This window comes from Nyctereutes procyonoides, unplaced genomic scaffold (genome assembly GCF_905146905.1).
Source record: "Nyctereutes procyonoides isolate TBG_1078 unplaced genomic scaffold, NYPRO_anot_genome, whole genome shotgun sequence".
In the NCBI taxonomy this organism is placed as follows: Eukaryota; Metazoa; Chordata; class Mammalia; order Carnivora; family Canidae; genus Nyctereutes; species Nyctereutes procyonoides.
Genome location: NW_026575052.1, coordinates 24,534,262 through 24,678,440, shown reverse-complemented (window position 1 = coordinate 24,678,440; position 144,179 = coordinate 24,534,262). Strand labels below are relative to the sequence as shown.

Here is a 144,179-nt window from a genome sequence, read left to right as displayed (position 1 = left end):
GTGAGGCTGCTCAGCATGGGAGGGAGTGGGTCTGACCTGGGGGCGACAGGTGCACAGAACAATCCTATCACTACCCTTTTCAGTGTGATCCTCTATGATCCTCTTTTCCTTTCTGGCTGGCTGGACTAATAAAGGACCCCAGGGTGACACTGGGAGTCAAGTGCTATAAAGGATAGAGCCACAAGAGGGAAGATGCCTGAGTCCCCGGATTGCAGGATAACCTCCCCCATCAGAGATACTGGACACAAGTGAGAAATTAACCTTTTTCGGCATTAAACCACTGAGGTTCTGGGGGTTATGTGTTGTAGCAGCTGGTATTACCTTATCTTTTCCAGGCTTCACCTCCCTGGGTTTGAAATCTGGTTTACTTGCTGTATGAGCTGGGAAAAGTGACTTTACTTCTCTGAACTGTGAATTCCTCAAATGCACAGAGCAGGGATTGTGATATATCCATCACAGCTTTGTTGGGAGAATCAAATAAGAAAACGTATATGGTAGGAGCCCGTGCCCCCTGTCAGGGGAGACTTAAAATTGAAAGCATCTCCTAGGAATTGGTCCTGTCCTCTGGTGAAGCACAGACAGACCTCTTTACAATTCCGTAAGAGAAGCCAGCTTCAAGTAGGAGCAGAGAGAAATGGAACGTTCCTTAACCCAATAAGCATGAGGGGTGAGGGTGGCAGTGGTTCCCAGCACACGGCAGCAAAGCCACACTAATTGAGGAAATGGTCCTTCTTCCACATGGGAAAACATTTGAACTGACTCCAAAGAAGATGAATGTTCGCAGTGAGGGGTGTGCAGCCTCACAGGTGATCTAGAAAGGACGTTGATACACATCTCTTGGATGGGGAGATGGAAGTGGAATTGGAGCACTCACTTTTACCTTCATTCATGGGGCTTGATCCCATCCCTAGTTCCCCTTTGGGGCTTGTAGTGGCTGAGCTGGGAGGGTTGGGGGTGCGGGAAGCAATCTGTGCACAGAACCTCTTTCCTCCCATCCTGTAGGAAGCAGAGTGTCTTGAGGACAGATTTGGCGCCACCATTTTGCAGAGCTCAAAAATGCCTATGTATTTTGGGATATATATATTAAGCATTGGCCTTCAGCTAAGATCGTGATCTCAGAGTCCTGGGATCAAGCCCCACATCCAGCTTCCTGCTCAGCGGGGAGTGTACTTCTCCCTCTCCCTCTGAGCTCTCTCTCTCTCTCTCTCTCTCTCTCTCTCAAATAATACAATCTGTTTTAAAATGCCTAAATATAGAGAGATGTGGGAATATTTTTAAAATAAAAAATTTTAAAATAAAAATTTTTAAAGATCATATTTATTTGTTCATGAGAGACACAGGGAGAGAGGCAGAGACATAGGCAGAGGGAGAAGCAGGCTCCATGTGGGGAGTCCGATGTGGGATTCGATCCCAGGACCTCAGGATCATGCCCTGAGCTGAAGGCAGTCACTCAACTGCTGAGTCACCCAGGCATCTCTTAAAATAAACATTTTAAGAGAGAAAGTAATCAGAAGGATAAAGATCATCATAGTGGCATGGGGTGGGAGAAGTAGGGAACCATCCCAGTAAAGGTCTGGGTCTGCAAAGACCTTCGTAAAACAGGAGAATGACCAAGCTAGTTATCATTCCCAACCTTTATCTCTGCCACCTTGTCTTCTATAAGAAGTAGTGAACCTTAAAGAAACTTTGCTGTTACAACTAATAAATGAATTCAGTACAGTTGCAGGATACAAATCAACATGCAAAAATCAGTTGCATTTCTGTACACTAATAATGAACTAGCAGAAAAATAAATTAAGAAAACAATCCCATTTACAACTGTATCAAAAAGAATAAAATACCTAGGAACAAACTTAACCAAGGAAGCAAAAAAGAGCTCACTGGAAAATAGAAGCCATTGATGAAAAAAATTGAAGAAGACACAAATAAACAGAAAGGTATTCCATGCTCACTGATTGGAAGAATTGATTTTGTTTAAAAAGTCTGTAGTACCCAAAGCCATCTACAGATTCAGTGCAATCCCTATCAAAATTTTGGTTTCATTGTTCACAGAACTAGAATGAATAATCCTAATGTGTAGAATGACCCAAAATCCCAAATAGCCAAAGCAATCTTGAACTTTGAAGAACAAAGCTGGAGATATCACACTCCCTGATTTCAAACTATATCACAAAGCTACAGCCACCCAAACGGTATGATATTGGAATAAAAAGAGACACACAGATCAGTGGAACAGAATAGAGAGACCAGAAATAAACCCACAGATAAATGGTCAATTAATTTATGACAAAGGGGTTCAGAGGGCAGAAAGCAAGCAAGCAAGCTCCAGATGTTTACACTGCAGTCTGGAGCCTTTGGTCTGGCAGAGACACTGAGGAGGTGGCATGGCCAGAGGAAGCGGCCACCAGCCCCGCTTCTCTTCTTTTGGGGGTTCTTGTAGGGACGAGGCTGAGGAAGATCCATTGCTACTGCATGAAAATGTGTGGTTGCCACTCCTCGTCAGCAGCCAAGTGAGACTTACACCCCAACAGCATGAAGACAAGATCTTGAGGCAGGAGAGGGCAAGACCAAATTCCCTGATCTCCACCTTGCCATGGCCTAGGATCCCCACTCTTCAGAATTACCCAGACATAAATGGGCCTGGTGTGAGGTGGTGGGTGATGGGGTATATGTGTGTTGGTATGCTCAAGGGCTAGTATCGCTATGAAATTACCAAGTGGCAGGTGTCAGTTCCCCAAATGTGGCACAGGATGCTTGTATGGAAGAGTTCTATCTAGGGCCGCTTGGGTGGATCAGTTGGTTAAGCCTCTGATTCTCGATTTCAGCTCAGGTCTTGATCTCAGGGTCATGGGTTCAAACCTCACATTGTGTTCCATGCTGGGTGTGAAGTCTACTGAAAGAAAAGAAAAAGCATTGTATCTAGAACAAGGGAGACATTGGCTCGCACTGACCAGATCCTTCAGGGTGATCATCAGCACCATCATCGCGCGGACCCTCACTTTCTCCGTGGTCATCACCATCACCACTACCATTACTAGCATTATTCGTCATTATTACATCCTTAGCACCTAAAGCAGAGTGAATGCAAATGTTGTCGCATAGGTAAGAGGATGCATAGATGAGAAAAGGCAAGAGCTAATAGCTCTGGCAGATAGAGGCACCTAGATGCCTTAATCTCAACTAAGAACCAAACTGAGCCTGGTTGCCTGGAGCTTCTGGTATACCACATGACAGGAAGTGGACACCAAGCATGCTCATCCCCGAACACTGGTGTTTCCCGCTCCATGCTGAGAAGATAAAATAGCAATTCCCTTCATTTGGACTGTGAGGGGAAGTTTATGAGGAAAAGTAAAAGAGAGGACGAGAGAAATGTGGGTTCCGGTCTTACTGCTATAACTTCATCTCTCTATGGCTCAGTTTCCCCCTCTGTAAAATGGAGTATCAATAATCCTTATTGCACAGGACTGCTCTAACAGTTAAATGAAGGCATGTAAAGCATTCATTTGACTACAGGCAATCTGCTATCATTATTAGTACTCTTGTCAAATGTTATTACTCATCAGAAGATTCCTGAAGCTGGAATTGGAGCTGGGAGCTTGGAAGCCTCAGAAGTGGAGAACACCGTATATGGTCATAGCCCATGGGACCTCAGGTCGCTTCACCGCTCATGAACATGCCTCTGGCCAGTGCACACTCTTGAGATTGAATCCTGGTGTGATGGTTAATTTTATGTCGGTTTGGCTAGACTGTGGTAACCAGTTGTTTGGTCAAACATTCGCCTAGATGTTGCTGTAAAGACATTTTTTAGATGTGGTTAACATTTGCATTAAATTAAGTAAAGATTAGAGCCTCATCCAATCAGCAGAAGACCTGAAGAACAAAGACTGAGGTTTCTCCGAAAAGGAGTTCAGCTCCAGATTGCAACAGAGAAATTCTGAGTTTGCACTCAAGACTGAAATATCAGCTCTTCTCTGAATCCCCCGCCTGCCAACTTGCCCTACGATGGGGGACTCGCCAGCCTCCACGAGTCACACGAGCCAATTCCTGAAAATAAACCTCTCTCTGGAGACATGTATGTAAATATGCATAAATATATTTTATTTATAATTATAAATATATAATTATGTATTGTTTACATATCATGTATATTAGAGAGAGAGAGTTGGAAATCCTCAGGAACCTGCAGGAAGCACTTGATTCTCGAAAGGAGATCAGAATTGAGTCTGCACCCTCAATGGATGCTGCTTCATTTGGAGAAAACAGTTGCTAAATTATGCAATCTTTGCTGACTTCCAGTCACATTCCCCTAATATCACGACCGCCATAGCTGGAGTGACTGTGAACTCTGCAGTAGGCCCTGGTGTTTCTCTGAGCCCCCTGTCTTACAAGCCACATGCTCCGCCTTCACATGAGAGGCTTGCTGCTCAAGTGGAGGCAGGTGGAGCCCACAGGCAGAAAGGAGAGCCCTCCTGCACCCTGCGTGGCCACCCACAGACATGGGGACACACATCACTCTTATGAACAGGTTTACAGCCAGCGACTGCTTCTTGGAATGGAAGCCCAACAGTTCCAAATGCATCTATCATCTTGTCAACCTCCCTGGCTGTTGGGGGGAACCTGAGAACTGCCTTTTTAAATTTAAACATTCGGAATGGCTCACTCTTACACTTAGGACACTTTGAAGTGGAAATGTACTTGGCACTCAGAGTGATCCTTTACATGGGCTCTGAAAGCCTGCACCCCAGCCGCTGAGACATGCCACCTTTCCCACCAGTCCTGCTTGCTTCTTACAGGGACTGTATTCTCGGCTGAGTTACTGGGAGAAGTTGAGGTCTGCAACGACTTGGACAGGGACTTGAGTTTTGCATCTGAATTTTTCTAGCTGTCTGACTTTGAGCAAGGGTCTCAAACTCTCCGTCCCAGAGTTCTTTGTCATGTAAAAATGAGACGACAGTGATTGTAGTCCCTCCCTTACCACCGGCCTTCGAGACAGGGTGAAGGGAATGTGGAGAATCGCCAAGTTGACTCTGAAATGCTTCCACCCAGAAGTGACACACTCATAGTCTAAGTAGGTTCCAAGCCACACTCAGCTTTAAGGGGAGAAAGAAGTGCCATTCCTCTATCTATCTGGTAGGAACATGGAACTGGAAATTTGGGCTAATAGTCCTCATACCAAAGTCAGAGGAGGAGGAGCATGTGGGAGAGAATCCCTTAGATCAGAGAGGGCTTTGGAGACTGTGACGAGCTTTCCCATTCATTACTATCCTCAGAATATTCTGGCCACTGGGATGCCCATGTTATAACTGGGAACCACCAAACCTTCCAATGTCATGTCTATAAAGTCACATTGGTGTCAAGAAATACAACCGTAATTGTTGAGGGCTAAGGAGAAAAGAACACAGATAAACTTAATATGAAAAGATCCAGTGGTGCCAGATGAGGACCAACTGACGGATGATGGAATGCTTCTGCGACTCCAGAAGAACACTGGTGTAACAGCACCATATTCTTATTTCAAGTGGCGATTTAGTTCTGTAAAACAAAAATATTCTTCATCTTAAATACTTTTATTTTACAATTTGGATGTTTGTATTATGGAATTTGGTTGTTACTTCTTTAAAAATATATACTTATATTTTTAAATTTTATTTTGTGAGGTTTGAACTCACATTCCTGAGATTGAGACCTGAGCTGAGATCAGGAGTCGGACACTCAACTGACTGAGCCACCCAGGGGCCCCAAATGTTACTGCTTTTTTCACTAAGTTTATATTTAATTCATCCATGCAATTGCATTATGCTGTTGTGTAAGGGCTATAAGCTAGTTTTATATTTGTAATTTGCAGGGGACACTTGCTGATCTTTTGGCCACCAGAGTCTCTTTCCAAATGGAGAAGCTGAAAAAAAACAAAACAAAACAAAAAAAAAAAAAAACCCCACAAATGGAGAAGCTGAAACCAACGATTTGCTTTCCCAGCCTCCCTTGCAGCTAGAGAACAATCACATGACCTGGGTCCACCAATCAGAGGAATTATCACCAGACTTTGATCAGAAGCTTAGGATGGGGCGCTTGGTTGGCTCAGTGGTTGAGCGTCTGCCTTCCACTCAGGTCGTGATCCCAGGCTCCTGGGATGGAGTCTTGCATCAGGCTCCCTGCAGGGAGCCTGCTTCTCTCTCTACCTCTGCCTCTGCATCTGCCTCTGCCTCTGCCTCTGCCTCTGCCTCTCTGTGTGTGTCTCACATGAATAAGGAAATAAAATCTTTAAAATAAAAAAGAATCTTAGAATGGAAAAAAGGAGAAAAGATATATAGAACCCTTTCAGAGGAGGTTGGCAGCTAGGACAGCTGAGGTACAGCCTCGGTGATGTCTGCAGAAACAGCTCGGGCATCTCTGCCAGCACAGGCCCCAGGCTGGTCTCTGTAGGACCAGTTCTGCCTTTGTCTGGATGTTATGGGGTCTCCTTCCTTGTTCTCTGGTCCTCAGTGAAAGCCTAGAAGATACTTTATATCTTTCCACTAATATGTTTTCTCCTTTTATTCACCACCACTGTTTTCTGTTGTTGGCATCATATATCTGAATATTGAAGTGATATTAAAACAAAAATAATCTGTGTCAAAACTCAGCATCCACAAGAAGCATCCCTCCCCCCAAAGGATTGGGTACATAACCTAAATCTGATCATTGCTAATCTAGTGGGACTCTTATTTTAAAATTGAAAGACTGCGGATGAGATAGGAGAAGGAAGGTGCCAGGGTCCCACAGTGGGTGAGCAAGACCCCAGACCAGGACCCAGATTTCTTGCCTTTAGGCTTCAAGTAGCTTCCAGAGGAGCAGCCCAGCTGGGGCATGCTGGCCTTCTCTGGGGCCGTGGCAGGTGGGGAGGACGTGAAGCATGATACAGGAGCTGATAATGGAAGCCAGTTAGCTGTCTGCACCCTCGGAGCCTCCTGACAAGGGGCATCCCAGGACTCACCACGAGCGCTGCTGGCCACCAACCCGAATGCAAGAGGGGGTGGGCAAGCGGCTCTTGCCCCCAGAGCCACCAGACAATCGCCCCACAGTCCACAGCCCTCCTGTAAACAAGCTGTTGTGCCTGAAAGAACATGATAATAGCAGGCCCTGCCATCCTGCCCTCTCTCTGTGTCGGGGTAGGTCTGCAATTACCGTCTTAACCGACTCAGATATGGTTCACAAAGGGTATACATTTTCCGAAGCTGTATACAATTTCTGCAAACTTTCTCCTCCCCTCTCTCGTCTTCGGGGGCTGGGGGCTCAGGCTCCCTCCCTCCAGCCACACCCCCCGAACTTCTGTGAGGCCAATGGGGAGGCGTGCTCAAGAGGACACAGCAGCAGAGCTTTCCTTCCTCACCACGGCACCAAATCATTAGGCTGGAGGTGGGGGCAGTACAGCACAGAAGGGTCCCCACCCACTGTCCCTGCCCAGACCTTCACTGCACCTGGACTTTCTAAGTCAAAGAGGTAGTCTTTCTGGCAAAGTATGGCTCTCATATATATAGTACCTGCTGACCAACCTTTATCTCTGAGAATACCAAAGGCGCTTCTACACAAGAAGCCCGGTCTAGGAGCATGTTAAAAAGTCTATCTGCCCAGGCATGAGCCGAGTGACGGGGAGGAGTGGTTTGGACAGGCCTGACCTGAGTCTCTGAAAAGTAGCTCTTGGCACCCAACACTCACTGTGAGCCCTGCAGGCCCAGTAACTGGTGTCGGGGAGGTGCTGCCAAATAAGGAAAGAAGATGGGAAGTACAAAAAGCAGGAGCCAAGGAAACTTCTGGGCTGTAGAGAAAGCCATTGATAATGCCTGAATCCGACCTAATCTTCACTTAATCTCCAGGTGCTTTAGTTCCTCACCTGTAAAGCTGGGGGGTGATGATTCTACCAATCAGGACGAGCTAGGTTATCCTGCAATAACAAACCACCCCAAAAGCTCAGTGGCTTCCAACAACACAGGTTTATTTCCCGCTCATGTTACGGGTCCATGGCAGGTCAGCCAGGAGTTTCTGCTCCTTGTATTCGGAGCGGCGACCAACTCAAACGTTGCTGGTTGATGAACTGAGGGGAAAGAGAATGATGAAGGTCTTGAGCCAGCAATCCTGCTCCGGCTTATGTATAATACATGTCCCCTCTGTTCACGCTCATTGGCTAGAACTAGCCTCCTGGTCCATCCAACCACAGGGAGCCATGACCTAGAGAGGAAAGTCCAAAATACCCAGTGGACAGCATTAACGCCAACCATGAAAATCACAGAATGTACTTCTAGGGTTGTTGAGGAAATGAAATGACCAAAATTCACAGTAAGTTCTATATAAGGACAGGCTGCTTGTGTTGTGATGACGATGATGGTGGTGGTGGTGGTGGTGGTGCTTCTTATTAGTAAGGATATTAAAATAGGACCCAAGTAGGCGCTCCTGGGTGGCTCAGTTGGTTAAGCATCTGCCTTCAGCTCAGGTCATGATTTTGGGGTCCTGGGATGGAGCTCCAAGTCAGACTCCCTGCTCAGCAAGGGGTCTGCTTCTTCCTCTCCCTCTGCCCACCCCCACTCATGCTCTATTTCTCTCTCAAATAAGTAAATAAAATGCTTTTTTAAAAATTTTTTATTTATTTATGATAGTCACAGAGAGAGAGAGAGAGAGAGAGAGAGAGAGGCAGAGACACAGGCAGAGGGAGAAGCAGGCTCCATGCACCGGGAGCCCGACGTGGGACTCGATCCCGGGTCTCCAGGATCGCACCCTGGGCCAAAGGCAGGCGCCAAACCACTGCGCCACCCAGGGATCCCTAAAATGCTTTTTTTTAAAAAAAAACAGGATTCAAGTAAACTATCAATGAAGGTATAACCACTGCTCTAAATTGTTATTAAAATGGTATTAGAAAATTTGGTTTCCTGGCTCTGCCACTAATTTACTGTGTGATCTTAGGAAAGATGCTGTCCACCTCTGATCTTCTGATTCTTCTTTTGTACAATAAGGGTATTGGGTTTATTACCTGGGAATGAGCTTGGGGTTAGTAAATGTAAATCAAAGGAGTCAAGGGGTTGGCTTTTGCTCACCCCACTAGCTGGGGTGGCATGCGCTCCTTGGTGCTAAGCTCAGGAAAACCCTTGACTTTGGAGCAGTCTGCATGAGGCTTATGAATCTCAATCCCTAAATTATGGGTGACAGTGGCTGCTTAAAGAGGAAATGAATTGTTGCAACACAATCCAGCCATGTTGTATCGATATGATTAGCTAGTTATCCATGGAGTGCAGTAATTTGCTTTGATTTTTAAGTATCCGTTAGCAGCCAAGTCCTAATGAGGCGGCTCTAAATTGATTAGATACTCCAAGATACAGCACGGTTCACAGATTGTTTCAGAAAACTGTCAAGAACCCGAGACTGGCATTTCATTGGATTTAATGATTGCCGGAGAAGGTGTGCATCCCAGCCAGATACAATCACATTTGTCAGCATGATCCTTTTAAGCACAATTCAATTAAAGTGTTATTCTCTAATTTTATTAGAACCAGAGCCCAGAGCTAATGCAGGCTCCTGATATTGCGTCAGGAGGGGAGTGTGCACAATTTAATTTCCCTAATTGGAGTTTAGTGATCTAACATGCTTTTCATATCTTAATTCTTGGGATAATCTCCAGTTTTTGCACCTGCTACAATTCCTTTAATGGAAATGAGGAATCAGATGCAGCGGTTATTCCTGGCATGGAATCACTGGGTCACATCTGCCTCATTGAAGGGAATTTGCACATCTGGATCCTCTGCTTTGACCTGATCCTTTCCCACTGATCTTGGCCTTGACTTTGATAAGGAGCATCTCTAGCCTGCATATGACCAGCATTTACAACCAGGCTGCCAGCCTCAGAATGAGGCTATGGGAAGAGCATGGGCTGGTTGGAAATCTCAGCTCCATCATACAGCCATCCATCCACTGATCAATACTTAGCAGGCACCTACTGTGTGCCAGTACTGTGTTAGGTGTTGAGCAAATCAGACATGGTCTCTGATATCAGAATTCAGAGCCTGCTGGGGACAGGGTCCAAAAATAGGAATCACCTGAATAACAAAACATTGGCCCTTGTGATAAAAGATGTGAGGGGATAGGACAATGTAAAAGAGACATTGTTCTACTCTAGGTTTGGTCATAAGGAGGACCTCTGAGGATTTCATCCAAGACTCTAAGGAGTTCCTGTGGTCTTGTATGAGGGCCAAAGGAAATGCTTTGAAGCCCTCATGCAGGGCTCTCCTTCTGGTTTCAATGTCAACTCCCTGCCCCAGAGAACTCCATCCTCCAGGTCTTGAGAAGTACCCCAATGCAGGAAGAAGCCTGGAACATTTGCGGAGCCAATAGTGGGCCATTTAATTTAAATGAAGTGGAAGGTTCCAAGAATTTAGGTTAGAGAGGATGGAGGCCAGATCCAATAGAACCTTATGGGTCTCAGTTTATGGCTTTTGTCCCCATGCCCCAGTGTGGGCAGTAAATGATGAGGCCACCCACTTCCCAGTCAAGGTGAGGTGGAGTATTTTATTACTGACATTGTCTAGAATTGTTAGTGCGTGTTGATAACAAGACTATAAGAAGAGAAAAACAGCAAAAATGTATTGAGCTCTGTGTTCTGCTCTTCTTTGCATTATCATTGGATTCTTTTGATGGCAATAGGAGGGCACTGTGATTGTGTCCTGTCTACAGATGGGAGAATGGGTTCAAGGAGGTAAGTACTTTGTGCAAGGTCACCAGCTAGTGAATAACAGAGGAGTCTGGCGGAGCCTTACCCACTTGATCTCCTGATGTCATACCCTCCCCTCTACCCTGAAGCATAGGGCCTGTGAAAAAAGGAAGTTCTGAAGCTTCATCTAGGCCATATTGGATGTCTAAAGCCCCGTGGACCTCACCTACCCGCCTCCTCAGCTCTAGACTGGCCTAAGCCAGTCTGACTCTGGCCAATATTCAATGGCAAGATGTCCAGGACCTCCCTCATCCCTGACACAATTACTCTTAGGACCTGGCCTCACCACATCAGCTGGTGTTGGTCTCGCTGAAGAAATAACACCCTCACCATGGTCACAGCTACATGACAAGTAAGGATGCTTCTCACTGATCAGAAATGGCTTCCCATTGTGCTCAGAGTCAAACCTCAAGTTCTTTCTGTGGTCTATAAAGCTCTGGAAAATCTGGCCCCTGCTCAATCTCCAACTCTGTCTCCTAATACCCTCTTCTGTGCTCCAAGTCTTCTTTCTGCTCCTCCCTTTCTTCTCAGTACTTTTGGATTTATTGAACCCTCTATCTAGAACATTCTCCATCTATGATATTCTCCCCACAAATCCATTTTCAAATCTGAGTTTAGATGTCACCTCTCACACAGGCTTTCCTGACCAAACAATCAAAACTATCCCTCCATTCTTGGTCCTATCCATCTATTCTATATTTTCTTACAGCACCTATCACTATCAAAAATTATCTGACATATGTATGTTTTTGCTTATTTATTATCTCTCTCTCCTGACTAGAATGTAGTCCCATCAGGGTAGTCCTAGTCTATTTTATTTTATCCAGCACCTACTACACTGCCTGGTGCACAGTAGATGACTAATAAATATTTGTTGAATGGATGTATTAGTGGAAAGATGGAGAGGAGGGTGGATGGATGAATAGGTGGATGGATGGATGGATGGATGGATCAATGGATAGATGATGGATGGATGATGGTTGGAAAGATGAGTGAACATATTGATGGATGTCACAGAAAGAGCAACTAAAACCTTAGACCATCGGGCCTAGAATAATCTTCAGAAAGAAGGTCTAAGCCTCTCATCTTCCAGAAAAATAAGCTGGTATCTTAAGATGAGAATAGACTCATCCAAGCCCAGAAACCTGGATTATAGTACTGCCTTTGATTCTGGAAAAGAAAGAAAGAGGGGGAAAAACATAAATAAAAAGAAAGAAAGAAGAAAGAAAGAGAAGCAAGCAAGCAAGTGTGCTGAGTAACTAGAGGAGGTCTAAGTGATAAAGTGGAAAGAGCACTGGATTAGGACTCAAGGATTTTGCCAAATTGAGTCTAATATGTTTTCAGATATCCAGCCTCATATTCCTTAATCAACTCAGTTTTATCCCACATGACTACCCCCCAACCTCGGCTGCTAGGCTAAGAGATCAGCTGATCCATAAGCAGCAACTCCATTGCAACCCTGCCTGAACGCATGAGCTAACCAATCCTAGATCCTTCTTGGGGATCTGACCCAGGAAACACCAGGAGAAGAAAGTGTAGCAGAAACACGGAGTCATGATAAAGAACAAAGCTGCAGACTGGGACCACAAACTTGTTTTATTCAGCCTTCAGAATAAAAGTTGAAAACTTAAATTTGCTGCTGACATGTAAAACTCAGACATCATATAGAAATCCAGATACCTTTGCTGAAGAGATCAAATCAGGCAAGGCTAGGCCCACATGCCTGTGGGGCAACCACTGGCTGGCACAGAGCAACAACTGCCCTTTGTATCTGTCACTCACAGTACATCGAGGAAAACAAAACCCATTCCAAGAATGCAACAGAATTTAAGGCAGGTCCTTAGCTACAAAGATGTTCAAAGAGCTTAAAAAAAAAAAATCAATGAGGAGAAGGTGAAGCAATCCTGAGCTAGGAACCAGGACAAAAGGGACAGAGAGGAGGTGATATTACAACAGCTCCAGCATAGACACTGCTGAGAGAGTCTAGAACCATGGGGGGCCTGCCCTGCAAGAGTGAGGATTGTGGAGAGAGGGGCCAGCCAGCAGGAGGAGGAGTCACAGATCTAGCACACCTGCTGCCAGAGACACTATGCACAACAGAGAGAGAGAGAGAGAGAAATACCCTGGCTTCTCCCTTCTTCCTGTCCACCCACTCTACTCCACCCAGTCCAGCACCTCCTATTGGCTGAACCAGTAGTTAAAGGATCATGGGAAATGTAGTTTACAGGCATCCACCCTGTGATACAGCACATAACAGGAAAGGGAAGGGGCATCCATCTGAGAATAAACAGGTGAATGACCTTTCAGATGGCACAGATGCTATCCACTTGCCACCTGGCCCACTGCACCCCTTATGTTAACTGCCTGGACCCATGGGCAAGTGCATTTGTGACCCGTGGTGTTGAGAGAGGACCCAACAGCCAAGCAAGTCTGGACAAGTTGATGTTTTTAAGACAGCAAAATTCTGAGAAAGCAGGTGTAAGAGTAGAGGAACAAGGTACCTCTTTGGGAGGCTGAAGAAGCCAGCTGTCAGCGAGGCTTCAAGGGTGGTAGAGCCCAGGAGTGCCCAGGGAACACATGCACTCCTGACTTGAGACTGGAGCCTCTCTTTGATTCGTGCTCTTCCAGAAGCTGGTGGCCTTCTTTCTCTGGTTCTTGCCGGTGTGCCCTCTATGACATGAAGTCCCTTAAATGACCCTGTTTCTTGCCAGCAGTAGAACCCAAATGGAGGGGATTCCTGGGTTGCTCAGTGGTTTGGTGCCTGCCTTCGGCCCAGGGCATGATCCTGGAGTCCCGGGGATCAAGTCCCACATCAGGCTCCTTACATGGAGCCTGCTTCTCCCTCTACCTGTGTCTCTGCATCTCTCTCTCTCTCTCTCTCTCTCTCTCTCTCTCTCTCTCTCTCCTCTCTCTGTGTGTGTGTCTCATGAATAAATAATTAAATCTTAAAAAAAAAAAAAGAGCCCAAATGGAACAGGCAACTTTGAGCTCTGTAGTACTTCCCTCACTCTCAGGACATCTGCTTCCTGATGATCTTATTTGAGTTTTATAATAATATGGGAGATGGGCAAATGGTCATTCCCATTGGACAGATGAGAAAACTGAGGCCAAAAGACAAATTTTATTCAAGGTCACACAGGGAGTCGCTGGCCTAGCCAGGACCTGCCCCCCACCCCCCTCCGAAGGCCCACTTCTAGGAGTTTCAGCTCCTCATCATCTTGTCCATTGTGTCACTGACGAAGGTGCCCCTCCTAACAACTCAACTCCTTTGAACTCCCAAGGGCAGGCTTTTGCTCTTAACATGCATGAGCTCATGTCAGCTTCCCAACACTCCTGTACCCACGTACTCTCAGTACCTGCTTTGCAGAGGAAGTAAAACTGAGATTCAAGGAGGAAACGTGATCTGCCCAAGGTTTATGGCTTATTATCAGTAAGTCAACAGGCTTGCTCTCTTTGGGTCCAGGCCAGATGGCACCTCCCATGCCTCACATTGTATCCCCAGGTTGAGACATGAAATGGTAGATACTGATGACAACGAGCCCTGACTGTGTACTTGTAAAATGTCAGCTACTTTTCTAAGTGTTTTACAAGTATTAACACATGTAATCCTTGCACGAGCCCTGTGAGGAAGCTATGACTTGCTGCCATTACAGATGAGGAAACCAAGGCCCAGAGAGGTCAGGCAGTTTGCCCGGGATCACACAGCTGGGAAGCAGTGCGGTCTGGTCCAGAGTGCCTCTGCTTCTCTGTCTCATCTGCTAGACAAAAGCCCCCTTCAGGCCTGGGGGACCAAGCAGCATAGGAGAACAGCATCTAGGGATGGGGACAGGTATCCAGGGGAGCGCTGGCCTCCCCAACTCAGCACAGTACCAGATGAATAGCATGTGGAGCCCAGACCAAGGGCTGGAGGGCGCTCCCAGCTGGGATGGCAGGGACCTGAAAATGAGATGCTCTTGTCTGAGCACCCCCCCCCCAACCAGGGGCTGGGTTCACTAATGGAAACCCACAGGCTGTGGCCAGTGAAAGATGTTGCTGCTGGGGCAGGTGGGCACCTTGCTCTGCACAGGGGTGATCTCACTGTCAGAAACGATTAGGGGTGAAGTTTGTCTGCTAAGTCAGGCTGGGGGCCGAGGCAGGGGAGCGGGAGAGGGAGGCTATTAAAGCAGAAAGAGAAGCAGACAGAAGATGGGGAGGGGTGGGAGGAGGCAGGAGTGAGATGGGGAGAGAGGGGGGAAGAGAAGAGAGACATATTGAAGCAATTGGGAGAAAAGCAAAATGAGAGAGCAGGATTGCCAGCAAGCCCTTCTTCGTGTCCCCTCCCCCATGCCTCTCATCCATCCCTCTTTTCCTCCCTTTCCCCCCTTCCAATCCCCCACCCACACCCCAAGTTGGCGACTGTCATCCTATAAATAACAAACAGAATGAGACTGGCCTTCTGGAGGATGATGGAGGGAAATGATTAAATAATTGTCTTTGCAAGCCCTGGCTGAATAAAATGATTCTTTCCAGCCTGTTCTTCCCCGGGGGGGGGGGGGAGGCTGGGGGGGGGAAGGGCAGGGGAACCAGGTCACACGCCTGCTGGTGGAATTACCTCTCAGACTCTCTCATGGGTGCTGAAGATTCATTTCATCTCATCATCATGTCTGACTGTCCTGGCCAGGTAAGTGCTCACGACAGTGAAAAATGATCTGTGGCTCTGGAAAGGGCACCGGAGAAATAAAGGCAGGCCTCCAGCCTCCATCCCAGAGTGGGAACCCAGAAGCCAGCACCTGGGGTGACAAGGGAGCCCAGAAGGGTCCCCTGAGACCCCCCAGATTCCTCAGCCCCGCATTCCACGTCTTTAGGGCAGGAACCTCTGCTACTCTTCTAGGCCCCAGGGAGAGAGAGGGTCACCCCCAATTATGTCCCTGCTCCAACCGAGCAAGGGTTACGATGCTCCCTGACTTTCATTTGATCAGAAAGATCAACTTGTCCCCCCACCCCCCAAGAGAGTAACTTTAATAACACACTTTCCTCCACAACTTGAAATCCTAGCTCTGGAGCTTCTGGTTAGAACTCCCAGCTACAGGTGACCAGCTCCCACGAAAAGTCTCTGCAGACCGTAACTGGCGGGATTTCTTTTTGTTTCTGTATTTGATAGCGGCAGTGCTAATGGTTCGTCACACTGTGCCCCTGGCACCACTTGGCTATGTCTCCTTCCTTCCTTCCTCCCACCCCCTTCCTTATTTCAACAAGCATTGGCTGGCACCTGCTCTGGTGCCCAACCCTGTTCCAAGCTCTGAGAATATATAGCAGTGAAGAAGACAAACGAGGGGCACCTGGGGGCTCAGGGGGTTAAGTGTCCGACTCGTGGTTTCAGCTCATGTCACCATCTCAGGGTCGCCAGATGAGCCCCAGGTCGGGCTCCCCACATAGCACAGTGCCTGCTTGCGGTTCTCTCCCTCTCCGTCCCCCTCTCCCTCTCCTCCTCTTCCATTCGAGCTCTCTTTCTCTCTCAAATAAATAAATAAATAAAATCTATTTTTTTTAAAAAAAAGAAGTCAAACGAGGTCCCTGCCTTCATGTAATTTACATTCTACAAGAGATTACAGCCAATCGATAAATCCACAGACAACAACACTCTAGTGTTCAGTGCTACTTTTTTCTTTAAAAGGGGGGTCATGGGTGGGGCAGGGAGGGATGGGGTGGGCCGGGGCGCTAGGAGGCCAGGCAGCAGGGAAGGCTCTCTGAGGGGGTCTGTGAGCAAGTGGAAGGGTGGTCGGAGGCGAGGTGGGCGTGGGAGGACGCGGGTGGGTCCGTGTGGGGCCGACCGAGCGCTGGCTGAGATGGGGGCCATCTGGCTGCGGGCCGGGAGGGGGACACGGAGGCCGTGGCCCCGTGAGAGGAGCGCCAGGGGGTGGCAGGGGACATCGGGCTGTGTTGGGAAGCTAGAGCTGGCCCGATTTGCCTAGACATTGGAGAAAGAGTAGAATTATCTTTGGTTGCTAGCTGGGTGAAGGGAAGCCGAGGAAGCCGTCCCCCACCTTCCGCGGGCCCCACCGGGTGGGGAGCAGGGAAAGCCCAGGCCGCACCTCGACCTTCCAGCCTGAGCTCTCTGGTGGCCAGTGGAGGAGAAGGCCCTCCTCGCAGAACATTTACTCTTGCCACCCCTGGCGGAGGCCCCTCTGCAGAGTGTTATAGCCCCTTTTTGCACAGGGGAAAAAAATATGCCTCGATTTCCATTGATCCATCCTGAATCAATGCTTTTAAAAAATCTCACGCACATTTGGCTTAAGAGCCAAAGCATACATTTTATGTTTTGACATGGTGTCATCGATCGGAGGCCCGCGCGTGTGCCCCACCTGCTGGAGCCCCCGCCCACCCTGGCGGCTGGCCTGGTCGCAGTGCGTCCTTAATGGCCTTGCCCCCGCCTGCACCCTCCACGCCTCCCCTGGCCCTCAGCACGGGGCCCTTTCTCAGGTTTTTTGAAAGGATCGATATGGTGCTGGGGCCCCCCGCTGCTGCCTGTCACTCACTCTCCACCATGCTATAAATTATGTATCTGCCTCTCTCTCTGGCTCCGGCTAATTTCTATTGCATTCGGCCGTGGCCCCGCGATGCTTGACTCTTCTCGGCCTCGGAAGCAGGGGTGCAGTTGAACTTCAGCGAGGACAAGGGGCAGGGCAGCGGGCTTAGGGAGAGGGGTGGTAATGGGGGAGAAGGAGGCAGCAGCTGGAAGTGGGAATGGAGTGGGGGGTGGGCTGGCACTCGGGACAACTGAGCGGCTTCCATGGTGGTCCTGGGACATTTTCAGGGGTCAGGGGGCCATCAGGGCCCATCTGCCCCACCTAGGACGGAGGAACATAATTCTGGGGCAGAAGGAAGAGATTCAAGGTGGCATAAAATGGATCTTCTGCCTCGGTTTTTATGCCAACAGGGAATTTTGCCAAGACTGGAGCAAGCCATCGGTAGTGAAGACAGTGGGCACAGCACCCGCTTGCAGGGGAGAGGGCTGTCCTGGCTCCGGAGGCTCCAGAGCACCCACCCAGAATGCTGCGTGGTGTGTTCCAAGAGCAGTGGGCTGGAAGGCAGGAGCTCCCCTATGTGCTGTATGACAAAGAGACAAGCCAGTTCCCTTTCTGCAAAGGCATAGGCAGGAGACCAAAGAAGCTGGTGTTTGTGGACAGTTGGCAATTCGTAGACACTTACTATGTACTATCTCAGGCCAGCTTCACAACAGCCTGGGGACAGTCCCAACGCCTATTCACAGATGAGCAAACTGAAATCTGAGAGGTTTAGCCAGTTGCCCAAGATCACACAGCTAGAATTGAGAGTTAAACCAGCACTATCCAGCTCCGAAGACCTGCTCTCTAGTCACTCTGCCCTGCTCCTCTTGAGGTTCCCGAGGCCCCTTCCTGGTCTCTTCCTCTCTGGTTCTCTGAGAATCTGTTCCAGTGGGCTTTGCACTCTTGCTTCCCCTGCCCTCGGAGCCTTTCCCATCCTGGCACCTTCTCCCCCTCTCCTCAATCTGCATAATCACCATGCCCTCCTCTGTGTTGACCTGACAAAGGTGCCCAGTAGGTTCCTATGTTTTCCCCACCTAAGCGAATTTTTGCAATGAGACTTAGATGAAGATTTGAGCCAGAAATCCAGGTTATATCATCTCTGCTTTGCAAGTTTCACCTAGAGCAAATCCTTTCCTCCATTTGACCTTATTTTTCTCATGTGTGAAATGAGTATAAGGTAATGCACATTTTATGTGCCTCATAACAGACCCAAGGAGGAGGGAGAGAAATGGGGTAATTCTTCAAGATCAAAATAGGTAACCAGTGAGGAAAGATTTTGAAGCTCTGAAACATCGTACACAGGAAAGATTACTACAAATCTTTGTGCAAACACAGAGGTGTTTGTTTTTTTTTTAATTATTTATTGGGGCACCTGGGTGGCTCAGTGGTTGAGTGTCAGCCTTTGGGCTGGGTCATGATCCCGGGGTCCTGGGATCGAGTTCCGCATCGGGCTCCCCACAGGGAGCCTGATTTTCACTCTGCGTATGACTCTGCCTCTCATGAATAAATAAATAAAATATTTTTAAATAAAGATATATTAAAATATTTTAAATAAAGATATATTTATTCATTTTAGAAAGAGAGCATGAGCAGAAGAAGTAGAGGGAGAGAGAGAATCTCAAGCAGATTCCACATTGAGCATGGAGCCCAACTTGAGCATCGATCTCACAATCCTGAGATCAGAGCCTGAGCAGAAATCAAGTGTTAGGCAACTAACTGGCTGAGCTGCCCAGGTGCCCCACAAACACAGACTGTTTTACTCTGCACTCCAGGGAGGAAGACTCTGACGCTCTGGGTAATACTAAAGGGGAAACTGGGAAGATAATCTAGCTCTGCTAGGTGATAATGACTTCTGTCTACTGGTCTTGGGGTTCCACTAAGGCCCGGGGTGGATTTTGAACAAGGAACAATGTTTCCAAATTGAGAACGATCACAGTCCCTGACCCCTGTTCTGCTGATGTGAGTGGATCTCTAAGCGACAGAGCCCCCAGGTCTACAAAGCTCAGAGCTCAGAGCATCCACTCATGTCTCCCAGGGAGAAAGGGTCTCCAGCCCTGAGCTGAGAACCAAGCAGAGAGACCTATTACTTTGAAATTCACTCATATAGGCACTCATTTATGAGTAAGTCAATATCTGTAAAGCACTTGGCACAGTGCCTGGCACACAGTAGGTGCTCTATAAGTGCTCATCTTCATCATTCATTCATCATTTTACTCATTCGCCTCAATCACAGCACTGGTTTGTTTGCACCACACCAGGGGTGACACTTGTACGTATCGGGGGCCTTGCTCAGTCCCTTTCTGAAGCCAGACCCTGGACCAGGGCCTTTGGGCTGCACCCATGAATAAGAGAGCACCCCACCCAAGGAGCTCAGTCTGTAGCAGAGGAGATGGAGATGTCTATAAATATCAGTACCCCAGCGTAAGGTAGAAAGCAAGAAATAGCCTTTACAAGAACAGAGGAGGAGGCAAGGGGCAGGTAGGGATCTCAATAACCTTCAGGATGGGCTGTCAGTCAGGGACACACCAGAGGTGGAAAAATCTAGTAGCGCCTGCCCCACCTGCAGGGGGCAGCAGTGACCCATCTCCAGACAATGTTTTTTGTTCAGGAACAGTAAGGCCAGGATTGCCAGGTCTTCAGACTTTTTTTTAGAGAAGCTGGAAATCCAAATTTTGTTGCAATATTTTCCAATTTTTAAAAATATAAAGTGGGCTGCCTGGGTGGCTCAGCGGTTGAGTGTCTGCCTTTGGTCCAGGGCGTGATCCTGGGATCCAGGACCGAGTCCTTCATCTGGCTCCCTGCATGGAGCCTGCTTCTCCCTCTGCCTATGTCTGTGCCCCTCTCTGTGTCTCTCATAAATAAATAAAAAATCTTTTTAAAATGTTTTAAATATATATATATATATATAATGCAAGGGCACCTGCGTGGCTCAGTCAGTTAAGCATCTGCCTTCAGCTCAGATCATGATCTCGGGGTCCTGGGAATGAGGCCTACATCAGGGCTCCCTGCTCCATGGAGAGTCTGCTTCTCCCTCCGCCCCTCACCCCACTTGAGCTCTCTTTCTCTCAAATAAATTTTTTAAAAAGCAAATATAGGGGATCCCTGGATGGCTCAGTGGTTTGGCACCTGCCTTTGGCCCAGGGCGTGGTCCTGGAGAACCAGGATCGAGTCCCGTGTCAGGCTCCCTGCATGGAGCCTGCTTCTCCCTCTGCCTGTGTCTCTGCCTCTCTCTCTCTCTCTCTCTGTCTCTCCTGAATAAATAAATAAAATCTTTAATTATAAAAAAAAAGCAAATATATAATGCAAATCAAACAAAAGGGCCACCGATTTGCAAGTCTGGTTTGAGCTTTACAAGAAATCAATGCTTTCCCAGGGGAGGCTTCGTGGTGGTGTTTCAACCTGACCTTGAGGACTTGTTGATTCTGACAAATGGGGCAGGAAGACAGGATTAATAGGGACCTTAGAGAGAGAATCCAGTTCATCAACCTCATTTCTCAGATTAGAAAACAGAGGTCCCAGGGACTGGTTCCACTTGGTTGCTAGTTAACAGGGAATGTGAAAATGAGGACAACTTTTAAAGCATAGGTGGGAGACAAATTGTAGAGGGCCTTGAATGCCAGGCTAAGGAACCTGGATCCAAAACATGTATGCCTGAGACCTAACCCTTCGGTTACTTACTATGGGCCAGGCTCCACGCACCATCTCATTTAATCTCCCCAGTGCAACTACTGTCATCCCCATTTTACAGATGAGCAAACTGAGGCTTCGAGTGTTTGAGAATCATGCCAAGTCCTCACAGCCGGCCAACAGCAGAGGGCAGATCCAGGCCTTTCGACCCCCAGAGTCTGTGTTCCCCACTACCATGTGACACAGTGAGAGAAGAGTAGAGCAGTGGATTTCCAAGAGATGTGCCACTGCCTACACATACTTTTAAATCCTCTCACTCATATACTCCCAGGGCCCTGTTTTGTTTTATTGACTTGAAGATTAGGTTTCCACATTTCTTGAGAACTCTCTCCCCTCCCCTTTTTAAACACAGCTGTCTTGGAGGGTGGGGAGGAGGAGTGTTTTAAACAGGAGTTGTTCAACTAATTGCCAATTATCTCTGAATAGGGTATGGTTTCCAACAGCTGTAAGGGATTTTGGTCCCCATCCATTGCCTACTGTTGCTGGTACTTGGAGTGTGTTGAGATATTCTTGGCCTCTTGCTTCAAAGAGACGAACCAGTGCCTCAAACCTCCCCCCACCCCCCATTCCTGCAGACTCTCTCAGCCCTCTTTTGTACTGGCTGGCTGGCTTAGGAGGCACTGGCTGTTTCTGGCTATAAGAAGATGGGCAGAGACTCTCTTTCTTTCTCTGAGCATGAGTGGCTTGGTACCTATGGGGGCCGAATTCTCCCCGGGGTCTTAATACCTGTGCTGTCACTTCCCAGTCTGTTCTAGCATCTCCCTAAATGTGCAAAGGGTTCTTGCTCAAATATGACACCAGACTTCACCTCCTTCCTGCTCAATCCAGGAGAAAGCTCCAGAGAAAACCCTCTAATACAAAATGCCAGAAGACCCCAATGCAGATGGGTGATGTTAATTGTCCCTTCTGGCTCTGTCTGTTGGATTCCTGAGAACAGGCTGAGGGGCAAACCTTTGTAAATGTTAATCTCCTTATGCTTAAGATATCACACTAGCTTTGATGTTTGCAAACATGTTGACTCCTATCTTGGTTGAGGGTGTGTGGCCCAGACAGGCCAAATGCCTGTTTTGTCTTTCGTCTTCCTCCAGGAGGGTTCAGTGATAATATGTTCACCTCCAGCTGAAGTATGAAAAAGCCTCTCTTCAAAGCCAGGTTGGGGTGAGGGGTGGGCAAGATGCAGTGATGCTTGGGGCCACTACACCCTCATCCCCAGAAACCAAACTCAAGTTGAGTCATTGTCTCACCCAAGACCCATTGGAGTCAAGTAGATGACCCTGTCCATTATAAACTCCCACTGATGTAGGAAGGAGGAAAAAAGGATGGGTTTTAAAAAAAAATCCATTCATTTTTTTATAGTTAGAGTCGTGCTAGTCCTGCAACAAATCAAACCAAGAGTGTATAATGGCTCAAATACAACGGAAGTTTATTTTTGCCCATGTCGAGTCTAAAATGGATGCTCCTGATTGGAGGTGGCCTTCCTCCAAGAGATGATTCAGGAATCCACATATTCATTGTCTTGAGGTTCTTTTATTTTCCTGCATTGTGCCCAAGGTTGTTGTGCTCATCTGCAACAAGCTGTGGAAGGAAAAAGAGAGGGAGGAGAAGGCACACCCACTTCTTCACAGCGAGCACCCGGAGGTATCACTTCCTATCAGATTCCGTTGCCAAGAATGAGTCATATGACTTCACCTAGAAGCCAGGCGGGAAGCCAGAGTTCCGGCTTGTCACTGACACCCACTGATGACCTACACTCAGGAAATGGGAGCGTGGGTCTTTGGTGGACATTTCGCCTCTCTGCCACATACTTGGGTTGTAAGGAGACCCCTGGGATCTGGTTGAGTTAGAGTCAGGAGGTATAGACTTGAGCTTTCAGTCTGGCTGTCAGAGTCCTTTGGGGTGAATCATGTCATCTCTATGAGTCTCAATTTCCTAATCTGGAAAGTGGGGATAATGCAGAAGGGAAGGGGGAAGGGACGACCATGTTACATACCATCAGACATTCTCCCTGCAGTTGCCCACTCATTTTAGATATAATAGTATTTTAGGAAAAATGTGATGATGTCAACAATTTACAGGGCTTCCAATGGAGGGGAAAAAATGGTTGAGAGAGCTAGTGATGCTGGACCTAGATTCCTGGATGATGACTATCAGCTAGAGCCGAACATTGGAGAGGCATCACCACAAAGTATCATACCATCCCCACCACCACCCCTGTGTGGTCCACTTTACTCATTTACATGGCTCATCTGGTCCCTATCAGCAAGCAATTTTGAGACCCCTGAGCTATACCAGTGTCATATAGGTTAGTAATGATCATCCCTCTCAAGCTGGGGAATGTTTTACTCCCACTGTTCTGCTCCCCAAGGAACTTAGGCATTTGCCAAGCCTCCTCCCCAGCTGCAGAAGCCTCGTGCATCGGCTTAATGAACTGATCAGCTCTCAAAATTGCTTATCAACAATGAAGGTCGAGGTATAGAATGTTTTTTAATTGTTGATTTTTTAAGATCTTGGCAAGACCATTAATGTTATGAATATACCGCAGCACAAACTTCAGAGTCTTGTCAGTTTTCATAATGTAATGAATGGAGAAGGTTTGATTCAGATCCTTGTGAGTCCAATAATATGATTAGGAGGCTGGCCTGCTAGGAGGTTGGGGCACAAGGGGAAATGACTGGCTGATTGCTGTAATTGATTGGCACCAGTGGCGATGCCAGGAGCATGGCTTGGTTGGGGCAGGCTAGTTATCTTCTGCCAATGTCCACTTCGATATCCCCGGGAAGGCAGTAGATGAACAATCATGGAAACCTTTAAAAGTCTGTCGACAGAAGATAAGTTAAGAAATAGAATTATGTAAGACTGCTGGGCAGACTGCAGGGCAGCAGTAGAAAAGAGAGAGAAAGAGGGAGGGAGAAGGCAGGAGAAGAAGAAGAAGGAGGAGGAGAAAGAGGGGAATGATTCTGCATCTATTATTTGGGACAGACTAAAAGATGCTGCTGTAACAAAAGAGCCAAAATCTCAATGGCTTGAATCAACAAAGGTTTATTTCTTGCTCACGGTCTGGATCCATCGAGGGTCAGCAGGGCTCTCCACTCCACATTGTCCTCAGTCTGGGACCCAGGCTGATGGAGCCTCCACCATCTGGAACATTATTATGGGAGGGAAAGAGAGAGAGTGGTAAATCATGCAGTGGCTGTTAAAGAACCCCACCTGGAAGTGACACATACCACTTCTCCGTACATTTCACTGGCAAAGGAAGTCTTAGGCCATGCCCCACCCAGAATGACTGGAGAAGTACAATCCCACCACATACCCAGGAGAAAAATGGGAAGTCTGTGATCAATCGTCATATCTACCTCTCAGAATTTGCAGGATTCTGGATCTGGAAAGATCTATACTTGTTGGGACTCTTTGGGTTGCACTGAAGAAGAAACTACTTAGAAGGGAATTTATTAACTCCCAAACCCCAAATCCAGCAGCAGATCTGTCAGTCTTCAGGCAAAGCTGAATCCAAGGATTCAAGGTCTCTAAGGTCTGCTCTCTTGCCATCTCTCAGCTCTGTTCCCTTCCATGTGGACTTCCTTCTCAGGTTCCCTAGTACCAGAGTGCAAGTCCAATGGGAAAAGACTGACTCCACCCCTCCCCCATTTTAATAAAAATCCTGAGCCTCAATGTCATTGGACCAAATTAGGTCACATGTCCATTGCTGAACCAATTATTGTATCCAGGGCAAATGGAATGCTAGTCAGGCTTACATCCTAAGTCTAGAGTCGAATTAACTTCACGAAAATCTCATGGACCAAGGAAAGGGTAAGGGTGGATCTCCAGGGAATTTTAGGATGCTGGACCAGAATGGGTGTCCAAAAATATACACAAAGAAAACAATGCCCAACCACTACAGGATGCAGAGGGGCTCCCACTCAATGATTTGCCAAGTGTTGTTTTGTAGATATGTTTTAGGGATTGCCAGTGAAGGCTAGGATGGGGTTCCTGCACTCCTTAATCTCCTTTTCAATTAAAGTAGTTGTACTATGTTCCACAGAAAAATCTTTTTGGAACCAAAAAGGGAGGTCCTCTGCTTTCAAAAAAAGAAAGAAAGAAAACATGCAAGGAGGGGGATTAAACACTACTGCTCTTTGATTCCTCCTCCTCATTTTACAAGAAATTGAAATTCAGAAAGATTAGTAGATTTCTCCTCATGTCTCAGCCAGAATTGGTCGTATGGACACCTAGCTGCAAGGGATGCTGGGAAAGTAAGCATCTGGCAAAGGGGAATGAAATGATCACGAATGACCTAGACATAAATGGCACATCCCTTAAGGCTGGGCACATTGCCACCCCCAGCAATGTTGAAGTTCCTTCAGGAAAAAAGGAAGGAAATGGCTTTCACGGAGCTGTTGGCTATGGTGGTATGAGTCTGATCTCACCGAGAATTCCTTCAGGCTATGGCTGGCCCTTATGCCTCTGTTTATTCCTCCATTGGTCTCTAAAATTTGCCTGCAATGATCTCCTTCACCCCTCCCCAAGGTCCTATGAGACAATGAATCATACACTGACTTTTAAAGTGCCCACCCAGGGGTGGCCTGGCTGGCTCAGTCAGTTGAGTACATGGCTCTTGATCTTGGGGTCATAGTTCCAGCCCCACATCTGGGACAGAGTTTTTTTTTTTTAAGATTTTATTTATTTATTCATGAGAGACACAGAGAGAGAGGCAGAGACACAGGCAGAGGGAGAAGTGGGCTTCCTGTGAGGAGCCTAATGTGGGACTCGATCCCAGGACCTGAGCCGAAGGCAGATGCTCAACCACTGATCCACCCAGGCATCCCAGAGTTTATTTTTAAAAAATTAAAAAAAAAACCTGTGAATTGCATACCCAAGATCATGCAACTAGTAAATTTTGCTCATCCCTTACTATATGCCTTTAGCACAGAAGTAGACAGAAGACTGAGGGAGGAGGGAGCTTTGAGCACAGTCCTTTTACCACATAGGGATTGACTCTACAGGGTGGGGGACAGAGTGAGAATGTTGAGCATGCCAGGCAGAGGGAACAGCATGTGTGAAGGCCTGGACACCAAACAATACAGAACAATAGAAAACAGTTTTACGTATTTAGAGCATAAAGTCTGAAGGAGCATCATCTTATGGAGTTTGCGCCTTGCATGAGGCCAATAGAGAGCCATTAAATACTTCAGGTGGAGATTTATGTCATTACATATGCAGTCTATCTTCAGTGGGGAAAATCAACGAACTGCAGGAGCAGGACAAGAGCTGGGAGGCCATCAAGGTGGCAGGAGGTGACAGTGATCAGTGGCCTGGATCACAGTGATGGTGGCAGGAATGAAGGGAAGTGTAGCCTCAAGAGAAAAATCAGAGGTGTGGAATCCACCAAATCTGAGTCCAGATTTGGTAACTGGAGGTGACAATTGGGAGAAGTTGGGAAAAGCTGAGACTGACTCATAGGTTTCTTTTTACTTTTTTTTTTTTTTTTAAGATTCAATCATTTATTTGAGAGACAGAGAGAGAGAGCAGAGGGAGGAGCAGAGGGAGAGAATCTTCCAGCAGACGTCCTGGTGGGTGCAGAGCACAACGTGAGGCTCAATCCCACGATCCATGAGATCACGACCTAAGCTGAAACCAAGAGTTGGATGCTCAATCGACTGAGCCCCCCTGGTGCCCCCTGACTCATGAGTGTCTAGATGGTGATGCCCTTTACTGAGGTGGGGCTGGTGGGAGCGAAAGACGGAGGACAGGAACCCAGGCAGCCTGGCTCCAGAGCCTACACTCTTAGTCACAATGTGCTTAGGACTCAGGACTGGGCTTGGGGCATTAAGGGAACCCTGATCAACGTGAGAAACCTCCCTCACTGGATGTGGGTACACTGGACTTCCCAAGCCTTCATGCAGCCAGCTCTGGACCCTGCGTCCGAGCAACCCTAGGCCTTTGCTCCTCCATTCCATCCAAGATAGACACCTGTGTCCTCAGCTTTGCCCCAGGACAGACTACCAGGGTGCCTGATACACATCCTGATAGAACTCTAGTATGCGCTTTACTACTTCCTCAACCTGCGTTCCCAGAAAATCACTTGGATGCTCTTACCTCAATAACCCTGAAGCTAAGCCTCTACACCTGACACAGTATTGATAGCAAGGGGACAAACATAAATTATTTAAGCACTTGATAAACTCATCTTAAAAAAAGTGTTGAAGAATCAATGCCCCCAAAGAGCTAAGTCAAATAAATAGTTTCAAAAAAAAAAAAAAAAAGAGAGAGAGAGAGAGAGGAAGGACTGCCCTGCCAGGTTTTGAGACTGTGCTGCAAAGCCATAATAGGACAAATGGTATAGTACTGACTTAAGACAAATAGACCGGGAGAGCTTAAAACCATATCTCCCTGTTTATAGAAACATACGTGCAAAGACAAAATGTCAGTTCAAAGGTCATGGAAGTGTGTGCTTTCTGGAATCATCTTGTTTCTGTCCTAATGTACAGGCACTGAGCATGTTATAGGTGGTGCTAAAATGAATGACTTCCTAAAGCACTCCATGGATAGGCTCACACTTATTCCAACCAGACCTCTAGGACTCAGATGGTGTCATCACTACTTTACTGTGGGGAACTCAGGCTCTGAGAGGTTAAGACGCTTGCCCAGGTCACACAGCTAGTATGTAGCAGAGGTGGGATGCAGACCCAGCTTACTCTGACCCCAGAGCCAATGCTCTCTGCTGTCTCTTCCTCAGCAGCAGCCCCACACAGAGAGAAAGCAGTGTAGGCTGGAGCCCTTGAGAAAGCCTAGAAGCTCCCAGAAGCCCTTGAACTCAATCTCCAGTCTCTGAAGCATGAGTGGCTTTAGGCAGGTGACTGGCATGGATTGTTCTGAGCCTAAGAATCCAGCCTGGAAAAAAAGGCTTGGAGTGAGTGTTTAGCCAGTGGGACCACACAGCACAGGATACCCATGAGGGGTCTTGGGAGACAGGACCACATAGGAGAGAGGGGTCAGACTCATGAAGAGCCTCGACTGACAGAGAGGAATTGGAACTTTGAATCTTTTTGAAGTGCAGCTTTGATTTTGTCATTCTCCTGCTCTACAAACTTCTATAGCTCCCCAGGCTACTATCTCCTAGTTAATAAGGGGAGAGTATGTAGATGCAAAGATGTGGGGGAAAGCCTGGAGACAGACCTATTAGACATCACAGTCCAAGAGGAAGAGGACAAGGTGTGCAGGGGAGGTGAGAAAGGAAGAACAAGTGGTTTGGGGCAGGATTCTGTGAAAAGCCCCCACCCTTCCAACCCCATCAGCATCCTACTACTCTCACAAAATTAAGGGTCACTGCTTCCCTGAAGCATCGGATAACATTGCAAGGTTAGCAACAAGCAGGGACCTTATTATACTCACAGAAATGAGCCATGAAGAGCCAGAGAAATAGCTACTGCCTAAAGCAGCAAAGAATAGCCAACAACTCCCTCCTGTGCTCCTCTAGGCACAGAAAATAAGGGTCAGACATTCCCAGGGTTCATATCTGGCACCAACTCAGGCAAGTAAATCTTTCAGGGCCTTGGTTTCTTCATCTATAAAGAGTGCCCACCCTATAGGTTTGATGAGGTTCTACTGAGATCATGTACATAAAACCTTCCATATAATAACATGCATATCCTAGGAGCTCAATAAGGTAGCTACTACTGTTGATAACCAAATAATTGTTTAAGCAACACACTAACCCTTGAACCATGTGATCAGCAGCTTTCAACAAAAGAATAGGTGTTAGAATTTTCAAATATCACATATTTTACAGCCCCCACCCCCACCCACTGCGAGGTGGAGGCAGGTGGGCTTTAGGGCCAAAAAACTGTCAGAAGACAAATTCCACTCGATTCAATTCCAGAAGTTATAAATTGTCATTCTTCCCGCTATAGAGATTGCTAACTATAAATGGGTGGAGAGATAGATGGGCAGATAGTAAATCGTGAAAGCTGAACATGTGTTCTCTCTTTGAGGTACTGATTGCAGAAAGAAAGAAAGAAAGAGAGAAAGAAAGAAAGGAAGAAAAACCAGTTCCTCTTCCACAGGCCCCTTCTTGTGTGACAGAAGCCCACAGTGTCACCTCTAGGAGTTTCTCATTATTCAGCAGTTTTTGGAATGAGTGATTGATGTAATTAAAGTTATTGGTAAAGAAAGACTCAGTCACCAAGGAATAGATGAGTCAGCAGAAAGTTTAAGTAATGAAATAATGTTCCAAGGAGTGATTCTTAAAATAAGCTCCCCCCCCTCCACCACCACCACTTAACTCTAGACATCTTAACCATTGCCGGTCAGCAAAAAGAACTGAAGTAGTTAAGACGTGGGGAAAACACCACGCGATTATAGAAATTCTCGGGTGAAGTCATTTCAACAAAAAGAAACCTTTGTATGGAGTCGTATTAGGAAAAGCATACATTTCTAGAGCATCAACCATGTGCTTTGGTGAGCTTTGTTCACGTTATCTCATTGAATCCTCACCTCTGTGGTGGATACCATAGGTATTCCTGTGTTTTGGATGAGGACACTGAATTTCAGAGACGTTAAGGAAATCTCCCAGGGCTGCACAGCGGGCAGTTGGCACAGATGGGAATGAAAGCCAGGCAGGTGGGCGCTGGGGCCCACCTACCTGTTCAATCACCACAGCTCCTGGGCCTCTCTGTTTGGATTTCTCAGCCATTTAATCTGGTTCACTAATATACTCTGGAGAACAGAGTGCTGGCGGGATTTGAACTCATGTCAGGCTGACCCCAGAGCAGTTTCAAATTTCACATTTCTTTTTTTTTTAAGATTTTATTTATTTATTTATGAGAGACACAGAGAGAGGCAGAGTCATAGACAGAGGGAGAAGCAGCCAGTAGGGACCCTGATGTGGGACTCGATCCCAGGACCCCAGGATCACACCTGAGCTGAAGGCAGATGCTCAACCATGAAGCCACCTAGGCATACCCAAAATTCATATTTCTGTGGGAGAATACAAACCAGTGCATTGACTTAGGATCCATTCACTTGTTTTCATTTCTGCTACCATGTATTGGGCCCTGGACCCTGTGTCGGTTTCATGAAGGTGACTGGGGCAGGGAGACCATCAGGAGGATATAGGACAGTCCATATGACAGATGACAAAGGCCCAGACCAGAGCAGCGGAGAGGAGGCAGTTGAATGAGATCCCATAGAAGGATCTATGGGACCTGGGAAGTAAGGGCATGTGGAGGAAAGAAAGGAGGCCCCACCGGGTGAGCAAGCTGTGCAGGAGGTCCTCACCTGGGAAGAGAAGAGGAGGAAGGAGCAAGATGTGATGAGGAGTATTGACTTCCGGTGACATTACATCCAGGGCCCAACAGTCCCCCACTTATTAACCATAAACAAGATTACTGTGTGTCACCGTGGGTGGCTTCAGAAAAAGGAGAGTGGGATGGGCACTTGCCACTTGTGAGCAGCTGGAGAAAGAGGACATGAGGGACAGCTAGGGGCAGGGAGCTCTCAAATTTGGGGGGTGGCATCTAGCTCCTCAAGCCCTTCACCTCCCCCCATACAACTTTGCTCAGAGTTGGAGGCCCAGGCCCCCTTTCCTTTTCCTAAAGAAGGAAAGAAGGTCCAGAGTCTTTTGTGGTGTGAAATGGTATATTGGTCTTGGCCATTTCTCCCCCAAGAATGGCCCACAGACAAGAAAAAAGGGGGCTGAGGCCTTGCAGATCCAAGGGGGCAGAAAGAACAGCAGCTCAACAGGTTTACAAAGATCCTCCCAGTTTGGTCCTGCCTTCTCCAAAGCAGGCGCGGACATGGGCATGACAGTACAAGGGATTTATTAAGAAAGGAGTATGGGTGGGCAGCCCAGGTGGCTCAGCGGTTTAGCACCGCCTTCAGCCCAGAGTGTGATCCTGGAGACCTGGGATCAAGTCCCATGTCGGGCTCCCTGCATGGAGCCTGCTTCTTCCTCTGCATGTCTCTGCCACTCTGTCTCTCTCTCCTCTCCGTGTATTCTCATGAATAAATAAAAATATTTTTTAAAAAAAGAAAGGATCATGGGGGGCACCTGGGGGGCTCAGTGGTTAAGCACCTGCCTTTGGTGTGATCCTGGGGTCCTGGGATCAAGTCCCACATCGGGATTCCCACAGGAAGCCTGCTTCTCCCTCTGCCTATGTCTCTGCCTCTCTCTGTGTCTCTCAATAAATAAATAAAATTGAAAGAGAGAGAGAGAGAGAGAGAGAGAGAGAGAGAAAAGAAAAGAAAAGAGAAAAGAAAGAAAAGAAAAGAAAAAAGAAAAGAAAAGAAAAGAGAAAAAGAAGCATAGGGGAACCAAGGTGGGGATGGGGAGGCAGCCATCCCCGGCTCTGTCACCAAACAGTTTTGTCATCTTGGGCACCTTGAACAAGTCAGGGATCTCCATTCCCATATCTATAAAACGAACAGTTCCTATTTTCCAAAATGTGGTAAGCACATCTCTGGGACCACAGGACGTGGTGCTAGGTAGGGCGAAGAGATGCTCATGTGGCCCACGTGCCTTTGAAGACAGCCTGCAAAGCAGGTAGGGAGCCCAATGCCGGAATGGGGAATGGGGTTGGGAAGACTTCTGGGAGCAACCAGAGACCCCCAGAGATGTGCTCACCTTCCAAGCCTAGGTCACCAAGAACCTCACTTCATGAATTTGCTTTTTATCATTGTCTTGTTTTGATAGAAAGTGATTGTCGCTTTTCAGTTACAGCAACGGTATAAATATTCCTTTCAAAATGATGGTGACAAAACTCCAAAACTCGAAGGATGTTATTATGTTAATAGTAGTTGCAATGAGGCTGGCACAGGGGTTTGGAGGATGGGAGCCCAGAAGGTTTTGAAGAGCACTTAGCAAAGCAAGGGCTCATTCCTTACAGACTCAGGTCCCATGGAGCCTTCTCAGACATTGCTCCTACATGATCTAGGACCTGTCAGGTGTTTGCCAGATTCAAAGGGGGAAATTAAAAAGGAAAAAGAAAGTAAGGAAGGAAAAAAAATGTCTGGAGAGAAAAACAACCCCACCAACCAAAATAAACCAGGCCAGTGATTTTTCTACCACACTCTTCATGAGAGCAGAGAGGTGGTGTTTATTCTAAATGAGTCCTTTGCTCCAAGCTGCCACTAATCCACTCTTTTCTGTGATCCAGGAAAGCTGGTCCTCAACAGCCAATGAAGATCTTTGCACGTATGAGTATTTGGAAAAAGAGCCACCTATTACCACAGGGTTTGGATTTAGATGCTGGATACAAATAGAGGGCAAACAAAACTAACAAACAAATAAAAAAAAAGAAAAAGAAAAAGAAAAAGAAAAACCATTGTGGTTTGGATCTAAAAAAAAAAAAAAAGTCTCAGAAATGACAACTGTGTGGTAAGTCTGATGTCAAACCGAGTTAGCTGGGGAAGGTGTCTGGGATGCTCTGGAACGGTGAGGGTATTTGGAATCTAGGGCTAACAGATGTCTCACTCTGCTTGAAAGATGTCAAGATGCTGTTCCTAAGGGCCTGTGGGTTCCCTTGGGGACAAAGCCACTGATAGTTTTACAGAAAAAAAATGCCCAAGCTGACGACCATATATTCAACACAAGGAGTCAAGAAAAGAAAGAATTGAAGGAGAAAAAATAAAAAAACAAAACCAGTCAAGCTGAGACATAAGGAAAGGAAGGAAGGAATTAAAAAATAAATACATGAAAGATTCACGATTCAGGGCCTTGTCCCCTACTCAAATCTTTGGTAGGAGTTGCTCTGTGAACCTCTGGGTAAAAAGAACATTGATTTTTGTTCGCATTACGTAGGATAATGGTGGGCAGGCAGACAGTCACTTCCAAAAGGAGGAGCAAGCAAATCTCCTCAGATAGCAATGACTTCTGGAAGAAAACCCTCCCTGGCAGGGGCATCAGGCTCAGCCCCTCCTTGCTGCTGAGTGTCTGGGAGAGATGGCACATTCCTAGCCTTCCCCTCATCTGTACCTTGCACACGGAGTCCTGAGGAGGCAGCCGTCCTCCAGCAGCATTGGAGGAGGGCTAAGATGTTTCCCGGCCCAGCCTAAAAATATCTCCCTTGACAGCCTGTCACAGTGTCTGAGATTCCACCATTATAAATTCATTCCTCTCTGTTAAGGTGTTTTGTTTCCAGTTCTCTGTTAAAATACAGATATCCCCGAGAATTTAGCTTGGGTGAGGCACAGACAGGACACAGCCCAGGAGTTAGCAGGCCTAGATTTCTCACTCAGTTCTGCCTGTAAGCTCACTGTGAGCTTGGGCGAGGCATTTTCTTTCTGGACCTCAGTTTCTCCACTGATAGAAATAGAAAGAAGAAAGAAAAAGAAGGAAAGAAAGAAAGAAAGAAAGAAAGAAAGAAAGAAAGAAAGAAAGAAAGAAAGAAAGAAAGAAAGAAAGAAAGAAAAGGGCAAATGTTGTAGGCAGGGAGCTCTGAGATGTCTGATTCCCGGAAGGAGCATGACATGTTCGTTTTAGGGTTTGCCCTGGACTCTGTGCTCTTTGTCACTGGAGACGCAGCATGCCCATTTGGGCAGTTCTTTTGAGCTGAAGGTCAGGTCATACAGTGTCTTATTTTCTCATAATAATAATAATAATAATAATAATAATATTTTTTTTTTAAAATACCTGTTCCTCTCTTATATTTGACATCTCAACAAATGGCATCTCCCAAGCCCCTTAGTGCTCAGGTCGAAACCCTTGGAGGCATCTAGAACTACCCCCTCCCCCTCATCCCCCTCCCCACATTCAATCTATCAGCAAAGCCTGTTGACTCTACTTTCAAAATGCAGCCTAAATCTGATCACTGGGAGCAACCACCACTTCTCTGGCTATGACTGTGGTCCAAGACAGTGTTCTCTCTCCCTGGATTCTCCATCAGCCCCCTAACTGGGCCCTGCTTCTATCTTGTCCACCCAGAGTCTCAGCTCCTCACGCCTGAGAATGCCTGAAGACATAAATTAGATCCCATCACTCCCCCAGACCATCCCTCTCTTCCTTTCTCTCTCTTATCATTAAACCCAAAGATCTCACTAGTAACAATAAAGGCCCATATAATCTGGCTTTGCCTTGGCCTCATCATCTCCAACAAAGGTCCCCTTACTGTTGCTCGAATCTCTTCCTACCTCAGGATCTTTGCACTTGCTATTCCTTCTGCCCAGAAATCGTCCCCTCCAATATCTTCATGGCCTACTCCCCAACTTCTTTCAGGTGTCTGCTCCAGGGCCACCTCTTAAGGAATGCTTTCCAGACTGCCCTGGCTAAAATGGCTAAAAGAGCACACCCCCTTCCATGTCCTTATCCTACTAAATTTTTCTGCCAATACCCATCACCCAGACATTGTGAGAAGACATCATCACACTCATTTGTTCACTTTACGTCTCCTCCTCCACAGTGTAAGCTCCAGAAGGGCAACATTTGTTTTGTTCACCGCTGTAAAATCATACCTTGAATGGTGCACCTGGGATATTTTAGGTGCTCAGTTAGTAGATATGAGAGGAAGGGAACAGAACAGGTTAAGCAGAACTGCACTAACCTGGAGGCTAAATCTAAGGATTCTGTTGGAGGGATCAATGCCAAGGTCCTTCCTGCACTATTCCAGCAGGGTAGGATGTCCTGGGGAGTCAAAGGTAGAGTGGACTGTCAGAAGAGGGAGGTGGGGCAGCATGGAGGATACAGGGTAAGCAGGGGAGGTAAAGCATCTCAGCTGAATTTATAAGTTTATGGGCTGCAACTTCTTGATTGAGACCAGAGGAAGCTAAACAGCCATTGTGGACAAGTTCCAAAAGACAGGATCCTGCAGACAAAGGGCAGGTTGTCAGTGAACCACCAGGAGGACCAGCCTGAAATTGGTTCTACACCAAAGCAGGTTTTCTCAGGTCTGATCAGGTCACTCCTCTGTCTAACTGCCTTCTCAGGCTCCCAGTGTCCCCCATCAAGCCCCAGGGAGTGTAGCGAGGCCAGAGAAGGTGGGAGGAGGGAGAGTGCTAAGGAACAACAGCCATTATGTGGCATGATCTCCCCAAAGCTTCAGTCTCCTGCCCTTCCCTCTGATCCCCAGGCCTTGGCTAGTGTCTCTCATGAAGTAAAGTCATAAGAGAGCATCACCCTAGTAACTATATTGAAGGACAAGTGGGTGCCTGCCACTCAATAGAATCCTCACAAAACCAGGGGAGGTACAGGCTTCATTTTACAGACGAGGCCACTGAGGTTGAGAGGTTATCTGATCGGACCAAGACATACAACCTAGTCAGTTGCAGAGGTTAGGACTTAGCCACCAAAGCCCAAGCACCCAACCCGTGAGCCATAACGTCTCTGAGCTGCAGCCCACGTCTCCATCCCGACACTGCCTGGGGTTCCCTGGTCACAGCAGTCCCAGTAATTGAGAGGCTGAGGCTGGAGAGGCTGGAGAGGCTGGAGAGGCTGCCTCCCGCTTTGGGCCTGCAGCCACAGGAGCCTGGCCTCCCCCCAGGCCTGAGCAGCCCGCCCGCAGGGGGCGATGATGGCACGGCGGGAGTCGCCCTGAACGCGGGGTTGGCCAGCAGAAAGCAGCGAAGGGCAAGGAAAGCGCCCAGGGCCAGGGCCAGGTGCTAGGGGAACCCCTTGCGGCGCTGAGCAACCCCCTGGTGGGGGGGGCCGCACCCCAGCTGTGTTGAGCGCCGCCGTCAGGCCGCTGGTGCGGTCGGAAGCTCTCCAGCCCTTGTTTGATGAGCAGCGGCCAATAAATTCATTAATCATCATTTTATGCCTCATCAAACCCCCTCCAAGCCCCTCCATGGGAGTTACACAAATTAGCCCCTGAAAAGACAGTAATTTCAGTATAGCGAGGTAAGTGCTTTCTGATGGGCTCCGCTCACAGAGCTCTCCTGACAAGCCAATCCATCAGCGCCTTGGGGTTGGGGCGCGGCCGGCGCCCAGCAGCCCTGGCGGCCTCCCCTGCTCCAGCCCTCCCGGCCCTGGCCAGCCTAGCCTCGGCGGGCTACCTGGAGAGGGCCTCAGACTAGGGCACCCCGGGCCGCGGCTCCTTTACAGCCGCACCGCAGGCTGTGTGTCCGGCCTCCTGTCCTCACGCACCCCCACCTCCTCCCCAGCCCTTCGCAACAGAAATCTGGCAGTGGGGGAAATCCCAGGCCCCATTTAGGGAACGAACGGGGAGGGCGACGGAGGACTAGCGCTCAAGTTCTGAACTCCAGCCCTGGGGAGGGGAGAGCCAAGCAGCCCTTTCTCCTCCTAATGTCTAGATGTCCGGGTTCTGGGACCCCTTGAAATTACTGAAGAGCTGTATGTATTGCATGCGCCCTTTATGGGGCGCGGTGGCAATCCATGGCATCCTGACGATTGGGAAAGAAATCCCAATCTTTCCAAAAGAGAGCCATCTGGGAACAGAGAAGGGGTCCTTCTGTCTAAAGGGCGGCTCCACGGGACCCTGGTGGCCGAGGTGGGGGTGGGGCGTGCCTAGCCTTTTCTGTGGCCCCGGCGTCTTTCTCTCTGAGACCCTCACCTGGGGTGAAAGACGACGCCTGGGGAAGAGAGTAAGAAAGGATTTTCTGTCGAATGGGCCGGGCCAGCTGGACTCCAGCCTGGAGAGCTGAGCATGACAGGAGAAAGGAAAGAGCCGGAGAAAATTGTGGTGAGGAGTAGGGTATTTGCAAACACGAAGCCCGCCGGGCGCCTTCTCACTTTCTGGTCCTGGTGCCCAGAATGTCCCACGGGCACCCTACCCGGCGGGCAGGGGCCATGCAAACGGGGTGGACGAGGAGCGGCAGGCCGAGCCTACCGGCCCGCGCACCGTGACCGGCCAGAGCCCGAGCGCCCGCCGAGCGACGCGCAGCTCCTTCTTAGCTTCCCCTCCGCGGCGCCGCATGCCTCGGAAAATAAGTTAGCAAACGGGGAGCCGTTTATCTCTTTTATCTTGGGGCCTGATCCAATTAAATAAGTGCACATTTACATTTGCATCCATCAGGCGGGAGCGCTGAGAGCCCGGGGTTTGCTCCGAGCAAATAAAAGCAGATTTCACTGGGAAAAGTGGCGTCTGGGCGCGCCGGGCTCGTCCGGGCGCCGGAAACGAGCGCAGCCAGGAGGGCCGCTTTAGGGACTCAGAACTGGGGCCTGAGGCCAGCAGGAGGCTAGAGACCCGCAAGGCCCGGAGAGGCAGGCCTGGGCAGGGGCTGCAGCCAGAGCTGCATCCCCGCCCCAGAGGCGATCCTCCGTTAGGCCACCACCTGCGCCCCGCCGTGTGCCCTGGACCCAAGTCACATTTAAACGAAAACGAAAAGGAGACTAATTCTGGCCAGGTCACCGAGGGAGACCCCTGAGGTGGGTCTAGGGACAGTCCTGCAGTTTTGGCCAGTTTGGAAGGAGGGCAGGTGGCAAGGTCTCAGTCAGGCCCGATTTTCCTATTCGATGGCCCTAGTGGAAAGAGATTCCCAGAACCAGGCCGAGGACGCGCCTCCGCTTTTCCCCCCAGTATCTCTGCAAGACGGGAAGACCAGTTGATACCAGCGGTTAGCGCTTCTGGAGGGGTGAAAGGGGACGCCCAGGTGTGCACCTCTTGCTTTGCAGCGCCCACCTCATTAAGACGCTTTCGAAATAGGAGCGTCTTAAGAATGCGCAGGTAGTTTTGTTTTTCCCTTTTCCTGTGTCTGTACAACCCATAGACCAAAAGACGGAAACGGTTTTTGGGGGTGCGGTCTCGCTCGCGGTAGACCCCAGACACCCGAAACCGCAGGTGAGCCAAAACCGCGCGGGTTCCGGGACCGCGGCGTGGCGAGGCCCGCAGATGCGGGAGCGCGCACCTGAAGCGGAGCGGAGCCCGGGCCCCACCCGCACACTTGCTCCAGCCGTAGCCGTAGGCATATTTCTCAATTGCCTGCTGCCTGGTTTCCGAGCCCGTGGCCAAACCGTGGCGGGAATCGGTAGGGTTAAAACTATTCTAGTCGCGGGCCCCGCTTTCCAAATCGTCAGTGCTGTCTGGGTCGTGGGACCCGAGACGCAGCGGGTGCGGCTGGCGGGACAGTTCCGGGGGTTCAGGACTAAGATCCCGCTGAGGGGTGGGGGGCAAGGCCAGGTCTCGCCTAAACTCCTCCTCTCTTCCAACCGCGTGGCGCCGGGGGACCAGTAGGCGGCGCCCTCCCTAAACAGCATCCGCGCTCCGCTCCCTCTTGGGAGCGCAATCACATTCCTTTCACTTTGGGCGCTTTGCAAAGCGCTATCGCTTGCCTCTGCCCGAGGTGGCGGCTGGTCGTGGGGGACAGGTGGGCCGGGAGGCACGATCGGTTCTAAAACTGCACGTACGGACCCTCCCCCGCCACCCTCCAGGCTCCCAGAGCTGCGCGCCTCTAGCAAAAGGAGAGAGGCCCCCAAGGGTTTGTAAACCAGAAGGCCTCGATGCAGGCCCCGCACCCAGGCCAGGGAACGACACTGCGGGCCCCAGCACCCCGAGCCAAGGAGCGGGAGGTGCCGCAGGAATGTCCCCTTTCTGTAGCTCCTCCTCGGTGCCCGCTTAGGCGCCCTCGGGGATTGACTTGGGTTGTTGGCTCTTCACCCCCAAATGCCATGAACGGATTCGGCCCCGCAAAGAGAGGGAAGGGAAGGGAACGGACCCAGCAGGTTCTGGTTCGGCGCTGCCTCAGGGGGATGACTGTATAGACCCCACGCAGTGACCCCGCTGCCCCTGCTGCCTGGGATTCGGCCCTCCTGGTCCCGAAGTGCCCAGCTAAGCGCTCCTCCGGGGGCCGGAACCAGCACAGCCCAGCGCAGGTGGCAAACGCCCGCGCAACCCCAGCACCCAGGTGTCAGGCACTGCCTCGCGCAGCTTCCGCGCCCGGGTCCAAGCCTGCGAACCGGCCCCGACCCCACTGCACGCCACAAGTTTGCCCCCAGCGCCTCTCAGACGCTGCGCCTTCCAGACGGCCCGAGACGCGGCCGGGCGGGGCTCCAGGAGGCACTCGGGGTCGCAAAGACGCGAAACTACTTCTAGGATTAAGCGCGGGAGACATCTCCCAACTATCCAAACCCCGAACTGCCCGGCAGGCTCCCCCTAACCGGGAAGTCTCTAGACACCAGAAAAACCACTGGCCACGAAACCCAGCTCTGCAAGGGGCAAACCCCACACTTAATGGGAGGTTTGCATGCAAGATGAAGTACGCAAGAAGCCCGTGGACACTGCGGAGGCCAAGGGCAGGAGGGATGCGGGCCAGGGGCAGCGACTCGGGCTCCAGCCTTCGCGCCCCAGCCGGACTCGCTCTTCTGGCGGGGGAGGCTCCTCGCGCCGCCCCTCGTTGGGGAGAAACGCCGTGGGCTCCCGGGTGCGGGGTCCCGTTCCCAGGCAGCCCCGCGGGCATTCGGCTCCCGGCCCCGAGCCTCCGCGCTCCGCCTGGGGAGGCCCGCGCCGCGCTATTTGCATATTCCCGGGAACACAGGGAGGCCTGCAATTTTCTTTTTAAAATCATTAGGCAGGGTTTAGGGCCAGCGCTTCCAAAACCCCGCAGAGTTGATGTCGTCCTTAAACCCTCTCTTAAGAGAAGGGGACTGGCCTATTCTTCTGACTTTTTTAGAAGAGAAGGTGACTCCTGGGGCTGCATATTCAACTGGGGGGTGGGGGTGAGGGTGAGGGGGTGGAAAGCTGATTGTGAACCAGGCCGTCGGCGGGGTGGGTGGAGGGGGCCGGGGGCGGGGGTAGGGGGGTTGGTGGGTGGAGGGCAAGTCATCTCTGGAATTCAATTGTTAAAAAAAAAAATCATTTATAATTAAAGGGACAAAATAAAATACGATCGTCTCATGCATATTTAATCATTCGCACTTCCAGCTTTGAAACCATTTTTCCCTGCGTGAATTTTCTCACTCATTTAAACTCTTAAGTCGACTGTTGTTCGCAAAAACATCTGGACAATGCAGTTTTCAAACTTGTTTAAATTCGAACAAGCTAATGGAACCCCGTCGCAGGTTAAAAAAAAAAAGAAAGAAAGAAAGAAAGAAAAGAAAAGCAAAAGTTAAACCTCCGGTGAAAGTTTGGGGTGTGTTTAAAAAACAAGTAGGGTTGAAGTAATCTTGAATAGAAATGCAAATATGTGCATTCTGATTTAGCCTAATTAAACTAGTGTTATGTGCAAACACATTCTCTCTACACTCGGGCTTTGGGTTTAATAGAGCAAATTAATTCCCCTCGATGGAGTATGTTTTTGCTGTAAACCCTCCCCTCCCCCGACCACCGAAAATTTCCCACGAAGTAAAACACGTCGGCGGTTCCATCTCTCTGGCGCATAATGGAGACGCGAACCCCGACAGTACAGGGGGGCCTCGGGCACCGGGCGGTGTCTCTTCCTCTTTTGGGGTTGAGACTCATCCTGACTTTTCATTTTGAAATGAACCATGCGGGATTTAAACGGGGCGGGGGCGGGGGGGAGGGTAACCTCAGAAATACTTTAGCTACTTGGACTCTCCACTCCGAGACAGGAAAAGTGCTAACGCGACGACAAGCCAGATCGAGTTCACAACAGCCTCATTATCTAAGGCCAATGTCCTCGAACTTTTAAAAGCCACTTGTCCAAAAAAGGGGGCCCGTGCGTGGAGCGGGGGCTGGGGGCGCCCCGCGGGCGGCTCGGGGCTCCCCTCACCGCCCCCAAGCGACTGTGGCGCGCCCTCCCCCACTTCCGCCCACTCTCCAATCTCCGACTCTGCGAAGTGTAGGCTTGTAATTCAGGACAAGTGTGACACCTACCTGTGAAAGGGGGGAACCGTCCCCTAGCCGGTCCCGCGGCCCCAGCCTCGCTGCTGCGCGGGGATCTGCGGGGCCGCCTACCACCCGCACTGTCGCGGCTGGAACATTTACTAATTTAATCAAATCCAGCGAAGAGATCAATGCCCAATTTTGAAGGGGTAGGGAAAAGAGTGACTTGGGAAAGCCTTCTCCTTGGCATCCCCTAACGCTCCCCGCCCGCATTAGCCCACAGCACCTTTGAAATAGTAATAAGGGCTAAATCCGGCATAAAATCGAACTCATTAGCAAAGTTCACCAGCTGATTGCTTTGCATAAAACACGACACTGATTGGAAGTAATTAGGTTAAGCGATGGAGCTCGGGTGGTGCGCGTCTCGAGCAGGCTTTGCCATCTCTTCTCCCTTCTGGGCACACACTTGGGTCTCTCTCCTCCTTCCTCCAGGGTCCAATCTCCCCCAAGCAGCCCCCCATCAGTGATCCAAATCTGCATTCCCGGCAGGGCTTAGGGTCCCCGGGGCTTGCCGCCTAATTAAGGTTTCCCCTTGGCACACTGAGGTTGCTCTGCGGAACCTTTCATTCCCCACTTCGGAAAACAAAAAAAAAAAAAAAAAAAAAAAGTTGCAGTTTCCACCTTTTGTCCAAGGCGATGGACAGTTTATTGAGGCTTCTAAAAAGTAATGAGTGGCTCTGATTATGTTAAAATCTCTTTTAATTAAATATTTTGCATTTTACAAAGGCGGCTGCAGTTTCTTTTACTTTTTAAATCTAAGAGTATAACCTGTTTCCTTTCTGTAATAATACTTTAGCTCATACCCAGCAAAAAATCAATAGGTGTAAAAAAATTAAATTAAACTTGTATTTTTAAACTATGAAACAGTTTGGGGGAACACAAATGTATATATTTATATTACAAAAAAACATTAAATGCCTGTACAGGTGTCTTAATTTCATAATTTACTTCAAAGATATTGAATTATCAATTTAAATACAAAAATGCTACATTAAATATACAGAATAAGATTTAATACAAATCCTTTTTTGATTTTTTTTTTCTTTTCGGTTGGTTAAGACATTTTTGCGTGGGGTGGGGGGAGATGTTTACATGTGTATGTCATCCATCTCCGTGAACTATAAACTTTTTAATAGGAGGGGTAGTTTTGTTTTTCTCTCTTGTTGATGGAAAAATAACTGCCAAGGCCATGTTTTTTTGTTTTTTTTTTGTTTTTTGTTTTTTAATAAATTAGGAAAGTCCGGGACCGACGCAGCCCGCGTTAAATGTCGGACATACCTTTCTTCAATTCATAGGGAGAGTCTTTGCACAGGTCTAGCTGAGACTGGCTCCGCAACATTTTCGGGTCTTTAGCCAAAGCGTCCGCTCGGTTCAACACGGTCTGGTTTAATCCATTGAAATGCGAGCCCGGACCGGTCGTGGGGCCCGGCCCTGGCCCCGGGTGGCCGTGAAGGTGTCCAAAGGAGCCATAGTTCGTGTAGCCGGGATAGAAGGGCGCCGTGTAGTAGAGAGGCCGGGACAGCACCGTCCCGCCTGGAAAGGGGCACTGCGCCGAGGGCGAGCGCGCTGGCGCCGGGGCCGGCGATGCGCGGCTGCCTCCCAGGGCTTGCCCCGCCACCGGCCCGGGGCACGGTGGGCAGGGAGAGCCTTCGCTCCCGCCGCCCCCGTCCTTGACCTTGTCCGAGGATGTGGCGATCTCCGCCAGAGACCACAGTTTGGGCTTGGCGAGCACCGCCTGTGGCGGCGGCGGTGGCGGAGAGTGTATGACCGAGGGCCCGCCGGGACCGGGGGGCAGCTCGCCCGCGGCTGGGTGCGGGCCCGGAGCCGGCGCGCCCGAGGGGTAGTGAGGGGCCGGGTCCTCGGCCAGCCGCGCTGCCGCCGGCCCGGCCGGGGAGGGCCCGCCGGCGCGGGGGGGCCCGGGCAGCGCGTCCAGACGGCCCTCGGAGGGCGGCTCCTTAAAATCCGAGTCGCTGAGGCTGCCCTCCGTCTCCTTGCCGGCGGGGGTGGGCGGCCCCTGCAGCCGTTCGCAGCCCGCAGCCGCCTTCTGCTCCGCTCCTCCTGCGGGCGAAACCCCAGGCCGTCAGGGGCGCGGGGGCTGCGCGCGGCGGGGCCCGGGTCCCCGCCCGCAGAGGCGGACAGCCTCGCCCCCAACCTCCGGGGACCCCGCTTTCCCGTCTAGCTCCCGCTCCAACACACCCTCTCCCGGGCCCACCAACCTGCTTCGGGGCCCTCGGAGTCGCCCTTGCCCTCGGGCTTCTGGGGCTCGTCCTCGTCGTTCTTCTCCAGATCGATGTTCTCCTCCTCCTCCTCGTCCTCGCTGCGGTTCCGCGGCGTCCACGTCATCTTGTTCTCCTTCTTGAGGCGCCGGCGCGCGTTGGCGAACCAGGTGGACACCTGGGTGAGGGTCATCTTGGTGATGATGGCCAGCATGATCTTCTCGCCCTTGGTGGGGTAGGGGTTCTTGCGGTGCTCGTTCAGCCAGGCCTTGAGCGTGGCGGTGGCGTCTCGCGTGGCGTTCTTGCGGTACGCGGGGTCCCCGTAGGGATACGAGCCCAGGGGCGCGGCGTATGGGTGGTACCCCAGGGAGCCGGCCATGCCCGGTGTATGATCGTAGGGCGAGCCCTGCAAGGAACAGGCAGAGAGAAGGTGAGCGTGGGCCGTGGTCCCCAGTACCACCCAGACGACCAGGGGCACACTTGCCCTGCGCCCAGGGGTCCGCGAGCCGCGAGGCCCAAACGCCGGCTTCCCCAGGGGTAGGGCCGGCGGGCCCAGACCCGGGGCAACTCCTCCTCCTCCTCCTCCTCCTCCTCCTCCTCCTCCTCCTCCTCCTCCTCCGCAGCGGGCAGCGGGGGCGCCAACTCCTGACTCCGGTCCTTCCGGGGCGCCTGACGCCGTCCCGGCCTCGGCGACACCCTGCGGGGCCAGTCCGCCCCCCAAGCGCGGATCCGGCCACCGCGGCCAGGCCCTCCGCCCAGACAGAGGCCCGGGCAGCGGCAGCGACTCGGCACTTCGCGCCCTGGTGGCTGCGCGGCAGGCGCCAAGGAGGGAGGGCGAGAGAAGTCAAGGCATTCTTCGCCTCACAGAGGAAGGCAAAGGAAAAGCTAAGCCTTGCGCGGGCGCTCCCACCCCTCCAAAAATGTTACCCCAAACCGAAGCCACAGCGCTTTTCCAGAGAGTGCACCCGGCCGAAAAATCCCGGATGCACCGCAGCTCGGCCGACTTTTCAGAAATTTAATACCTCCAAATCGGATTGCGAAGATAGGATTACGGATTTGCGACATTTTGGAGGACTAATTAAAGGCGAGGCCAAACACATTTACATAGGCTCAGCACGCTTCTGCTCGGATTTCTGGTCCATTTCTTTGGAACTACTTTTCCAAAACGGCAAAACCCGAAATAAATAAAATAAAAATAAAATGCGATGAGATTTGCAGGGCGGCCCGGAGCTCACGTTCGAACCGAACGCTGCTCTTCAATTGCAGCGACCGGATCTGCCCCAAAAGCCCTGTCAGCTCAGCGCCCCAAGCAGGACGCGCGGCTCCGCTCTCCGAGCAACTCCAGAGCCCGAGGCCCGGGCGAAGCCGAGCGAGGCGGTCGCGCAAGTTTGCAGGGGCCGCGAAGCTCGGCGGGGGCGGTCCGCGGTGGCGCCGCGGCCCGTGTGCTCCGCGGCCCCCGCCCGCCCGGCGCGGCCCCAGCTGCCCGCGCCCGCCGCGGCTCCCAGCTCACTCACCACGTAGGACGAGAAGGCGGCGGCGGCGGCTGCCGCGGGGTCGGCCCCGTACTGGAGGTGCGAGTTGTAGCCCGGCGAGGGCGCCGTGAAGGCGGTGGAGCCGGCGTAGGGCGAGAACGCGGAGCCGGACGACGAGCGGCCGAGCTCATCCGTGCGGGGCCCCGAGATGACGCTGGTGCTGTACGCCGGGCACGAGTAGAGCGCCAGCGAGGCGGACGGCTGGTACAAGTAGCCCTGCGGGTAGGACATGGCCACGCACGGGCATGGGGCGCGCCGCGCCGCGGCCGCCAACGAGCCGGGCGGCGCCCTGCGAGGGCGAGCGGGCGGGCACCTGGCCTCCGGCTGCCGCTCGTCGGGCCCCGGCTCCCGGGCTCCGGCCCGCGGCGCCTCCTCGCTGGCTTCCCGCGCGCCTCCGGCGGCGACTGCCGAGCCCGCTCCTCTGCGCGCCTCGCTCTCGCTCGCCCCGGTCGGGTTTGCCCCCCCTCCCCTGCTGCTTTCTCTTTTTCCCCCTCGCTCTTTGCACTGGGGGGCTCTGCTTTTGGCTTCGCAAAGGTCCTGCCAAGATGCTAAGTTGGAAATTGAGGATTCTGACGCCTTGTGCGCGCCCGAAGCTCCTCCTTCCCGGGGTGTAGTCGGTGGGAGGACTGGCAGGAACCTCTGGGCGGCCGCAGCCAACCCGGCCGCCAGGCGCGCCTCGCCCTCTCCCTCTTCCTCCCCGGCTCCCTCTCCCGCTCGCTGGCGCGCGCCTCGCCCCTCCCTCGCGCCCGCCTCTCCTCCGCGGCCCTCCTCTCCACCCTCCTTTTTCTCTCCCCCCTCCTCTCCCGGGTCTCTCTCCCTCTCTTCTCTCTTTCTCAGACTCTCGAGCGCCGGCCCCAGGATGACAATCACATCCCAGGCGCGCCGATCTTTTCCAACTTTCCTTCCCAGCTAAGTCGGGGTGGAGCGGCGGATCCGACGCAAGGCGGGCCCTGCTGGCGGGTCCGGTCGCTCCGAGGCACAAAGGCGACGAGGCGGCTGACTGGGCGCCCGCGAGCGCTCCGCTCTGTGCCGGCCGCAGTAAACCGCAGTAAACCGCGCAATTAGCGGACGTCTTGCTCCGCAAGAGGCTGGGCTCCCAGGCGGACCGCCGCCTACCTGCCCCCGGCTTCTCCCCCCCAGCCGGGGAGCCGGGGAGCCAGTTGGAGACCCGGAATGGAGGTCCCTGGGAGAGACGGAGGGGTGCCTGCGTCCAGGGCGCAGGGGGGCCGAGATGAGCGGCCCTCTCCGCCAGCAGCAGCAGCAGCAGGTGGGCGAGGCACAGGCCCTGGACATCTGCACGTCTCCGGCCTCCCTTCCACCAGCTCCCCGCCAAACGGCGAGGGAGGGGCGGGGCCCGGGACGGCGGGGGTAGCCTTTCTCTGGAGGAGAGGTAACGGGTGGGAGCTGCCCAACGGAGAAGCAGCTGTCCCGGAGCGGGCCTCCGGACCCTCCCGCCCCCGCCAGGACGCACCGCCTCTTTCTCGGGGCTTTCCATCCTCGGCTCCCCCTGCCAGGCCAGGCCGGTGGTGGGGGTGGGGGTGGGGGTGGGGGTGGGGGTGGAGGGTGAGGGTCCCCTTCCCCGTAGCGCGCACTCTAACACCCGCCCCCGCTGCATTGCAAACACCCGGCATCGCCCAACCCAACCACTGTTTGTTCAGCGAGGCGCTGGCAAGGCAAACACACACAACTGAGTCACAGGCAGAGCCCTCGCCCACGACGGCCACACGGTTAGAATACAAAACAGACCCCCTGCCTGGCTCTCCAGCCCGCGCCGCCAGAAGCCAGACGCGCTCGAACTCCGGGACAGACAGGGGCGCTGGTGAACCTAAACAGGGGGCTGCTGGCACGGGGCGGGGCACTCCCCTGAAGCTCAGGGGCGCAGGGACTTGGTGAACTTGTATAAGCCGGGGCCACACGCAAGCCGAAGCACAAGCACGCGGTTCCCCACGATGCCTTTCGCCGGCAAGATACGCTTTATTTCCAGAGCTCCAGTCCCCGCACAGCAACCCGCTCGGTCAACTCGGTGGCGTTGGGCGGCGGGACTTCACGCACGCGCGCTAACTCCTCCCCCGCGTCCGCTTCCTCCCGGCCCCGCCCCTCCAGCCCACATTGGACAGTGCTTCGGCCGGCCCCGCCCAGTGCCTCCCTGCCTCCGTCTCTGATTGGACGCTGGCCTCCATTGGCCCTGCCCCTCAGCGACGGGAGCCCGCGGCCCTCCGAGTCCCGGCGCCGAGGGGGTGGGGCCGGGCGGGGCGTCGGGGCGCTATTGTCATGGAGACGAGAAGCCGGCGGCCGCGGAGGCGGGCGCAACCCGGCCCCGGTGGCTGCCAGCCGGCGGAGACGGCGGCGAGGCGGAGCGGCGGGGACTGCGGGTCGGCGCGGGAGGGAGCGCGGAGCTGGGCAGTGCTGGCCACGCGGGCAGCCGGGTTCGGTGGAGGCCGGGTGGTCGCGGGGGGCGACCCCGCCCCGCTGCCTCCGCTCCCGCCTCCCGCGGCCCTGGCGCTGCTCAGCGCCCGCCCCCGGCTCCGCCCGCCGCCGCCGCCGCCGCCGCCGCCGCCGCGGCCCCTCGCGCTAACGGTCGGTAGCGGCCCGCGCGCGCCGCCCGCCGGGGGCTCGCGCCAGCCACGAGGGAGCGTCCGCAGCCCGCGCGCCCGCGCCGGACGGTAGGTGAGTCCCGCGTCCGCCGGTGCCGCCGCGGCCAGGCCTCCTGCCCTCGAGCCGCGCCCGCGGGCCTCCGTGCACCGGACGGACGCGGCGGCGCCCCGCGCGGCGGCGGGCGGGCCTGTCGCGAGGTCGCGGGCCCCGGGCCGGCGCGCGTGGGCGTGTCCCCTCCACCCTCGCGCGGCCGTGGCCGCGGAGCCGCGGAGGAGGGGAGTCGGGGACACCGACGTCCTCCTTCCAGCAGCGGCCGCCCCGGGCCGCCCCCGCCCCCGCCCCGCCCCCCCTCGGCCCTCCTCCCGTCGTGGTTTCGGTGTCGGGGGCTGGAGACAATCCTGAAAGATACCGAAGCATTTCGAATTTATGGTTCTGTGGCTGTGGTTGTCACCTCCGCTCTACGTCAAATTTAAGACTCATTTCTTAAGGATGTCTCTATTTTCTGCTTTATTTGCACATTGATGGCTCTGCTGCTCGGCTGGCCGCGGCCGCCCCGCGTCTCCGACTTGTGCTAATACGTGAAGTGGAAGAACTGGTGGGATTCAGATAGCATCTGGCGGGGGTGCTCCGTGTCCGTGGGGAAGTTTTTTCCTTTTCTGGTGGTAAACACGAGGTTCTTCCCTTTTTGATCCCGGCCGGGGGTACGGTTGACGTCCGCTCTCCCCTCCCTCCCTCCCTCCCTCCTCCTTCATCATCATCAGCTCTCCCGCTTGGGACCCTGCTCCCTGGTGACGCTGCGGTCTGGCTGGCCTCGTGCTGGAGCTTCGCCCCCGCGGAGGGGGGAGCCCTCGCCCCCTCCCCCCACGTTACCCAGATGACTCCTCTTTTGGCGTTGGTGGGGGGGAGGCGGGGGGATTGTTCTTGTATTTGTGTCTTTCTGAGCATTTTTAACTTCCACTGAGGGTAGGCGTGCCCTGTTTGTTTTTAATGTGGCACTCTGAAAAATTGTGATCCTAAGACTTCCTAAGAAAGGTTCATTGGTTTGTCGCGTCCGCACGGATGCGGTCACGCGAAACTCTTAAAAATGTAAAGCTTCCAAGTGAGATCCGCAATCGCACGGCTAAGCCATGGCCGCAGAGCTTGCCCCTCGAGTTTTGGCTGTGCAGTTGTCATCGTTTAAATCAAGTGCAAAAGAGGTTATTCCTGTTTATTTAGCGTAACAACTGTTTACAGTTAAAACTTTAAAGACCCATAAAAGTGGGTCTGCTGTGTTTTAAAGATCTCATCATTCTTGTAGGAGAGACACAACACGGGGCACTAGGAAAGGCAACAGATTGCTCCTGTCATATCGCTTTGCTGTTTCGGAGTGTACTTAAAGGATTATGATTGATAAGGCTGTCTTGCCAGAGAATGTTGACACAGGTGTGCATCGTTATCTTAATTAAGATCCTGAGAAAATGTTGTCTATGAAATGGTGACATAAGAAGGGCGGCATATTTTTGTACAGTTTTGCTTTGGGAGAATTTAATTGCACTTGAAACCTGTCTTTGAGCTTCCAGATTTTGTGAGCGCTTTGGCAACAGAAGTTTTAGAGAGAAATGGTAGTTTAATGTTAAGTGCTCTGGCATGTAGTAATGCTACTTGTGGCTTTTGGGCCATGCCTTTGTCAGCTTTCTTTGTGCTCTTTGTGGAGTCATGGTTACTAACTTAGGAAAAAAAAGCATAAATGAGACAGTCTGTTATTAAGCAAACATTTATTAGCGTTGAGAATAAATCTGTAGAGGAAGGCTCGCTTAATGCGCAGAAACAGGAATATAATAAAAAGGCAAATATATGAGAAATTTATGCTACTTTATATTTTGGGAAACTGTCTCCTAGAATGTTTTAATGATCTAAAGTAGTTTCTCTTTTCACATCATCAAGTACTTAGCTTAGTTCTTTATGGAATGCCTTGTTTTTATTAACAGAAAGAGAAGAAAACTGTTTTATTTCTTCCAAAATGCTGTCTATAAATTCAAATTATGGGCAAGTGGGCATAAGTGCATTTAGCCTCTTATTAGTTTAAGGATCTGAATCATAACCTGGGCGACCACTAAAATAATATTACTCTCCTTTACTTCAGATTTCTGAATGCAAAACAATAGCGAGACGGATGCTGCTGATTATATTACCCTTGGCTCACCCAGCACCTAATACCCTTTAACATAAGTATTGCATTAAGATTTTCCCCCCTCTCTTTGTAGCTCATGATTTCCTGGAAGCTGGCTGTCCATCAGTGTGTATATAAGATGTGTGAGTGTTTTTCTTTAATATTAAAACTCATTGTAGAAAGAGGAAATGAAAGTGGAGGAGGCCATAGGCATATGATCGGAGAAGCCAGGTGTAGAGTCACAGCTCATTCGTGACTCCAAGGATAATTAGCTGGCTAGAATTACATGGTAAACTAAAATCAAAGAAAGACTTATTTAGATTTGTTTGCTGAAACTAAAACAAGAGCATTAATTTCGAGATAATTACTTTACTTATCCCCCATGCCCCCCATCAAAATTTTTGTTCTGGCAGCTAAGATCAGCATCCCTATGCTGTTTATCCATGTGTTATTTTCAAATTTTATATGCAGTGTTAAAAGAAATGAAATAAGAATGTGAACTAATTACCTATTGTCTGTTTTAATGAATAACACTAAATAATTGTTAATATATTTTTACATTATAGAAAGCTTAGGAAAAAATTAAACATTCTTCAGTTGATAATGTGCAAGTAAATGAAGTCATGTAGTCATAAGCGAGTTAAATGTGTTCTTTAAAATAGAATATCAAGAGAGTATCATATTTGGAATACTGTTTTAGCTCTGAGGTAGCACAGCCTTTTTTGTGTTGTAATAGCTATATATATATATGTGTGTGTGTGTGTGTGTGTGTGTGTGTGTGTATTTCCCTTCAATTTCTACATTTTATTGGCTCTTTTAATTTTAACATATTTTTGGTGTATTGTTAGCTGTTTTATAGAGAATAATTCTGCTTAAAAGATGCAGTTGATGCAACTCTAAGAAGATGTAAAATCCTGGACTTGTTTTTCTCTTGTGCAGTAATGACTATGGTTTGCTGTCACAGCACTACTCTGAAGTATGATACTTATAACTTATTTCTGCATAAATTCACAGTGTTTTCATAGCTAGAGTATACCTAAGCACCAATTTAGCTTGGCAAATTAACTTAGATGCTTCAAAATTGAAAACTGGTATATTCTAATGTAGTTCAAGTTTAAATCTTTATTAGTAAGGATGCACTTAACATTTGTTCAGGAGAAGGAAATACAATTTTCTCCTGCAGTTGTCATTTATGTAATTCATTTTTCTAGCCTTTTCTCAGGCTAATGATATTCCACACCTTGATACAGCCTTTATTTGTTTATTTGGAGTAATATGGAGTGATACCTTGGAGAAAATTAGATTAGATATTCCTATCTAATATCCCCAAAGTATTTAGCTAGTCTTCTGTGTTTCTTTAAGGAGAATAATTTTCATTTTTGCGTGTGTGTGTGTGTGCAGTTTATAAGTATGACGCTTCCATAATGCATTTGGATGTTTTAGTTCACTTCTGAATTATGGGGTTCCTCCAAATGTTGGCTGAAATTTGTCCTTGCATATCCCCAAGCTCATCTGCAAGTGAGTGTCTGTAACACAGTGTGTTTATGTATGGAGTAAACCCAAAATAGCATCAGTGTTGGTTTTACCAAAGTATTTATATTGGTAATAGGAACTAAGTACAGAATGTAAAGAATGTCACTTGAGGCCTTTGATTATTAAAATTTAACTAAATGCATTCGCCAGAGGTTCAGTAAATTAGAAAAATTTCTGATTCGTGGAAATACACTGAATAATTAATTTTTTATGATATCATTGGATGGTGAAATTTATAAACTCAGTGCTTTCCATAAAAGTCAAGACTGAGGTTACATTTTATAGGAATGGAATTATTATTTAAAGGAAATAATCTGTTTATACCAAATTATAGTCTTTCATTATTTTCATTACCCAGCTCTTTTAAGAATAACTTTAATAGGAGGATCAGCTCCAGACATGGGTACTAAACTCTTTTAATGACAGAGGGTGTACAGGTATGTGTAAAGCTTGTCATTTCTCATCAAAATAGGGGCCGCTGAATATAAAGATGAGAAAAAATTCTTTTGCAGAATATTCACGTTGTCTATTGGGGAGAGCAAGGAACTGGATTTAGTGGTAGAGAATGTTTTGTTAAGTAAAAAAGATGATCGTATGACCAAAGGAAAAAAGGCTAATTTAAACAGAAAGCAACTCTAGTTAGTACAGCCTGCGTAGAACAAATGCTTCTGTATAAACTTTCAAAGGGTTTAAAGTGATTTTTAACATAAAAATGAAGCGATACATAATTGTTTTCAAATAATACACTTGTGTTGCCCAGTCTCTGATTGGGTCTTATGGAGACGGGGTTTCATGTATGACCAGGAGCTGATGCCTTACAGCAAGTTAGAAAATACACAACAGGAATCTAAGGAAAATGTGAAGTAGTGAGCAGCTGATTTCTCTCCATTTGACTTTAAGCTTAACCTTTGTTGTTTTGTTGTTGTTTTCAACCATGTGTAAAACTGTTGAATTTTTACTGAGTATTGGTTGGCGATTCCCCACCCCCACCCCCACCCTAAGAAAAATCTAAACCTATATGCAGATGGGTTTTGTTTTATATCTGTTGTCAGCCAAAATTTGCTATTAAGATTCATGTTTCATCTGTATTGATGATATTCATATGTATTAAAACTGGTACTCTTTTTATATAAAATAGGTGGGAATGTCCCTATTTAAAAAAAATATGAAGAAAACATGTCATTTCAACAGTAATGGATTATGGTTGATTAATTGAGACGGTTGTACTAAATGTTCTCTGGTGGAAATAGCTAGAGTATGCTTTTTGAGAAATGTGTCATTCAGGAATAAAATCAATTGAAGTATTGGTAATTAAATTGTAATTCCATGAAGGAAGGAAGTGAAGGAAAGATGAAGCTAACTGTTGCTGTTTTTCTTTTTAAGAATCTACAGTTCATAATGGAGCTACTGTACTGGCTATCGGAAGGAGGAGATTCGGAAGATAGGGAGGTAATATTATCTCTTTTAAAAGAATACTTTCCTCTGTAATCCTGAGCCTTTATTACATATAAGAACTTTATCTACCAGACAGCAATTTCTTTAAATGTGGGGTATGAAACGATCTGATTTTCCTGTGCTGAGTTTTGAGCTGCTTCTCCGAGGACTGTGGGCTGTGCCGGGAGAGCTGAGAAATCTCATCTAGGCATACTCAGCACCCTTAAAATAGCTTCTTTCTGAGAATTAGATCTGTGATGGTGGCCTCCCCAGTTCTAGTAGATGTCATTTTAGTTTGTGGCTGATGTGCATGCATTCAGCATGTTGCTTGGCTGTCCTCATTTACCTCCCAGTCTTTGTTGCCTTCTCTGGGAATGCACTCTCTGCAGGGCGATCTACTGCCAGCCTCACCCAGACTCTGAGTGGGAGACTTGGTGGTTGACAACTGGCTCCAGAGCTCTGCCAAGGAGTGAGCCTGGGCCCAGCCTGGGCTGCTCTGGTGCAAGGGATCGCACACACGTGGGTCCTTTGCCTTGTTCACCCCTTTAGGTCCCTTTCCATTTTCCTTGCAATCCTAGGTTACGGATAATATACTTTCCTTTTCCTCTCATTAGGTTGGCTTGCTGCTTCCTCTGCAGCTGTTGCAGGGATTCACATGGAATGGAAGACTCTGTTTTACTCTGGATGATATCGTTGATCATTTACCCTTGTGGGTTGTTTTGTTTTTGTTTTTTTCCATTTTCAAACATCTAATGTTAGTGTTAAAGAATGACTCTAAGATTATTGAGGAACAATATTCATGCACAATTTGTAGCCAGAAGAAATTTGTATCATGCTGTGTTGCCACATTGAATATGCAGGTGAAAATAAAAACAGAGTAAAACCCTTTTATGAAAGACCACTGACTGTGTCTAAGAATGTTTATGTAGGCTTTAGTTGGGGAATGATATTTATATCTATTTTTTTTCCTTTTTAAGAAAAATGATATACTTTTCTAGTCACCAAAAACATCTACTTCTTGAACTATACCTGTGGAGGGATATTAATAGGACAATAAAGGGTTTCATGGTATCCAATTATATAATTAGGAAATTGGTAAGCAGTGTGGTAGCTAAAACCAAATTCTTCCATTAAAAGGGCTAGTGTACATTTAAAAACAAAAACCTGCAGAAAACAGACTATTTGAACTTTAAATCAAATGACGTTTTCGGTTAACAGAACAAGAAGGGGAAATATACCAATCTCAGGTTCTTGTATTGATGCCAAGGTAGAAGTTGTAAGCCGAGGAAGCCATTAAGATGTAGCCTAGTAAAAATGGTGATATCAAAGTGATTACTTGGAAAGCAGTTTACATTCACAAAACAATTCAATATTATGACCTTGACCAACTTTTACACTTCAGATGCTTGGGTTATTACTCCGGTTTTTAAAATATCACTCGATAGCTCGGGTATAGAATGCAAGGGTATTTTTGAAGTGACTGGGTCTTGCTGGTCATCTTAAAATAGGCTACAGTATTACAAAGTTGAAATACAATATGTATTAATAGAAGGAAAATATAAAATTTAATATCCGGGCCACTCAGAGACCTTTATACCTACTTTAAAAGTATAATCTTGACATCTATGATACGATTTTTTTGTCTTTGTTATATGAGCAGAATTATGGATATTCTACAATCCAGATGTCTCATTTATTAATCCCAAATCCCATTCTCTGTAGTGGACATTGAAGATAAAAGGTGTACGTGGGAGAGTCAAGTTTTGAGTCAGAGGCTAATTTATTAAGCATTCGGACGTAGACCAGCAGCCTTGATTAATGTGGGACCGTGAAAGCGGACAGGTGAAACTGTTTTCGGCTGAAATTTACTAATGCAGCAGTCATTAAAATTAAATGTTTGTTAACATAATAGCGATGGCGTTTTCTCCTCCTCCTCCTTGTGGTTTTGTCCAACTAGATGTTACAGTGGCAGTTGTACTGACTGTTGAGTGTTTAAATGATGACACCATTATGTGAAGTGATTTTGAAATGAGAGATTTCAGCCAAGAATTACATCTGCTCCCATCTCCTTCAAATCATACTCTCTGGCAGTACAGATTATGATTGATTTGTTTGTGACAGATTGCAGGAAACAGTCATTGATTTTTCAATATTTTACCTTAAAATTATTTACAGTTGTAACCATGGGGAGGTATTTCCATGGGCTGTCAGCCCCTGAAAGACTAGGATAATATTCCCTGCTCTCTGACAAGACAAATTACCTGTAATGAGTGCAGTAGCTGAAGGGTATACTTTTATTTTAAAATATGTCAATAACCCCAGTGACTAAACGAATATTGATTTAGCATAATGAAGCCTGAGTAATGTGAAAATGAGCTTTTTCAAGGAGCCTGGTAAAGACTTTCTTTTTAGCTGGTTGTAAGAAGCTTTTCATTCTTTTCAACCAGCTCCTGGAGATAAGGAGTTTTATATGCAAACCATCAGGAATGATAGTGTTGTTTGTGATAACAACCTGGGGCCAAATATTTTTGCCTTTACTTTTATCGATTCTTTTTTGCAAATCTGATTTTGAGTCTTAACTTTCAGTCATAGAATTTGATTTCCTTGATCTTATCTTTAACCGACTTAGTATATTCACAGTGGCAGCATATTTTGCATTAGAACCTCCAGTCATGAATATTAAAATATAACTATATGTACGATAATTTGTAGATGACATAATCATTATCTTAGGACATTTCAAACGGGTTATTGTAGAATTTAATGCACCATATTTTATGGGAGAATAATTCCCAGTCCCTGGACATCAGATTGCTTTCAGTGAATGAAGATTAATTTACTTAGGCATCGGTGCATGTTTTCATTTTTGTCCAACTTCCCTCCCATTTTTTGAATGTAATTCCCAACTTTTCATAGATTAAGATCCTAATGCATAAGGTCCTCCAGGCAAGAATAATAGTAGAGAAGTATATAGCTGTATTTTAGAATCCATCAAGGAGCCTGAAGACTTTGTGCCTGAATAAGTATCTTCGTATCTAACTTGGTTAGGAGAAAATAGGGTAAAAATTGCTAGTAATATATAGCAGGAAAAAGTAAGTATTTGAACAAGATATCAAACTGCTAATTCGTGGAACTCCAACATACTTTATGATAACTAATAGTAACAGCATCTTATTAAAAGCAGTAGGTAAAGGCCCTTTAAAAATTAATAATGAGTTCCGATTGAAATAAAATTCAGATGGCTCTTTGTGAGTGCTAGTTATCTTGTAGGATGGCCCTGGAAATGTTGCAATAAAATGAAAAATAGAAACCTATTTCTTAATGGAAAAAAGGATAGACTCTAGAACAAAAATTATCATTTCCCCCATCCTCAGGAATTTGCCTAAGGGTGTGACACTCTGTCACTGGTCTTAGTTGTATTCTGCAGTAGATCCAACGCCTTATAAAATCACTGGTCCCATGGTTTCAGATACTGTAAGATTCTATTTCTCTATCACCCTCTCCCCCAAATTCTTGTGCTTTTTCTATAAACAGACCTTTGAAACTAGAACTGTGAGAAATACATCATTATTACATATAAAACTGGTTGCCCACAAATTCTTCAATTATTAATTGGCTTTACAGTTTTTTTTTAAGTTGATGTACTAACTGTACAACTTATCCATGGATAAGGTGATATCTATAGATATGCCTTCCAGAAAAAGAAATGAATATAGGTTTTTTTTCTCCGTAGTTTTTTTAAATAAAACATTTTTTTTCCCCAGACAAATCTAGGCTAATGAGAACATCTATGTTGTCATTTATTTTGGAGATAAAAAATAAATGTATTATTCTCAGCGCTTCTTGACCACATCATATAGTTTAAACTTGTGAGTTCATTTTACAGTGCATGTGTAGAACTACTTATGTGAAGTAGGTTTTAATAAATATGTAGTTAAAGTAAGGCTTTTTCTGGGGAAATTATTCTCTTTTGGATACTACGTCCTTCTCCATTCCCCCCCCCCTTGAAAAAAAATACTCTGCCCTTGTTCTGTAAGAAAAAATTATTTATATAGAGTGTTTTTAAATCATACAACTCATTGCCTGGGGTTAGTTAAGACATTTTTTTTTTTTTGAAAAGGAGAAAATGCCCCCTTTTAAAAAATCTTTCTTGTTATTTGTATCTATTAAGATAAACAGTTTACTTTGATACGGTGCATACCAATCTACTTAGTTAATTTTTTTTCCAGAATTCATTTTGCTGTATTTGGTCTGACCTTCTATGATAACTTAATATAGGAACAAATTAGCATATAATTCTATTTTCCATGTGACCTCAACCAGTTGCAGAATCATACCACCACTTTTGGAGGGCAATTCGATAGTGTATGTAGACTGTAACATTAAGTGTTTGCAAATGTTTAGGGCATCCTGGCTAATGTGATATCGAAAAGATTTCAAAATCATCAGTGAGAGGAAATACCCCAATTACTAAGGTATGAAAACACCTCCTAAAGGTACTATTTTTAATTAATGTACATAATTGATTGGTGATTTGTCTTTCCCCCAAGCAGAAAGTGCAGTTGGTGAAGTCTGAGATATTAGGGATTGAACATGACAACTAAACAGATCTTTTTTTTTTTTTCTCTTTTAGATTTGGATATCAGGCTTTGAAACTTCCTGTGGTCTGTTCAATCTAGACACAAAGGACCTGGGACAATCAAGTGCTCAAGAGGTTTAAATTGTTTTGGATGTTCCTATTTATAGACAAAAATATTTTTCCAATTCAGATCCTCACTTGTTATACAGAAGGTCATGTTCTTCTTGATCATCCATTTTGTTTGAAATGACTAGTATTGTAGAGTATCACCAAACATTTTCTGTTTGAATCAAAGCATAGAAAAATGTATGTTGACTTTTTTCTAAAATGTCTTTATTGGATCGAATGAATGTTTATACTTGAAAAAAGAGGGTTCCGGAAAAAAAAAAAATCCCTGTCTCTGTCCTAGCGATTCTTCCAGCAGTTCAGCATCATTATATATGTAATATAACTATTACATTTATGGGCGGAAAAAGACTTGAAAAGTATCCATGCATGTTTTTTTTTTTTACTTCTCTATATTAATCCCCTTGGAATAGAACATTTCTCCTCACAAAATCTATTAGCGCAACTCAGATACATGAAAATGTTGCCTTAACGGGCAGATCATTTGATATGTGTTTGAATATTTGATTTATGTAAAGAAGATGATACCCAGTTCTTTCACAGAGTTCTTATATTTGTGTACACCGACTAATAATGGGTTGCCTTGCCATTGGGAAATGCCTTGTTGTGGTGTGTGGCATCTGTAGGAAAACAGAAGGATTCCTCTGGCCTCTGTGGTGTCTGGTGAGAGACAGTCCTCAGTGCGGAAACTGGGGAGATTCACAGATGCCGGTGACACCCGTAGAAACTACTGTGGGTCACTGTTTTGTGCTTGACCCAGTTTGTACTCCATCCACTTCTGTAGTTTTTACAAAGAATCAAAGGTGCTGTGATTATTCTTAAGCTTGGATCTCAATATCGCCAAGTAAATTTATTAGGCTAGACTATTTCTTTTTAAATTTTTAATTAAACTTTGTATTTCAAAATAATTCCAGATTTCACCCGCAGCTAACTAATGGAGGGCTCCCATGTACTTTTTACCCGGTTTTGCCAATAGTGACGCTAATAACATGTAGTGTAATATCACAGCCTGGCTGTTAACGTTGCTACAGAAGGTACAGAACATTCCCATCACCACAGGGATTCCTCACATTATCCTTTCATATCCATACTCCCATCTCTCTTGCCCCTTCTCCTTAACCCCAGCAACCACTCGTCTGTTCTCCATTTCTATCATTTTGTCTTTGCCAGAATGTCACAGAAGTGGAATTCCATAGTGTGTTACCTTTTGGAATTGGCTTTTCTTGCTCAGCATATTTTACTGGAAATTCAACTTGTACTTATTCAGGACTTTGTTCTTTTTTATTGTTGGGTAGTATTCCATGGTATGGTGGTCCTGCAGATTGTTTAACTAACCATTCACCAGTCGGGACTTCAGGGTTGTTTCCGGTTTCTGACTGTTAGAATAAAAGGGCTATAAACATTCGTGTACAGGTTTTTGTGTGAACATAAGTTTTCATTTTTCCTGGGAAAAATGCCCAGGAGTGCAATTGTGGGTCATATGATAATTACACAGAGTATTTCTTTTTATGACTAGACTTGATTTTGTGTGTGTGGAAGGGGAGACAAGGCGGACATCGACATTTTTGCGGTGTCTTTGCTTTAACTGGATTTGTTTCTGATTTTAAAATATGCAGACTATCTTGAATAACTTGTAGCCAGATATCAAAAACAGTTCTCCACAACCTAGATTTTGTTCTTATTTTTAGAGAAATACTTCTGGAAAAAACTGCTGCTTTTTTTTTTTTGTAAACAATTTGTATGTAAAGGGATAAAGGTAGATATATATTGTAGATAAGGTGCTGCAGAGCTGACGGGTTACTTGGAGAAATGTAGGGGGAGTTTTCCAAGTGTTAATACAGACTTGGCTTTCAAGGACATACCATGGTAGCTTCCAAACTGACTCGTGCTTTTGTCACTCTCATCTTGCCTACGGTTTTTTACTTGTAGAATTAAATCATTATCTTAACAGTTCGTTCTCTGTAGTGTTGCATTTCATGCTCATTTGATTCAACTATAAGACTTGTGTTTGTAAGGAAAAGAAGGAAATAAAAGCCAAAAAGTGTCTTTCCCTAGTACACGACCCCGAAAAATGTTAACTACTTTATATGGATGCTTACAATGCTTACTGGAAGGAACAGCTCTGTTCCCAACCCTGGTGGAAATTATACTGCTTTATTGTATGTGCCTTGACATAATGAGACATGTACAAAACCATGGATGCTATATTTTGGGGGTGACCCACTGAAAAGATTTTTCGAGGACAATTTTGACTCTGATTTTCTTCCATTATATATACTGACTTTAGAACTCTCAGCAAAGACTGAGCTCCATTTCATTTTTATTTTTTTATATATATTTTTTGATTTTTATTTATTTATGATAGTCACACACACACAGAGAGGCAGAGACACAGGCAGAGGGAGAAGCAGGCTCCATGTACCGGGAGCCCGACGTGGGATTCGATCCTGGGTCCCCAGGATCGCGCCCTGGGCCAAAGGCAGGCGCTAAACTGCTGCGCCACCCAGGGATCCCTCCATTTCATGTTTAGAAGCATTGGATATCACTTACTGGTTACAATGATCCTGCTAACAAAAGTCAATATTATAAATCTTTAATTTTTTCCAGTGAGGCATTAGGCTCAGAGGACCCCAATCTTTCAGGGCTTCTAAATATAGTTTTTATCTCAGCATGTTATGTTTATGACCACAGTGATAGAAATGGCCTAAGACAATAGAATCATCCTTGCCCTTAAAAATGACCTGGTTATAAAAGATAGCATGTGTGCGTGTGATCTTTAAATACCAATAGGTCACTCATCGTTGAGGAGCTGCCAAAACACCCCATGTTCTGGCACTTCTAGGCACTGGGAACCTAAGAGCCCCCCTCTTCTATCAGCCTGGTTCTCCGTAGGGCATAGAATAGGGGGTGGGGACAGGGGAGAAAGTAAAAAGAAACCGACAGACCGACATGACTGCGTGCTACTAGAACTCCAGAACCTTCAGAACTCGGAAGAAAGTCTAGGCCAGCTGGAACTGCTGAAGCAGGCCTCACAGAAGATGGCAGACTTGAAGTTTGGAGGAGCATATACGTAATATGGAGAAGGATATCCGCAGAGACAGAAATGAGCTCCTGTGTGGTTTAGTTGAAAGTAGAGAGGAATCTGGTCTGGCTAGAATTTCCTGGGACATTGCAGGGGTAGTCACTGCCCAAAAGTCTATTTAACATCTTCCTATGTTTTAGGAACTCACCAGAAATGTGGCATGCTGTTTGAAAGAGTAATATTTAAATTTAAATATGTGGGTTTGAGTGAAAAAAAAAAAAAAACAAGTGGGTACTCTTCCTCCTTAAACTAAGGCTTGGAAGTATGTCTTAGCTTTTAAGCCTCCATCTGTTGGGGTGTGTGTGTGTGTGTGTGTGTGTGTGTATATATATATGTAGAACAAAAGATTCTACTTTATTCTCTTTACGATTGATAAGGAATAAGAGGTTTTATACTTCTTCAGTGTCTTAAATGCATAATCTGTAAGACAATCATGCTTCTTAGAGTTCTAGTTTATTTGGGGCCTTAAATAACAAAAGTTGGGGACTTAGAAAGATGATTTGATCAAAGTGGTTATAAAAGACATAAAAATTAAGGTAGTCATGGTTCTATATGTAATAATATTGATCCCAGTATACCCAACTACATGACATTGCCAACACAAATCGTGTTTAGTGCAAGAGCTATGCTAGGTTGGCAACTTAAAAGTCTTGAGTATATATGAAGAGGAAGCATTAAGGAATCGTCGTGTAATAGTGTTTAGCAGTTTGAAAAATAAAATAAAACTGCAATTTTAGTCAGGTTTTTAAAATTTTTTTACAAATACTGCAAATCATAGGTTGGTTACCACTAGACTTCCTGACTCTGCCATGATTGCTGTATTCTAGGTCTATTCTTTTAAAATACCAGGCACTTTATAATTTTGTCTATAATTGTTTATATATATATTCTCCACAAAATCTTTTTAGAACAACTTATTGCTAAATTACCTTAACCCACTCGCCATCTTTAAACTTTTATGTATGCATACACTAAAGTGTGAGTTGCAAGACACATTGGTGGAGTATTTTATTTTTCTAGGCTCCTTATTCAAAATACCGTTCAAACTCAATGCATAAAAATAGCAGGCCACTCCCTTTTGCATGCTTTTGAAGCTGGAAAAGACTCATTTTACATATGAAGAAACTGAGTCCCAGCAGGATGAAATGACTAACTAGTAAATAATGATGAGGACCTTTTGAATGGAAAACAAAAAGTAAACTCAGGTGACTTGATGCTTTCCCCAGTTCTGGAAATTCAATTTAGGGAGGCTTGTATCACAACCAGATTCTTGATGTGTTCTTGTTCTATATATGTCAGAAATAAATGTCTACTTTGCCGTCTGCACATGTCATATTGACATTTGGTCACCAAATACGGGTATAAGTAGCAAGTTCAAGCGTATTAATCTCAGAACTGAATTTTAACCAATAGAATATTGCATTCATTCACTTCTCTTTGTGCATACCTGCTGTCCCTAAACATTGTAATAAATCCAGGGAACCAAATATGAATCCGACATGTTCCCTAAAATCAGTAAAGTGAGCACAGGGCTCAGGCCTGGAGATGAAATGGTGAACAGTATGCAGTGTTTGTTTAGGAGCATAGGGCTTAGCATACCATGGAGATGGGGCATAAACAGACCATTTCACCATTTCAGCCCAGCACATATAGTCGCGTGAGCTAGGAGAGTGGCCAGGGAAGGAGAGGTATTAAGGATTGATGGAAAACACTGAGATGCTGGAAATAAAAGGGCTTGATGACCCATTTCATATGAGGGTAAAGAAGAAGTATGACAATGAGGGTGTCCACAGGGCTTACACTATCAGGTCATGGTGTCAGTATTCTGGGACTAAGATCCCAGGCGAGTAGGTCTGATGGGAAGAAATGGCACCCAAACAGTTGGTTTTGAGGTGCTAGTAGAATAGCCAAGGAGTTTGGAACTCACCAACGAGTAAGCAGGCAAGAAACAAATCTCTTCTTCCATAGTGGTGCGATTTTTTTTTCCCCTTAATGGGAAAATTTCTCAAAAAGTGTGTTTGTTTTCTGTCATTATTCCCTGTTTCTTTATCATGTGATACAGCTATGAGAAGCAAGTCTGAGATGAAGGGTTCACTATTACCAGGCAATGTTTGTTTTGAAAAAGATGGGGTTCAAAAGTGTGTAAAGGAAGTAAAGTAAGTCTTCCCAGCCATAGTTGTCTCCAAAACATGACGTGTACTAAATTTCAATTGTGCACAGAAATTTTTTTAAAGATTTATTTACTCATGAGAGAGAGAGAGAGAGAGGCAGAGACATAGGCAGAGGGAAAAGCAGGCTCCCATGGGGACCCTGATGCAGGACTCAATTCCAGGACCCTGGGATCATGACCTGAGCCGAAGGCAGATGCTCAACCACTGAGCTACCAAGGTTCCCCTGTGCATAGAAATTTTAAGATAGGGATAAAACATTGCCAAGGAAAAAACACTGGAGACTGTTTTTGTTTTGAGAAACTTAATGGGTTTGGATTACAACATATGCTTAAGTGATTAGTATGTAATTTTTTAAAAAAGGTTCTATGTATTTATTTGACACAGCATTGAGTGCGCAAGCAGGGGTAGTGGCAGGCAGATGGAGAGGGAGAAGCATACTCCCTGCTGAGCAGGGAGCCCAATGCAGGGCTCTATCCCAGGATCCCGGGATCATGACTTGAGCCAAAGGCAGATGCTAACCGACTGAGCTGCCCAGGAGCCCCGATTACTATATGATTTTATCTGGATCTTACTACCGTAGACATTCATCCCACAAGTACTTAGCGAGCACCTGTTAGGTATTGGATACTGGATAACATTGGTCATAGAGTAGAGACTGCAGTGGGCACGGTCCTTCCCTCACAGAGCTTATAGTCTAGCCAGTGGATTGTTAATCATGAAGGTAGCTTTTTATGATATTTCTGTCTGTATATGCTTAATATAATTGGCATACATCATGAGGAAAACTTAGGACTCTCAAATCTATGAAAATGAACATTTATACCTCCAGAGGGCACTGCTGTGTTCACGAGGGTCCCGGTGGGCAGGGGAGAGTTCAATGCACCTTGACTTTCTACCCGATGGCTGGTGGGAAGCAGAGACTGGAGCAGAGATGGACAGTAGTTCCTGACTATTCCAGAGTAGTTATGAAATAGAGAGTTCTAACTTGTTTGCTCATAAGAGTGAGGACCAAAATTGTTGAGTTTGAATATGCAGATTTTCGAGTTAGAAGGGAGTTGGAACTTGGTACTTACTTGAATTTTTAACTTTGAAACCTAGAAGCTGACTTAGTGCATGTTTTGATTGTAAAACCAAATCAGATCACTTTTTGAGCAAACCATTATACATTATTTCTGTACCTTACTACTGTCCCTCATTTTTCAGAATGGGTAGCTTGTCTCTTGTCTAGCTAACCGCTTCTTTTCTCTTTTCTGTTTTCTCCTGATTTCTTAGCTGTCTTCTGTATCTTAAAAATCTCCTTCACTTATCTTCCTCAATAGCTCCCATTCTAAAATGTTCCCTCTAGACTTGGACTCTCCCTCTAAGCTCCACACGGAATAATCCCCTCCTTAACTGCCAAGCTTATAGAAAGATGTGTCTAGAAACACAAAACAAAAAACAAAAACAAACAAACAAAACAGAAATGTGGCTTTATGTTAGCTTTCTGTACTCTGGCTTTCTGTTTAGCACATGTGATCTGGTTTTCTAGTTACACAAAGGCCTATATCTGGTGTTTTTCAGTCTCACTGGACTTAGCCATGCTGTGCATATAGCAGGATCTTTGGCTTCTGAAATGCTGCTGTCCTGAATTCTTTGGCCTCTAACCCTGTTACTTTTGTAGGCCACCTCCCTTGATGTATCCCTCAAATGTGACTGCTCTACTGGGATGTAGCCTTCCCTTCAGAAGTTTCCTTGCTTGAACCCTGGTCTCAGATTTTCAGCTGTCTGCTGGGACAGCTCCCGATTGGCCCTCTGTCCTTTCTGCCCTGAGTCTACTTCTTTCTATGCCCTCCTGAACATGTTATATTGGTTCATGACATTGAAGAGCTCAATGTCTTCATAGAGCTCTTGCTCTAGTTACCAAATCACATCAGTGTTACTCTCATACCTTCTATCAGGCTGGGTCAATTTCACCTTCTAAAATCTCTTAAATCCCACATCTTAATCTATTCCTACTATCATGCACAGCCTCCCCACTACCAACATTCCCTACCATGGTGGGACATTTGTTAGGATTGATGAGCCAACATTTACACATCATAATCAGCAAAGGCCATAGTTGACATTAGGCTTCACTCTTGGTGTTGTACATTCTCTGGGTTTGGACAAATGTATAATGATATGTATCCACCATTGTAGCATCATACAGAATAGTTTCACTGCCCTAAAAAAAACTGTGCTCCACCTATTCATCCCTCCCTCCTCCCCACTAACTCTTGCCAACCACTGACCTTTTCTATATCTGTAGTTTTGTCTTTTCAGATGTCATATAGTTGGAATCACACATATGTAGCCTTTTCAGATGGACTTCTTTCACTTAGTAATATGCATTTAAGGTTCCTCCATGTGTTTTCATAGTTTGATAGCTCATTTCTTTTTTAGGGCTGAATAATATTCCGGTCTGTGGATGTACCACAGTTTATCTGCTCAACTAATGGAGGACATCTTGGTTGTTACCGAGTTTTGGCAATTATGAGTAAAGCTGCTGTAGGTTTTTGTGTGGATATAAATTTTCAACTCCTTTGGGTAAGTACCAAGGACGGCCATTGCTGTGATGTATGGTAAGAGTATTTAGTTTTATATTTATTTGCCAGACTGTCTTGCAAAGGTAGCTGCACCATTTCCCATTCTCAACAATGAATAAGAGTTCCTGGTGCTCCATATCATCACCAGCACTTGGTGGTGTCTGTGCTTTGAATTTTGACCACTCTAATAGGTGTATAGTGGTATCTCATAATTCTTTTGATTTACACTTCACTGATGAACTACAAAATCTTTTCATATGTTTATTTGCCAGCTTCTTTGTGGAAATGCCTGTTAAGATCTTCGGCCCATTTTTAAATTGAGTTGCTCATTTTCTTATTGCTGAATTTTAAGGTTTCTTTGTCTATTTTGGATAACAGTTCTTTATCAGATGTGTATTTTGCAAATGTCTTCCTCTTCTCATTCTCTTAATGGTATCTTTCACAGAGCAAAAAAAAATTTTTGATTTTAATGAAATCCTACTTGTCAATTCTTTCTTTCACGGATCATGCCTTTGGTGGTGTGTAAAAAGTTATTATCAAATACAGTATTATCGAGAGCTTCTTCTATGTTATCTTCTAGGAGTTTTATAATGTTATGCCATACATTTAGGTCTGTGACCTATTTTGAATGAATTTCTGTGAGGGGCTTAAGCCCTGTGTTTAGATTCACTTTTCATAGTACCAGTGGTTGAAAACGGTCTCTTTGTTCCATGTTTTGCCTCTTCTTCTTTATCAAAGATGTGTTGACTAGATGTATATGGGTCTGTTTCTAGTCTCTATTCTATTCCATTGACCTATTCATTTATTCATTCACTAATGCTACACTGTCTTAAAGTTGGGTAGTGTCAGTCCTCCAACTTTGTTCTTCTCTCTCAGTCCTTTGCTGGCTATCGTGGATCTTTTGCTCCTCCATATAAATTTTAGGATTGGTTTGTCTATATCCACAAATAACTGCTGGGATTTTGATTGGAATTGCATGGAATCTATAGAGCAGGTTGAGAAAAACTGACATCTTGATAATATTGAGTCATCCTATCCATGAACATGAGCTACCTCTTCATTTATTTAGTTTTTCTTATATTTCTCTCATCAGGGTTTTGTAGTTTTCCTCATATAGATCTTGTACATATTTTGTTAGATTTATACCTAAGTATTTCATTATAATTATAATTTCAAATTTCACTTATTCATTGCTGGTATATAACAAAACATTTGACTTTTATATTGAACTGTATCCTGCTATCTTGCTTGTAATTGTTTGTTAATTACAGGGTTTTTTTTAAATTATTGATTCTTTCTAGTTTTCTACATAGACAATTGTGTCATCCGCATACACAGTTTTATTTCTTCCTCCTTAATCTGTATACCTTTTATTTCTTTTTCCTGTCTTATTACATTAGTTAGGACTTCTAGTACAATGCTTAGGAGTGGTGAGTGGGGACATTCTTGTTTTCTCTAATCTCAGTGGTAAAGCTTCTGTTTTCTCACTGTGAAGTATGATGTTATCTATAGGGGCTTTTGCCAACAAGCTTTATCAAATTGAGGAAATTCTACTCAATTAGTTTAAGAGTTTTTATAATGAATGAGTGTAGGGTTGTATCAAATGCTTTTCCTTCATATATCAATAATATGTTATTTTTTTTCCTTTTTTAGCCTGTTGATGTGACAGATTACATTAATTGATTTTCTGATGTTGAACCAGCCTTGTTCACCTGGCATAAATACCATTTACACTGCCATGGTGTATAATTCTGCATCTGTGTTATATTATTCTTTTTATACATTGTTAGATTCAGTTTGCCAGTATTTTGTTGAGGATTTTTGCATCTATGTTAATGAGAGATTTTGGTTTGTAGTTTTCTTTTTTTTAAATCTCTATAAACATCTTTTTCTGATTTTAGTAGTATGGTAATGCTGACTTTATAGAATGAGTTAGGAAGTTTCCCTCTGCTTCTGTCTTCCAAAAGAGACTGAAGAAAATTGGTATAATTTCTTTCTTAAAAGAAAGAAATTTTAGTAGAATTCATCAGTGTACCCATATGGGCCTAGCATTTTCTGTTTTGGAAGATTATTATTGATTCAATTTTTGAATAGAGGTCTATGCAGATTGTTTATTCTTGGGTAAGTTTTGGCAGATTGTGTCTTTTAAGGGATTGATCTAGTTCATCTAGATTGATGAATTTGTGAGCACGACATTCGTAGTATTCCTATATTATCCATTTTATCCCCCGTTCAGTTATGATATTAGTAATTTGTATCCTCTTTCCTTTTTTCTTAATTAGCTTGGCTAGAGGATTACCAGTTTCATTAATTTCTTTCAAAGAACTAGCTTTTGGTTTCATTGATTTTCTCTGTTGATTTCTCGTTTTTTTAAATTAATTTTTGCTCTAATTTTTATTATTCCTTTCTTCTGCTTACTTTAGATTTAACTTGCTTTTTCTCTGTAATCCTAAGGTGGAAACTTAGATTATTGATTTTTGAACTTTCTTTTTTCCTAATATATGCATTCAAAAGCTATGAATTTTCCTCTAAAAACTGCTTTTCCTCCATCACACAAATTTTGCTAAGTTGTGTTTTCATTTTCATTTAGTTCAAAATGTTTTGAAATTTCTCTTGAGATTTCTTCTTTGACCCATATGTTATTTAATATTCAAGTATCTTGAGTCTTTCAGCTATCTGTTATTGGTTTCATTAAGTTTAATTCCATGTAGTTTGGGAGCATATATTGTTTGAGTCCTATTCTTTTAAACTTGTAAGGTGTGTTTTATGGCCCAGAATGTCATCTACCTAGCAAATGTTCCCTGTGAGCTTGAAAAGACTGTGTATACTGCTGTCATTGGATGAAATAATCAACAGATATCCATTATATTTAGTTTCTTGATGGTGGTGTTGAATTCAACTATGTTCTTACTGATTTTCTACCTGTTGGGTCTGTTCATTTATGATATAAGGGTGTTAAAGTCTTCAACTATAATAATGGATTCATTTATTTTTCCTTCAGTTCTATTAGTTTTTGCTTTGCATATTTTGACTCTGTTGTTAGATGCATACACATTAAGGATTACTATGTATTCTTGAACATTAACCCCCCTTATCTTTATGTAATGTCCCTTTTTATGCCTTATAACATTACTTGCTTTGAAATGTATTGTGTCTAAAGTGAGCTACTCCTGCTTTATTTTTTATTACTGTTAGCATGGTTTATCTTCCTCCATCTATTTACTTTTAATCTATATGTATCTTTATATTTAAAGTGAGTTTCTCATAGACAATATATGCTTAGGTCTTGTTTTTTTTTTAATTTACTATTTTTATTTTTTATCCACTGCTACTATGTTTGCCTTTTAATTGGTATATTTAGACCTTGATGTTTAGACTGATTCTTGATATAGTTGAATTAGTACCTACCATATTTGTCTCTGTTTTCTATCTGTTGCTTTTGTTCTTTATTCCTGTTTTTGTTTTCTTTCTTTCTGCCTTTTGTGATTTTTTTTAAGATTTTATTTATTTATTTGAGAGAGAGAGAGAGAAAAAAAAAAACGAGTGGGGGACAGGAGCAGAAGGAAAGGGAGATGCAGAATCCCTGCTGAGATGGGAGCCCAATGTAGGGCTCAATCTCAGGACCCTGAGATCATAACTTGAGCCAAAGGCAGATGCTTAACCTACTGAGCTATCCAGGCATCCCACCCTTGGTGGTTTTAATTGTCCATTTTATAGTATTTCATTTTCTCTCCTTTCTTAATATATCAGTTATACTTTTTTTTTTAACTTTTGCAGTGGATGCTTTAGACTTTACAATATACATTTACAACTAATACAATTTTAAAATAACACTATACCACTTCAGAGGTAGTGTAAGTACCTTATAATAACAAAATAATCCTAATTCCCCCATCTTGTCCCTGTATCACTGCTGTTATTCATTTCACTTGTCCATATACATACATAAGCATATATAAGCATACATAATCAAATACATTGCTTTTATTATGATTTTGAACAAATAGATCAATTAAGAATAGAAAATAGAAAAAAGAGGGGTTTTTGTTTTGTTTTGTTTTGTTTTAACTTTCACTTATTTCTTTTCCAATGCTCTTCCTTTCTTTATGTAGATCTGAGTTTCTGACCAATATCATTTTCCTCCCCTCTGGCTCCTTTCAGGATTTTTTTTTTAAGATTTTATTTATTTATTTGAGAGAGAAAGAGAACACAACAGGGGAAGGGAGAGGGAGAAGGAGATGGAGAAGCAGATTCCCCACTGAGTAGAGAGTCCAACGATGTGAGACTCAATCCCAGGACCCCAAGATCATGACCTGAGCTGAAGTCAGACACACTTAACCACCCAGGCACCCTTCTTGTCAGAATTTTCTCTTTACCTTTGATTGTCTGCAATTTAAATGCTAGGTATAGTATTTCTTGGCACTTTATTCTACTTATTGTTCTCTCAGTTTCCTGGAACTGTGATTTGGTATCTGACCTCAATATTGGGAATTTTTCCATTATTATTATTACTTCAAATATTTCTCCTATTTCTTTCTTTTCCTTCTGGCATTCCCGTTATGCATATGTACCCCGTCATAGTTGTCCCACAGTTCTTGGCTATTCTGTTCCAGTATTTTTCAGTCATTTTTCTCTTTTTGATTTTGGAGATTTCTATTGAGATATCCTCAAGATCAGAGATCCTTTCCTCAACCATGCCCAGTCTACTTATAAGCCCATCAAAGGGATTTTTCATTTCTGTTATAGTATTTTTTTTATTTCCAGCATTTCTTTTTGATTCTTTCTTAGAATTTCCATCTTTCTGCATATCTTGCCCATCTGTTCTTGCATACTATCTATTTTATCCATTAGCATTCTTAGCATATTGATCATAGTTGTTTTAAATTCCCATTCTGATAATTTCAATATATTTGCCATGTCTGGTTCTGATGCTTGCTCCATCTCTCTAAATTGTGTTTTTTGCCTTTTGTATGCCTTGTAATTTATTCATGATAGTCAAACATGATGTACTGGGTAAATGAACTATTGTAAATAGGCTGTTATCAATGTGGTGATAAGGCACAGAGGGAGGGAAACCATTCTACAGCCTTATGACTAGGTCTCAGTCTTTCAGTGAGCATATGCCTCTTGCCTAAACTTCACACATGTTGAGTCATCCCACCACCATCACCCATCTTGCTGAGGTGGGACAGGATGACTAGACTGGGCTGGACTTATACATTTCCCTTCTTCATTGTGGAAGGCTATAGCCAGCTGTGAGTGTGCATTTCCTTTACTGTAGGTCTGTTAGGCTCTAATAAAATATACAGTCCACAAGCATTTTGGGTAGGGGGAGATCCAGTTTAATTGAGAAGTAATTGACATACATTACTGCAAGTAGGTGTACAGCTTGATGGTTTGATTTACATGTAGTGTGAAATGATTATTTAGTTAACATCCATCATCTTCTGCAGATACAATTAAAAGAAAAAAAATATCTTCATGTGATGGGAACTCTTAGGATCTACTCTCTTAACAACTTTCCTGTATATCATACAGCACTGTTAGCTGTAATCCTCGTGTTGTACATTACATTTTTAATACTTATTTTTCTTATAACTGGAAGTTTGTACCTTTTGATCTTCGATACTTTCTTCCAATTCCCCTTTCCCTACCCTCTGCCTTTGGTAACCACAAATCTGATCTCTTTTCCTGGGAATCTGGGTTCTTGGTGTTTGGAGCGGGGTGTTAGCATTATTCTACATGTGAGTGAAACCATATACATTTATCTTATCTGACTTATTTCACCTAGCATAATGCCTTCAAGATCCATCCATGTTTTTGTACATGTAGGATTTTCTCATATTTTATGCCTGGATGATATGCTAATATTATGAATATCCATTCATCCATCAAAGGATTCTTAGATTCTCTCGAAGTCTTGACTTATACATAATGCTGGTATGAACATGGGGGTGCAGATAGTGTCTTCATTTCCTTTGGATAGATTCCCAGCAAGTGAATTGATAGATTATTGGTAGTTTTATTTTTAATTTTTTGAGGAATCTCTACACTGTTTTCCATAGTGGCTGTGCTAATTTGTAATCCCACCAACAGTGCACAAGGGTTCTTTTTTCTTCACATCCATGCCAGCATTTCTTATGTCTTGTCTTTTTGATGATAGTCTTTCTAACAAGTATGAGGTGATATCTCATTGTGGTTTTCATTTGCATTTCCTGATGATTAGTGATGGTGAGCATCTTTTCATGTACCTGTTGGACATTCCTATATCTTCTTTGGAAAAAATTCTGTTCAAGTTTTTGCCCATTTTATAATTGGATTATTTATTTTGCGTTTTGTTTGTCTTGTTTTGTTATTGAGTTATACGAGTTCTTTATAGATTTTTATATATATTGGATATTAATTCCTTATATATATATAGAAATTTCAGATGTCCCCATTCTATAGGTTGTTTTTTTTTTATTTTGTTAATGGTTTCTTTTGTTGTGCAGGTTTTTAGTTTGATATAGTCCACTTGTTTTTTATTTTGTTGCTGTGCTTAGGTGTGATTTTTAAAAATTCATTACCAAGACCCAAATCAAAGAGCTTTTATCATGTGCTTTCTTCTAGGAATTTCAGGGTTTATATTTAAGTCTTTAATCCATTTTTGAGTTAATATTTGTGAGTGGTGAAAGATAGGGGTCAAGTTTCATGCTTTTACATTTGAATTTCCAATTTTCCCAGCACCGTTTATTGAAAAGACTTGTCTTTTTTCCAGTAATTATTCTTCCCTCCCTTATTAAATATTGATCGACTGTATATGTTTGGATTTATTTCTGGAATCCTAAGTCTGTGCCACTGGTCTATTTGTTTTGTTTTGCTGTTTTTTTTTTTTAAATGTAGGTACCATATTGTTTAATTACTATGGCTTTATCATATAGATTGAAATCAGGAAGTGTAATGCCTCCTGCTTTGTTCTTTTTCAGGATTAATTTTGCTACTCAGGAGACCTTTGGTGGTTTCATATAAACTTTGGATTATTATTATTTTTTTGTATTCATAAATGCCATTAGAGTCTTCATAGGGATTGCATTGAATCTTTTGGTACATTGACATTTTAATGTTAGTAATTTTTCTAATTCATGAATACAGGATTCCTTTCCATTTATTTGGGTCTTTTTCAATTTCTTTCATCAATGTCTTGTATTTTAAAAGTAAAGCTCTTTCAGCTCCTTGGTCAAATGTATTCATCAGCATTTTATTGTATTTGGTTCTATTATAAGTGGGATTGATTTTTTTTTAGATTTCCTTTTCAGAAAACCTGTTGTTTATGTATAGAAATGCTACTGATTTTTGTATATTAGTTTTGTTTCCTGCAACTTTACTGAATTCATTGACACAGACATCTATTATCAACCTGTGACAAGATAAATACCAAAGATAGGAAAAAGATTGGAGAAATCTGTATAGCAATTTGACAGTGCCATGATATCCAAGTCCACGATTTTGTATTTTACAAAAATACTGACCTGCAGAAGACTGGAATTAGAAACAAAAACAATAACAAACCATTGGTCTATCGCTACAGATGGATGAGAAAAGCATGGGACAAAGAGGCAGTTGAGAAAAGTGATGATTTGGGGTAGAAACTATATACTTTTGTAGTTGTCCAGAAAGTGCCTTGAGTGCCTAGGGAACAGGTCGAACTACCTCGAGTACCTAGAGAAGGATGATTAGGGAATTTCAGAATGGACATGAAGTAGAGGGTACAGCGTCATAGGGGAGAGCAGAAATGCCCCCCTCCCTTCTATCTCAGCCCTGCTGCTGTCAGAGTGATCTTTCTAGAATGGAGATCTGATCATGTTGCACCTTGCTTAAATCCTTCATACAGACACCCTTCTGCCTAACACTCCTCTGCCCCTCAGCAGCATCTAACAAGGCTGCTCACCACCTGACCAGGGGACTCCTTTAGCATTGTTTCCTACCATTCCATCCATGCATCCTCATCCCACAGCAGCTGGTTTTCCCGGAATGGACCCCAGCAGGCACTGCCACCTCCTTGCCTGCATACCTGCTGCCTCTTCTGTTTGCCTCTTCTGTTGGCCCCTCCTCCTCTTACCTTTTCTAGTGACTGCCACCCACCCATTCATATTTCATCTTCCGTATTTCTTCTTTGTGGCTCTCCTGTACTTGATGTCAAAATGCATAGGCCAGGCCCAGGCGCTCAGTATTGAGAGAGCCTGGAGCTGGAAAGGGAACTTACAAATCCAGCCACACCTCTGATAATTCCATGGCCTTGTGTCTTCACTGGGCATATCACACTGGAAAGGGAAATGCATTTTAGGCCGTTAGGTCAGAATAATGACTAAATAACTCTGAAACCAGCACCTGGATATCTCAGGGATGGGGGAGAGCAGGGAAGAGACTCCTTGAGGTTGGTGGTAGGAGAGGTAGCTTTCCACGATGGAGGCAGCTGTTCTGGGATTCCCATCCTGCTTGGAGACAGCCCCCAAGAAAGCAGGGTTTAGCAAACTTTATCTCTAAAGAGCCACATAGTGAATATTTTAGGCTTTGTGGGCCGGACAGCATTCATCGCAATGGTTTTGTCACTGCAGTGCAAAGACAGCTATGGGCAAGTGGGTATGGCTGTGTTCCAATGACACTTTTACAGAAGTGTTCCAATAACAGTTGCAAAAACAGGCTGCAGGCTGGATTTAGCTCACGGGTTATAGTTTGTCAACCCCAACTCAAAGGAGAGAGAGTATCCCCCTCTGCCCTGTCTCTAAACAGCCTTTCAGAGGCCTTGATAAATTTACCTTTAGAGTTTCTAAATCCTGGGTTGTTGGGTTTTTTTTTCTTTCCAAATAGCACAAACAACGAGTCATCTGCTTCTACTTGCCTATCAGCAGCAGAGGCCTGAAATGTCCTTTACCAGTAAAATGAAAGATGCATGGCCCACACCTAACACTGTAAGTGTAAAATTAGTCCTTAACCCAGATCTGCATGAGATAGACGGGTAAGATTCCTGTTATGGAACTGTTTGGGACTGAAATGTTGCCATGAAGTGATTCAGAAACAGCAGCTTGCACTGCCTGAGTTTTGGTGGGCTATGTAAACTTGGGACCTAGAGAGTCGAATTAAACTTTTCATAAAGTGGGGTACAATTGGGACTTCAAGAATGTGCAGGTCCGTGGTCTAGATAGACTGTCTAGAATTTTCAGCCTGTATGAAAAACTGCAAAGCTTACTAATGTGTTTGAGTTAATAGAGAGGTAGATAGTACAGTGATGCATACATTAGCCAGTAGACATTAAAGGCAAGCACACTTGTTTCCATGGTTATATGCTCTATAAAATGCCCAAACCAACTGCCACATCAATTAAAATCTAAAACAGGGACGCCTGGGTGGCTCAGTGGTTAACTGTCTGCCTTCGGCTCAGGCATGATCCCAGGGTCCTGGGATCGAGTTCCACATTGGGCTCCCTGCAGAGAGCCTGCTTCTCCCTCTGCTTATGTCTCTACCTCTCTCTGTGTGTGTCTCTCATGAGTAAAACCTTTTTAAAAATAAAATAACAGGGATCCCTGGGTGGCGCAGCGGTTTGGCGCCTGCCTTTGGCCCAGGGCGCGATTCTGGAGACCTGGGATCGAATCCCACATCGGGCTCCCGGTGCATGGAGCCTGCTTCTCCCTCTGCCTATGTCTCTGCCTCTCTCTCTCTCTGTGTGTGTGTGTGTGTGACTATCATAAATAAATAAAAATTAAAAAAAATAAAAATAAAATAACAAAATCTAAAACAATGGGGTTACTAAAACCCTGACATAACCAGCACCACACAAGGTAGTGAAGGAAGGGATAGCCTTTGTCACCTCCCTTGGTCCCCAAGAGGCTCCATGGAGGTCACCCTGCCTCCCTAACTCCTCCAAGTCACACATCAGGACACATTTTGTCATCCTGACTGAACAGGACCGCCTAGTAACGATGCTAGTGCCAGGAGAGCTGTGAGGCTGGAACCCTGACTTTGTCCACATCATCTCTTGATGCTATTTTGAGTGTCCTTGGATTGGCCACAGTCCCCTACTCTGAAAGCTAACCAGAGCAGGACATTGTTCACTGAGAAGCTTCCGCTCCTAGAGGCAGTCCTAGTCAGTGTGGCCTTTGTAGCTATCAGTGGAGCAGAGTCCTTTAGGATCTCAAACTCTCTTTCCTCACATATTAGATGTCTACATACTCCCAGGAAGCATTGATGATATTCCTGATATTTCCTACCTTTTATTTATAGATTGAACCACTGATAAATTATATTTCAGTGCAACATCAATTTAGTGAGCACCTACCACTTCTTTATGATGTAAGACCAATAAGAATGGTGTAGAATATTGCTTTGTTGTCACACAGATACATAGGCTGGGTCTGTTTTCCCATAGACTCTTTTCTCACCATTTATCTTTGAACATTTCGTTTTGAAGTCTATTTAGAATAAATGTATCAAATGAAGAGGATCAGTTTTAGCTTATTTTAATGTTATGTACTTTTATGCTTGAATTATTTACTACGGGTTTGGTTATTGACCTATTTTATTCGTCATTTTATGACATACATATTTTCAGTGGAGACACTTAGGCTAAGCTATATTTATTTATACCACAGTACATTAACCATAAAACTATCTAACTACAGTAAAACCACAATAATCTGGAATCCACAGGGAGTGTGTTATACAAGATGGCCAAGTTTTAAGAATCAACATTAACTATTTGTAATGGAAATCTTTTAAAAATGGATCATGTCTTTCCCTCTTCTCTTGGAAACAGTCTCATTGGACTTGATAGTAACTCACGGTCATCAGTAAGAATCATGCTGTATAACTCAGCTCTCATTAAAGGATGTGGGAGTTTGGTTTTGTTTTATTTTGTTTTGTTTCAGTTCTCCTTGTCATTTGTTGAAAGGCTCGTTTCCTCCATTGCTGTCAGCTGTATTTCTCACCAACTCTACCTGTAGTCCTTCCTCTGCCCTTCAGATTGCCACCTTTATGCCTCTGTGTACTTGGGGACCAGCCGTGGCACTCATTAGAATACAGACAGACCCAAGAAAGGGCTTCTGGGGGCCCACTAGTGGCTCACAGGCCTCATTGGTGTATTAACTTGCAAGCAGTGTCCCTCCGAAAACACTTGTTCCCTAACATGTCCATTCTCCATGTGTTTTAGCCAACTGGGTGTTTAGTTGGGGAACATCTGCTCTAACTTCTTACCTCGACATGCCTCTCTGCTTAGCAGAGCTCTGCAGAGGTTGAGAGTCCCCCACACGACGGGGGAGCTCTGTGTCTCCTGTCTGCGACCTAAGGCAGCTAGCTGAACACTCCTTAGAAAAGAAAATCAGGTTTAAAACAGACTTCATTTTAGTTCATAGTCTATTAAATGATGACCATATTGTGATAATATCCTGCTAACTCTCCTTTTCTTCTTTATCCTATTGCTTCTATTTCCTTTTATAAAATGCTCAACGTATGCTCTTTAGGCTTGTAATTTATTGGGACTAAAGCTAAAAGCCTTAATCCTAAAAGAATCTGTAGTCAAACTGTGAAGTCCTTAATTATTCTAATTTATTTTTTTTATTTCTTAAGATTTTATTTATTTACTTGAGAGAGAGAGAGCATGAGGGGGGTGGGAGAGAAGCAGAGGGAGAAGCGGACTCTCTGCTAAGGAGGAGCCTGATGTGGGGGCTCCATCCCAGGACTCTGAGATCATGACTGAGCCAAAGGCAGAACCTTAACCAACTGAGCCACCGAAGTGCCCAAATTATTCTAATTTTTAATGCACATTATTATGGATGCATTACATATATTTTTAACTAGGTTCTTTGCACAATAACAGAATGAAAAAAGCATTGTTAAAGGTCCCAGTAGGTGAATGTTAGACTAGAAGTCTTGGTTACCTTAACATTTCCATGGCACTGCAGCTTCTCTAATGTTTTCATCATGTTTTCTTATCGAGTCTTCCTAACAACACAGTGATTATATTGTTCCACGTGTCAGAACGGGAGACCAGAGGTATGGGGGCACCTAGTGCCCTGCCCAAGGTCATACCAGTTAGTGCCTTCAGAACTGAGCCCAGATCCTCAGCTTCCCAGACCAGCTTCCTGACCCTCAGCTCCTAAATAATTGTATTGGTGAGTGATTGGTGGGACTTAGTTCTTAACGTGCAGATTGGAGCTGCCAACCACTTTGATTTGGATGAAGCATCAAAATTATCCAAGGCAAGAAGAGGGGAATTTGATGGGCATGTGATCCTGAGGGGAAGCTGTCTGTTGTCTTCAGCTAGCCCTGCTCCTGCTCCTGCTTTTTTGGCATCTGAGAGCCAGCTGGTTAGTTGGGTGCCATAGTTTAAGGGCCCTGGGACAAAATATAGTGGCTTTAGTAATTATGTGGATAATTGTCCAATGTTTTAGGGAGCCATGTATTGTTTTATTTAATTGTGTTTTGGATACAGATTAGTAGTCTGTTAACAAAATCCTTATTTTTCAGAACTAAATGCTAAATTATTTTGGAATAGTTTCCTATCCATTCTTTAATAGAAACAGTATCTTTACCACTTGTGTCTTTATCTTTAGATCTTAAAATTTAAGCTGTTTTTTGGGCTGGAAATAAGATAATTTGCAATACTAGATTTAACATGTCATTTACAAATTCTGTGGCTTTTTGTTTTAAGAATTCTTAATGATAATAAAAAAGAATTGTTAAGGATAGGCCATGGTAAGCCAATGGCCAATGTTTTTGAAGTCTGATGAGATGCTGCCTTCCATATAGAATAATATTGAAAGAAACCTTAAGCAGATGTATATTTTTCTTTTCATTTTTATGGACATGTATTTTCTGATGGAGTGGAAGTGCTTCCTGAGGAGTCACCCCGACATGCCAAATTCTAAAATACTCTCATTATCTACTTTAGTTCTTAAAAATCTGAAATTTAGGCTGATCTATTTATATTAACAGGAGGATACTATCAAGTTAATCCTGTAATTAAAGTCCATTTCTCAAAGATGTTACTAAAATCTTCAAAATATTAAAGACTTAAACCCTAAAAATTGGTATGGAAATGATTCCATGTTCCCTATTATTTTTCTTCTCTCTCCCAGAGTGATTAATTTCACTTTCCGTGTCTTATTCCATGAGGCATAATGCTTTTGCTGAGATTCCTAACTCAGTGAAACCTGTTTAGGGGATCATCTCTGTAAGAAAGACAGCTGCCGAAAAGGCATTCGCTTTCTGAGCATGGATTTTAGATTATGGCCAATCAAGACTTGAAGCTGGAAGAACACCTGTCAGAGACGTTTTTCTACAAGGAGATGGTCTCTTTAATCAGATTTCATTGCACTTCAGAAAAAGGTTCATTTAAAAATGTGGGTAAAACAGCATCTGCTTTTATGATTCATCCTCACCATAACTTTTAAAGCTGAGAAACCAATTTAGAACTTATTTATGACATTGTTCTCTGGTGGAAGGAGAAACTGCAACGGAGTGTTGAAAAGGAAGAACTTTCCCAGACGTTTGGTTTGGAACTTTTCTCTTGTGACAGAAATGTCAGAATTTATTTTGGGGGCTTTTTGTGTGTGTGACTATAATTAACGATAGGAATTCTTAGGGGCAAACTTTTTAAATGGCTAAGCTAAATTGTGAATACATGGAATGAAATCCGGGAAACCTTCTTCTGTTTAAATCTGTTGCATTTATCTCTGAACAATGCAAAGCATTATTGATACTGACTGGTGTTTAGAGGAGCTACGCTTGACTTTCAACTCTGCTCTAATTAGAGGCACCGTTAAGTACATAAAATGTAGGTACTTTCTCACATCTGCAGACTCTATTGAGTGTAACTATTAGAAGACAAACTTCATTCTGCAAACCGGAGTTTAATGGTATAACTGTGCAGACCGGAATATCAGTTAATTTTCAAAACATTTTATTCTACACCAATTAGCTCAGGTCCTGGAGGGCAAAATGACAAGAGGTTACTCGTTCGCTATGTATTTAATTAATTGAAAAATGCTCAAATTGCTTTTACAGTTGTTATTAAAAAGTAGAATCAGTGTTGCCAGTGCTCAACCATAATTGGAACCCCAGGGAATTAAATATTTAGCATTAGTAATGTAACAGCACTTAGGACACAAATTTCTATTTTCGTAATGAAAGCTATACACTGTGAGTACGAGCGGCTAAGACGACAGCCGTGACAAGTGAACCGGCCTGGGATATTTCAATAAGACACCTCATTGGACAGCAAGTCTTACCACATTACTCGTTTGTAAGAGATCTGCAAGTTTAATTCCCAGTAGAAACCCGTTACCCAAGTATTTAGATTTCTAATTGCATGCAGGATGAACAGTTGGGCAAATGTCTTGCCATAAGTGGCTGAAATGTATAGTGCTTTCTAAATAATCCTATATAAGTTCATGCCTTTGTCAATTTAAAAATAGCAGGACTGTCAGGGAATAAAGATCTTGTTTGTTTTAAGTTTAATTACATTTTAAGCATAAATGCTTTCAGTGTTACAATGAGAAAAGTTGGATACTGGGCTCTAATGAGCTGCGCGGGTAGACGGCTGGAGACCCTAAGGGATTCCTTCCGTAAATTAACTGGATAAAAGTACTTGGTTAGGATATAGTTGATGGCTGAGCTGTTCTTAAAACCCAGTTATAGAGCTGTCTCTCCCTCCTGTTTTCATTCTAAACAGGCCCTGTAGAGACTTTAACAGCTGCCTGTTACAACTGTTCAACTTGTCAAAATGTATTATATTACTCCACTAATAAATAGCATTAAAGGGTATTTGACTTCATTTCTCATTTTCAGAGGGGATCAGGCCGATAAACACAACTGGCTTAGGCTGGCCTTATTTTAATTTGTTTATGTCATCTAAGTAATATTGAAGGCCCGTGGTTTGAATTTTGCAAACATTTTCCAGGGGACGTGAAACTCACAAAATAGTACAGACATTGGAAACAATTAATGGAGGCAATTTGTTATAGAGTCTTTGTCCCTGGAAGATGGAGGACTTGGACATTTTTAGCACACAAAGTATTTGCAAAACCATAACTAAACTGATGCTCTTTGAAGCACAACTAGACTAATTCCTTCGCCACTCATTCCATCTTTTCTTGGGGAAAAAAAAAATAGTTGCAGGATGATTTGATTTCCTAATTTTCTCTCACTTGCCATTGTCTCTATGTCAGTGTTTTGAGAATGTAACCAAACTGATCATGATTTTCTATTTTATTTCTTGTAATTTTTAGAAAGGCATGTGCTTGTTTTAAAACAAAAGGTGGGGGGCGCCTGGGTGGCTCAGTCAGTTAAGTATCCTACTCTTGATTTCAGCTCAGATGATGATGCCAGGGTGGTAGGATCGAGCCCCATGTTGGGCTCCATACTCAGCAGAGAGTCTGCCTCTCTCTCTCTCCCTCCCTCCCCCTCTGTCCCTCCCCCACTTGTTCTCTCTCTCTCTCTCCTCCCCCCTCTCAGATAAATCTTTAAAAAATAAATAAAACAAAAGAGAGAAAAGAAAAATGTGAGGGTTTATCTGATAAGCTTTCCCTTTTGCTTTCACCCCCGATCCTACTTACCTTCTTGGTGGTAACAGTTTGCAAACAGTCTGATGACATATTAAACATTCAGAACACTTTCTGTGCATATTATACATCTGCACATACAGGTATATATTCATGTGTATATTTTACATATAATGCTTTTAAAGAACAGAATTTGGGTCATTCTGTGGATGTCTGTGACATTTTTCTTCCCACCTAATTTATCATAGACATCTTCCCATACTGGTGCCTAGATCTTCCTCCTTTTTAACAGCAAATTGCCATTCCAACTTTTGGAGATGTAAAATTCACTTATCTATTGCCTATTCATGTCACTTAAAGTCGTCTCCAGTTTTTGTTAGAGCAAATAATGTTGTAGTGAAATTCTCAGTGTGCCTAGGTGTGTGCATTTTGCGGCACGTATGTGTGTACATTTGTTCATGTGTCATAATACAATATTGAACTAGTATTTAGTAAGTGAATACTCTGTGCCAGGCAGTATTTGAAGCACTTTACATATATGAACTCATTTCAAATCTTTATAATAAAGCATTAAGATATATTATTATCCCCATCCCTATTTTACATAGAGGGAAGCTGAGGCATGAAGAGGTTAAGGAGCTTGCCGAAGGCCATAGTGAAAAATTAGCAGAGCCAGGCTTCAAACCCTGGAGGTTTGGCACTCCAAAGTCTAAGTTCTTAACCAATACGATGTGCTTGCAGAAATACTTTGTGTTTTTTCCTTGTAATATGCCTTTCCTTATTAGCAAGTTTGAATGTAGTTTCATATTCTTATTAACTTTATGTTTCTTCTCTAGAGAGGTGACCTGTTCGTGTCCTTTGCTCATTTCCTATAGTATTGTCTTACTATCAAATTACAGAAAATATCTCTTATACATTTTAAAAAAGATTTATTTATGTATTTATTTTAGAGAGTAAGAGTGAGTGAGTCAGGGGAGAGGCAGAGGGAGAAGGAGAGAATCTCAAGCAGACTGCCTAGGGAGCATGGAGCCTGGTGCAGGGCTTAATCTCACAACCCTGAAATTATGTATGACCTAATCAGAAATCGAGAGACAGACACTTAACTGACTGAGCTACCCAGGTGCCCCTACTCCTTGTTATACTTTATTAAATTTTTTTCTAAGCCTGTTGCTTGTATTTTTACCTTGTTTTATTTTAACATTACCAAGTTTTGCTTTATGGACTGAGGTATGAGAAAGCCTTTCACTACGTCAAGTTTACAAGTATGGTTTCCCATATTTTCTCCTACTACCTTTAATTTTTTTGAAGTTTTGATCTTTAACCTATGTGGGATTTACTTGGGTTTGTGTGTGAAATAAAAATCAAACTTTTTATTTCTGGTAACAACCACAGGTTCCTTCTGTAAACCATCCATTCTTTTTTCTCCATGGTTTGATATAACCATGATATATGATTTGATATATGGTTTGATATGACCTTTGCCTAATGCTATTTCCGCCTACACGTCTCTAAATTGCTGGTTCTTTGGAATATGCCATTTGTCTAATCCTCCAACATTACAGTTTTAATCATTAGTATGTAAAAGAAAGCTTAAATCTTTTAAATTTTGAAAAATAATCTCTATCAAATACTCTTAATCTTAAATTATAAAAGCAACATGGACTTATATTAACAAATGCAAATCATTTAGAAAGGTATAAAGTTGTGGTAAAGAGAGATGTCTATGTCCTAGTTTCCAGAAGCTGTGAATATGTTCCATTACATGGCAAGGGGAATTAAGGTTGCAGATGAAATTAGAGTCACTAATCAAATGAGCTTAATTAGGGATATTATCCTGTATTATCCAGGTGCACCAGTGTAATCACAAGGGGCTTCAGATGTGCAACAGAAGGGCAGCAAGGTCAGGATCAGAGTGATGCAATGTGAGACAGATCAACTGAGCATTGCTGATTGCAGGCTTTGCAGGCAACAAGGCCATAAGCCAAGGATAATGATCTTTGTTTTTTCTGAGTTGGACTCTGTTTTCTCAGTTTTATGTTCTCTTCTTTCTTCTCATTTTCGTGGATCACATCTTCCCACAGCTTTCTAAAGAACTATTCATGGAAGTGAAATATTTTCCTCTGAAAATGTTTTTATGATAGGTGTCACACTTTTCCAAAAAGCTCTATTTTATACTCTGATGGTTCCTGTTTTATGACAGCCTGTTCTTGTTTCATAGATGTAGCATCAAATCTTATTTCTCTGAGGTTATTAATAATTTGATGGATCTCTTTTTTTATTTGCTTTATTTTTAATTTGGTAGCATCTGGGAGAAATCCAGACAACAAATATATGTAAGTATTATTAACCACACTTTAAATTTGAGTAAATTCTGGGAAAGCCAGAATTTGAACATAGGCCTGTTACCGAAGTTTGTTTGGCAGATAAAACAAGATGGCAAAGTCACCACCTTGTTTTATCTGCCTTCCAATAGATTTGGGGAGCCATTATGAGGGTTTTTCTCTTTTGCTAGCCAGTGGGGGAAGTTTGCAAAATTAACCTCATGAATGACATTAGGGTTTGTTTTTTTAAAAGAGATTTCCTAGACTTCACTTTTATAAGTTACAATTATATTCAAAACCTAGGCCTATAGTTAGTTTCTTATTGGTAGTATAACAAATCACCACAAACTTAATGGCTTCAAACAGCAGATATTTATTCACTTATAATTCTCGAGGCCAGAAGTTCAAAATGAGTCTTACAAGGCTAAAAATCTAGGCATTGGCAGAGCTGGTTTCTTTTGAAGGCTCCAGGGGACAATCTGTTTCTTGCTCTTCCAGATTCTGGTGGCTGCTTTTGCTCCTGGGCTAGTGTTAATAATTTGATTTTAAACAATACTCTCTTTCGTTCTCTGCCTGGTCTTGGTTTCCTCCAGATCCCATTTTCCTGTTTGCAGGTGTTTTTCTTTCATGTTGGAGGATCTCCTCCAAATGTATTACTTCCATGCATATTTCTTTAGAGAGCTGTGGGAGGGTGGGCCCCACAAAAATGTTTTGTGGTCATTGGCTATAATATGTAAGATGAAGTTCCTAAAAAAGCTGATTGGAAGCTCTGTGTATGTTTATGGAACTTGTGATAGATGAGTTTCACTTTGCGATGATCAAGTGAGATCAAGAGTCAGACACTTAACTGACTGAGCCACCCAGGCACCCCAGGGATGTCTTCTTCTAATTTCCACAGTGTACCCATTGACTTTAGATATGGGGAATGGATTATATCATTTCTTTCTACCAATAAAGTAAGTGACAGTGCTTAGGACAATCATTGAAGAATGTCAGTAATGTTAGACTGAGGCCAGTAAACATGCAGGACTTCTGGTGGGTATGTGCTGTCTTGAGAGATGGGAAGTTGGAAGAATCTCAGTCAAGGGTTTAGACCAAGCAGTCTAGCACTTGTTAGAGAAGAAAAAGAGCAGACATGTCCATAAGCAAAGAAATTGACTTTAGAGGGATTTGGAAGATCCTGGGTCAATCTAACTGTTACAGATGTAAAAAGTTTCTAGAAAAAAAAATTAAGCCGAAGTAAATGAAAGGAGATTAGAATCCAGCTCCTGTAATTCTTATAGTTGAAGCATCTCAAAGGAAGCAGTTTGGGTGAGAAGTGGGAGAAGAATGAATGTGTCCCTGAGAAAGAGGACTTAGTTCACAGAAAATCTGACTGGAGTGAAATCCTGGTGAAGTCTTGGTTGGGCTTTAAGATGAACATGAGCGCTCAGGAAGCAAGGACAGCCCTGATTAAATGCCTTGTTTTTGGAGTGCTCCCTAGTGTTGAGAACACACAGCTTTATGGTGAATCTACATCCCTCTTTGTTGCCACTGAGCATTGCCTCCAGGATGGTGGGAAAAACACCCATAATCAAACACATCATCTTTCTTCTAAGCATCCTCCACCAGCTCTGTGCTCTCCTGCAGCTTATATCCTCAGGGAAGAGAGAGCAGATGCACCAAGGATCATAGAGGAAGGGGATGGTTTCAGAGAGAGATCAGTCCTAAACCCCCCCCTTTGGCGAAATCCTGGTCTTCATGGTCCATGACTGGCTTGATGGCTATTACCAGTTGCATAAATGATTTATGTGCATGTCCCGTCCTACTAGTTGGTAAATACTGCAGGAGCAGATGCTACCCTTTTAAATAGTGCTATTCTCATGGTGCCATACATGCAGTAAGCAGGTGCTCCATATATGCTCACTCATGGAGACGATAGCACAGACCAAAGAGCAGGCTCATGAACAGAGACTCAGACATGCGCTGGCTGGCTCAGTAAGCAAAATGAACAGTAGCCTAGTAATGATATCATTGGCTGCCAAGTCTAACTGACTGCTAGGACTAACTGTCTTAATTGCTTTACTGTGATTAGTGTACAACTTAGAATTTCTGCATCTATTAATTGAATTTGAAGGGAAGAACTCACATAGGGAATGGTTGTGGAGAAGGCAAGTAAAAAGGTGTGTGAACCCCCACCCCTGAGCCCCCCACCAACTTCTCATTTCCTGAACTGATGCACAGGAAGGTCACCCTTGTGGTCATTTTCCAGTTGTGCAAACTTCTGTGACCTCTTCGAAATTGGGTCTGATCCACCTCAGGGTAATTACAGAGTATCTCAATTAAACCAGTAAAGAGCTGAGAAGCTTCTGAAAGTTGCTGGCTGCTTGTGCTCTCAGAGGTCTGTGGAAGGGCAAGGTAATGATCTCCATGTGGAAGATTCTAGATGGAGGTGTCCTTGACCATGGATGCCTGGCAAGCCACCCCCAGAGGTTTTGCTGTTGCTAATGGACTTTTCCTACTTCTCCTGGGGCTTCCAACTTCTTGGTTTTGGATTTGCTTGTCCTCTTCCTCAGGGCCTTAGTTCAACTATCACCTCCTCAGAAAGCCTCTCCTGGGTCTCCATTTTCTTTCCCATGGATTATCTCTCCTCCTCTCTAGGCTGCAAGCTTTGTCTTTTGCTATCGCTCTACTCAGATTCTGGCACCAGCTTCATCCATCTCTGTTGAGTGAATAAGTGAGACTAACCAAAGCAGGCCTAGATTGTTCTAGATGGGAAGAAGTGTGCACTTTTCCTTGCATCTCACCTGGAGGAAGCTGCCATCAGAAGTACCTGTGGCACCTTGTAATGGTGTCAGATCCGGAACCACATACTGCTTAAGGAAGGAGTGACATTGGGATCCTTCTAGAGAGGAAGATTCTGTGTTTCTATTTTCCTCCCATTCCTCCTCTCCTCACTCCACATCTGTGGTCCAGCTGTGATGAGTGTTCCTTTTGGAGGAAAGTGTGTAGCTCAGTGCTCTGGGGTTGGAAGTTGACCCATGGTGTCAAATAATGAGAGCTCATGTTTATGGTGTATTTGCTGTGTGCCAGGCACCATGCTTACATGTGCAACATGCACGATCTTATTTAATTCCCACATGAGGGTAGAGTACCTCCAATTCCTGTTTCATGAGTAAGAAAACGGAAGCTCAGAAGGCAAGTTCATTGATTCACAAACGCGATTCATGAACTAGGACTCAGGCCCACGTCTGTCTAGTGCCAGCGCTTCCACTGGTAAAGTCATGCTCTACTTTTTCCGTGGTCCTGTTCTCCCTCCCATTTCTGCATCGCAGAATGGCTGGCTGGAGTCATGACATCTCAGAGGAAGGAAAGAGCATGGGGGTCATCTCTCCCATCCAACTCTCGTTGGCACAGAGGAGAAATGACATTTCCAGCCCCCGATCTTTTGTAGCGTGAACACCGCACTGGGCAGCTCACTCCTCACAGGGCTGTGGGACTCGTATCTGCAGCTTCCCCAGGCAAAGAGGGGCATGAAAGCCAGCCACAAAGCATTTTTGGCAAATGCACACACTCCTTGGTCCATGGGATAAAAGAACCTGTAGTCTGGAGTAACCTAATTAAGTATAGTGTGCAGCCTGAGAAAGATCCTGGAGGGACCTACCCTGACAAGTATTTCCTTCTGACATACCATTAATGCAAAACACCTAAGATGCAAGTGGCCCCAGAGCCCCCGGGGTCCCTGGGCTTGGTGTTAAATGCAGCCCTCCAAAGCAGCCCAAGACTGCAAGACAGCGTAGGATAAAAACAGCAGGACCCAGTTCCAAGATTTGCTGTACAGAACAAATTCTGGGCTGAAATCACAAGACATCCCCCTCCCCCCCACTGCCCAAGTTCATCTACTCCTCCAGTTCCTTAAGCTTGAAAAGATTTGAGGGCAAGGGGAATACCATCGAAGTAAGTAGGTTTCACATCCTGGTGATGTTTTTGTAGCTGCCACATGTGGCCCCGTGTTAAGTAGCTGAACATTTCTGCTTGCTGGCAGCCAAAGTCAGCCCTCACCTCCCATGGAGCTCCTCCTGACTTCAAAAAGCATTCCATGGGGTTGCAGAGAAGAGGAAACGGAGGACAGGGTTACCACTTATGCTGCCTGAATTCATTTTCTATCCTTGTGCTCGCTGCTTCTTAGAGCCATGCAGGAGACAGAAGGGCAGAGGAACTTGAGGGTTTTTCTTTCGATAACATGCTAGAAGCCCCGATATGTGAGTGAGAGATTGGATTCTCTTAGAAGCAACATTTTTAAAAGCATCACCCAATGCAATTTCAATAGGGAAGGTCCATGTACCAGAAGCACAAGGTATGCTGAATCAGTTAAAAGAAATCCTTGTTACACATAAAAGCTTATCTCTTTTCCTCTCTCAGGAAAAGAACAGCCACTTGGAGTGTTTGCCACAGTATGACAATTCCACCAGTGGCACGCAAAGCCGGCCTGACAAGGCACTGCTTATGGAAAGGCATAAAATGTGCCATTTACAAACCCTCACTGTGCATAGCTGGAAAGCATGAATGAGACTAGAATAAATATAAGTTAGCCGGACACCCCCTGATCTCAGAAGTCTTAAGGCTGGCTGGCCTGTCAAATTTTTAATTTTTATTTTACCTTTTGCCTGTGAGTTTTTCAGAGCTCAAAGGGATCGTTCCAGTCTTCTCCATAGTTTTTCATATTCAACATAAACCAACACAATCCATATTTTGTTCCATTTTCTATTTTGCATGAAAATTTAAAGTAATATAGGAATGGATTTTCTTTTTTAAATCTGCAAACTTTGGGCAGAACTTTTAGCACAGTACAATAGGTTACTGCATGAGCCAACTTAACTCCAACGAATTGGATCTTAGCATGCTCTGTTAGATTGAGTGAACAGTGGTTGACTGATTTTTATTTTAGAATGTAGTCAGGCAACAACCGTTTGTGTACTTCACGGTGCATAAGGAACCGTGTTAGATGCTGTGGGCATCACGTAGGTAGGAGGAAATGAGCCTCTCTTCTGTTTTCCTACTGCAGTGATATATATTGAGTCTTGGATCAGACTGGATTATGATTCTCCTGGGGAGTAGAAGAGTGGGACCCTCTGAGCAGCCCCTGCTCCTCGAGCTGTCACACAGTGGTCTGAGCCTGACTTGAGTCGGTTCCTTTGCCCCTCCCCCTTCTGACTATGCCAGGGTGGGGGTGGGGGACTGTGACTGATGTTTCTCTGCATGAAGCCAACTGGCCCATTTGGGGCTTAAACTCAGGTTCTTAGACTTCTTAGCACCTTTCTTTAGACAACTTAGCACTTTGGATGTAAATGCTAATTGTTAATCATTAGCAATGGCTTTCTCTAATGGAGTTACCTAGGGAAGGGGCTCACCCTTAGAGCATGAGCTTGATCTTTGGTATAGAAGCAAGCAGAGTTGGAGTGTTATAGGGCCGATAGGTCCCCTCTTGCATTCCAGGGTACAGCTCAGTGGACAATGCACCCCTTGACCTAGCATACTCCCAGATAGTATGCACTTATCAGTGGCTAAATAGTACTTCGAGATTGCAGAGCCATGGATGCAAACGTGTGAGGTACAACCCAATTTTTTGGTGGTGACCAAAAGGCTGCCATGGTAACTTTTGAGGAAAAACTTGTCTTCTCTGTAAATGTGTGATCCTATGGGTTAGTCAGCTCGAATTAGAGCAACATGAGAAGGGATTCAGCTGATGGACTTTGTTAGCTCAAGACAGAATGTTTTCCTTATGTTCTTGAATAACAAAGCTTGAATGTCACAAGACATGTATGTTTAAAGAAAAACATTTACTTTTTAGTGAGTTCAGAGTTGCTGAGTTATGATACTAAAATACATGCCGTATGCACAGGAACCTGAATCTTTGAGAGGCCTTAAACCTATAAGAGGAGAGTCAGAAGGGCCCATTTAACCAATTTCCAGATCTAATTAGTAACCTCACAGCACACTTACCCCTACCCTTCTCCCCCCATATTCAAACAGTGTCCCTCATTCACTCTGGCACTCCTCTCTGAGCGCAAATGTGTCATCAGAATCTTTTTTTCTTCTCCTCCTCCTTCTTCTTCTTTATTTATTTGAAGGGAGGGAGGAGAGGCAGAGGGAGAGAGATTGATTCCTGAAGCAGACTCCCCACTGAGCACAGGGCCAGACTCAGGTCTTGATCTCAAGATCCCATGATCATGACCTGAGCTGAAATCAAGAGTTGGCAGCTTAACCAACTGAGCCACCCAGGCACCCCACATCAGAACCTTTCTTAACACAAGAGCTCAAAACAGGTGATTGGAACTGGCCCTCAAGAATGACATTTATATGCCAGCTCTGATCAAGGTAGTTTTAATCAAGGAGATTTCAGTGTGCCAATTGTTTTGATCCACACTGGTTTGTGTTTGGATATTCACACCTGCTTTGCCTCATGACTTTTGTGTATTTACCATCCATGGCGTCAATTTCCACCCTACACTTACTACACAGGCTCTGATAACTACCTAGAAGGAAAGGAGCTTTTCCTAGTCCTGTGCAATTTCACATCACAATATGATGCAAGGTAATAGTCACTGACTTTTAGCCATGTTAGCTAGACCTTCTGAGTTTGAAAAGTGAACCATGTTCAATCTTTTAATTAAAGTTTCATGAAGTCTATTGATTGGGAAAGAAGCGTTTTTGAAATTAGGTTTGAATACCTCAGGGTACATGTTCTTCAAGCCCAAATAAAGGCTCTATGTGTATGTATTTGTGCGTAGTCACAATTGAACTAATAGTAAAACCCTTTTGAGCACTTATATTTGCCAGGTACTACGCTAATCATTTTACACGTATTTGGATTCGCTTTCCAGGGCTGCCATAATAAAATGCCACCAACTGGGTAGCTTCCACAGTGGAAATTTATTTGCTCATACTTATGGAAGCTAGAAGTCTAAGGTCAAGGTGTCGGCTGGTTTGATGTCTGCTAGGGCCTTTCTTCTTGGCTTGTAGATGGCCATCTTATCCTCATGTCCTCATGTGGTCTTTCCTCTGTGCGTGTACTACATCCTTGGTGTCTCTGTGTGCCCAGATTTCCATCCTTATTAGGACACCAGTCATAACTGGATTAAGGCTCACCCTAACAGCCTCTCCTTTTTTCTTAATCAACTCTTAAAAGCCCCCGTCTCTAAATATAGTTACATTCTGAGGTCTTGGGGGTTAGAGCTTGAATCTAACAGTGTTGAAGCCTCAAAATGTTTGTACTAAGGGTGCTAATGCTAACAAACATCATCTCCATTTTAGAGATAAAGAAATGGAGGTTCATAGAAGCTGAGTCATTTGCCTGATGACTTTTATGTAGCAAGACAGGCATAATATTTGCGTGTTCTGTATTTCTTTTTTATTTTTTTTTAGATTTTATTTATTTATTATTTATTTATGAGAGACACACAGAGAGAGGCAGAGACATAGGCAGAGGGATGCACAGGCTCCCCATGGAGAGCCTGATGCAGGACTCGATTCCAGAACCCTGGGATCATGACCAAAGTCAAAGGCAGATGCTCAACCACTGAACCACCCAGGCATCCCTCTATATTTCTTACTCTGGTGTATGCATAAGGGCTATAATTTTGTTGATATAATAAATTTTATGTTTTTGTTAATTTCTAATTTTTTAAAAAGATTTATTTTTATTTCTTTGAGAGAGAGAGCACTCACACAAGCAAAGGAAGGGGCAGAGGGAGAGGGAGACAGAGAATCTTAAGCAGGCTCCATGCCCAGAGCCTGACATGGGGCTCGATCTCACAAGGCTGAAATCATGACCTGAGCCAAAACCAAGAGTCAGACACTTAACCCATTGTGCCACCCAGACGCCCTAATGGAGTGAATCTTAAAAGGCCCATTGAGACTTCTAGATTTCTTCCAAAGGAGGTGTATAGCAAGGTTATTAATGGAGCTTCTTCCCTTTACCATTTGTGTGACCTCTGGCAGGTCACTTCACCTCTCTGGCCCTTGATTTTCTTGTCTCTAAAAGGAGGGGGTAAATAATAGTACCTGCCTTAGAGGGCTGTCACGAGGAGGATGTCCTTATAACAATGTCAGTACATAGCAGGCATTAAATATGTTGGTAGCTATTATTTATGTGTTGTTATTCTGAGAAAGATGTATTTTCACAATGGGACAAAGTGGTTATTATCACTCCATTCTAACGTTTGAAAGTGTTATTACATCCCAATTATTTGGAGTCACATAGTATCACAGTTTTAAATATTATCATTTTTTAGTATGTCATGTCATTTACATTGGCAGCATGTCAGAGACTGGTGTAAGATGTCAAAAGTGATTTAGTTCATTGGCTGTGTGTCATAAATGTGACACAGCACTGAGAATCAGACGGACAGTACCTGCTTGTAACACGTGCTGGGCGTACCAGTGGGTTTTCCTTGGAAGTAGGTGACATGCCAGGCTGGTGTAGCAGCTGAATGCTTTTCTGGGGGATCCTGAAAGACCATAAGATACGATAATTATTCCCTAAAAAGAAAAAAAACAGTTTTTAAATGGCCTGACACAAAATGGCTCTGCAGTCACTCTGTTACACTGAGGTCTAAACAGTAGAATGTTGTAGAATGAGGCCCACCAGAGCCCATGTTGAGTGGTACAAGGTGGCTTATCTTTTTAAACAAAGCCTTTTGTGCTCTTGGTCTTCCATGTTTAAGAACAAACTGAAATCAAATCGATGAACTAAGGAATACAAGGAATGCTTTATCTATCCTTTGGTTAGGCTATACAAGAATCTATATATTTGGTTATTATTTTATGAATATTGCTTTTTTATTTAGATAAAATACTTGAAATAAATGACCCAACTTACCAGTGTGATTGAGTGGTGGAGTGAGTGAGCCCTGTATTTACAGGCTTCGTGCTTACAATGACATGGAGAGTACAGTCAGGAAACTAGAAAACAGAATGCAATAGGATATTACCTGGTTCTAGGGTTGCAAGTAATATTCCCAATTTTTTATCTTTCCTCCTTTCACCCAGCAGTTAAATATTAATCACATCATATTTAAAAATATATTGTCTATTCCTGAAATTATATGTACCTTGGACATATTTCACCAAACTAAAGTCAACCTAATCAAGCAGTAGTTACACATATGGCAGCAAAACGAATTAGAGGGATATCCTATTAAAAGAGAAAGATAGACACCATCACTGTGAAGTATTGTTGCAATTTGCTATTGTTGTTGGCTGCTGGTACAAGTCCAGGAAAGTATTGTGATGTGTTTCTGTCCAGGTGTCTCACTGGAATGTGACCACATGGGAGTGTTGACCAGGCCTTTCTGGGCAGGTTCCCACTGCCCCATGATGCTGCCTGTCAAATCCCAGGACCTGGTTTCTTCCATTGGTAGATAGTCACATTGACAGGCACACTAGCTCACACCCATCACAGTGCTTCACTCCCTGAAGACGTGGTGACCCCACAACGTAACAAGCCTAATGGTTGAACAAATAGGGAGTTATTGGCTTTACTTGCACAATTCTATGTGTTGAGCAAGTCATATTTTTTAAAGACTGTACTCCTCAACTCCCTTGCAATTAGCCTGGGACTACATGACTAGTTCCAGGCACTGGAAAATGGAGATGGCATGTGTCCCTTCCAGAGGAAGCATAGGTGACTACAAGCATAAGCATGGGCACTCCGCACTCTGTCTTCCCATCATGGCAACCTGTGTTGAGCTGGTAATGTCAATTCAATAATAGAAGCTGGATTGTGGAGTCTTACGTGGAGGACCACCACCCTAGTGAACTCACCGAACTCACAGAGGACTTAATGTGAGTTCAATAGACCTGTATTGTATATAACCACTGGACTTTTTGATGCATAGCCCAGCCTATCCTGACTAATGCACTGAGTCTCATAGGAAATAACTTACCTGGTCATGATTTCGTGGATGCTGATCTAGAACTCCTGCTTAGGTCTAAAAGCACTCTTTATCCATTCTAATATTATCTCTTGGTTAGAACAGGGAAATGTAACATTGCATGCCCCTAGAGTATGCTGGTATTGGATATTATACTCTGATTCTGTCTTCTTCCTTCTCACCAGCCTGTGAGTGATGATCAGAGGAAACCCAATTGGTAGCCGGGTTGATGGATGTCTGAATAGTATTCATTCTACTAACCCCAGATGGTTTAATTTAAATTGCCCATCTCTATTCATCAGCTGGATTCATCTTATGACCAGAGGGCTGAGTGGGTTAAAGGACGGAGTCAGAGCCTTGGATTAGAGAAATCACATGTAAGGTCCATGTGGGTCTGGGCTTATAAAATTTTAATTCCTCTAGAGCTTCTAAATGATTCCGAAGGGCATCACACTAGTTCTATGATGGGATCGGAAAGATGGCTGTGTTGCCCAGGATGGAGTAAACCAGGTTTGTAGATAGTTATTCACAAAGAGCTGATGATTTATACTGGACCTTCATTCATGTGTTCATTTACTGGGCATTTTTAATGTCTCCAAGTATTAAAAAAAAGAAAGATCAATAAAACCAGTGCCCTTGCCCAGCAGGAGCCAACCATCTTGATGTGGATTCTGACAAGCGAACAATTATAACACAGCGTGATAGATATTACACTCTATAGAGACAAGCATGGAGTGCCATGTAATTGCCAAAGCAGGCCCCCTGCTTCAGCTGGACTGGCCTGGAAGAGACAGGAAGGTCTTCCCACAGGAGCAGCCCAGCAAGGCCTTGAAGGCCAAATGGTCCAGCCAAAGAGCTATGTATAAAATTATAAAACTGGTGGCATTCCGACCTCAAGATTCTCTAGGGTGGCTGATCCTTAACTTCCTGGTCTTGAGCCCACGCAGTCCATGAATAGGTCTCAGGTGTCTTATAAAACCCCAAAATGAACCCAGAATTTTGTGTGCAGCTAAATTTTTCTGACTATGCTTTCCCCAAATTCCTGAAGTTTTCTATACCCTCCAAAATTGCTCACCATTGCCCAGAGGACACAGCAGTTTTTTGGGAAATCTAGCTGCTTTGTGGTTGAGAAATCTGCTTGCCTGTGGAAATCCAGTGGTGAAGATAAGCTTATGGAGAATAATGTCACTCCAAAGATTTTCCACAACATTCTTACATCTGGGACCTAATAAAACAAAATGGCTTGTAATGTCAATGCCAAAGTTTTGCTTTCTCTCTCTCTCTCTCACACACACAGACACATGCACACACAAACACACACACACACACACCTCTTTTAGAAAATTCAAAAGATAAACATATAATTATATGAAAAGGTTTTCTCCCATTCCTCAAACTTATCACAAAGTTAAACAATCTTAGCTGCTGCTTATATTTCCGGGGGGGAAAAAGTCAATCATAGACCATATATACATATTTTTGTTTAACCTAAAAACATCAAATTGTACATACTGCTCCATCTCCTGCTTTTCTGTTCTTTCTCTCTCCATGACTGGTACATCTCGGAAATCATTCTGTAGCAGCATGTGCTGGTCTGGATGATTCTCTGGATGGCTGCGACGGTCTTCTCGCAACCCTTCTTGTTGGGTTGCACTGTCCCAGCTGCCCAGCCCTCTGGCGTGATGCTCCTTGAGGTTGCTTCCAGACATCCAATAACGCCAATACTGTCGCACTGTGTATTATCCTCATCCATCTAGTTTAAGGCACTTTTGCCAATATTTTCCTAGATTAAATTCCTCGCAGGAGAGTTGTTGCTTTAGAATGTAAGTGCCTTCACAATATTGGTAAATATTACCAAACTGCCCCTCAAAACAGCTGAAGTGACATTATCACCCATGCCGGACGAGTGCACCTGTGTCTGCACACTACTGATATTACCGAACATTTTAAATTTTGCCAACTAGATTGGTAAGAACCATTCTTTCACACTTGCTTTGATTTGTATGCCTTTAATTATGAAGAAGATTGAGCACCATTTTATACATTTATTCAGTTTGTATTTTTTACAACTCCGCGTGAATTGCCTATGCATATCCTTCGTCCACTTTCCCACTGGGTGTGTGTTTTTCAAACTGAATTATTAAAACCCTTTGTCAATTAAGGAAACGAGCCAACAGCTTCACATGTCCCTAATAGCTTCCCCAACTTATCTTTTGTCTTCTGCCTTTATTTAGAGTACCTGGGGCCATGTTAAGTTTTTAAATTTATACGTATTTAAATTTATCAACACCCAAAAATGCTGTTGAGAGTTGAACCAGGTCTCACGGTCCCTTCAAGTCTAAAGAAAACTGTAATTAGCTAGTTATACTAAGGACCACACAGCCTAAAGGAATGCGTGCCCAGAGGTGGGTCTTTGCTGACTTTGGCAGGTGTAGGGCAGCTCTGTTGTATAGGACTTAACAATTGATTCGTCTCTCCTGTAAAAAACGTTACTCTGGATTCCAGCCGCTAAACAGTTGGTACTGCAGTCAAGATATGATTCTTAAAAATGACTTTATTGTTGCCAGAGAAGTCATATAGTTCACTGCAGTGATTGGATTTTTAAATGCAGTCTGTTAAATCATGCCTATCACTCAAAAATGTGCTGGGTGAGTCCTTGAATGTCTGGGGCGGAAGGAAAGTGATTCGCAGAGGGATGCACCTTCCTAGAAGGCTTGGTGAACTCAAGGATACTCTGAGACTTCATGGGAGAGTGGAGAGAAGAAAATAAGAAATTGGAAAGAAATTAAGTTACTTTCAGGTAGCTTTAAATAATTTATAATCTAGTTTTCAACTTTTTGTGAAACATGGATCTTCATCCTTATAAGTTTTTATAGCTATAGAACTTACACTATTAAGGAAAACTCAGTCATCTAAATTATAGAGCTTCTCAACACCTTGATATGCAGATGAATCACCTGAGGATCTTGTTAGAATGCAAGTTCTGATTAGGGCGGAGGCTAGGATGGGACTGAGATTTCTGCATTTCTAACTAGTTGCTTGTTCCCAAATCTCATGGTAGCCAGGTTCTAAAATACACAGAATCTGGGGCACCTGAGTGGCGGTGTTGGCTGAGCATCTGACTCTTGATTTAGGCTCAGGTCCTGATCTTAGGGTCATGAGATCGAGCCCTGCATCTGGTTCCGCACTCAGCACAGTCTGTTTCAGATTCTCTTTCCCTCTGCCCTTTCCACTTGTGCTCTCTCTCAAATAAATATATATTTTTAAAGATTTTATTTATTCATTAGAGAGAGAGAGAGAGAGCACGCACAGGGGGCAGAGGGAGAGGAAGAGTGCGGGACTCAATCCCAGTACCCCAGGATCATGACCTGAGCCGAAGGCAGACGCTTAACTCACTGAGCCACCCAGGGTCCCCTCAAAGACATACTAAAAAAATAAACAGAATCTGAATTTTCCTCCTATGCTTGCTGGCTTCTGCTTCCTTCCTTCTTCCTTCTTTCTTTCTCTGGGCACATGATCAGATAGTATTTATGTACATGCAAACACATGCTTCATATATGTCTTCGTGTTTCTGTTTTCTAAAACATTAATTGAGCAATAGGCCATTGTTACAGAAACCAGAATGTACTTCATGACAAACCATTGGGTACAAGGCAAAACACTGACAAATTGATACTTTCTTGCTTGGTCACGCCTGATTTAAGGGAATGAACCCCAAATAGGCAATGTGAATTGGAAACCGACTTCAACCACATTTAAATCATTCTCCTTGAAAATATTAGCAGTTGAGTGTGCAAACCAATATTTATTTTCTAATCAAAGGTCTGCGGCGGATGGTTTATAAATGAGAGAAATGAGGGAAGAATGCTTCGAGATGTTTCTCGTAATAGGAACGGAAAGGGGATATTTTACTTCTTTAAATGGCAGACACGGGGCCTCAACTAAAAAAAAAAAATCATCCCGCTCCGGTTTCTGTATGAGAAACTGACCATCATTTGAAAGGCCAGGGCCCGTGCTTCTGTGCCACCGGTTATAATAAATATTATTCGGTGGGAAAAAAAAGTTGAAGATCCAGCCACATTAAGGGAGAATCTATTAACAGAATAATTGTATGGCAAGGACCCCTGAAGAAAAGCTTCCAAAATTCCATTATCTTAACTGTCACTCGCCACTTTGAGTTGTCTTGGCGCTGTGTGTTTTCATGAATTACCCGAGCTGTTTGTTTTTGCTTTATCCGTCATCACCCTGTCAGCCGGGCCATTCATAACAACTTTTGGCAGCTCATCAGGGGACTTCAGAGCTTGAATAGGCCCCTATCCACTCTCACACCTCATTGTGTGAAACTGTTTACTAGCATTGCCTTTTTCTGTAAATATTACAAGCAGAGCCCTGAAGGAGAGACGTGTGAAAACAAAATGGCCTACCCTTGTCGCAGCTGGCTGAGCTAGCAGATCTGGGTTGGCCGAGACGCTGCAAGTCCCTGCGTTTCATTTATTCAGCCCAATAATACCTAGTCACCAGTCTTGAAGTCCCGTGTATGCTAGTTAATTAGACAATATTTAATTTGACTTAACATTTGTGTCAGCTTGGTGGAAGTGAGACTTTGTAATTAGGGAGTGCAGAGCGGCTTCCTGTCACCATTCTGCACCCGTATTCTAAATTAAGGCACACTTTTGCAGTGTATTGTCACACTTGATGTGCTGGGTTCCCCCCGCCCCCCGCACTGTCTTTCATGCTTGACTAGTAACAAGGTGGCCCAGAATATACAACCAACAGCAAATGGACGCCATCCCCCGGACGTAGCGGCCCAAAGTTTCTGCATGATTCACCCACCAGAAATAATTCCCTAGCTGGAGAGAATGTCAACAATTCTCCGTGGAAGCTAAGATCACCAGCATGCAAATGGGTATGATTTTTTTTTTCTTTTTGGTCTTTATTTGTACTGAGGTTAGATATGCACAGATTCTCAAAGCATCACATAGTCTAAATTTTGGAAAGAAAAATAGCAGTCTCCCCATTTCCTCTTCCCCAGAGGCAACCACTTTCGGCTCTTGTGGCAGATTGTTTAGAAATTAATTTCACAGTGAGAAATAGCCTGTTTCGCTTTGTCTATTTTTGAATGTTCTACGAATGGAATCATATTGTTGTAACTTGCTCCTTTCACTTACCATTAAGGTATTCTTTTTAAATTACTCCTCCTTTTTTTAAGTCGAAGTGTAATTATGTACAATGCAATGCACAGATTTGAAATGTACAGTTCAATGAGTTTTAAATGAATGCACCCACCTAACTGTACACCCATGCAACTGTGGGGTATTTCCATCACCCCAGAGACTTCCCTGGTACACCTTTGCAGTTGATCCCCCTCCATGAAGCAATCGCTTTTTTTCTACCATCACAGACTCCATTTCCCTTCTCTAGAACGTCCTTGATGGCATCATACAGTAGGTACTTTTTTGCATCTGGCTGCTTTTGCTCAAAATGATGTTTTTAAGACTCATGCAGAAATCTATTCCTTTTAATGACCGAATGACATTTCCACTGCAGAGTATACTACCACTGGTTTACAGATGTACTTGCTGATGACCATTCCCATTGTTTCCAGTCTTTTGCTATCGGCTTCTCTTTTATTACCCAGTCGGAGAAGTTCTTGTATTTCTAGACAACCTGTCCTTTGTCAGAAACGGGCTTTGCAAAAATTTCTCCCCACCTGTATTTCGTCTTTTCTCCTGTGGTGTTGCTCAGTGAGCACAAATTTAAAATTTTGATTATGTCCTATTCGTGATTTTTTTACAAGGGCTTTTTGTGTCCTGTCAAAAAAATCTTTGCCAAGCATTAGATCATACGGATATTCTCCTATGTTTTCTTTGAGAAAACATTGAACTTTATGGTTTCAGATTTTACATTAAGGCCTGTCACAACTTAAGTTTTGTGTATGGTGTGAGGTAGAAAGGATGATCTTTTTTCTTTCTTTCTTTTTTTTTTGTAATTTTTTAATGGATAAACAATTATTCTAATGTGATTTGTGGCAAAAACTTTCCTTTCCCCAGTGGATGTGTGTGGATGTGTGCACGTGTGTGTGTGTGTGTTTGTACATGTGCCTTTTATGAAAATCAACTGACCATATGTGTCGATCTCATTCAGGAATTTATTGTGCTTCATTGACTTGTTTATCTGTCTTTATGCAAACAGTATAGTGTCTTAATTATTGTGGTTTCATAGTAAGTCTGGAAAGCTCACAGTGTAAGTCTTCTAAATGTGTGCTTTATGTAAGGTTCTTTTTCCTACTCCTCCTCTTTTGCATTTTCATAGACATTTGCAATCAGTTTGTTAATTTCTACTAAAAGATTCATGAAATTTTCATTGGGATCACACTGACTCTATTGATCGATATGGGCAGAACTGACACTTCAGCAATATTAACTTTTCCAATCCCTAAGCATGTCACATGGCTTATGGAGTAGGTTTTGGGATATGAGTCTTGCATATACTTCCTTAAATTTATTTTTGGGTAGTTTATGTTTTTCCTGTGATTGTAAATAAACTGCTTTCGGATTTTATCTTCTAATTGTTCGCTGGTAAAGAAAATTGAAATATAATTAACATTTTACATATTGACCTTGATTCCTAAGACCTCACCAAATTTGCTTTCAGTTCTGGAACTTTGGACATTGAAATTTGGTAGATTTCTTAGAATGTTTTCTATATATATGATCATGTATATCATCTTTTCCAGTTTTGCTTTTTTTTAATTTGTAAACGTTTTCAATTTTTCTCACATTTTTTTTTTTTTACTAGCTAGCACCTTCAGTGTATTACTAAACAGAAGTGGAGACAGTGACTATCATAGCTCCTGAAGTAAGAAGCATTCAATATTTCCCCACTGAGTATGACATTAACTATCCTCCTTTTGTATATGCTCATTATCAGGCTGATGACATTCCTTTCATTTCCTAGTTTTTTGAGGGTTTTTTTCATGAATAGGTGTGGAATTTTGTCAAAATTTTTGCATCGACATATTTTTTCTCTTGATTCTATTAATGTGGTGAATTACAACTATTGATTTTAAAATGCAAAACTAACCTTGCAATCCTGGCCTAAGTTCCACTTCTTAGTAATATTTATCCCCATCATAAGATGCTGAATTTGATTTTTAAAATATTTTATTGAGGATTTTGTATATATTTACTCATGCACCATCTTGATCTCTGATTTTCTTTTCTTGTAATGTTTTTGTCAGGTTTCAGGAACAGGGTCATGCTGGCCTCCTAAACCAACTCAAATAGCATCTCCTTCTATATTCTCAGAGTTTGGGGTAAAGTTGATTTTGTGTTTCTCTTACAATTTTGATAGAATTTGTGAGTAAAAGCCATCTGGGCCTGGGCTTTGCCTTGTCAAAAGGTTTTTAATTATGAATTCAATTTGAAAATACAAAATGAATTCTGTTTGCATTTTTCTGTTTCTTTTGTGCTGATGTTGGTAAGATGTGCTTTGCAAGGCATTTAACCACTTGTCCTAAGCTTTGAATATTTTAAAAGATTTCATCTATTTATTTGACAGGGAAGAGCACAAACAGAGGGAGTGGTAGGCAGGAGCAGAGGGAGAAGCAGGCTCCCTGCTGAGCAGGGAGCCTGATGTGGGGCTTGATCCCAGCACCCTAAGACCATAACCCGAGCAGAAGGCAGATTCCTAACTGACTGAGTCACCCAGATACCCCTAAGCTTTGAATTTATAGGCATCCAATTATCAGTGCTTTTGTCCTTTTTTTGAGAATTGAAACTCTTTTCATTATGTAATAAGCCCCTTTATTACTGGTGAAATTTCTTGTCTGAATCCAACTTTTTTTTCAAGATTTTATTTATTAATTTGAGAGAAAGAGCATGAACAAGGAGAGGGAGGGAGGGAGGGAGAGGAGGAAGCAGGGATCCCAGCATGAGGCTCGATCCCAAGACCCTGAGATCATGACCCAAGCCAAAGGCAGATGCTTAACTGACTGAGCCACCCAGGCACCCCTGAAGCCAGCTTTGATATTAATAAAACTACTTCAGCTTTCTCTTGAGTAGTGTCTACAGGACATCTCTTTTTTTTCTCCCAACCTGGGTCTTTATATTTAAGTTGGTGGCTCTAGAGGCAGCAGATAGTAGGGTCTTATTTCTTTATCTAATCTAATGATCTAAATTTTGATTAGTGTAGTTTACATCACATGTGACTATTGAATTAAAACCTATCATCTAACCAACTGTTTTCTATTTGTTCCATTTGTTCTTTGTGTCTTTTCTCCATCCTGCTTGCCTCCTTTTTGATTAATTGAGCCCTGTTTATGATTCAATGTTATTTCCACCATTGGATTCTCATGGACACCTCTGAAAAAAAATTTGGTAGCTACCTTTGGGGTTACCGTATATGTCTTATATAATTAAAATCTACATTCAACTAATATTCTGTTTCATGATGAGTGTAAGGACCCCAATACAGTCCTGAATGTCTTGCTCACATTCCTGTTTTATTGCTGCCACATACTTACTCTTACATATGCCATAAAAACACAAGACTACTATGTTTGCTATAGAGAGTTATCTTCCAGAACAGTTGAAAACAATAAAAACTGGATGTTGAACTTTATCTTTAGTTATTTCATTTCCAGGGTGCTCAGTTTCTTTGGGTGGTAGATTCCAGTTTCTGTCTGTTATTAGAGTCCTTCTGCCTGAAGCCCTTCCTCTAACCTTATTTACAGCATGGGTCTGCAGGCAATGAATTCACTCAGGTGTGGTTTGAGTTTGTGTTCAGCAGTCTTTATTTCTCCTTTGTTTTTTCTTTGAAAGACATTTTTGCTGGGTATAGGATTCAGATTTGACAGATTTTTATTGTTCAATTACAGAGATATAATCCATTATCTTCTGGGTTGCATAGTTTCTGATGAGAGATCTGTGGTATTCTTATCTTTCATTTTTATTCTGCTATATAGAATGTTCTTTCTGTCCTGCCTGCCTTCATAATTTTCACTTTGTCCCTAGTTTTCAGCAGTTTGAATATAATATGCCTTTGGTGTGGAGGTTCTTATGGAAGGGTTGCATTTATTCTCCTTGGTATTCTTTCAGTGTCTTGGAATAGTTTGATATCTGTCATTCATTTTTGAAGATTCTTACATATTAATTCTTCTTATCATTTCTTCCTGGCATGCTAATCACACTTAGATCTTTTATGTATACGTATCTCTTGGATGCTCTCCTGTGTTTTGCCCTTCAAACTCCATCCTTCCCCACTGTTCTTCAAATCAATGCTGGGGCTGTTATGAATTTACTTTCCATATGTGTGAGGCTGACTAAAGAAAATTTTGTTGCTGGGACACCTGTTGCTGAGAGTCTGCCTTTGGCTCAGGGCATGATCCCAGAGGCTCAGGATTGAGTCCAACATGGGGCTTCCCCTGGAGAGCCTGCTTCTCCCTCTGCCTGTGTCTCTACCTCTCTCTGTGTGAAAAAACAAATAAAATCTTTTAAAAAAGAGAAAATTTTGTTGCTGTCATCTCCTCTCTTCTTCTCCAAATCCCTGAAGGTTCGTCCTTTTAAAAGATCGTTTTCTGCCATTTTAGGAAGCTGAGTGAAAGTAGTTGCATGTGTGCAATCTGCCATCTTTACCAGGAGGTCAGCTTTGAATTTCATTATTTAAATAAACTTAAGCAGTGATAAGGATGAAATTTTCTATCATCTTTGGAATGAAATAATATATTATGTTTTATTTTCTCATTTTGAAAGACTTTTGCATCCTCAGAAATAAGAAAAAAATTACAAATAATAATAGCTAACATTTATCATATATTCTACATGCCAGTGTTGTAAATGCCACTCTTGTACTAACTTAATCCTCACAGTGACATTCCAGTCTAGACAATCTTATTATCCTCAGTTTTATAGTTGAGAATAAACTGAGGTACAATTAGATTAAGTAATTGGTCCAAACATTCAGAAATAGAAAATGATAGAATTTGGTTTTTAACCACTCTACACTGAGTGCCTTTAGCAGATGGGAAGATAAAGGCTTTTAGGTAATATATCTTTGCTTTTGGTCTCTGGAATTCTTCATGTACTACTGTTACCTCTCTAAGAGTCATGGTCTATTAATCAGCAAGTACATATGCAGTGCCTATTATGTGACCCAACTTATTTTGTCCACTGGGGGTGTAAAGAACATAGCAGGGCTATTTCCTTCAGGGAGTTTACATTTCTCCAAAGAAAAGGGTCCCCAAAATATGAAAATAAGTTTTATAGTCCAGAGGGGTATCACCATTCAGGGAAAAAAGAAACCTCAATTTGATCTGGGTGCTCAGAAACTATGGGAACACATTAAAAACAATGACAACCATTCAAAAGTGTGCTCAGCCCCTAGATTATCCAGAGAGGTTTTCACCTTTCCTTTTACCTCTTTTTGCCCCCAAATTCTTTTTTTTTTAATTTAGTTTATTTATTTATGAAAGACACAGAGAAAGAGAGGGAGGGACATAGGCAGAATGGAGAAGCAGGCTCCCTGGGGGGAGCCTGATGTGGGACTTGTTCCCAGGACCCTGGGATCACACCCTGAGCTCAAGGCAGATGCTCAATCACTGACCCATCCAAGTGTCCCTAATTTCCCTAAATTGTTTGCTGTTGTACTATGTATAAGTACTTCTTCTACAGAACAAAATAAGAGGATTGTTTACAAACTCAAAAGTTCTTTATAAAAGCTTAAAGTGGAAAGAGTCTCAAATTCTTGGTCACACTCAAATTCTTGGTCTACACATGTATCACCTGGAAGAGATACACACACATACACACATGTACACACACTTTATCCCAACTATTTTCCTTCCCCCATCAGGATGGTTAACGGAGAATTACCACATCTTAATGGTATTCCCTAGTATTTCTTTAGTAACTGTGAGTAAATAAAGGGTGTAGCTGATACAATATTATCTTTAGATTGGCTAGCACAGTATCTGAGTCTTCAGAGGCACCTGACTAATATTCATGGTTTCACTGATTGAAGGAATGAAATGAAAGGAAGCCGAAGGTGAACCGTCTCATAAACAATAGTGATCATGAGTCTGTATTTTGATTTGAAGAGATTTTCCGCAAGCCTCATGCATCAGCATGTCTCAGGGAGGAAGGATGCTCTGTAGGATCAAGGGACTATATTCATTCATAGTCATGCCCCACACCCTTCCACTGCAGTGCAGTAGCTGGCAGATAGCAAATACTCAATAAATACTTGTTGGATGCGAAAATGAATCATTTGGCAGTACCTACTTGGATGCTGGAGGAAGCCGATGTGCCACATAACAACCTATCCAAGGGAAAATTTCAGACAAAACTAAGAGTAACAACAGAATAATTTTTTAGGAAAAAATCTGACAAGGTAGTGGTCAGACCATCCACTTTGGGACCATGCAGATCTGGGATGTGGGACCGAGTCTGCCACTTATGAGCTAGCCATGTGACCTCAGGAAAGTTGCCCAGCCTCTGCAAGTCTTCATCTCCCAATTTGTCCATGGAGGGCCATACCAGTATTTCATATTTGTTGTAATGATTAAGTCAAGTATTCTACATCAGGAGCTTATGTCATGACCAACTGCCTTAAGTGCTCAACAAATGGTAAATAACTAGTTATTGTTACACAGAAATTTCAGAAGTGGAGACTATGGCCATTCGGATCTCTAGAGAATCTTGACAAAAATGGGGAAACCTAAAACGGAGGTGTCTACATCCTTCCTATGTTCCTCTTTTCTTGCTTGAGGAATTTTGAGTGACCTTCATTTGTCTGTATGGGTATGTGGAAAGGTACAGGATGGGACAGGAGCTAGAAATCCTTTCCACTTCTAGAGAAATGCCCTCTACCAAGGATTTATGCTGACAGGGCAACAGAGGCCCACCCTATCAGCTGAGAATGAAAACAGCTACAGACAATGGGATATGACACAGTAATGAGTTCTCATTTGTCAGGTGTCAGCTTGCTGATATGGTCTAAGGATATGGTGTTCAATAATTCTTAGAAATTGGTAATAACAATACCATTTACGCAGCAGTTCTTCTTGCAGTTTTGAAAGCACTTCCACACACACTATCTGTTTTAATTTCCACCACAACGCTACAAGGAACCTGAAATAAATACCACCACTCCCATTTTATGGATGAGTAAATACATTCTAAGAAGTGAAGTGACCAAGCCTCAGGCCACTCAGCTGCTCAATAATTGACCTAAGACTTGAACCCAAGTCCTCACTGTGGGTTCATTACTTTTTTTCCATGAAACTTTAGTAGGCTGTTTGCCTTACAGGATCCATCTATTTTGATTATGAAGTGTGCTTGCAAATGTACTAGGCCCTTAAGAATTTGTGTTTATAAAATCACTTAGTAATTGGTAGTATCAGCCTGTTTTTAAAATCTTATTTTCTTTTTAATCTAACAGGAAATGAAGTTTTTTCTTCTGGATACACCAGATCTTTGATGATGCCAGTAAAGAAACATCCACACCCTTTGGTTAAAAGATGAAGCATGAGGCTGTGGTTATTTTAATCAATTACTCCATGGAAGGTTGAAAGCTGCTAAGCAGAATGAATCTCACAACAGAGAGCAGTAGAGCTCAAGAAGGTGTATGTAACCTTACCAGCAGATGAGGTCTTGGTGGATGCTTCCTGATTATGGTGTCCTTTTCATCCTCAATTTATATTCCAAGTTGTTACCTAGAGTAAATCCCAATGTTTCTAATTAATGAACTGTCGTTGTTTTGAATGGAAAAGGGAAAATATGTTGATCCCCCTGTAGCAGCACAGGAAATATGCCTAAAACGGAATATCTTTCACCATCATGAATAACATTAGTCTTTACAGTTCTCCAGAGTAAATTATTATTATATAGTTGGCTTCCTATTTATATAGATTGGCAGCATCCTTTGAGTTTCCAGGTGACAGGAATTCTCTCTAGAAGTCATTCTTAAGACTATTGTCAAACTCCTTAATGAAGAATTAGAAGCCAAAGTGGCTACGCTGTATGTACAACCGGTTGGCAACAAGCTGATCCTCTCCTTTCTGGATTCTTCAGAGAGGACTGACTGATAAAGCTATGAAGAGCTGTTGACCATGCCAAGTCTGCTGGTGTGAGGGCAAGACTTGCCGTGCCACAGTCTATCCTGAGCCTGTCTTGTGTATTTCCAATTACTTAAGTATGTGATCCTTACATACACCCATGCCCTCTGATGAGATGACATGGTGATCATGAGCGTGAGGATGTCACATGCACTGTGCTACATTCATTCTCTAAATAATCTCATTTAATCCAACAACAATAATTTGAATCAGGAAGAAATGTTAACACTTTGCACATTTCAAAATGAGGGCTCAGATAGCTGATCTGCTTTGTCCAAGGTCACACAGCTATTAAATGGCAAAGTAAGGACCTGAACCTAGTTCTATCTACTCCCAACTCAATGCTTTCAACCATCACCCTCATCATCTCCACCAAGATAGCGACTTTCCTGTGGTACCTACTAGATGCTGGAAAACATGGGCCTGAGAGAACTTTTAAATATGAAATTATAACTCTTTGCCCACTGAGATTCTTATTTTTAAAAACCCAGAGGAAGATTATATTAATATATTTACTTAATATTTATGTGCAATCTTTACATTTACAAAATGCTTTATAGTGTAACAGAATGGGCAGAAATTTTTGTTTGGGGATATAATTGTCTTTTCTTTCATATTCATTTATTCCTTTGATTTGTATAATATGTTCTCCACTTGGTCTTCTGAGATCATGTACAATGGTAACAAATTTTAAATAAGATTAATAAAAGATTATTTTGTATCACTAATAGGGAAAGCTGACTAGGGCCATGCCTGTCTCCGTTCTTTATAAATGGTATGCAAAAGAGTATAATGCCATCCCCAGAATACTGTCTATAACACCAGATGTGCTTATTCATGGTGCTTTAAAAATATATTGAGCTCCTATTCCTCATTTATTCTGTGGTATTCACTTTCTGCCCTTCAGGTGGTTGAGGATCTCACCAGTTTGGATGACGAAATAACTTTGGTGAGCATCATATCAAGTAGCCATGCTATGCCCTTCTTTCATTGATCATCAAGCAAGAATCCTCAGCAGAGCTTTCTTCCTGACAGTTCCCTCCGCCTGGAAATCTTTTCCCAGATGGTCACATAACTGCTGTGTTCAGTTTCCTCTGGCCTGAAATCAAGAGGCACCTTCTCCAAGAGGCCTGCCCCAACCCCAGATCCCAAAGAACCCCTTATCTGAGGTGTATCCTGGCATCTCTTTTATTTTCTCTTTAGCACATAGTACTTTGTGTTAAGAACCCTAGAGTTCCAGGGTTTGGTGAGAATAGATTTTAAAAATATGTCGATAGGCCAATATTGTGTCATTTTTCAATTGCCACCATCTGCTTTAAGATGAATCTTTTAAGGAATCTCCGTAGCGTAAAGTATTCTGAGGGCTTACGATACATTCCCTGTCTTTTTAAGGACCCAGGTCATTACTGAGGATGACATACAAATATGAGGCTGGGTCAAATGCCTATATGTGGTCAACTTACAAGGTTCTAAATAACTTGTATGTGTAATCAGCAGATTAAAAGTTATTCTCAAAAAAAAAAAAAGATTGTCTCATCCTTGTATGCATGTGTGCGAATATTAATTTTTTTCTTTAAAACTTGGAGGCAGGGGATCCCTGGGTGGCTCAGCGGTTTAGTGCCTGCCTTAGGCTCAGGGCGTGATCCGGGAGTCTCAGGATCAAGTTCCACATCAGGCTCCCGGCATGGAGCCTGCTTCTCCTCTGCCTCTCTTTCTCTCTCCCTCTGCGCCGCCCCCCCTCGTCTTTCATGAATCAATAAATAAAATCTTTAAAAAAAAAAAAAACTTGGAGGCAGAAGTGCTTCAGTCAAGTGTGGTTAGATCAGGGCAAGGGCACCAGGGTGGCTCAGTCAGTTAAGTGTCTGACTCTTGGTTTCAAGGCTCAAGCCATGATGTCAGGATCGTGAGATTGAGCCTCACATCACACTCTGCATTCAGCACAGAGTCGGCTTGAGTTTCTTTCTCCCTCTTCCTCTGCTCCTGCCCCCTCATCAAATCAACCTATAAATCTTAAAAAAAAAAAAAAAAAAAAAAAAAGAGCAGTCCTGTACTGGGTCAGGGGCCTGCAGGGGGGACAGGCAGACTGTTTAAATGGTTCTCAAACTCAGGCTGCACATTATTGATAATGTTATATCCTACCAATGAGGACCAATCAAATTCTGACCTCAAGGGGTGAGCTCAGGCGCTAGTATGTTTTCCCGAATCACAGGGAGGGGTGAAAACCACTGCGGGTCAACAGGAGGCCAGCAGCTGTTCTTGAGGAAAGTGAGCAACAGTTGTTGGCCTCTGCTTTCCCCAGGCCATCAGGTAGAGGTGCCCGATTCCCGTTCAGCTCAGAATCCCTGTGTCCACATCGCCATGGTTTCTAGAACTAGTCTTTCACACCATGTTCCGATGAGCCTAGTGGTGCTGTCACTTCACCCTCCCCTTGGGCCTGGTCTTCAATTTCCTGATTGCTCTTCGACTACCTTCCTGGTTTCTCAGCCCGCTGGTACGTAGTCAGGCACAGACCTGCCAACCTCTTCCTCTTGGAGTCAGGCCCTGTTCCCCACGCCCCAAGCCACCAACTGGGGTCCTGCTTCAAATGGGTTGGGTGACCCAAATCACAGTGGAGTCCCTCCCGACTCATCACAGCCTGGGACCTCTTGCCACCACCAAATCCTCTGACAGATCCATCACCTTGAACGTGGACCCCTGCACAAGACCTTTGGATTCACAAAGAAATGCGTTCACCTCATTAGCAGTCACATGGCAAGGGGAGGTGTGAAGGATGGGGACCATTAGTGAGATCAGTCCACCACGGGTAGGAGGCAAACAGAGGAGGTGCTGATGGAGGATTTCTGGAAAGAAGCGAACATCATACAGACATCAGCTACACAGGGAGTTTACTTCGACCCGGAGTGAAAATAAGGTGTGACACAGTGACAGTGGTGATCACATGGCTGTGAAGTGTCCAAAATTTGGCAACTCAGTGGGGCATGAGAAAGGTGTGCAAACCACTTAGGTCACTAGTGAAAACCACAGAGTGCCGCTCAAAGGCATGAACCTGAGGAGACGGTGGGCTTGGGTTAGATTCTGTCCAGGACCGGTAGGTCCACACTGCAAAGCAGCCTTCTCCCGGGGAAGCAGGGAAGCCAGGGCTACTGCAACCGCAGCCAGGGTTGTGGGAAGCCTATACACCCAGTTGTTCTAGGCACCCTGGGTTCATCACCTGGCTTCCAGCACAGGGGCTTTAGCTCCCAACCTCCTCTTCTCCAGGCACCTGGGTGCATTGCATTTCCCTGACCCTTTGAAATGTGAGAGGAAGTGTCATGTATCACTTCCTTGTGGAAGCAATCAAGAGCTACTGCTATTTTGTTGTCACCATTGGCCCCTGCAGCCCGCCCCCACCAGACAATGAACCATCAGCCTCATGTTCAGATGGTATCATCAAAAAATGGTGGAGCCTTGGGTCTCTGAGTGACTATATACAGCTCAGCCACCTGCTGGCCCACACTGGACAGATGGCATGAAAAAGATATGAACCTTTCTTGTGCTAAGCCACAGAGCGGCAGAGGGTGTTTATGGTTGCAGCAGAGCCTAGCTTATCCTGACCAATTTGAGGACTTGCTGCATGAATGTGTCCTTGTAAATTCTCTAGAACTTCAACGTTTACCTCTAGCCTGGTAAAGTAGTGGAAGCAGGTTTTTTCTTTTCTTTTCTTTCTTTTCTTTTCTTTTCTTTTCTTTTTCTTTTTCTTTTCTTTTCTTTTCTTCTTTTCTTTTCTTTTCTTTCCTTTCCTTTTTTCTTTTCTTTTTCCTTTCCTTTCCTTTCCTTTCCTTTCCTTTTCTTTTCTTTTCTTTTTTCTTTTCTTTTCTTCATCACTGAGAGAGGGAAAGAGTTTCTGGCCTCACCTTCCTGTGCTCATGTAAGTGGGTGGAGGCAAAGGGAAGAAGAATGAAAGAGGACTGCTGCTGGCGTCTTATTCACTGCTGTGCATGCAGTCAACCTGCAGAACAGCCTGGCTAGAGGATTTTCATTTTTATATTACAGATGAAGGAGAGCTCAAGATAGGTTAAGTCATTTGCCTAAAAATCCCATAGCTGGGACCAAAACCCAAGCCCATCTGACTTCAAAATCTGTGTTCTTTTCCCACAGCATAAACATACAAGGAGTGAGCTTTAAACTCCTTCTAGCCTATTCGTATTTTTCTCCTACCCATAATCTCTTTAAAATAATCTTTAGTTAGGTCAATCTACTATTCAAAGCTATTATTCTTAGAATTATGTTCTTCTTTCATTCCACCCAGATTTGTTTTTACTGATCTTTGACACCTGAGGTGCTACAAATCTGTGTGTTTGTTTAAACTCCAATCAAACACACTCGTGTTTGTTTTAAGTTGGAATATCACCGCCAGCATATCTGGAAACGCCTCCTCAGCAGCTTCAGGTTTTAAGAAATGTGAGGGTTGCTGTTTGTGGCGAGGCTCTAGGAGGAGAGAGTGGGATGAGACAGAGGAGGAAGAGGTTTATTTGTGCAAAGAGGGAAAATGAAGGTTTACTCAATTAACAGAGACCTTTTGGTACGTGGGATCTTCTCAGCTGCCAATCTGTGACCCTTAGAAATGTTATGAGGCATTTACTTCCCGCTGGGCCTCACCAAAAAAGTCAGATGAAATCACGGTGCAGACCCGCAACTCACCCCCTCCGTGCACATGGGATGGTTCACTTGGCTTTGAAAGTGCAGCCAAGCTGCTTCGTTCAGACGTCGGCGGAGGACAAGACTCGGCCTGCCTTCTCTGACTCCTGACATGACTTCTCGATGGAGAGCCAGGATTTTTCTCAAGTGTAACAATATTAATTATCAAGTCACTTTAAAACACGTGTGATGTATGTGTGCATTTATTTCACAGGAATGGTATAAAGATTAAATACTTAATGAATCCATTTTTCATATCAAGGATATATTTGCCCTACGCCTAAATATATCTCTCCCTTCTGTTTCTCATGAGAAATATAGCTATCTTTATTATGTAATCAGTAATATATCATTCCTTCTAAGCAGGATCTAATTTTAGCAACATGATGAATGGCCCAGGAATGTACTCCACTGCCCTCTGCAGAAAGGAATATATATCAGACCTGCTCAGGTGTGTGTCATTTCTTTATATCCAGAGCTTTCTGCTCCCCAAGTGGCAGCCCGGGTTTTTCTGGCTGAAAGCCCCAAGTTCTGTCTCCGTTTCGGCTCGCGCAGGCACCATTAGGAAACGACCATGTGTGAACAATAACCAGGTTTGCTAGCTCCAGCCAATGAGGGATGTGGCTCTCTTGAGCCTGGGTTTATTGCACCAGCTAGAAAATGACCCACTGGGGTTTTTTTCCTCCTTCAATTCATTTCTGAGCGGCAACTGCTTGCAGAGGACTACCTCCAAGTCCCCAACCACCAACTCTCATTTTTTTCCCATTTTGTCTTTAAGCAGAGAAATTTCTTTAAAATGCAGGAATCATTCCACTTTGACTAGCACGATAAGGAATCAGTATCTTCTTTTTTTCTTGAGCTCCAAGGAGAAAATGTTCATTTTTCTTCCGTGCTACCTGTGAGTTTTCTGGCTGCTTCTGAACATTCATCACAGGTACCTGCACCCCACATCTTGATAAAACTTTAATTTTAAAATGATGTTGAGGGCGCCCGGGTGACTCAGTCGGCTGGGCATCTGCCTTCTGCTCAGGTCATGATCCCAGGATCCTGCAGTGGAGACCCGAGTCAGGCTCCCTGCTCAGTGGGGGGTCTGTCTCTCCCTCTCCCTCTCCCCCTCCCCCTCCCTCTCCCCCCTGCTCATGCTCTCTCTCTCTCTCTCTCTCTCTCTCTCTCTCTCATTCTCTCTCAAATAAATAAGTAAAATCTTTTAAAAAATAAAATGACGTTGAATTCGTTTTTAATTCACCTGTAAGAGAGGCAAAGCAGTACTTTATCCTCATTTTGCAGCTGTGAAGATTGAGGCTTGGGCAGATTAAAATGTGACTCATTCAAATTTTGAGATATGGCCCCGTAAGGACCCAAACCTATAACTCCCTATCATGCAACTTACTATGCCTAATATTTAACGGTTTATATACAAGATGGAAGATGAACCTTAGGAGTTTTTGTTTTGTTTGTTTGTTTTTGTTTGTTTGTTTTTGCAAAATTGTATATGTAAAACTCTGAAATTCTTTGGGCAACTACTATATTTTTTGATCCTAAGACATTTTTCCCCCTCATATTCGTGCCTCTGAACCTGGGATACACCCTACAGCCAAAAGGGAATCATAATCTAATTGGCAATTCTTTTTCTTTCTTAGTGGTCACAGCAGACTGATCCCTAAAACGTCCCAATCTTCACCTCCTCTTCATCTCCTTGGCCTTTGCAATGTCGCTTTGTAACAGGTCAATTTCCTTACGCCTTGAAAACGGATTGGTCTCATCTTTACTTATTTCTGTAGAGGGCGCTATGGTGCCCTACCTATTCCCCTTTGCTCTTACCCACTTCAGCCTGCCTGATTTCCAGAAGCACCTGCATTTCCTTGCCTGAGGCCGTCTCTGGCTGCCAAAGCTCTCTTTGCCTGCTGTGATGGTTTAAAAATATGTTCACAGTTTCTTTGACACTCCTCCCTCCTCTCCTCTTGAATGTGGGCCAGACTTCATGACTTGACTCGCTTCTGTCAAATGAAATGTGGTGGAAATGACAATGTGATTTTGAAAACTGGGTCATAAAAGGCACTGTGGCCATGCTCTGTCTTGAATCACTCACTTTGGCATAAGCTATATGTTTTGTCATGAGGACCCTAAAGTTGTCCAATGGGAGAGTCTAAGGGAGAGGAATTGAGGCTTCCAGCCAAAAGCCAGCACTGGCTAGCCAGCTGTGTGAGTGGGTTATCTTAGATCCTCCACCCTTAGTGAAGTCTTCAGATAACTAAAGTCCTGCCAATTTTCACTGCAACCTCAAGGGGAAGAATCAACCAGCTAAGCTATTCCAAAATCCATAACCCCCACAGAGGATATGAGATCATAAACGTGTACCATTATATTAAGCCACTAAGTTTTGGGATAATGTATTGCTCAATACAGAAATAAACCCATCCATGTGGCAGGCTGGAGATGGTGGCAGATTACCTCTTGACAGCATTCCTCAACCAGTGACAACAGTAGGTTGTATAAATACCTCAGCTTCCTCACCCCTTTGGGTAGGATAACTGAACTCCCAGAGTTTCCCCAGGATTAAGTTCCAGTTGCCCAGAATAATAACTGACTTGATAATACCCATTATTGGCCATTTTCCCTTCTCTTTCTAACTTCCTCACTTCCCTACTGGTCTTTCCCTCATTTTCCACATTAAATACCTGCTCTCAAGTTCTTAGCTCAGAATTGCCTCTTTTGGAGAAAGTAGGAATGCAAACTAGGGCAATTCCACGTAACCAGTTGCCAAGTCCCGTGCATTTTCCTTTAAAATTCTTTTTCCATGGCTGCAGTTCAATAGCACCAACCTGAGCTGATGCACAGGATAAATGAATGAACAGGAGTGCCTGGGTGGCTCAGTTGGTTAAGCATCTGATTCTTGATTTTAATTCAAGTCATGATCTCTGGGTTGTAGGATCAAGCCTCATCCAGCTGTGCTCAGCAAGAAATCTGCTTCTTTCCCTCACCCTCTGCCCCTCTCCCCACTTGGATTTTTGTGCAGTCTCTCTTTCTAAAATAAATAAGGGAATCTTAAAAAATTTTTTAATGGATAATTAATTAATTAAGCAAACAGCAACAAAAAATTCCTTCCACTTCACACATATATAGATATATGGGTGAATATATGCCCCCTCCCCAATTTTTAACACAATTTCAAACTTAAAAACAAAAAAGACAACCTACAAGTGTCAGAAACAGACAAGATACTGAGCTGCCATGGTAAGAGAGAGGTGAAATGAAAATGCTCCCATGTGAATCAATAGGACAGAGAAGCCTCAGCAGCTGAAGCTTGAAGCACTATGAGCAGGATCGTGTAGGCCTGAGTAGGCCCCATGAGTGCCAGGAACAGGAACCAGGCTACATGCATGAAGCCAGGGGTCCTGAAGAGCTATTCTAGTATCTTCTGAGTCAGAGACTAATGAAACCATACACAAGTCTCAGGGAATAGTAGGGAAGCTTGTAAGCTTCCTAGGCCATGTGAGTAGTAGAAATCATCCCTCCAAAATAGAGATTCGTGCCACAATGGTGTAAGGCCTGGTACTATTACTCAGGTATCTCAAAATAAGAATTTTCCTAAAATCTTGTCCAGAATTGGTAAATGTAAATATATTCAGAGTGATGCTCTAGAGCACATGAAACTTCCACAGACTCTCCTTTCTCTGTCATCTCCATAAAGAAGAGTTTACAGAAAGAAAAAATGAAAAAGAAAGAAAATGAAAAGAAGAGAAAAGAAAAGAAGCCACAGAAGGAAGCCAACCACAATAGAGGGGACAAATGAGAAAACCTGCATTTCAAGAACTAGAAATAATAGAATAACAATCAAAAAAGATTCAATTTCAAATGAATAATTTTAAACATTTCAAGACATGAAAAAAGGAATGGTAACACGATCCAAGAATAAAATTATTTGATAATGGGCAGATTTTGCAGGGGGAAGTTCTAAAAATGAAGGAAAAAAAAAAAGGAATGAAAACCTAATAGGCCAGTTGGACTATAAGTAGATGTGGCTGATGAGAGAATAAGTGAACTGGAAGACAGATCAGAGGAAATCACCTAGGATATAACACAAAAGGCAAAGGGATGGAAAATACAAAAGTTGATTAAATGAGGTCTTACATAGGTTTCTTAAGAGTTCCAAATGGAAAAAAAAATAGAGTAAAAGGCAAAAAGAAAATAGTCAAAAATTACCATTATCTAAGACATGAGTCTTCAAATTAAAGCAGCACACTAGGTGCCATGCAGTATAATTAGAAATAAACCCACTTTTAAACACAGTAGTTGAATTGCAGAGTATTAGCCTTAAAAACTAACAGAAAGAAGAAGAACACGTTATCTTCTATCAAGAGCGTACTTCTCAAAAGCAGCCATAGTTGGCACAACACAGCTATTGTGTTGTAAAGGCAAGGATAGGTCCACAGGAAAAATGCACCTAAATGCTGACACACACTATCGTCCCAGAGTGGAAGTAAAATAAAGTCAACTTTAGACATCAAGAAACTATTTTGGGAAATAACACTTCGTGTTGAATAGTATGTGAATATTTACTTTGGCAAAAAAGGAAAAGAAGTAAAATGCAGCATTGAAGAAATGGATAAATGTAGGGTAGAGCTAAATAAACCCTCAGTAGTATAATTTAAAATGTCTCCTTTATGGGGCTCCTGGCTGGCTCGGTTGGTAGAGCATGTGACTCTTGATCTCCAGGCTGTAAGTTTGAGTCTCACATTGGCTATAGAGATTACTTAAACACAAAAATTTTTTTGAAGTCTCCTCTATGAATGTTTAAAACTAAGGTAGAAATAAATTTCTAAGTCATAAAACCATGAATGATATAGAAGATCAGAGTTAAATCACACATTATTTCAAAAGAGGTAAGTGATATTGGGTAATTCTAGACTTTAATTTAGGTGCAAATATTAAGACAAGGGTAGCCCTAAAGTATAGAAATTGAATACATAACTTCCATACCAGTAGAAGAAAAATGTAAAAATGCAAACTGGAAAGTTACCCACCAAATCAGGAGAGTAGATTTTTCTTGGGAGAGACAAGTGGTGATGGCAACCAGGAGGGGTTGGGGTGGGAAGGCAAAACAAACTCCATGTTATCTGCAATGCTCTATATTTTTAAAACATTTAGAAAAAGATGGGGCACCTGGGTGGCTCAGTCAGTTAAGTGTCTGCCTTCAGCTCAGGTCATGATCCCAGGGTCCTGAGATCAAGTCCTGCATTGGGCTTGCTGCTCAGTGGGAGTCTTCTTTTCTGTCTCCCTCTGCCCCCCTCACTTGTGCTCTCTCTATCTCTCTCAAATGAATAAATAAAATATTTTTTAAGGATTTTGAAAAAAAAAAATTAGCACATGCCTTGTCTTTCTTTATCCCTTTACCAATGGAATAGGATCTTGATTTTTCCCTGATATTCAAGATCCCTCCTAATTTGCCTCTTTTTCCCCCTAACCTGCATTTCCCATTCCCATAAGGCCAACTTCCTCCCCTTTCATACATCCTATTCTTTAGGATTAATGCCTTTGTTATCCAGGTTTTGCCAATCCATAGACTCTTCTTCCTAGCCCCTGATGCTGACAACAACAAATAGAATGGTCTGTGGCACATGATGCAAACTATATTCTGTTAACTCTGATACATATGTCTTATATTTTATATCCCTTCTTTAATTGTTTTATTCAGGAGATCTCTCTTAAAAGATTATAGAAAATCAGAGCTCAAGAACAGTGGTGTTTATTAGACCTTGCCCTGGAATCCCTCATGGCATGTTCACAGCTAAGCACATGGTAAATGCTCATAATGTATGTGTTCAATTGAAAGCAGTCCCTCTGGGGCACCTGGGTGGCTCAGTGGTTGAGCACCTGCCTTTGGCTCAGGTGGTGATCCTGGGGTCCTGGGATCGAGTCCCACTCTCTTTCTCTGTGTCTCTCATGAATAAATCTAAAAAAAAATCTAAAAAAAGAAAGCAGTCCCTCTGGTGGAAAGACAGTGGAGAACAGACAAGGAACAAAGGAAATTTTTAGCATTCTTTGGTGGATAAATTGCACAGATGAAACAATAAGATAAGTCACTCATTTCAAGGTTCTTTTTTATTTTATTTTAGTTTCTTATTTTAAGTAGGCTCCATGCCCAGTGTGAGGCCTGAACTCAGGACCCTGAGAGCAAGGGCCACATGCTCTACTGGCTGAGCCAGCCAGGGATCTCCCTACTTCAAGGCTTTTATTGACCTCAGTGATCGAGAATGTATTTGAGATTTTTAAAAAGTTGGCCAAGACCATGGGGCTTTGGTGTCAGACAGGCTGGCTCTGAATATCAGTTTAGCCATGTTATTACTATCTTTATGACTGTGAACAAGTGACTTAAGTAGTCTGAGTCTTAATTTTGTCATATGTATAGAGGGGGAAATAGGTATTACATGGAAAGCACTTAGCACAGCACTGGCACACAATAAATATAAGATAGGATTTTTATTAGCTAAAATAAATAAACCCAAAGCCATACATGAGATAACCTAGTTCTCCTTCACCCTCATTGCCATTCCATAAAGGAATCTCATTTATCTGCCTTCTAGAAGTCAAATATGTTCACCAATGAAATGTAAGCATAAAGACATGTGATTTTCTACAGAATGTATGAGACCTACTGAGCAATTTGCCACTTCCCCTTTCTCTACATGGGACTGTGGAAGCATATATGAACATGGGGCCTCTGTCAGCCTGGTCCCTGCACGACCACGCTGAGTAGAGCCCTTCTGCAGCCCAAAGGAACACACCAAATGCATGAGAAACAAACTTGATGTGGCAAGCCCCTAGAGATTTTGTGGTTGTCTGTTCCTGCAGCAAAGCCTAGCCCATCCTGACTAATACAATGCACTAATGGTTGCACATTTCCACCCCCAGCTCAGAAAAAAAACTATCTAAAGCCATGCCTTGGACCTCACCTGCTCTGGCTAAAAAAATACTTCCTTCCAACCTGATGAGGCTTCCATTCTCACAGGATATTAGAAGCAAAACACTAGAGGAGAAATGAGCTGAAGTCAGCCCCAAGCCCATGGAGAGGAGAGAACTGTAAGACTGTACAGAGAACTGTTAGGGAAACCATGAACAGAAGCTAAGGAGCTCTGAGGCCGTCTAGGATAGGTGGAATTAATTCGGCCTACTAAGAAGCCTTCAATGTCATGTCTGTAGCATCAAGATGCTCTCTCAGTTTGTTATAGTTTGTTTTTCTTTTTAAAATTTTATTTATTTGAAAGAAAGAGACAGAGCACAATCAGGAGAGCAGCAGCAGGCAGAGGGAGAAGGAGAAGCAGGCTCCCCGCTGAGCAGGGAATCCAATGCAGGTGGATCCCAGGACCCCGAGATCATGACCTGAGTTGAAGACAGATGCTTAACTGACTGAGACACCTAGGCGCCCAAGCTTATTACAGTTTTTATTACATTTTCATTTTGTTTATTCATTTTATTTATATTATTCTCCACATTTTTTAATACTATATATAAAAAAATGCTTACTATCTCCCAAGCATCATGAGGAACACTTGAAATAGTAGTAGCAGGTGTTAACACTCCCAGCATCCCTCAGAGGCGGCAGGCTCTGATCTGTCGCTGCGGATGGGAATGGGACTGCGATGAGATATGTAACTGTTCCCAAATTTGAGCAGCGGCAGCAACAGCAGAGTGTCGTGGGAAGCCAGCCCACATCGTGCCAGAGTCCTTGCAGCATCCACCCTCTCCACGCATTTAGCAGAATGCCACTGGCTGACCCTCAACAAAGACTAAATTATGTTTCAGGAAAGTCTGTTTGAAAGGCTGCAAAACACGTGTGACATTTTGGAAATTTTTATCAAAAAAAAAAAAAAGAGATTCAACTATCACAGGTACTGGTGCTTCAAAGGGTCTAAAGCTCGGGTTATCAGGAAAAGCCACATGTGGGAAGCAGCTCTCTCTCCCATTGCTGGATCAATGAGACAGTGTTGAATTTCAATGATCTTATAAATGCAACAAGAGTGATAAATATAAATCTATTAAAGCTCTTACATTTAGAACAAGTAATCTGTATTCTTCAGCCATATAACTTTTTTTTTTTAATTGCATCTCTCAGACAGAAAAATTTGCTGGCCACTGCTGAGTCATTTCCTTGGTTCTTCACAATGTGGGGAGAGGGGACCAGGGTGGGGGCAGGGAGGGCTGGAGGGAGGATCGAGCACTCTGTGGAGTCCACAAGGTTTCCAGAGAGGCCTCTGGTTGTCATTCCATCTCCCTAGTTGCTTCCTTATGGGAAGGATGGCTGCTAACACCCAGGGGTCTCCACTTGGAATGAAAGGAGCAGAGAAGAACCAAGTTGGGCATCTCAGAGACATTTCATTGCTACAGAAAATTCTGCCGGAATGACATCTCTGGGGGTTCCACACTCTCCTGCCCTGGAAACCCACATTTTCCTCCATGATCCACAGCGAGGTTTCACTTTCATTGGACATTTGACTTTTGTCTTCATTTTTGCACCACCATGCAACAAGTAAGCGAGCAATCAGAGAGGAGTGTTGCACCGTTGTTTAAACGTGACCGTGGCAATTTCAGTTTTCTCCAGAGGGACCCTTAAGAACGTCGGGTCCTTTTCCCCGAGCTGTGTTTCTGACCCCCATTATCGCTGGTGCTGTGCCTTAACGTACCTTCAGAGCAATTCAGATACTCCAGAAAGGGGTGGGGGGAGTGCAGATGCTTACTATCAGGCTGCTTCTGACAATTCCTAATGTAATCCATATACTACACATACATTCTGGTTACACAATTTATGAGGTATAACAAGGGGGGAGAAGTGAAGCCGGGATATAATTGTGACTGATGTGAAACAGACATGGAGAATGAATGGCCTTACAACATTTTCTTTGAAGTTTGTTAAAAGCAGTAAAGTGATATTCACTATAAGTGAAACCTGCTGTTACAGACATCCACTGGTTTGAGGAGCATTTGCTCTTTGCTTTATTTCTTGAATTTTAATTTGCCACTTGAAGTTTTTAAAAAACCTCTTTTCGATGTATGATGGAAGGGAAAGAGCATAAGAATCAGGGAGCACCTACTGTGCGCTCATTCCGTGCCAGCACTTGACACCAGGGCTGGCATAGGAGCCTCGGAGCCCACAGGAATGTGTTCGTTTTCATTTGTTTTAAATCCAGAAGAAAATAAGAAATTTAATAATAATATAATATAAGAACATACTAATCAATTTGTATAATAAGATTAAGAATTAATATAATAATAATGAATATAATAATGAATCCCACCTGGATGATATTTGTCTTTTTATCCCTTTGTTTTGGAGGAAGGGACCCATGAAGGCAGAGTGCCAAGGGCCTGCGGATTTCATAATGTGGCCCTGTTTTTATCACTTATCTCGTTTAGTTCTCCTGAATTATTCTTAAAGAATGGAAGACGTGGGGAAAGTGATGCTTCCAAGGTTTAAGAAATCTTTCTCTTTTTTTAAAAAAGATTTCATTTATTTATGCGTGAAAGACACAGAGAGAGATACAGAGACATAGGCAGAAGAGCAGGCTCCCTGTGGGGAGTCTGATGCGGAACTCGATCCCAGGATCCCGGGATGATGCCCTGGGCCCAAGGCAGGTGCTCGACCACTGAGCCACCCAGGTGTCCCTTAAGAAATCTTTCTAAGGTCCTCACACTAGGAAGCGGTAGAGCCAGGTCCTAGGACAATTGTCTAACTCTTTCCATTGAAGAAGACTGCGATGCACAAGCAGTTCTACATCTGAACACCTGGTGTTAGGAATGAAAAATGTCACTTGTATATTTGCGAACAAATAAAGGAATGGCAAATCAACTCTGAGGGTGGCATGTGTTTTTCCACACAATATAGGAAGATGTATTGGACAATTTGTATCCCAGATGTCCCCAAGTTCACCTGTTCAAGGTCAGGACCTGTTTGTATAAGCCCCCACAGGAAGTCCAGGCTCCATCCCATCCCTATTGCCTCCCTTATCTTTCTCCTGGGGTTCCAGAAGACCACTTCTGTGTTGCAGTCCCGATTAATATGCATAGCCTCAGCCCACTGCCTCTTACCAGATAATTCAGTTTTGGGGCAGGTTCTTCTAGCTCGTGGATGCATGTCCCTGCCCTATTCTTCAAAGTACAGCTAAGACGGGGTTGGGGCTTCCAACCAGGTTTTTCTGAATTCTTGGGGGATCAGCAATGCAACACAAAGAGTAACATATGACTAATACCTGGGTTGACCAACTATCCCAATTTACCCTGAACTAAGGGAGTTCCCAGGAACATTCAATTTTAAAACTGAGACAGTGCCAGGCAAGCCTGGATGAATTGTTCACCCCATTAAACTACAGGTGTGTCTTGAACCCAAAGCCCTAACTTGACCTCACTTAGAGCCTCACCTTCACCATTAGCCTACCGCAGCTTGTCTATGCTGCTTCGTCTCCGTCCCTGTAATCTTGCTAAGCATGCTCTTTCCTCTGATTCTTAGACCCAACCTTTCTTGGTCTCAGAAAGAGAGACATCTCTCCTCTAGTTTAAGACTAGCCTTCTTTCCTGCTTCAGCCTAGTCGATGAGGGACATTTCTTCTCTTGTGAGGAAAGACCTGTGCTTTTTCAGTGGAGTGCTTTGATTTGGAGAAAAACAAAAACATTCCTAGAAGCTAGGAATAAAAGAAGACTTTTTCAATCTAATAAAATCATCTTTGAGAGTCCTATAGCTTTAATAGTGAACGACTAAATATTTTCCCCTTAGGATTGGGCACAAGATAAAAATATACTATTCTACTTCTTCTGTTCAACATTGGGTTGAAGATTATAGCCAGTAAAATTCAGGCAGGAAACAGGAATAAAAACATATAGATTGGAAAGGAGGAAGTAAATAGTAAATCTGTCCTTATTCACAGATATCCTGATTACATACACAGAAAATCTTAAGGTAACTACAAAAACAAAAAATGCCAAAATACATAAATTTGGCAGGGTGCCAGGATGCAAGGTAAATGTATAAAAATTAATTGTATTGCTACATGCTAGTAGCAAAAAATTGGAAAATAAATTTAAATGTTTTTAATATCATAAAAATATACCCTTAAAAATAAGTTTAATAAAATGTGTAAGACTACCATACTGAAAACTGAAATATTCCTGAGAGGGACTGAATGACTTAAATAAGTGGAGAGATATATTACCCATGGATTTGAGCATTCAGTACAATTCAGATGTCAATTCCCCCCAGATTGATCTCTAAATTTTTTTTTTAATCTCTAAATTAAATGCAACCACAATAAAGATCTCAACAGGCTTTTGGTCTACATGGACAAACAGATTATAAAACTCAAGTAGAAATGAAAGTGGTCAAAACAACCTCAAAAATAAGAACAAATTTGGAAAACTCATACTACTTAACTTCAAGACTTATTAGGAAGGTACAGTAGCAGTAACTAGTATGGGATTAATGTAAGAATAGATGGATTAATGAAACACATAGAGATTTCAGAAATAAATCCATATTTACATGGTCAATTGATTTTTTGACAACAGTTCCAAAATAATTCAATAAAGGAAAACATTTAACAATTGCCACTGGAAGAAGTGGGTATCTGGGGGGGGGGGGGGCAGGGATGAACCTTGACCCTTACCTCACACCATATACAAGAATTAATTTGAGATGGATCATAGACCCAATTGTAAAAGCTGAAACTAAAAAGTTCCTAGAAGAGAATATAGGAGAAATATTTCCTGATCTTGGGATAAAGACTTCTTAGAAAAGATACTGTAAGAAATAACCATAAAATTTCATCAAAATTAAAAACTTCTGCTCATCAAATCCCACCATCAAGAATATGAATAGACAAAGTACACACTGGGAGAAAATATTCACAAAAAATATATGAGTCATAAAATTTGTATCTGGAACACATAAAGAACTTTCATAACTGATTACTGAAAAAACAACACAACTTTTAAAACGTGCAAAAGACTTGAACAGATGATTCACAGTAAAAGAAGTACAAATGGCCAGTAAGCACATAAGAAAACAGTCTACATCATTAGTTATCAGAAAAATATTAATTAAAATCATAATGAGATACCACTACACACCCAAAAGAGTAACTATAATTGTAAAAGACTGAAAATATCAAAAGTTAATGAGAATGTGGAGTGACTAGAACTTGAATGTATCTCTGGTAAGAATTTGATGTAGTACGGTCACATGGAAAACTCTGACATTTTCTTGTAGAGCTAACCCTACACTTATTCTTTGGTCCAGCAATTCAGCTCCTAGCTATATACCTAAAGGACATGACAACATGGGTTCATAAAAAGATGTATAGAGGCGAGTTCATACCAGCTTTATTCATAATAGCCCCTAATTGAGAACATGTCCACCCATTGGAGACTGGGTAAACAAATGGATATATTCATAGAATGAAATACGACCCAGAGGCACCTGGCTTGCTCAGAGATGCACATGACTCTTGATTTTGGGATCATGAGGATGAGCCCCATGTTGGGTGCAGAGATTACTTAAAACAAATTTAAAAAAAAAAAAAAAGAGTGAGGGACCCCTGGGTGGCTCAGCGGTTGAGCGTCTGCCTTCGGCTCAGGGCGTGATCCCGGGATCTGGGATCGAGTCCCACATCAGGCTCCCTGCATGGACCCTGCTTCTCCCGCTGCCTGTGTCTCTGCCTCTCTCTCTTTCTCTCTGCGTCTCATGAATAAATAAATAAAACCTTTAAAAAATAAAATAAATAAATAAAAAAGAATGAAATATTACCCAGAACTAACGCAAAACAACTTACATGAACAAAGCTCAAAAACCTATGCTGATCAAAAGAAGTCAGACACCAGAAGTATAATTCATTTATACCAAATTTAAATCAGGCAAAGTTAACCTATGGACCAAGGTATATATGCAGGACAATGGAAAACATGCTGACCCAGAAACTTGCATGCAGCGTTCATAGCAAAATTATTTATAAGAGCAAAAACCAACCCAAATATCCATCAACCAATGAATGGGCAAACAAAATGTGGTATAACCATACAATGAAGTATTATGTAGCCATAAAAAGAAAGTAACAATACATGCAACAATATGGACAAACCTTAAAAACATTATGGTAACTGAAAGCCAGACACAAAATGCCACGTATTGCATGATTCCATTTATAGGAAATGACCAGAATAGGCCAATCTGTAGAGACAGGACATAGATTACCATTTGCCAGGAAAGGGGGATGGCAAGTGACTGCTGATGGGTACAGGTTTCTTTTTCTCCAGAATATTCCAAAATACTCTGGAATTGGATAGTGGGGATAATTGTAAAATTTTTTTAGTATCACAGGCACTGGTGACTCATACACTTTATTTATTTATTTATTTATTTATTTATTTATTTATTTATTTATTTTATGATAGTCACAGAGAGAGAGAGAGAGAGGCAGAGACACAGGCAGAGGGAGAAGCAGGCTCCATGCACCGGGAGCCCGACGTGGGATTCGATCCCGGGTCTCCAGGATCGCGCCCTGGGCCAAAGACAGGCGCTAAACCGCTGCGCCACCCAGGGATCCCGACTCATACACTTTTAAAGGATGAATTTTATGGTATGTGAATTATATCTCAATAAAAAACTTATTTTCAGTGACAGTAATTTGATCAATACTTGACTCAGTCAGGATGTGGATGGGGATCAACAGGGAAAAGATAGGATGGAACTTTCTGAAATGATGGAAATATTCTATATTATGTTACGACCCTGAGTTATATGGCTATATGCATTTTTCAAAACTAATCAAACTATAACAAGTAAGAACTGTGCATTTCACAGGTAAGTTTTTTGCCACAACAACAATACACATGAAAGAAAAAGAAAAACAAACTCAATAAAAATTGGAATAGAATCTTAATCTACGTTTGATAATTTCATCATATATAATCTCATTTTGCTTACCTCTGAAACTCACTAGAATCATATCATTACAGTTGGAAAGAAGATGAACACATCTAGTCATGGATATGTTTTAACAAGTTTTTGGAAGTGCTTGCCGGGATCCCTGGGTGGCGCAGCGGTTTGGCCCCTGCCTTTGGCCCAGGGCGCGGTCCTGGAGACTCAGGATCAAATCCCACGTCGGGCTCCCGGTGCATGGAGCCTGCTTCTCCCTCTGCCTCTCTCTCTCTCTCTCTCTCTCTCTCTCTCTCTCTCTGTGACTATCATAAATAAATAAAAATTTTAAAAAACCAGTATTTCTGGAAGTGCTTGCCAATTAATTAGTGAAAATAAGAAATGAGATTCATGTATTAGAAAGGAGGTGGTGAGGGTACTATTATCTACAGTTACTGAAATTGACCATCTGAAAAACCCAGGGAATACTGAGAAACTGGGGCTTTACTATCCTAACTGTAAGACCAAGAGGCATCATAAACAGTAAATGTGATTTAGAAAATATGATTGTTTAAACAGCCTCATTTAAAAATTAAAACACACACACACACACACACACACAAACTGCTCAGGACCAGTATAAGGAAAGTTATTAAAGTCTACTGAGGAGCATAAAAATAACTTTAATAATTCAAGAGTGCAACTCATTTTTGCATGGGTGGATTTGATATTATGAAGATATCACTTCTCTCCAAATTCATACACATATTCAGTGCCAAGGAAATCTCAGGAAGCTTTTTATGAAACTTAAATACATTGGGACAACTGATCATCTGTGAACAAAATTGGCTCCTGATTTATTACACACCTGACAATACAACAAATTTAAGACGGACTAAAGGTTAAACGTAAAAATAAAACCGTAAGAGTACTAGAAAAAAAAAGATAACTATTTGTTAACTTTGGTTCAAGAAGGCTTTTGAGGAGTAGTTTTGAAGTGTATCAACAAAACTAGACATTAAAGTGGGAAAGCAGTTAACTCCTTAAAAATGAAACACTTCTATAGGACAGAAACCTTAAAATTAAAAGACAAACGTTGGGGAAAGCACTTGCCACATATGTGGCTGACAAAACGTTAATATCTTCAATATGTGGTTTTGTAAGGCTGCTTTCTCCTGAAGTGAAAATAATCCAGTTCAAATACTGCTGAAGCATACAGGAGGACTTGCTAGCTTCTGTAACTGGCAAGTCCAGGGATGGAGTGATCTAAGCTCTGTTCATAAGGAAGCCATGTTGGTTGTCTGTAGTCTAGCACCTCCTACCCTACCAGCTTAACAGTCCCCCAGGAAAGACTGCCATTTCTCTGAAGCTCTGGCAGGAAAGGTTTTGGAAGGATTTTAGTCCAGGTTGGGTCACAGGTCCATCACTGAATAAATCCGTGGCTGGAAGAGGGTCACTTTTCTTATGTTCTTAGGTTCTAGTAGTTTATCCACCAATGTTTCTGGCCAGGCATGGATCATGTGCTACCCTTGTGGCAGGGAGAGGGGTAGGTCAGTGCCATACAAAATACCTGGAATGCATTTTTTCATAATACAGGGTGATTCTGTTACCAGAAGAAAGGAGAAGAGATGCAAAGGATCAAACCCAGCAGATTTTCACTAACATATATAATGAGTTCTTACAAATCAATAAGAAATAGAATTCTCAAAATGACATGAAAAGCCATGAAGATTCACCATTAATTAAATTTATTTTCCCCGAGTCCTATTCTTTTATAGTTCTGCTGAATGCTTTCCAAGATTGTAGTTAGCTAATTTTACAGATTAAGTGATAATATTTTATCACAAGATACTAATATGTTATAATAAGCTTCTTTGCTTCTTAGGTTAATACACAGAGTATAGAAACCTTCTGATGACAATGTTTGAATTCAAAGGAATATCTCTAAGTAGTGAGAATTTGAGGCATGATGATTAAGTACAGTCCCTCAGGCAGAATGAATGCTCAAATCTTTATTTCAGTAGAGTTCAATAAATCTTTCTTCTTTCATCTTTGAAAAGTAAGGGAGGGGCTTGTTCTTCTTATTTTAAAAAAATAATAATAACCTATAATTTTGTGGTGATTTCATGTGCATGTTTCTAAAATGAATTTAGGGAGCCTGACTTACTGATTTCATTTTAAATTTAGTTTGTCTTACTGAAAGAAAAACTAAGTTATTACTTTTATATGTTTTACCCATTTGCTCAGATTATAAGTTTTTCCTGTTAGATTTCACATTAGTGCTTTTAAAAAATATAAGCTGTATGTTTTAGACCTATATGAAAACATTCATAGAAGATTTAAAAAGTTTAAATTTTGAGAAAACAGAGGATTCCTGTGAATCCTCAAACCCATGAAGGGTTTCGATTTTTCATTTGTTTGCCTTTGTGAATGGTAAAAAAGGGAGAAAACACATAATTTTTATAAAAGACAGGGAGAAAGAGAGAAAACTAACAGCAAGGAGATAGCTCCAGAGAACGCCTCTAGATTGTATTTCATTGAGTAAATAAAGATATATGCTCTATTTACAAACTGTGTGCCTGGGCAAGTCATTCATCTTTCCTGTGCTTCAGGCTCACCATTTATGAATGAGGATTACGATGGTACCAACCTTAGAGGGTGGTTTTGAGGGTACAATGAATTTAAGTGCTTTGAAGTGTGCGTAGCTCAAAGTAAACGCACAGTCAGTTGGCTACCACTGTTATTTTGGGTCATTTCTTTCTTTTCTTTTCTTCTTCTTTCCTTTTTTTAGCAGACTCTATGCCCAGCATGGAGCCCAACATGGGGCTTGAACTCACAACCCTGAGATCAAGACCTGAGTGAGATCAAGAGTCAAATGTTCAAAGGACTGAACCACCCAGGTGCCCCCAGGTCATTTCTAATCTCAGCCCAGCCTGCTGATGCTATGTTGCTGACGCTGTGCAGGGGCCCTTCTGGGGATTACAAGTACTTCCTACTTGACAGAATGCAGTTAAATAGAGTTGAATAAACTTAGGTCCTTGAAGTCAAATTCCCTGGAAATAGGTGTTTCATTAATGGGTAAATAAATGGTCACTACCATTAATCAGAGGTGCAAGGTGTCCTCGGAGTTCCTTGCTACCTCTCTGTGGCCCTGATCCTAGGGCGATTTATCCACTGCTGTTTCATTCCTCTACCAATCTGTGAACTCCAAAGAGGGCTATGATTTATTCACTACTAATTCCCCTGGATCCGCTGAGGGCTGATCACAGAGGGGCTCACTGAATATTTGTTGAATAAGTGAATGAATGAATGAATGAGCAAATGAACAAACAATCAAACGGGCATATGGCCCTCCAACTCTCTTATTTAACTAGCACTCCACTGTCAGGTTTGAACAGTGTGCAAGTCAGAACTAGAAGCCCCACAGGCTAACTACCTGGATGGCAAAGGGACATGTTTCATCTACTTGAAATCTATTAAAAGATCATCCTTCACAAATTCTTTCAAGCTTCTTAAAAAGAGGAAATTCTGTCATCATATGTGTGGCAGCTATGAATTTCAAAATTTTTCTTTGAGAAAACATGAAATATTATACCAACTTAGATAAAAATCTTTTGGCTACTTTTTTTTTGGTCATTCATGCATATATATTGTCAAAGATGAAACAGAATGGAAAGGTGGTGACCAAGAGGGAATGCGATTTAATTTGAGGGAAGCAGAAGGCAGAGAAGGAAGCAATAAACATGGTCACATTTGCTGAATATTTTTCTCTGCCTGGAAAAAAAAAAGTGTCCCCTGATATGAATTCAATACAGGAACAGAATGAAACATCAGTTCAGAAAGTATCTTGAAGATTTGGTTTTTCTTTAGGGTCATAGGTAAGGTCTTAGGTATCTATTTTTCTTCAGTGAAACTTGGCTTATTTCATGTTGTGTAGGATGAACAGTTTGAGTCCAGTTTGGCTGGTAGTTCACCAAGATGCTAGGTCTCATTCTGGCGTGGTTGTTGCTGTGGTAGTTGTCACCCACATTTTGGTGTATAGTTCATACCTCCAGCATTGATGTGAGACTCAGGATTCTCTTCTGAAACAGGAAATGGAGACTCAGAATGAAATCAAATGGGGTAGACTCCTTAAATCAGAAATGTCTGTTGAGGAAAGAGATCTTTTTATGGGGTCCTGCTGTGGTCCAGAGGTTCGTCATTCAATTCAGAGCTAAAAGAATGCAGGCAACCCATTGGGCTTTTGGAAGTGGTTAATTTAAACTCCTCCCCTCTGAGGTCAGATTTTTTTTTTTAATTTTATCTATTTATTCATGAGAGACACAAAGAGAGATAGGCAGAGAAGAAGCATGCTCCATGCAGGGAGCCCGATGTGGGACTCGATCCCAGGACTCTAGGATCACACCCTGAGCTTAAGGCAGACGCTCAACCACTGAGCCACCCAGGCATCCCTCTGAGGTCAGAATTAATCAAGAAATAGCTACAAGAATCAGATAGATGAAAGTCAAAACATTTTTATTGCTGTTATCATCATTCAACTAGGATATATGGCTGTTATCTGTGGCACCATTTTGGGCTTCCACCTCTTGCCTCTCACACCTTCCTCCAAGATGTGATGTCAGGATGGCCCCTTTGTAAAGCAGACACTTCTTTGGTCAACTGCAAATGGGACCACTGTCTCCCATCTAAAACCTCATCAGACCAGATCAACAGAAATGAAGCTCAGAAGCTCAGGTCCCAGCCCAAGGCTAGGACCATGTGGATGATTTCCTGCACTTAATGTAATCACCTCCTGGTGTTAGAAGCCTCCCTGGAGAATTTTATCTACTCGGTGTTTTCTATACTTACCAAATATAAGAATTGAAATGTTAATGCTGTTGGTGATTTTATTGTTTTGTTCTCTTGACCACATGCCTGTTAGTCCTTGGGCAGGTGGATTCATTCAGTTGCTCATTCATTTATTGATATGCTTACTAATCTTTATGGAGTGTGCTTTTGACACTGTGCTGGACCCTGGGGTTACAAATAGAAATAATTCCAACTCCTATCTTTGGCAACTCGGTTGGGTGGCGGGAGTAGCGGATGCACATAGAGATATTTTGTGATATGGCCAGGTAAACCAGATCATAGAGGCACACAGACTTGTGTGAGCACTCTGCCTGAAGGTGCGGGACATTTGGGTGTCACTTAACCTAGGTCTCGAATGAAAGGTGCAGAAAGAGTGACCCTCCTATGTAAGAGAGGCCGCTCTGGCAGGGCCTGCTCTCCTCTAGTGTGAAGGGAAGTGGGGGACACAGCAGGAAATGTGGGGCAGGCTGGGCTCAGACTGTGGAAGGCTTTGTAAGACAGAGGAAAAAGTTCAAGCTTCATTTGGTAAGCCACAGGAAGCGAGCAGAGGTGTTAAGCAAAGGTGTAACTGGCTCCGTTTTTTATTAGGGAGATAACTCTGCATTGGAGGGATGGGATTCATTCTCAGCAAAGTTAATCCTTAAAGGGCAATAGGCATTTGGCCGCTGAGAAGCCTGGCTTTTAGCTTAGTGTTTGGAGGGTCTCGAGTGATATTGATGTAATTGAGCTTTTAGCAAAAAAGATGAAATCGTAATAGCCAGTATGTTTAAAATGAAAAGAACGTGATTTGCCTTATAATAATGCACCCCCTAAAATAAATCTTTAATTCAACCTATGAATCTTTAATGCCAAGAATGCAGCATAATACTTTGAAATGGAAACTTGAGAATCAAGCTTTGCACCATCAGCCCTACCGTGGGCTTGGGGCACACAAATTGAGCAGTATGAACTATTGACACCTCCTGGTGGCAGCAGATGTGTGCTGTTTGCCTGGTCAAAACAAGAAGGAAATGAATCAATGGCATTAAAAAGAAACAACAGGGGCAGCCCAGAAGGAATGGATGGAGGATGAAATGATCCTGGTCGTGGTGGGGTCCCTGGCTATCGAGGAGAGGAAGCAGAGGGAGGAATGGGGACTGGGATGGGGTGGCCACCACCACTCCCAGTGGGAGGGTCTGCGTAAGGGTGCTTCTGACAAATTTAAACCCAAAAGGTAGACCACGAAGATAGATGTTCCAGAATGTCCACCGGCAGTTTTGAAAGGAAATTGTTTTCATTTTTTGGTTCTAACCATCCAGCCCAATAAATGCTTTCTTATAATGATCTTTCAACCCTATAAGGCTTTTTGAACCTTCCCAGAGCCCCTTCATGTATGGTTTTGGATTTAATAGAAACGGTGGCAACTTGAGGGAAAAACCAGCTGGAGTCACCATATTTCTCCCTTGTGCTTTCCCTATTTGAGTTATTTTAAAAAGTCATGGAGATGTTAACCTGTGAGATGTTAAATGACAAAGAGCAAAAGTCCATCAAAGGCCATTTCAGATGTATGCCCCCACCTATGACAAGAAGGAACAAAAAGAAGCTTTAGGTTTCCGACTCATGGCAATGGCTCAGAAGCGAGATGGGAAGATCAAGGGTCCAGGCTTAATCATCTACTTGCTGGGCAACGTAGGATATATCCCTTACACTTTCCGGGCCTCATGTCCCTCCAGGTAGAGAGAGAAGATAGACTCTGAGAGAGCTCCAGGATCTAGTGGGGGCAGGGCTGCCTTATGAAATTCATGGGTCTGAAGCATTTTTGTCTTCATGGTCCTTTCCTCCAGTAAAAAACTAAAAAAATTAAAATAAAAAAATTAAAACTATAGTTTACTAGGGCTTTGGTAGAATAAAAATATGATCAAGTCCAGATTGAATTTGTCTTCATGCCAACAGCTGAAGTATGTATCTTGCTTTTTGCAAGAAGCAAAGCATTCTGGTGCCAGTGGGCCCTACACACGGTAACCCCCTGCTCCTCTTGGGGAAGGGAGCCCTGAGTGAGGTAGGGAGCAGATCTGGGCAGCCAGGAGAGGTCAGAGCCTCCAGCTTAGCCTGGAATCAAACTTGCATTCAGCCACTTCCTAGCTGTTTGGTTTAGACAGATTACTTAACCTTTCTGATCATCAAGTTTCTCAAAAGTTGAATGATGATAATAAATCGTAACGACTGTGCAGGATTTTTGTGGGGGTTAAATGGGACAGTGCCTCCAAATTCAAGCCGGACATTTAGTAAGCTCTCAATACATGGACACTGTTACTATTATTATTAATATTATTATTAATATTATTATTAATATTATTATTATTTTATTGTTGTCATTGCTTTCCCTAAAGGTCTGACCAGTTTGGAGAATGTGGTTGCTTGGCTCAGTGCAGGGCAGCCACCCGCCTGCCCTGAACTTCCTCCCTGCAACGTGAGCAAGGCTCTTTCCCCCAGCAGGCATGGAGCCTAACTGATGGTAGCATGGCTATGGGTTCTCTCTCAAAGAGCAGGTGGGACTCTCAGGATGGGAGCCAGCTGGTGGCCCTCCCCAGCCTTAGGCACAAGCCCATGAGCCTGGTTCATGCTCACGGTTTGTGAGCAGAGAGATTTCAATGTGGCGTCCCCATTGCATAGGGGGGTCCTCTCTGCTGCCACAGAGCAGGGCAATCCCTGCTCTTGCTAAAAGGCCGGAATAATTATTGAACACATTTGATTTCATTTCCAAACCCCTCCTTCTTTTGTTACACATACAGATTATTATAATTTGAAAATGCCAGCAGTACAAAATTTAAATACCCGAACCCGTCATCGCACGTTACAACTCGAGAACAGAAACGTTCCATGAAGGGGGTGCATGCGTGTGTTTGGGTCTTTTGCTATCCTAAAGTTTCCATAACTACATCTGTTTAAGATTCTGTGGGTATACGGAAAGCACATACTGTTGACCGAGGAGGGCTATTTTTGCTTTACCAAAAGCCAATCACACAGGTCAGTGGCACCCCCTTGCTCAACCGCTATTCTTTGGGCATTAATTTTAATGTTTAAATAGCAAGTGCATTTTCCAAAGGCTGCATAAAGCACTAGATAAGTAGAAGACCACTGGCTTGGGAAGAACGAATGCTCAGCGAAGCCTTTCGCATAGAGAGAATGCTGAATATCTGCACCATTAGTTAGCATCAGAATCAGTTATGGTTGTCTGACTGATGGACAATTTTTTCCCGACCTGCTCTCTTTGCAAGTGCCCTATACTGTCTAGACAGTTGCATATTATTTATACATTCATTTCAGATTTTATGTTTTTTTTTCACTGAAGTTGTGCAGGTTTCATGCAGCCAAGTAACTATTGGAAATGCACTTCACGAAAAGCCATATAATTGCACCAGGTGAATGCCTTCTTTCTTAGAGTTGTGTCACCATTAAAATAATTTAAAAAAAAAAGACCATCTTATGAGCTTTGGAAGAAAATGAGACCCAACTCCTCAACCTCCACTCTAAGTACACAGAGACGCACGTGTGCACACACACACACACACACACACACAGACACACACACACACACCTCCTGTCTTCAGAGTACCAGCAGCAGGCCATGGAGGGAATTAAAGACAGCTAATTTCAAAGGTTCTTAATCAATTCAAGTTGATCCCATTTGTTGATTAGGGAGTCAAAATGCATTATTTGCATTCTGTTTCAAATTCAGCATTTTCTTGCAGAGGTTCCAGGCTGGAGAAATCTCTTTCAGAACGATCCCCTTGGGCAGAAAGGGAGTTAATTTGAAAACTCTGGTGAGTCTGATGGGTTGTGAAAGTTCCACATGAAACATTTATAATGGCTCCTTTCAGGGTGGTGGGTTTGTGTGTGTGTGTGTGTGTGTGTGTGTGTGTGTGTGTGTGTGTGCCTGTGGACTTCAGTAGTCATGAGCTTTGTGTAATTAAGTGGGTAGTAAGCAGAATGCCCCCTTTCCATCCAGACACTCAGGTTGTATAGAACTTACAGCCACAGGAAGGGGGAATGGCAAAGTTTAGAGATCAGTTGGAGGGACATTCCCTTCCCTAGGTCTGCCTGCAACTGGGTGGAGGGGTAGTTCTGTGTGAGCCTCAGGCCCCAAGTCTGACCAATCCACTGCTCCAGATGCAAAGTTTAAAACATTGTATTTTCCTGGTTTCATAGAGGGGTTACTTTCAGTGGGAGACTGAGGTTTGAACCGGGTTCCCTCAAGCCCAAGCCAGTGACCTGGTAAGCTCTGGAAAGTGTGCCCTGGCCTGAGTCAGAGGAAGTGAACCCAAGGGCCAGTTCCTTTGGGACCACATGCTCAATGTAGCCAGAAGTGAGGGCATGCATCTGGAAGTCCCCACGCCCCCCTCTGATTTCACGCACTGTTACTTTTTGCTAGGAAAATCCCAGCCCTGCTTAGAAAAGAAGTGTGTTGATGTGTTATGTCCTACATCGCGGGAAAACACTACTTCTTTGGGGCAAGATTATATATTAACCTATTTGCATCTCATTTATGTCAACTGGAAGTGGTGAAGGTGAGCACTTCACAGGAATCGTGCCAGGGATGAATGTGACTCCCACTGGATACAATGTGTTCTATAGCTTTGGAACCTCACCCCCTCACCCCCTGCCCCCTCCATTACATACAGCTTACTTCCTGTGTCCCATGGCGGGGGGTCACAATTGACATCTGAAAATTTTCCCTGGCCACCAACTGGCCCATCATGTTCTCTTTAGCAGCCAACACCAACATTAAATTGTAAAGCTTGCTTATCTTGTGGCTAACTTGATTTTGGATGTAAAGAGTCCCCAGGAGGAAAGCCTACTCAACAGTCTTTTGGGAGGTGAGAAAGTTTTCCTTGTCTAAATACCAGTTCTAAAACACACCATTTCCTTCGATAACAGCCCAAACTGGCCCCTTTCAAAGGCTATTTCTTTCTCAGCCTTGATTTTATTTTCTGTTCCACTTCTACAGTAGAAGATTAATTCCTGCATTCTGCACATTGCCTGGAGTTCAGCGCACATGTTTACTGAGGTGTACAGCTCTCAAATAACTTTGGTGCTTCTTTCACCCACTGTTAGGAAGTATATTTAAAAGAAATTGCCTTTTATAGATTTAAATTACAAAAGTACTGATATCATGCAAAAGGCAGTTTAACTCATGCAAGCATACAAATGGGTAAATCTTAGGGAAAAAGATACCAAGGCTAATATGAATGTAAATAGGATTAGCTGCCTGCATTAGCAAAGGCTGTGAAATTTAAAGTACTTTCTGTTAGGTTATTCTTTAAAATACACCTATATTTCATGTGTGCATTTGTAGATATTTGGGAATGCATTTTACTTTGTCTTGGGCTTGCATTTCAAAACAAGTATAGACAAATGGCTCTGACTCCTGCTTATTGGCAGCCAGCGCAGATGTGGGATTTAATCTTCTTGATGCTTAAATATTTATTGACATAAAATTTTAAATCTCTCTAAAAAAAGAAAGAAAGAAAAAGTTCGACCAAGAAAACATAGATAAATATTGCGAAGAAATTAGATAACAGAGTATGAGTGAGTGGTTTGGGGCCATTTTGCAAACAATAGCCCGTGGGCCTGATTCAGCCCACTGCCCATTTTTGTTCATCCTCAAAGGTAGGAATGGTTTTCACATTTCTCAATGGTTGTAAAAAAAAAAATCAGAAGAAGAATAATATTTCATGACACATAAAAATCATATAAAATTCAAAATTTAGCGTCCATAAATAAAATTTTATTGGAATCCAGCCATGCCTATTTGTTTAACTGTTGGGTGTTTTCTCACTACAAAAGCAGATTTGAGTAGTTATAACAGTGACCCTTTGGTCCCCAGGATGTAAAACGTTTACCATTCGTAGAAAATGTTCACCAGCCCCGGATGTGGAGTACAAGTATCTTCACGTACTTTAGTGTTGAGAATTAAAAGTATTTAGTTGGAGTTGGAAAGAATGAGAGTGGAGGTTAAGAAGTTGGGCTCTTTTTCTCTAGAAAGCATCTCCCGTATCTGTGAATTTAGACTGTTTTCTTAGCTAGAAGCACCAGAAACATGAGAGGTAAGTTAGGCCTGTTGGTTTTTTTAAAAATGAAGCCACAACCTAGCAGAGCACCCAGGGGCCCACAAGTATGACACTCTGGAAGGAGATGTGGTTGAGTGAGAAGGGGAGATCCCTCCTCCAGGTCCAACTTGCCGGATTCACACCTCCAATCTGCCACGTGGGATGTTGTCCTTAAAGCTTATCTGTGCCAAGTTGACCTTAGGCATAAAACAGGGGCAATAGTGAAAACTTGTCTCATAGGTTTATTGCTGGAATGAAATGAGATGATGCATTATCTAATGTTGAGAAGAAGGCCTGGCCTTTGCAAAGCTCAATTAGTGCTAGCAATTATTATTCTTTTTTAGATAGGATGTTTTCATTTGAATCCTTGAGAATGCTGAGAGATAACTTTTGTTGTAGAAGCACCTATCTTTCTGGTCAACATATCTTTAGAGGGTCCATCAGGTAATCGTGCTTTGGGGTTTTGTTAGCAGAACACGCCCATGTGGTGTGCATGCCAGCTGAGGATAAAACACCAAAAATGCACTTTCCAGGAGACCTTGATTATTTGCCCCAAGCTATGCTAATCCAAACTGTTGGACGAGACTGAGAGAATGGCTGAATTGTTTTACTTCTGCCCACTTTGTCCTATAGAATGTAACTTTACATCTAGTTAAGGATGTTCAAGATCATCATTTTTACATGAGGACATGGAGGCCCAGTGAGACCGGGATGAACTTGGCCAAGACCTGATAGTAATGCAACCTCAGGGCTATGAGCAAGATTCAAGTCTTTTCACTCTCTGACCTGGAGCTCCTTTCACAGGAAGAAACACGCACTCAGCATCCTTCTCCTTAGTGCCATGATACTGAGCTCAGGGCCTAGCATGCAGCGAGTACTCAGTACAGTAAATACAAGAACAAGAAGAGTAGCAAAAAAAAAAAAAAAAAAAGAATGAATGAGCTCCTTGAGCTCTTCTAAGCACCCAAAAACACACACAAACATGAGAAAGAAAGGACTATTCCAATGGTTAAATGAAGAAAACTGTCCACAATGAATTTTTTTTATAGTAGATCTATCACACTGTCTTATACCCGAGCGTCTGCCATGATCATGAGAGTCCAGTCCGTCATTCTTTTGCCAAGAATTATTCCTGCTTCAGCCCATATGTACTGAGTTTATGCCTTTTCCTTTTCATTTTTCACCTACTCATTATTTATATTATAGCAGTGTAGTTTATGAGTCTCTATAAACCACCTTCAATCCATATCGGAGTAAGGTATGGTGCACATAAGTGAATGAATAAATATGTGGATGGATAAAAAAGTAAATAAAAAACCAAAAGGAGAATAAATGGTAAGTTGGGTGAAAGAGAGTCAATCAACCAACCATTAATCTCTTTCAGACTGGCACACCCTAGGTGCTTAATGAATATAGGTTGACAGGATAGCTAGATTAATATATTTTAGAAAGCTTTTGAGCAGGTGAAGTTGCCACAAAAATGTCACCTTGCTATCAAGTTGACTAAACTAGACACATTATTACAGAGCCCTTGAGTGAGATAAATTTTTGGTGTCTGTCCTCAAGAGGGATCTGGGGATATGCAGGCACCTTCTTGCCAGAGTAAGTCTGATCCATGAAAATCTGAATTTTCAAAACAGATCAAACTCATCTCCCTACTCATTTGCTCATTGAGTCGCTACATTTCTGCCAGTCCAGTACTAAATGATGGGGACCCACAGCCTTGTTCCTGCTCTCATGGAGCTCATTGTATAGAGGAGTAATAGGCATTGAACAGACAATCTGAATGGTGGGTTCTTCCTGGAAGTGTGAGCGGCACACTTTAGTGTGAAAGAGCTGATGGGGAAGTCAGATTTAATCACGTATAAATTGAAACATGTTCTTCCTGAGGTTTAATGGTATGTTTCCCACGGGTAGGAGGCATGACCTGACTCCAGCCTCCAGCACTTTGGGGAGCTTCTCTTCTCACTAAAGAGCTTAGAAGGCCAAAAGCCAGAGAGACCGTCAGATCGAGATCTACGTTGGTCCACACTGCTCCTTTTCTGAGGATGTGCACAAAGCCAGGATCATTTAGAGGAAGTAGGAAAGAACTCAACTTGTGAGATGTATCAAGTGATCAGACGCCCCTGTTGGTTGACTGTGTGTCTGGCAACTGTCTCAATATGATGATGAATATTCATCTCATATAAATAATACATAACTGATATTTTTATAAGCATCATTAACAATTTATAGATTTGATAGGCATTTGGTGGAAGCATTTGATGAGCTTCTAGATTGTACAAAACACTGACCTGCCTACTGTGGAGGTGGTGGCCATGAAAGTGTGCCTCTCATGTCCCCCTTCAAGGAAGAACCCACCATTCAGCAGCAAGCCAGGCAGTTACCTGACAGTCTCCAGCTGCTGGCCTTCAGAACCCACTCAGCTTTCAGCCAACACCCATGCTCTTTCTTGGGAGTCCCCAGATCTTGGCCAATTTTGCCCAGTGCAGAGCTTTATCAATGTACAAGCTTTGCTCTGAAGCTTCCTGTTGAGATGACTTTATCAGATGAACCTCATGTTCTGAGGTTCTGTCTTCCTTATCCTGCTTCCTCCCCACTCCTCTCTTCATCACTGTCAGGTCTGCACTGTGGCCCAGTGGCTTCCCCCCAATCTGTCCGGCTTCCTTCTTTGTCCCAGGCCACCTTCTAAGATGGCACTCAATGATCCCTGCCTCCTGGTATCCATGCCCTTGTGTCATCTCCTCTCTTGAATATTGGCTGGACTTAGTGACTCATTTTCAACAAACAGAAATCAGCAAAAGTGATGGGCAGTCGCTTTGGAGAGTAAGTTACCAAAGACCGTGACTTTACTAGCACTCTCTTGCTTTCTCCCCCATTTGCTCACTTCCACAAGGCAGGCTGCCATATTGTGAGCTGCCCTATGGGGAGGCAAAAAATTTCAGGTTAGGCTGCAGCCTACAACCATCTGTGGCCCTCAGTGCAATAGTCTGGGTCCTGCAACTACCATACAAGTGAACCTGGAAGAAGATCCTTCCTCATCTGAGCCTTTACACAAGACTAGAACTTCACTGACACTTTGCAGCCTTGTGAGAGACCACAAGTCAGATGTGCCCAGTTCCCTTCTACCCTTGTTCTCAACCCATAGAGACTATGGGGTAATTGGTTACACAGCAATGTCTGAATGATAAATCCTCTTTCATCTTTTACAGACATGACTCCTACAGGCAGAGTCCTAACTCTGGACTCTGTTCTAGCCTCTGCTTTCTGGAAGACCCAACTGACCCATAGGCCATCAAATCTGAGGCTTTCAAGAAGAGTCAAGCTGGGAGTGCGGACGCAGAACAGGAGGTATGAGATTTCCTGAGCATGAGGTGAGAAGAGAAGGGATCAAGGGTGGGATGTGTATCACTTTAGGTGCTGGAAGAAGAGCCAGTTGAGGAGATTGAGGAGGGGATCTGAGAGCTTCCTCCCCCAGACAGCTTCCTTTACACTTCCCTGGCTCCTCTTCTGGCTTTCCACAGAGGCTGGGTGAGCTACCCCTCTTTCCTTGTCCTGCAGACTTACAGCCTGTTTTATAATCACTGCTTGCTGTGTCTACCTCCCTAGGAGCCCATGAGGGACCCTCGAACACAGGGCTAGCATCTTACTCACTGTTGACCTCCCCAGTGCTTCGCGAGGCTGGTGTTTAGAAGAAGCCCATTTAATCTTAGGACACACGTTATGATGAGAATGTATGAAACTGGAAAAATAGGATGCAAGTTTGATTGCGAAACCAGAAAGTCAGCTAACAACCGCTGTATTGTGTAGTTCAACCCTTACCAGGGAGGTGGGGCGGCGGGTCTCAACTGTATTTACAATGATTAAAAAAAAATACAAACCTAAACTATAGCTCACCCTTGTCAACATCTGCCTTGTAATATAGGCAAAGTAAAATACCCAATTTTCTCATTTAATATATGCATGTAATATATGCAAATTTTTCTAATTTAACCCTTGTACCCTATAAGACAAAACTATTTCCCATTTTATAGTGAGCAGACCAAAAATGAAGCATTGCTTAGTGGGCAGCAAAGTGAAGCCTTCATTGCAGGCCTTGATTGTTGGGACTTGGCAGATCTGCTCTGTGTGAGATCATGACATCAAGTGAAGGCTCCCTGGGACTTCGATCTACAGTTAGATTACGCTTCTAGTGTCCAGGGGCCGAATCTCCAGGCCATTCAGAGGCTGGGAAGTTCCTCTCCTTCTGCTGAGATCTATGAGGTGATGGTCAAATACCTGATGTGGCCAGGTGGGCCAGGTGTCTGAGTTCAGCCTTTTCTGGGGGAGAGGCTGGCCCACCAGTGAGAATAATATGTTAACCATCGATGACCTACCTTGCTCAGGTGCCACTCCGCTTACCTGTGGTTCTATGTCATGGAGATAAGGACAGAGTCTACCCCTTGAAATATGCCACAACCATTTGTTGAAGAGCCAAAAGCTTAATCAAGAAGCCAGTTAGTGTTCTTCATTTGGAATCATTTCTCCTTAACCATCCCCTACCCTGCCCCTGAATCAGCCAGCTATATGGCTATTCTACTGAAACAGTTTCAATAAACTGATTTTTCCCAGCACCATCCACAAATAAAAGGCTGCAGGGATTATATACACGCAGGTCCAAAAGCTCTTAAAGCATCAGGACGAGCATGTTTTCCTTGTAGTATAGAATCTTCATGCTGAGTGAGCATCTGGTGGTTACACTGTATGCATATTTTGGCAATCGCCAGATAGTTGCACAATTATCGAACCAATTTTGGTTAGACGCATGCCATGTTTTCCCAGCAGAATTGAAAAATACATGCAAATGACCACGGAAGGCTTTTTTTTTTTTTTTATTGGCTGGACTCAATGAAACAGTTATTTTGAGTGATTTTTTTTTATTTGAATTTCTATACAGGACCTCTGGTCAAAAGCTTTATCTGTTTCTAATTTCTAATACAGCAAAGAGGAAATTTATTTTAGGGGCCAGGAAATACTTCCTTAATCTTGATGTGCTTCTATCAATCTAGCAAGTAGCTTTGAAGAACTAGAGATATAAACTCAGCAACTGAAACCAGGATGAGGCAAGGGTACTGCTTTGACAGAAGCACCAGCCAGTTCCACTTTCTTTTTTTTTTTTAATTTTTTTTTTATTTATTTATGATAGTCACAGAGAGAGAGAGAGGCAGTTCCACTTTGAAAGAGACTACAACGCGCTGGCGTGGGACAAGCATAAAGACTGGCATCCCACTTTCTTGCTTCTTTTTTCAAAGTGTGGTCCCTGGCAGCATCAACATCAGCTGGTTCGAAAGACAGAATCTCGGGCCTCCCCCTAGACCTATGGAATCAGAATGCCCCTGAACAGGAGGCCCTGGGTGCTTCTTCTGCATATTAATTCTGAGAAATCAGTGTAGTGCCAGTCTTGTCTGGAACCTACCACACTGATCTGAGTACTTCCCATATTTAAAATGAGGAATTTGGGGCACTCAGCCGGCTCAGTCAGTAGAACATGTGACTCTTGATCTTGAGGTTTTGAGTTCAAGCCCTGCACCGGGTGTAGAGATTACTTAAAAAAATAAAATCTTTAAAAAAAAAAATGAGGAATTTAGCCTAGAGCAGTTGCTTTCTAAAGTAGGATCTCCCAGACACTCATATCATAAGATGATCCCTGGTAGAAAGGATTCTGTAGCCAAACATGTTTAACAACATACTGTTACTTAACAATGCAGACTAGTTTATTAAAGGCTCAGAGAAGTCCTGCAATAAAAGGGCCTTTTTAAGTGGCATAAATTTATGCTGTCTCCGAACCATTTTTCACATAAAATTGAGTATCATCCCAAGGAATTTGCGTTGCACTGAGCATACTCTGCAGGAAATAGTTTCTAAAGTCGCTTTTACTTCTCTCATCCTATATAACAAATTTCCTCCATGCACGTTCGTTAGTATTTGTGTTGTGACAGATTGTACCTTTCAATAATCCTCTATCAGATCTAAATGTCATTCTTCTCAGCTTGTTTGAGCCTTTAAAAGGCTTGACCTGGAAGCCTAGATCAAAAGAAGACTAGTATAGGATGGCCAACCATCCTGTTTTTGCCCAGGACTTTCTTGGTTTTAGTACTGAAAATGCCTTGTCCCAGGAAACTTGTCAGTCCCGCACCAACCAGGGCAGCTGAGCAACATAAAAACAGAGCAGTCTTCACAAGACAGGCAAACTGCCCACCTTCTATTTCTTTTCTCTCTCTTTCTCTCTCTAGCCAATTCCCATCCCCACTCCTTCCCTCAAATAATCAACACAGGAAGAATTGCCTGGTAGTTTGGTCAGATTGAAAGCAAAGCAAAAAAAAAAAAAAAAAAGAGAGAGAGAGAGAGAGAGAGAGACCGAGTGACCGGTAGTTGACTTTGTAGACACAGATCATATGGGTTTCAGTTCCAATGAATGCATTTGTCCCAGTCTGCCACCCTGACACAAGAAGAAATCCCAAGCTTAAGGTAGACTGTGAGTCTTCGCTTCACAAAAGCAGATTCATCATAATTGAAATATAAAGATCTGCTTTGGAGGAAGCATGATTAGTGCTAAAGGTGTCGGATGTATTTTTGTATCTTTAATCAGTTCTTGAAGAAATGTAGTATCCCCCGTAGGAATGAAATCTAGATCACTCGGGTTTCTAAGTATGAACATTCTGTGTAGGTAGACTGCTCCTGCCCTTGAACCTTTTTTCCCGAGGCTTTCAGATACGTTATATTTGATTGACGAGATCCACGCACATGTCCAAAATTCCTAGATCAGAGATTCTGTTTCCTTGTCGTGGTCCAACCTCTGTGAAGTATACCTCTTTATTAAACACTTATGAAGTTTCTGAGTCCTTCTCGTAATCCCTGTAATTCTAAATTCCAGCCTTCCCTCCTTGCATTGCATTTTCCTAGTTTGACTTAAACAGAACATTTCAAAGACGTCGTGGCGACCAGAATTGGATACCTTCTTTTTTTGCAAGAGCAAAAACAAGTATGAGCATCCTTTAAATAACAATATTTTCTGATGTTAATGTCGAATTAATCCAAGAAATGAATATGTATTGATGGTATTCTTTTGGGTTTTGAAAATCCTTACAACCACATAATTAAATGAGTGCCTTTAGAAATACTGATAAAAGCCCATTGCCATTCAAATATCTATACAAGACAATGGCCGTAAGCTGTGGGCTTGGGAGATTAGTTTGGCCACGAGCCAGTGTTTATCACAATATTTCCATCTCAGCTGATAAAATTTAATCATTCTTATTTAAATAGAAATCAGAATTAATGCAGGTTTTAAAGAGAAGGAATAATAAACAAATCGCACTATCTTTATTTCAGAGCTTCTGGCATATATTCAGAATGGAAATGCTAGCGGTTGTTGTGCTGTTTTTCTAGCCTGGACTTTCATTCCAGAGTCCTCAAAAATAATGAGCTATATTGCTTCTCGAATATTTATTTCCTCAGCTCTGCTGTAAGTAAAGTGGTTTCCACCCTCCTCTCCAGTGGGATAAACAGGGCTTTGTGTGAGACAGGCACACGGACTGAATTGGAGTCAGCAGCACTGTTCCTCCCAGGGTGGCCAGGGGTTTGGGCTGACCTGTGGGCATCCTCACACCCGGGGGCCCCTGTGCCCAATGGCAGGAAGTGAGAAGGTAGCTGGGGTGGAGGGGGTGCCTGGCTGACTCTGGACTGGAGCAGGGGGCTGCTCCCGGTCAAGTCCAGAGTCAGATCTCCCTGGGAACAGCCAGATATCACAGCTTCCTACAAGCAGTTACAGCCCATTGGCCATTTAGTTCAACTCTCTTGGGGGGTGAGCAAGTGGAGGTCCAGAGAACCCAAGTGTCTTGCTCGCCCAGGGTCACCTGTCAAGTTAGCGGGAAAGCCACCATGCAATCAGGTCTCCGGAGCCCAGCCTGGTGTTCTTTTGAGTCCTTAAAGGTCCTATTCATCCAGGGCAACTCAGCACCATTTTGTTTTGACTCTGTCTCTACATTTCGCTTCATGTCTCAAACGCTTTATACCAAACCAAGCCCTTTCAAATTGAAGTATGTCCTGTGCACAAAGTGAACAAAGCAATGAAAGGCACTCAGTTTCCCCCAGGAATTTTGTTTCTTAGGTGAAGATATCTAGAGAACCTCTTTTTCCTTCAATAATATTGTTAAAATTTTAAATGTCTTCCATGTCAATATAAAAAGACAAGTCCCAGTTTGTCCATGACTTCACTGTCTCAATAATATAAGTAACATTAAAAAATACATAAAATAAAAGGATTCCAATAGGTAAGATTTACTGATCATCTACTACGTTTACTAGGCTCTTCCCTGCACTGTCTTATTTAATCCATACAACATCCCAGAGAGCTGGGTATCATTCTTATCCCCATTTTACAGATAAGAAAGCTGAAGGACAAAAGGGTCATCACAAGCAAGCGGCAAAGCTGGGATTCCAACATAAGCCATCTGTGTAGCCTCAGAAATGTGGATTCTCAATTTCACCAACACTAAGAATTTACCCGAGTTTTAGGTTTTATTCCATCTTCAAACTTTATTATGCATCTCATTGTTTCCATGGCCATATAATCTCTCCCAAGTAGGAATCAGGCCCCATTAAAGTCAATGGGTGTAAACAGATTTGTTAGAAAAGACATTTTGGAATCAATTTGACTCTATTACTTTTGACTTTGTTGTGAATTTCAGTTTGGGTTAAGGGTGTATCAGACTTCAAAACATCTGGTTAGGTCATTTAAGAACTTTCCTGAGACTTCACAACCCCTTAAGACTTCCTTTCAAATTCAGACATTTCCTCTGTCACCACGCTCTTAAAAATGCTTTGAGAAACAATGAAACAATGCTTGATTCATTTGAGAAAATGCATAGAGGCCTCCTTAATCTGGTATCAATGGGAATAAGATGTTTCACATAAGTAAAATCTTAGGAAACTAAACCTTAGAACTCTAAGAGCTGAAAATGTTTTGTTTTTTTCCCACTAGTTTTTGGTGGCCACACATCTTTTTTTTTTTTTTTTTTTCCTTTTTTGGTCTGGTTTAACAATTTTGTGATAAACCCAAACTATGATTGCAATTAT

The 144,179-nt window shown here is 43.5% G+C and overlaps 1 protein-coding gene and 1 long non-coding RNA gene across 6 annotated transcripts; one reads left to right on the top strand and one right to left on the bottom strand.

Moving 5' to 3' along the window:
• Positions 1-23,992: 23,992 nt before the first annotated feature.
• Positions 23,993-44,759, bottom strand: IRX5 (iroquois homeobox 5). 2 transcript variants are annotated; one of them, XM_055332021.1, is made up of 4 exons: positions 44,419-44,759; positions 42,905-43,310; positions 41,967-42,746; positions 23,993-24,102 (listed from the first exon to the last, which is right to left on the bottom strand). In XM_055332021.1, exons 1-4 carry the CDS (start codon positions 44,665-44,667, stop codon positions 24,038-24,040), a joined length of 1,500 nt encoding a protein of 499 aa, XP_055187996.1. In that variant the 5' UTR covers positions 44,668-44,759; the 3' UTR covers positions 23,993-24,037. The 2 variants fall into 2 exon arrangements, with proteins under 2 accessions (XP_055187996.1, XP_055187997.1); XM_055332022.1 differs by lacking the exon at positions 23,993-24,102 and having other exon boundaries at positions 41,361-42,746.
• A 784-nt stretch (positions 44,760-45,543) lies between these two features.
• Positions 45,544-107,064, top strand: LOC129514063 (uncharacterized). Of its 4 annotated transcripts, none has more exons than XR_008665348.1 (5): positions 45,544-45,703; positions 52,097-52,162; positions 56,781-56,861; positions 64,527-64,670; positions 104,876-107,064. It is a non-coding gene; the product is annotated as an uncharacterized LOC129514063 (long non-coding RNA). The 4 variants fall into 4 exon arrangements; XR_008665347.1 differs by lacking the exon at positions 45,544-45,703 and adding an exon at positions 47,002-47,099; XR_008665346.1 differs by lacking the exon at positions 45,544-45,703 and adding an exon at positions 47,002-47,103.
• The last annotated feature ends 37,115 nt before the right edge of the window (positions 107,065-144,179 follow it).

Excerpts from the sequence above, each read along its gene's own strand:
- IRX5 (XM_055332021.1), bottom strand. The coding sequence starts at position 44,667 with ATGTCCTACCCGCAGGGCTACTTGTACCAGCCGTCCGCCTCGCTGGCG. Across the intron at positions 42,747-42,904 it reads CTCCGAGGGCCCCGAAGCAG|GAGGAGCGGAGCAGAAGGCG; the intron begins GTTGGTGGGCCC and ends TTTCGCCCGCAG. Across the intron at positions 24,103-41,966 it reads TCCCTATGAATTGAAGAAAG|ATGGTGGAGGCTCCATCAGC; the intron begins GTATGTCCGACA and ends ATAATGTTCCAG.